The sequence below is a fragment of the Manacus vitellinus genome, unplaced genomic scaffold (genome assembly GCF_001715985.3).
Source record: "Manacus vitellinus isolate BGI_N305 unplaced genomic scaffold, ASM171598v3 scaffold_25_pilon, whole genome shotgun sequence".
Classification (NCBI taxonomy): domain Eukaryota; kingdom Metazoa; phylum Chordata; class Aves; order Passeriformes; family Pipridae; genus Manacus; species Manacus vitellinus.
Genome location: NW_021939882.1, coordinates 12,272,186 through 12,414,555, shown reverse-complemented (window position 1 = coordinate 12,414,555; position 142,370 = coordinate 12,272,186). Strand labels below are relative to the sequence as shown.

Here is a 142,370-nt window from a genome sequence, read left to right as displayed (position 1 = left end):
AATGATTAGCAAATACTTGCTTATTAAATAAAACAGGAGGCTTATACTTAAATTGTCTTTTCGCAGGTTGTGAACTTAAAGCAGATAAGGAGTATCAGTTCAAAGTAGACGATGAAGAAAATGAGCACCAGTTGTCTCTGAGAACGGCAAGTATTGTTTTGTCTTAACAGGGGGTGAGTTTTTTTGTGTATCTTTTTTCCCCTAGAGCTTTATTCTTTTAGTGGTAAGTGTTTTTAGGCAAATCTGTTAAAAATAACCTCTTAGTGGGAGTAAAGTGTCACTTTTAATATTTACTGTATTGAAAAAAGTGCATCCAGCGGTGTTTCATTGCTTACAGCAAGCAGTATAAGGCTGAGAAAGGTTAGAAACCAATTCACAGTAGGTTAATCAGTATATAGTAAATATAATTAAATGCCAAAATATGCACTCAGGCATCTCTTAATACAATAGTGCAGGTGCTACAGGAGCACAGGGGCAAGGACAAATTTATAGGAATCATACACAGACACACTTTCTTAGACTTCATTAGTAACTTTGTTTTGAAAAGCTTTTCAGTATGTTCCCAAACATAATTCCAGTTCTTTTTCTTGCCCAGAAGCAGATAATAAGTAAGTCTAAATGAGAGGAAGAAGGGTTTATGTTTTGATTTACTGTCCTTGGTTTGCCCTCTGAGGAAGGCACATCTTCTGTTCAGATAATTCATCTCACAGACTCCTCGCTGATCCTGGGAATGGGATCTGTACATGATTTCTTGGAAGTGTCCTTAGATCTTTGTGGTGCCACACAAGCCAGGCACGGTATTTCAAGGCCTTTGTTCTGGGCTGACCATGTTGGTTTTGGGTAGGAGAACATCAATGTGTCTCAGCTTCATGGAAAAGGAATTAGAGTTGTAGCATCGCTATTGTTTGTTGCTGTGTTTATTTGAATACAAAGAGGTGTTTTGATGATGAAACAAGAGAGTCTTATAATTGTGGACTAATTCCTGCAGCAGAATTGCTTCCTACAGGTGACTTGCATAATAATGCTCTCCAAATATAGTGTTATTTAAAACACTTCTGGTGGTGTGAGTCACGTGTCTTCAGTCCTTGTATATTATGAAAATTACAACCTGGACTTGACAATGAGTAATTTGTTCTTAAGTACAATTTCTTTTGGTGGAAGTATATAACAGTAAAGTATGTACAGGACAAGTCCATACACAAAATTCTTGTATCTGAACGTTTGTCAAGCAGATGGAGTTAGTCACTGAGTAATTTACCCAAAGATCCTTTTTTTTTTTTTTTAATTACCTGTAGCATTTCTTCTGATTTTCAGGACATTGAGGGGGATAAAGTAGGTTGGATCCACAGCACTACTTTGTTGTTAGGGTTGTGGCGGGGGGGGAAGCTAAATCTGTCTTTTGAAAGGTAAGAGTTAATACTAACAGGAGAAATGGGTGTTAAAATATCAAGTGGCAAACTGGAAATGTTTAAGAGACTTGGAAGGTCTTGGACATGGCTACAAACAGAAAATTCCTTGGTGAGCTGAGGAAGGGCTTGATAAGGTGTGAAGGTAGCAAATACCTGGTGACTGATCGTGCACCTGGTGCAAGCCTGATGGTGTAAAGGCTGACAGTGCCCATTAAGATACAAATGTAGTGATGGACTTGGGCATGAGGTACAGAAAGATGGGCAGAAAAAGGATAAAAGTACAAGACTATTAATGTATGTAGAGGTTTAAATTGACATGAGAGTTTCTGTAAATGTCTTACAAAAACCAGGTAAGAATGGAAAGGAATGGTCATTGCTTCATTACCTGTTTAGTCAGTGCATTCTTTCAGTGTAGAAATTAAAGCAAGTGAATGGATGTTTGCCAAACACTTAGGAAATACGTGAATGGTAAGTGCTGTAGTATTACTTGAACTGGTGCAAATGACAGCAGTAACTGGGGGTGAAGGGCATGCTCCAGAATTTGTCTCACCAGCTGATAAATTCGGTGTTTTTGCCAACCTGTCAAGAGGTGAGATCAGAGCAGCAATTTCACCTCTTTAAATTAGCAGTAACAAAATGTGCATGGAGTAGTAAATCCAGTATTGTTTCTCTGCCTTCAGTCTGATACATCTAGTCTGGACCATTGTAACCTCCTTAAAGCTCAGCTTCTGGAGAATGGAAACTTTGTGTGCCTCTGCCTGAAGTGTTTACACCCACATCTTTTGTGGAGGGTGGAAGGCTTTCTTTGTATGGGCAGTGGGAAAGGAAGCACAGAGCCTTGTGCACTGGTCCCAGGAGTAACTGTAGTACTTCAAAGGAATCTTGGTTTTTACATCTTCTGCATGTAGTCCTGACTCAAAGGCCAGAGGTTCAGTGAACTGGAATTTCAGGCCTGACAGATGCATGTCACACATTAGCCTCCCTGCAGCTATGAGTTTTGAAACTTCAGGAAGTACCAGACTCATACTCAGGGTAAGGAATCCAGGCACTCGAGTTTTGAAATGCCCTGGGACAGCAGCTCTCAGTCCATGGTGAAATAAAGCAAAAGTCATGTGCATAAATGACAGTACTGAACTGAGCCGTTGTTACCTGACTCCTCAGTGAATGGCAAGTAAACAAAAAGTGCAGTGTGACAAAGGGAAACCATTGGCAGATGAAAGAGGGCGGGAAGGGGAAGAATATAGACTGTGATCCTGTGAAAGAGGTAGTTTTTAGCTTTCCTCTTGGCATGTGTTTTTAGTTCTTTCCTTGGACCAGCTTCAGGGCTGACTGAACTTGTCACCGACCCATTTCAGTGCAGTGATCCAGTAGCAAGAGGCCTGATTTCGCTTTCAAAACACATGCCTAGAGTTGCACCTTGGAAGTGCCAGTGTTGTGGGGAAAGAGGGATATTGGCTTGGGATGGAGTTTGATGGAATCATTAGCAGTCAGAAATAAAGACTTCAGCATTAATTGATGCAGAATAGCGAATGGAGTTAAAAGACTTAAAGATATTTAAGCAGATGCTCAGACTGCCCTGTTCTTGACTTTACAGGTTACTTTAGGTGCTGGAGCCAAAGACGAATTACACGTTGTAGAAGCAGAAGCACTGGACTATGAAGGCAACCCTACTAAAGTAGTGCTGGCATCCCTGAAAATGTCAGTGCAGCCTACGGTAAGTGCAGGAATGTGGGAAAATCTACTGGGAATTTGGTCTTGGGTGACAAAAAGTAGATAAAAATGGGCTTGGGTCAAGTGAATTTTAGTGAAAATGAGCAGTGATAAGTGTGCTAAGACAAATGTCAGTTTTGATGTGTAGTAAATACGAAAGTACTTTTTGTGCCTCGTAGAGTTACTTTACTCATCTGGAGGTAATACACTTGCTCAAATTATGCATTTTTTAAAAAGTGTTAGTAATTATGCATGTTATCTAAATGTATACAGATGTATATGCAGGCAGATGCATCTGTAGCCTGTGTTGCTTTCTTTGAGCGTGGGATGAGAATAATTAGCTTTTCTGCATGTCCCAAGCTTTTAAGAGATTCTGAAGATGACTGCTGCTGTTTCTTGATTTAAGGGCACTCTTCTTGTCATTTCTGCCATCTGGAATGTAGTTTGATTCAGTGTTGCTGATGATGTACAAGTAGAAGTGCCCTGTGCTGTGGGCAGGTGGGATGTATAATGTTCAAATTGGCATTGTTACCAAGGGAAGTAAAATGAGTGTGGATTGGTCTGGCTTAGGTGGATAGGATAAATTAAATATAGTAAACACTGCTGGTAGCTTATTGACCCTGATTTGACTCTTAACACTTCTGGAATATTCTGTCAGGTGGGAACTTGGAGTAACTGTGTTAGTCATATTGTCTACAGAGTTCTTGTTTTCATTTGAGTGGACTGTCTGTTGACTATACTTTGCCCAGAAGATTTGACTAAGTAAAAACCCTTTTTCCTCCAGGTTTCGTTAGGGGGCTTTGAGATCACACCGCCCGTGGTGCTGAGGTTGAAATGCGGTTCAGGGCCTGTTTATGTCAGCGGGCAGCACCTCGTAGGTACGTATGGCTGGGTACTCATGGGGCTTTGCACCTAGCAGCCCCAATAGAGCTTACAGGGGTGTGTAACTGGTGTCTCAAGCAGTGCCTTTTTCTGTTACTGACCCCCTGAATCTTTGTCACAGTCCCTGGAGGCATGAGGTGGCTGTAGGACACAGCAGTTCATTGAAATGCTTGCATGCCTTTTCTTGCCATGTGCCTTGTATGGGTAGGGGGCATTTGTCAGCATTGCAATTGGAGTTCTAGTTTCTGCCCTTGAAAGTCGGTGCTAGCATCCTACAGTAGGCCTTCTGTTCTCAGCTGAGTGTGAGAAGACTGCCCATGAAATAGTTCTGAGTTTGAACTAAACTAAGCCAGGACTAGCCTTCTCCTTTGTAGGATTGTCTTCGAAACTCATCTTTCTCTAGAAGTTTTAAAATGTATCTCCTGAGGAATGGAGAAAATGTTACTCTTAACTTTTTTTGGCCTCTTATCTGTGAGGGGTGTTAAAACTAGTGTGTATGAATGGTTGTTTGCCTACTTTTGGTTTCAGTGTAGTAGTACCTGCATGCAGTCAGCTGGAAAAGTTTCTGATCTCAGTGGTTTGGTCACTGGTAGGAGCTTCCCATCAATTCACCTCAGTAAGACCAAGCCCATTCGGTGGTGGGTGATGCGCTCTTCTTCTCTTTGTTTCTTACTACTAGTCTTGCTTTACCCATTATTAAATAAGGTGAGGTTTTTTACGTGCTGCCTTCACTTTTTCAGCATTAGAAGAAGAACCAGAATCAGATGAGGAAGAAGATGATGCAAAAATTGTGAACGCTTCAACGAAGAGACCAGCAAGTGGAGGAGGAGCTAAAACACCACAGGTATATGGACTTGCAGTCACCTTGTTAGAAGCATTTTCTTTTGGTTTGGTATTAATGCTGCCTCTAGAAGTATGCACTTAGATGGCTTGCTATGATTCACTTAATATGTGGGAAAGGATTATTTTGTATTTGCATCTTGACAAGTTACAGGATTGTATTTAAGTGCAGATAGTTCCCAAAGCTTTGTTGGAGGCACAAAATACAATGGCTACTTTTGTGGAAACTTTGTCCACTGCAGTAAATACTCTGAATTCTCTCTGTGAACTGAGTGTGTGCAGATTCTGGTATAAACATCAGTTTACTGCAGGGGTTGAAATGCTGATTGAAACTCTTTCCTGTAGATGAAAGGTTCATGTGCTCAGAGCGTGCTGTAAATTTATCAGTAGTTTTGGACTTGGCAGCTGTAACCTCCTGAGTTTTAGCTAAATTGATGGAAGAGAGTATTGTAATTATGCTGTGAAATTTTTTGGATGACAGTTGCTCTTTACTGGTGTAAAATGGTATTAAACGCTTAGCATACTTTTTTGTTTTTAAAGAAAAAACCAAAATTATCAGAAGATGATGAGGATGATGATGAAGATGAGGATGATGATGATGAGTATGTATTCTTGTTTTGATAATGTATTTTGAAATACAGGGTCAACTTTCAGAATATGAATTGTATGGCATAACTGTGAGCAAACTGTTTTTTATCTTGGCTAGGAAAAAAGCAGAATTGCCTCATTTATCTCCACAATGCAGTCTAAATTAGTGTTATTCAAATGTGTCATATTGGGTTATAAAACTTAGCTTCCTGTTATTTGTTAATTTGTAATAAAGCTAGAATTTCTTTATTAGTAGTGGAAGTCCCTAAGATACTTGCCTTCAGTATTAAGGCAGAAGGAAGTTCATTTAACTGCTTTAAAGGTAGTGCTTGCTCTGACACCTTGCTTGCCATGTGTGAAAACAAGGTATAAGGTAGAGCTGGGAAGATTACTTCCTTTGTGAGGAAAACATTTTACTGGGAGGGAAGGGGAAGATTATTTCCTGACGTGAATCTTGAGTTTTGGTGAGTGACCTCCTTTCTAATTGTAGTGATGAGGATGACTTAGAGGATGATGAGGAAGAAATTAAACCACCAGTGAAGAAAGTAAGTGGCATATACATAGACACTCACACTGTGATACAACAGTAATTGGGCAGGTAGTCCCTTAAATCAGTGAGTTTAAGCACAGCTGTCTGGCATGTGCAAATGGGGGATGCATTTGATTTAGCTCAGTCTGTGTAAAGAAATTGTAATAGGACATAAGAATGTTTAAATATGAATGTGCATGCAATCCATGTTTTATTTCCTTGGCTGCAGAGGGGTTACTGGGGGGTTAACAGTACACACATGCAGTTGTCAGACTGGTAGGGGGCCTGTATGGCTGCTGGGCAGCAAATCCTGGTCACAGTGGATTGTGGTTTGCCCTTGTTAGTCCTGCAGGCTGTGGAAAGGACTTATTAGTCCTTCAAATACAGAAGGATATAAACGTGAGTGCAATTCTGTCAGCCCTCGAGGGCCATCTGCTGGTGGAACAAACACACAGCAGGGCAGCTGCAGAGGGACAAGGGGAGGCAGTTTCTTTTTCTTGTGTGCTTAGGCTTGAAGTTTTATGTTCATATGTACTGTTTGGAAACGAATATTTAGTGTTTTAATTCACTGTGTGCTGCTCTGTCCTAATGAATTTCCATAGGTGATAGTGCACAGTGGATTAAGGCCTGGTAAAGACAATCTGAACTGCAGATTCCTGCCATCTAACCCAGTCTAGTGTGGCTGAACAAAATGGTCCCTTGATTTACATAGGAGTATAAGACTCCCAATTCCTAAATGTGCATGTGGTATCATGTCCCATGCACATGTCAGATGATGTTTCTGTATGGAATGCCAAACAAGAAATAATAGTTAAAGCAATATCTGCCCCCGAAGACTGCATAGTAATATGCAAGGAAAGGTGTAATATATAAGGAATATAAAGTGAGGATCTCACGTAGTTGTATAGTATCATAATAGAATGTATGTTACGTATTGTGCTGCACTAACAGGTTTTCATTTGGGTTCCTGTAATATGCTTTTTTGCTTAAATGATGGATGTTGACCATGTTTCCTGGATAGTGAGAATAGTTTTTTGAGGTTAAGTAGTATATGAATTTGTCACAAAATCTTGAGTATTATTTTAATGATCTATGTGCAGTTCATTTGGCAAATGAACTTGTGTGCTTGCTTTACAGCCAGTCCGTGAGGTTTCAGGAAAAAGTATGCAGAAAGCAAAGCAAAATGGAAAAGACTCTAAGCCGTCCACACCAGCATCTAAATCAAAAGTGAGTGAAAACAGATGAGTAAACCAAAGGTTTATTCTAGTGTGGAAGCTAGTTTTCTTGCCTAATGGTAATTTCAAATAACATACTAGCCTTTAAGTTAGGTGTTTGAATCTTAATACGAAGCATGTTGAGGATACTGTTCTCCTGTGAAACCCTTCAGTGATCAATACATGACTACAACAGCCAAGGTTTGAAATCAGACGTGCTGTCCCGTGGGAATGTTGGTGATCCCTCGGTTTGAAATTCAGAATCTCTTTGCTAGCACCTTGTGCAAGAGGGTGGCTGCCAAGCATATTCCCACTGGAGTACATCTGGAGGCTGCTGCTGCTGAGTGGCTCTCACTGCACTGATCTGTCTCAGGACGGACAGTTTTCTTGTTCAGTGCTTTGTAATTGTGTCCTGCTGCTTTATGCAGCTTTTCCTTGCTGCGTGTATTCATATGTGATGCCAGGTGCCAGGGCAGTGTTCCCTGGAGAGCCAATCACTGTCCATGTTGTTTGTTTCTGCTGAAAAATCATATACACGGCACTGGGAGCTGTTGGGAGTTTTGCTGTGGTGTCTGCTGCGTGTAGGTGGAGAAGGCCAGGGGGTGGCTGGGCTCCTTCACTCCCCCTCCGGGGGGGAGGGAGCCCTGCGCCCCCCCAACCCTGCCTAGGCCAGAGTTAGAGGCAGCATTTGGAGTGTGTGCTGTGAAGGAAGAGATTCACAGCACCTGAGGTAAGAGGGAGGAGGCCAGGCCCTCTTCCCCTCCCCTGCAGCTGCGGGACACTTGGGACAGTGTATAACTGGACCAAACTGCCTGTGGCCAAGGCTAGGGGGCTTCCTCCCCCCCCCACTGCATTGAGGCTGGTGGGGGGGTGGATTTTAGAGGCTCAGCATTAAAGCAGAACCAAGTAGATGGGCTGCTGATAAAACAACTTGGAGCCAGGGAAAGGAATCCCAGGCGAAATTGGAGACGGACTGAAGAGAGAGAGGCCTGGAAATTGGATTTTGGATTTCTAATGTGGCTCAAACTGCCACATTTTTTGGTGTTCATACAGAAATGAGCATGGGCTGGATGGCAGGAGAGCATCTCAGAAGCAGTACAGATGTGCCTTTTAAAGCATGACCTTATCTGTTGAGAAAAAGAGCTGTGGAGGCACCTGCTCAGAAACATAAAATGTTAGCTCCAAACTTGAATACTGTACTTTTTCTTGTTTCTGAGGAATGTGTTGGAAGCACAGATTTAGCTTTCATGACTTTTTGAAAACCGTATGGAATATGTATGTGCTAGCTAGTTTTTCCATTCCATATAAAATCCACAGTAGGTTCTAATATATGCTTCTTTTATAAATCTTGGTCTTATACACTAAGTAGCTTTATGTGCAAGTTGCTAATAAAATTAATAATTTTCAGACTCCAGATTCCAAGAAGGATAAAACTCTAACTCCAAAAACACCAAAAGTCCCTCTGTCATTAGAGGAGATTAAAGCGAAAATGCAAGCATCTGTAGATAAGGTGAGTTTTTGGAAACTCGAGGTTTCTCTTCTATGCTTCCACAGATCAGAAGAATTGGATGTTTTTAAGAAATGGTTATATGTCATTGATGGCTGTTATCAGAGGGTGTTGATGTTTAAACTCAGAGAAACAAATACACATTTGGGACAAAAGCCTCTGTACTCAGGAGAAACAAAACCACTTTGTTTCTGGATGCCTCTCGTGGTGCTGATTAGTAGTTTGGTCTTTCTTAGTGAACTGTCTCAGTTAAAATTTGAAAAAACCTATAACAAACCTTCAACGATCTTTATTCTATATGTGTACTAGTGTACACATTTTAGGTTACTAGAGTAAGGCAGAGCGAGTTCTTCACATGCTGGGAATGGCTTGGTCTTGAAGCAATATCCACCTTAGCTATCTAGATGCCTGTAAGCCTCAGTAACTTTCAGAAGAGGGAGATAGCTTGTCATATCAGATAATGTCATGGAAGACCTGAAAGTGTTTGCTTTCTGAAGGGATATGAGATTCATTGGGTCTCCCCTCAATGTTGTTTCACCTTTTTGAAGGCAGCAGGGCAGTCATTTGGCTTTTGGTTGTTACCAGCTTTTACTAGGACTTCATAGTCACACATATGAGTATTTTTCTTAGCTGCTATTTAAGTCTAAAAAGGAAACTGAGTTACAGGCTGGTTGGGTAAAAGTGTAGCAAGTAATAGCAATTCTTTTCCCCCTTAGCCAAGTTTAAAAGTGGTTTGATTTAGCTCAGTCTGTATAAAAAAGTTATAATAGGACATAAGAATATTTAAATTTGTGCATGCAATCCATGTTTTATTTCCTTGGCTGCAGAGATTGTGCCAGCTGGGGGTGTATTCTGAGTACACCTGTGCCTAGAATACATGGTACTGAGGGCCTGATGTCTGGTTTTGCTCTGCTGGCAAGAAGTGTGCTTAGAAATCATATGCTCACTTGTGACTGAACCAGATTCTTCATTGGAGACTTACTTTTGGCTGATAATGGTGCTATGAAGAATTCTATTTGTTGGGTTTTTTATTTAAGATTGATAAACTTCTTGACCCCTTATAGTGGCAAACAAAGTCACCTAAAGAATTAGGATTATCTTCTGCTTAGATCATTAGTGTTTTGAGGCTGCTTTGTCCCAGGAATGCAAAACAAGGCTAAAAGTGTTCCGATTCAGAGTGGGTGCAGAGTGAGCAATGACAGGTTGTGCTGAGCGTGGGAATGCACCTCCCTGGATTGTGATCTGATGGGGTGGGTGGTACCATCCCAGTGGGTCACTAACCTGGACACTGGGGTGGTGTTCTGTGACAGAGGAACCACGGGCAGGGGTGTTTCTGCAGCGTAAGCACCAATGGCTGAGCTGGTCCCGGGAGACGTGTCGCTGTGGAGGGGAGCAGAGCAGAGGATTGGCAAAAGGAGCTTAAAAATACACTATTGCTGAAGAGTGTTTTTGCTGGGAAATGCTGATTATGGTGCTACTGTAGCAGGCAGATTAAATTAATGTTTTCCAAGATGGTGCTAGAGCATCCCTGAATAAGGCAGGAGGTGTGTGCATTCCCAGGTTCCACAGCACTTCAGCTGACAGCCAGCAAGTTAACAGCTTTATCTGACTGCAAACAGCATTATTTGAAGTGGTGACTGCTTGCTGTTATGCTCTGGAGCACGAGCAAGAGTCTTGGACAGCAGTTTTAGTGCATAACCACTCACTCCTGTGAGAAATGCCCTGGATATTGTAGAGAAGAAAATTTTAAAATGGTTTAAAGCAGATTGCTGTGGGAAGTTGCAAGGTGGGCTCAGTAAAATTCCACATGTGTTGCAAAGGGTTTCAGCTACATAGGTTATTTATTGGAATCATTAAATGACCTGCATACACTAAAGCTTGCCTTTTTTTCAAAATAGGGTACTATCCTGCCTAAGCTGGAACCCAAATTTGCCAACTACGTTAAGAATTGCTTCAGGACGGAGGACCAGAAGGTAACTGAATTTATTGGAGCTTGATAAAGTCCAAAAACTTTTATAACCTGTCTTAAAGGTTCTTTTCCACTTCTTAATCTTTACAAGCTTTGGACTGTTTCAAAGGGTTACAAACCACAAACAATACTTCAAATTACATAAACGGGAATGGTTTTTAAGGGTTTAGTTGGCTAAGATAGGAAAGCTAATATTTTATTACATTTTTCCAGCTTTTATATGGTTGGTAAATTATCTCTTGCATACTAAACCCACAGAATTTTCCTTTTGGCACCATACTGGCTAAGGAAATGAGCTGTGGTTTTCCTTACTGCTGAATTTGGCCACCTAGGCCAGTCTGCTGTTCAGCCCTTGGTTGGGGAGGGTGTCTGGGAGGGGGGAGCTGTTTTGTGATGGAGATTGTGGCGTTCTTGCTACATTTTGTCCCAGAATGAACTGAGCTCTTGAAAGAGGGCAAGCTAGATGGTGATATCAGGAAGCAAGTTTCTGAATTAGTTATTACCTAACACAGACTCGGTTAAAATGTGTCTTAGATTTCCCTATCAGAATTCCTGTAAGTTAACTTTTTTCCAGTGACAGAATTCCTTATGCTTTCCTGATTCCCCTGGTGGTTCAGAGTAAACTTGTCTGATGGACAAATTGATAGATTCTTGAAAGAATGTTGAAAAGAAGTTCTCTTCAGCTGCTGGAGCTGCTCTGACATTAGCCAGGGTAGGCAGAGTTCAGCCAATATTTACCTAGTTGGTCCACACCCATCCTCTCACTCACCTTCACTGAATTCTTACTATTGTGACTTAGTGTGAATAACAACCTTCTAGCAGAAGGACCTAATGTCATGCTTTCAACTTGATTTTCTCTGCAAGAAATGCATTTTTTGTTATAAAATTTAATATCAATATTTTATGGAATAAGTGGATAGTAAACTGAAAATAAGTTGAATAATGGATTCCAATTTCTAACTTTTTGTGTACACTTCCAGGTCATTCAAGCTCTCTGGCAGTGGAGACAGACTCTGTAAGAAAAGAAAACAGTTTAAACAGTTCATTAAAATCTGCAGTCTTACTTCTGTAACCATTATTTGGCTGTTCTTTTTACAAATGCTGAAAGAGCTTTCCCTCCTGTGTCTGATAAATGTCATCCAGATTACCTTGCCAAGAATGTGTTGTCCAAAATGCCTGTTTAGTTTTTAAAGACGGGACTCCACCCTCAGCTTCATTTTAAGTATGTATGGAATGTTTTGATAAGGCATGGTGGTGGTGGTGGTCAGACAAATGGAAATGGTGGGGAGACTAAATGTATGTGGAAAAAGAATAAAATTTAGTATTTTAATAAAGTACTATTGTTTCTTTTTTATGGATTGGGGGTAGCTTGCATATTGAACTCAGAGATGAGGCTTTAAAGTTCTCCTAGGAATTTACCTTTAAGTATTTTAGCTACTTTTCTCCATCAAGTACACATCAGCTAGTCTCATTTGTGTTAACTTTCAAAACAACTGAACTCCAGTTCCGTGAGCTTTGCAGCTGCTGAACAGCTGATTGGTGAGAAGACTAAGTGGTAAGCGGGGCTTTATTCTTCTCTGAAAGTGACCACTAATTATGTAATTGCCTAAACCAGCCCTTCCTGCCTCAGTTTCTGATCCGCTTCATTGCGCTTTGGTTTATGGTTTCTCTCTAACTACCGGGTTTGTAGGGCTGTGACTCCCTTTGTAAAATGCAGTAGTTTAGATTTGGGAATTGCTGGCTGTGCTGTTCCTCTGAGGAGCTGTGGTCTCTGAGGTTGCCTCTCATAATGACTCCTGTGATGGTTTTCTGGAGATGGGAATTAGCTTGAATGCTGTAGGGTGTGCCTGGAGAGCTCACTGAGTGGTGCCAGTGGATAAATTCCTGGGAATGCTGAGGAACTAATCAGCAAATACAAAAGCTTAGACAGATGGGCAGGGAGACGGGGCTATTTTGATTATTGCTTACATATGACACTAAGAAGCAGAGTTAAAATTTTGGACTGCTCTTGGTTGTCACATAAGGTGTAAGGGCTTTCAGGTGAAGGAAGGAAAGCATGGATGCCGTGCCTGGCACTGAGCTCTTCCTCAAGGCTCCTGCCCAACTGCTGTATCACTTCAAATGCTTGACTGTTAGATCTGTGTATAGTAACTGAGTAATGCTGTGGAGACTGAAAGAAGACTTAGCAAGAAAAAAAATTAAGCGGTTGTATGGTAACCATTAAACTTGGCTTTAATCCATGCTACGTTTGAGAATTAATGCAGCTGACTTCTGTTCTTCACAGCAACAAACCCATCATTTGAGAACAGAAGGGCATTAAAACAGACCATATCAGCTTTAAGAACTCGAACCACTGAATTCTGTAGGAGTTGCCTTCCCAAAACATAGTAAACTCTTGTTGGATTGTGCTCATTGGGCATGGGGTCTCTTTTTTACTGAGTTTTTTTTTTTACAAGTTGTTTAGTAGAATGTACAGTTTGGTTTGTAAAATTGCCACCGGAAATACGTTTTTTTTTTTAAAGTTTACTATTGTAAAACCTTTAGTTCCTATGGTTGAGATTCTGGGTGTGATAGGAAGCAGTGCAGGTCTCCAGGAACAAATAGTTCTTTTTGGAAAAACAAAACCAAGCAAAGTGCATAGTAGAGAAGTGAAACAGTGCAAGTCTAGTGTCAAAGATTCATTTAAACTTGAGTATTAATTGCAGCATGTGAAATGGCAGAATGTAAGGGTTTGAAATGCCTGTTTTGGTGGAGTCATGTCAATAGATGGTGTCATATGCATAACTGAGAGCAAATTTCCCTGGTGAAATGGAGCTGATGGCACAGACAAGCTTATTTAAGCAAAATTGCTCTCAATTTTGGCTGAAACAAGTGAAAATCCTGCAGTAATTTCAGCAAGAGGCTATCCAGCCAATAAAATATTCTGATAATTAAACTTTTAAGAAAAGCCAGGGTGTTGTCTGTAGGTGACTGACCAAAGCAGCTCTGGGCTGCAGCCACAACCATTTCAGGGGGAAGATTAAGCCTGTATGGACAGCTCTAAAGGAAAACTTCCTCCTGTGCTGTTGCCAGGGTATAATGTAAGTAAAACCTGTGTCAGGCTGCTGTTATACAGGCATGTCTTTGAGGCACCTCATGGTGTAATAATGATAACTTCACCTGGCCCTGGTTATCTTGAGGTCAGGCTCAGAGCTGCAGTTGTGAGGAGTGGGCAGTGTCTGGGGCTGTGTGCCCTGTCCCTGCCCTGTTCTGCCAGGCTCCACAAACACTTTGCTCTGTTTGGGACTGGCCATGCAATGACTGGATGCAGCCATATCCTCTGGGATATTCTCACAACAGCTGCCAGTTCTTTCATTTCTTTGAACAGAGCCTCAAAGGTCAGTTTGAAAAAAAACGGATGTGATAATACCTGTTGAAGAGAAGAGACAAATACCAGATGTGGGTTGTTGAAGTACTGTGTTCTTGACTTTCTGCAGAGTTAAAATGTGTTTTTGCCATGGCAATGATGGCAACAAAACTGTAATGTTTTGATAGCTGTGTCGAGGGTAATGTGCGTGATTCTGGTCCCATGGCTTATTTGGGAGCATGGAGGTTCATAGGCAAATGCTTTCTCACTCCATGAGGGGTGAACAACGTGACTTCCTTTACAGGACAGTTAAAACACCTCTCTAGGTGGCTGTCCCTTCACTTCTGCTTTCTACATGAATTTCCCCCACTGCTGCCTTTCCTGTTGCAGAACCTGTCTGTTCTGGATTTTTCCATGTTTTGTTCCTTACAATGAACAGGTAGCTGGTGTCCCCCTGCACAGGACAAAGGCTCAGCTGAGCCGTGAGTGGGGACCACGCAGAGAGGGCAGCAGCACTGTCCTCTGCTCAACAAGTGTTGGCTGCAGGTACAGCAGCTCCATGTGGATGTACTTGAAGTCTCAGGTGTTTCTTGGCATCTCATTGCAGAAGAGGTGATAATAGAAGGATACTGTCCTGGCAGGAGCTCTTGGTCTGTGCCTTATTCCTTGGGGTGTTCAAGAGAAGTGCTTGTGACCATCTCAGGTCTGTCCTGGGGTTCTGTTTGCTCCTTTGGCTTCAGCTCTCCTGCCAAAATCATGTCCCGGACCCCAAGTGCTGTGATGAGTGCAAGGCTCTTATTTTGCTTGTGCTCAGCAATTGTTGCAGCCTTTGGAGAGGAGCAATTCGAGCATGGCTGGCAGGAGGGTGGGAGTGTGTGTGGGCTGAGGTAATGGAAAACAGGGCCAGGATGGGTGGCGGTTCTGGGCTTCTTGCCACCCAGACGGTCCCTCAGGGACTAAGTTCATGCTGGAACATACTCTCTGTCCTCTAGTAATCTTACCCAGATACCCCAAGCTATGTCCTGTCTCCTTCCCATGTGCCATTACTGACTAGCAGCCAAGCTCTTCCCTACGTTTCCTTCCCTCTTTCTTTGTGGAACAAGCACCTAGATCCTTATTCCCCCTGCTGTTTTCCTGAAGGGGAGTTCAAGACGAGATCTTGCTTAGAAAATGGCAGAAAAAGTGCAAATAAATGGCGTGGTTTGGAGCTGCACATTGGACAGAGCTGTTATTCCCTACCCTTGGCTAGTGGGCAGTAGGTTCTGGCAAGCAGCAGCAAGTGCAATTGGTTGTGTTGAGTGAGGGTTGGAGGTTTTGTGATCTGGTATTTATTAAGGGTTGCTTTGTCTGAGTCCTGGCTCCCAGTGTGAACAAGAAGAGCTGAGCTTGCATGATGGGGTGCAGGAGTAGCGGTACAGGACTTCCAGGTGTACCTGAAGGGGCCTGACTTGTCCTCCTGTTTGCACACAGCAGGGAGAATCCCTTGCTGGCCACTTGCTGGTTATCTACATTTATGTTTTTGGGAGCAATTCTCTGTGTTGGGTCAGCTTTTCAGGGTCTGGCCCTTGGGTTGTCTTATGTAAATGGATTGTAAGCAGTGAGTGCCTAATTGGGACCAATAAATCAGTCCCATATATTGCGTTACTTAGGATGTGTGACATGGGGACCACATGTATGACCTGTGCCCACTTTATGAAGATAACTTATGCTCTGCTCCTTGCTTTCTTCTCTCCTTCCAGCACTTGCGTCATCTCTCCCTAACCAAGCCACAGGAACCTTTATAGGAAAAGGATACTGGGAGAAAACAACAAGAAAGGGCAATGAATTAAAAAAAAAGGTGACTGAGGGTCAAAAGTGAGAATGGGAAAAGTGAAGACTCTCAGAGGGAGGCTCAGCAGGGGACCTCTGACCATTCCTGCCACTTGCAGAGCTGGCCATGGCGGCAGCCAAGGGGCATGAACACCACTGTACTTGGAACAGCAAGTGGCAAAAGGAGGGAACAGAACTAGGCCACTCAAGAGAATTGATGCTCCTGATTCATCTCAGTGTTCAGTTTATGCTGGTACTAGAAACAATCTTTTGTTTCCACTGAAGGCAGTTTTGTTAGAAAGATCCCACAGTCTTGCTCATCTAATTGCCAGGGTCTGAAGCCTGCTGAGCCCCATCCAATTCTGTTGACTTACTGTATTTAAGAGAAAATAGTTTCTCTTGACTATTTTCAAATTAAACCTGAGGTTTTACATTGCTTTAGGGTTATTTTAGTGAGTAATAACTGCAGGGAGAGTTGAAGGTATATTGTCAAGGTATTTGACATTTCACCACTGTAGCCACCTTGATCCACGCCTGGTTTGTGTAACTTTTCCCAATACTCCTTACGTTTGTCCCAAAGTTTGGAATTGTGTCATTTTCCCAAGAATGTCCTCGGTGAGAGGCTTCTAATGACCCATATCATGCTACATGGAGGCAGTAAGTATTATCTCAGCATTACTGTGAGTTCCCAAAGTACCTGCTGCCTTAGCTGTTTTCTGTATGTAAATGTGTGTGTGAGGACACCAAGAACGGGGACAATTACAGCTAATAAGTAAAGCTTTCAATTTAGTACTAAGGCCATTTCTGATGTTTGGGACATTCTTACCTGCCTCTTAACTCTTTTTCCCATACTTTCAAACCTTTCCTTCAAATTTTCTACATGGAAGTAGCTATAGTCAGTTAAAATCTAAGGACAATAACATGTCACGGGACCACTATAGTGCAGGGAACCCAGCCAGCCCTTGTGATCTCCAGAGAGCACAGCAGGACAGGGAAATTGGGGATCTTGGCTTTTAGGGTCTCAAACTAGGAGAGATGCTTTTACTTGTTCCCTTTAGCTTTTTGTTTGTGAATAGTCCCTTCCAATACATTCCCAGTTCTACATCTTGTCACAGCTGCCTCCTTGCTAACTTAGTCCTTCACTGCTTCTCAGATTTCTGTCTTCTGATCCTTATCAGTTCCTCCTCTAGTCTTCTCTACCCACTGCTGTTGGGGCAGCACAGCCTTTCCCTGGTCTCCAGAAAAAGCTTGCAAACACGGTGCTCCAGCATGAGTCTGTCCCCTTTCTAGGTTGCTTGGCAAAGTGTCTCTGAGAGTCCCTCTGTGCCTGGTGCCCTCATTTTGGTTGTGGTGAAGAACCTTGATGATCAAAGCCCTGCTGCTGTACCTCCAAATGGATGGAGCTTTGCTTGTAGGGCTGCGAGATGCTTGTGCGTGCCCCAGGAGAATGGGACTGACAGAGATGTCTCTTGACTGACCCAGGGCATTGATTTTCCAGAAGAATACCACATTCTGGTGTATTTTTATGTAAATCCACCCCTATTATATTTTTTGAATTCCTGCTCTGAAGGAGGTGTGGCCCTACAGCTTCCCTTCAGGAGAATTAGTAGAAACATGAGTTTTCCAGTATTGTTTTCAGAAACTGTCCTGTGTCTATCTCATGGCCCACCTTGAGTTGCTCAAAGGTCACTCAGTCACTTGTGCTGTCTCTGAGGGCAGTGACACAGGGCATTGAGAGTCCACGGTGTCACCAGTTCCGTACCTGCAGCTGTGTGCATCAACCCTGAACTGCCCCACAGTGGCACATGCCAGCTGGAGGGACATGCCCTGAGATAGCAGCTGGGGCAGAGGGCAAGAGCCCACAGTGGTGGTGTGGGAAGGGAACAGTCATCCCACAGACAGAGGTTGAGATGGTGACTTGCTGGAGACAGCTTAATTCAGGAGACTTCAGTCAAAGAGGTTTATGTTTAAGAGCTGTTGAGCTGAAAAGCTCCAAGTTAAGGAAATACTAAGTTTTGAAGCTTAACAGCTTGTGATTTTTTTCCTTTTTTTTTCTTTCTTTTTTTTTTTTAAGGGAAAAATGAAACCATAGAGGAATATAAATCCGAGGAACCAAGCCTTTGGATTTAATACAGTGCAAAGGCTGGAAAGTGGAATTTCCTACTGGTTTGTGTAGGGGTGTCTGCTGAGGTTGGCTTGTTCTTGCCTCCCTTCAGAAGCTTTCAAGCAGCTGCCACATGCTTCAGAGGGGAACTGCAATGCTCCTGGGTGCTGGGATCAAGGAAAGCCCATGGGAGGACAAAAGCAGGACACAGGGCAGGGGTGGCTGGGCTGGGGGACACAGGGTGGGGGCATGTGCTGCCTGAGGGGCCCTGGGCACTGAGGGGGGCTACCCAGGAGAACAGCATATTGAACTAATCCATTGGTCTCTCCTTAGCTTGAGGTGTCCATCACTGTCAGTGATTTCATTTGCCTCATTGCTCTGCTAATAAAGCACTGAGATTTGTTTAATGAGTATGCTGGAGCTTTCAAAGGAATCTGAGGTGACAGGCCCCAAATCCCATGGAAATTCAAGAAGTGTTCCAGTAGGGGAAAACTTTGGCAAACTCTGAAACCCTGTCTGCTGAATAAGAGGCTGTGTTGGGTTTATCTTCTTTTACAAAGTAATGATACAGATCAGAGTAAGGGTTGTAGCGTGGTGGGTTCTCCCTCTGCAAGGGACCATGAGACACCCATGTGGTCTAGAGCTGGAAGGGATGCTGTGGTTGCCTCTGTTCCCAAGAAGTCCAGGAAAGGCTGTTACCTGCAGAAGCTATTGGGAGCATTCCTGCTCTCTCTGGAGTTGGGATGGCCTTTCTGCAGCACCACGCTTGTTGCTAGTGGCTTTCAGGATTTCCTGGCCACCTCTCTTCTTCCAGGATTAGGTGCTCTGCCTTGTCCGAGCTCCCTCCCCTCCAGTCCACAGAACGCTGCCCCAGTTTGCTGTCCCTCTTATTAATGCTGCAGAATGAAGCTTCCATGCTTGCTATCCTATTATTTGTATTTCTTATATTATTCCATTATTCTGTTGTTTTATGCTTGTTTATATTTGGCATGCATTAAGTGCCTTTTCAGCCTGTGTTCTCCAAGGCAGGAGTTCCTGGTGGCCAAAAGAAGCCTGCCCTAGTCACAGCACGGAAAACTCCAGCAGAGCTGGGCTGATACATCTGTGTGAGCTCTCACTCACCATTGAGGTACTTCAGATCATTCCTCACAGAGAGTCTCTGCTTAATTCTGGGTCATGGCTGTGTTGCCTTTATCCAGCCTCCAGGCTGGATAAACTTCACCTCCTTCCAGCTGGGCTTTCCAGCAGCGATTAAATAGCAAATATTTCTTGCTGAAACAATGGGGTCGTGCCACACCTGCGCCTCAACAGTGCCAGTGTCCAGGCCCCAACCCCCCCAGGTGCTGGCTTACTGCAGGGGATTGATGCTTGTATTTGCAGGATTGAAGTCTCTGATTCCTGGTGCCATCCCCCCTGGCTGGCGTGGTGTGGTGCAGTTCACGTGTTTCAGCTTGGTGTTGGATTTGTGGGGTTTATAAAACAGCTCAATGGTCACAAGCTAAAAAGTGTGAGCATAGGGCACCCAGCAACAAACACACTGGTGTGGCTTCTTTTTTCAGTCTATTGAAGGAAAGCTGCTATGCATGTTCTGATAGTGTTTCAAATGCTTGGTGTGGGAGTTCAGCATTTCTGCCTTCACTGTGTTTACACCTTTGTTCATTTAGTTCCTTACATCTCCATGTGCTTTCAAAGTCCAGGGAACCAGCGTAGTGAATGCAGACACACCTTGGGTCTGTGCTATCTCCCAGGCTCTTCATCTGTCTCAGGGCTTGGTGAAATCTGTATGTAAAAGCTGACAACGAATGGTTTGGGTTGCTTTTGTTCCTCCATAGTTTATTTATATCCAGGAGAAAAACTTCAGTATGCTAAAACCTAACTTCCATCTGGAGTTAACTGGTAAGTGGGTCTTCCCTCTTGGCATGCAGGGAAATCTCTGAGCTTCAGGGGCTGAGCACCAGCAGCTTTCCAGCCTCGCAGCTTCAGTTTGATGGCCCACAGGTCCTTCACCAGGGACCAGCCAAGGCTGCACCACTACAAAATTTCCGAACACCAAAGGGCTCTGTCTCAGGGAATGCATTTGAATCTACAAAATGTGGATTGGTTTGTTTTGTACCACCTTCTCTGTTCTCCCATATGTGAGTATCCATGTGTGAGTGGCCACACTGCCATCCACCACACTGATGACTTACAAAAGGTTTGCAGAATTTTCATGGGAATTACACTTATATGAGAGTCCAGAGGAGGCCATGGAGATGCTTTGAGGGCTGGAGCACCTCTGCTATGGAGACAGGCTGGGAGAGCTGGGGGTTGTTCAATCTGGAGAAGAGAAGGCTCCAGGGAGACCTGAGAGCCCCTTCCAGTGCCTAAAGGAACTCCTAAAGAGCTGGAGAGGGACTTGGGACAAGGGGGAATGGCTTCCCACTGCCAGAGGGCAGGGTTAGATGGGATATTGGGAAAGAATTCTTCCCTGTGAGGGTGGTGAGGCCCTGGCACAGGTTGCCCAGAGAAGCTGTGGCTGCCCCTGGATCCCTGGAAGTGTCCAAGGCCAGGTTGGACAGGGCTTGGAGCAACCTGGGCTAGTGGAAGGTGTCCCTGCCCATGGCAAGGGGGTGGGAATGAGATGATCTTGAAGGTCCCTTCCATTCCAAACTGTTCTGTGTTTTTACATATTACATATGGTTCTGTGCTTCGTGCTTCCAGTGCTTCAAATAAGGGCTTTAGCCCAAGGCTTTGTGATGGCTGAATCCAAATCCTGACTGTTCTTCACCATATTCTGCAAGACTGTGGCTGAATGTGATGATGCTGAGGCTGAAGTTCTGTCCTCCTGGGCATCAGTTCAGGGTCGTTTTGAGGTGGCTCTTCTGTCAAATGATGGTAACTGCAAAGCATCCCCTCTCTCCCTGTCTGTCCAGACTATGTGGCAGAAGTGTTTCTTACCTTGGGAAGGAATTGCCTTTTTGTGTGTAAACTGGAGAAAGACAGAACATGCGCCCCAGCCAGTCTAAAAGTTGTCTTTGCTTTTACCTGGAGTTTCAATTGCAGAAACTCTCTTCCATCTGATATTCACTAAGGACTTCTTATTGAAACAGCACAAGGCTGGGGATGCAGATGACAGGAGCAAACAGCACACAGGTTTGCTCACCAGTGGCAGGGCTGGGATGTAGAGCTGAACTTGGTCTTTATAAAACATCAGACCAGTTTTTTTCATTTTAATTTAAGTCTTGGTACTCCAGATGCAGCGGGGCCAGATCCTGTGCTGGCCTTTCCTGCTGGCTTCTCATTCACATTCCAAAGGGGTCTCCAGGGGGTGGGAAGGTTTCCCACTCAAGCATACTCTTAAGTCCTTGGCTCCCTTGAAAGGGCTTCGTGCTCTGTGAAATGCCCACTCCTCGTGTGATATGGACCACTGGAGCAGGGCAAGGGAAGCTCATTTCACCAGGGGCACCTTCACTGCCCTGCAAGTGAAAGGTCATGCTGCTCAGACTTCAATTTGAGCTGCTGCAGAACGGCCACTAATCCAATAAGCCACTGAGGCACTGTAGGAGACAGCCTTAATTCAGGCATTTGCATGGGTGAGTGGGAGGCAGCAAGCCTGAGAGCTCCCAGGGACACCCTGCGCTGCACGGACCAACCTGGTCTGTGTCTTGCTTAATAAAGTGTTGAGAAGATCAAGCTCTCAGGAACCTGCTGCCCCAGCCTTCACACATGGAATATGCTGTGTGAAAAATAAACAACTTTAAAGGTTTACAGTGGGCATCGGCTGTTCTGGCTCGATCTGTGTTGGGAATCGGATCACACGGCAGCCTTCAGCAGTGGAGCAGCAGGTCTGTCTGTGGAGCTTTGAATATTTCATATATATATATATGTACACACACATTCATAACAACATGCAGCTAAATTATATTTCTTTTTTCAGAGATACATACGAGCTGCCTCATCTCTATTCTGTGCCCATCTGTGTTCTTCAAGGCTGGTAGCCTTGAAGATTCACCCAATATTGGTATTATTCTCCAGGTAACTATTGGGATATTAAAGATTAAACACTTTTGCCAGACTAATGAGGCACAAAACATGGATCTAGTTTAAATAAAGAACTTGTGTGATTGCAAATGAAATAACTGAAAAAAGAAGACACCTCATGTGCCCTCCTTAAAACAATCCCTGGTGTTGCCCTGGTAGTTTGTGCTGTTTGAGGTGTCCAGGTGCCTTCTGCCTTGTGTGGATCCAAGTCCCTTGTCCTCAATCGGGTTATGGTGGTCACTTGGTGTGTCAGCATGGGCTGGGCCAGCATCGCCTGTGATGAGTTTTTCCATGTGTAGCTGACAACTCTGCTGTAGCTGCTCTAACTTTCCCTGCTGTTGTGGGGCAATTAAAATTATGAAGGTTAGCGGCAGCTTCAAATTCCTTTTCTAGCTTTTCTGCTTCCATCCAGGTGCAGCAGCCCTGGGCCAGCTTGGGTATTGGGCCACTGGTTGCTGTCTAAGGAGCCTTTTCTTGGAGGCAGGTGATGGGGCTGCCACGATGGAAAGCCTGAGGAACAACCAAAGCTTGTGGTCACAGGTGAGTACGAGTGGCTGTGAGTGTCACAGAGGAGTTCTTGCCTCTGGCTCCTGTGTGTGCTGTGCAGGGGCTCCTTGGGTGGCTGATGCATATGGAAACACTGGGCTTGACCCATGCCGTGGGTGCCTCTCCTGTGGCTGACTGAGCAGCACCCAATAGCATAAGATGGTATAGGATGGGCTTCTCCCACCTAAAGAGCTGCCAGGAAATCAGGTACTGGGGGTGATTAGGAATATATGGAATATTTTCATATCTAAGCTAAATACTGTAATCTTAAGGGTGCCCAAATTCTGTTTGTAACATTCCAGAGTAGGCATCTCAGTGAGCTCAACTTGTAGGGTTCAGGATGGTGGCTCTGATGGTCTTGGGCACCTGTGAAAACAGCTTTCAGTTGTGGCAAGGTGCTGTGGGACCGCCGTGACAGGGATGCCTGGGGTCTCTGATGTTGGTGACATCAGCAAAACTGAGAGCAGTTTGGATTTTTTTTTTTTTTTTGACTTGCAGATTTAGAAGACCAGAAGTGTGAAGTCCGGTAGATAGGTGGGTGTTAGTGCTGGAGGTTTTGTAAGGACTTACTTTGATCACTGTCTTAAAACTTCTTTATGTTTTCTGTGCCTCTTGGGCCTGAAAGCATGGGCTGAAAAACCCCAGTGATGAACTCCAGAGATTAAAGATGCTACTTGATTTTGGCTGAGGGTGCCGGGGGAGCAAGTGCCTCAGTCCCTGCAGCAGTGGGAGCAGCTGGGCCCGACACCCTGTTCCGATGCTGTTATTCGAGTGGAGAATTTGGAAAGCTCAGCGTTCTGAGCTGTGGTTATGTTCTCACTTAATAAGGTGTTAACTGACGTTGGGCGCTCTGTGGAGACTTCGGCTATGCGTGGAGGTTAACGGTTCCTGGCATCTTGTCTGCTATAAACGAGCTTTCAGACACGGGGAAAGAGTTACCACACGCTCTCAGTGTGTGAGTTTTTTTCTTAACATAAAAAAAAAAACAACAACAAAAAAAAAAAAACAAACGAAACCCATCAAATCCCCAAACGCGAGGCGGGGGAAGCGCTCGGCGGGCCGGGCGGTGGGCGGGGCGGGCGGAGCGGCGCTGGAGGCAGGCGAGCCGTGCGGGCGGGGGCCCGGCCGAGCCCGGCACTGCCTGACCGGTGTCCGCGTCCCGCCGCGGGAGCGGAGCCGGGCCATGCACCGCGCGGGTGTCCGGCCGCGGGGGCCGCGCCGGGGCTGCCGGGGCCCGCTGCCGGCCGGCCGGGGCGGGACGCGCTCCGGCCGCCCTCGAGGTAAGGGCGGACCGGCCCCCGGAAGCGGAGACACGTGTTAGCGGAGCGGGGGCAGCCGGCAGCGGCCGCTGTGCTGGGGCGCTGCGGACCCCTCGCGTTCCGGGCGAGCAGCGGCGCCGCCCGCTCCGTCGGGCCGGGGAGGGCGCGGGGCAGCCCCGGAGCCCCCTCCCTTCCTCATTTTTTTAAAAAAAGGCTTCCCGGGCTGGCGCTACCCCCGGGCCGGGCGGTGCCCCCTCCGCGCAGGCGGTGCCAGCCCCGGGGGCCGCCCGGCGGATCCGCTCCCGCTTCCGCGCCCCCGCGATGCCGCCCGCCCGCAGCGCGGAGCGGGCGCGGGGCGCAGCCCGGAGCGGGGCGCGGCGGCGGCCGAGAGGCTCCATCCGCCCGGCGGGGCCGGCCCCGGCCCGGGGGGGGCGCGGGGGGGCACTTGCTGATGATCGGAAAGTTACTGACAATAAGCACCTTCATCCCCCCAAAGGCCGGAGAGAGAGAGAGGGAGAGAGGAGGAGGAGAGAGAGCAGGGGGGAGAGGAGAGCTGATGCCTGACGAGTCACTCGGCGGAGGCAGAGCGGGCGGTACCACAACTTCCCGGCGGCGCGGACGGCGGCCGGAGCTGCGCGGAGCGGCGCGGAGCTGCCGCGGCGGGGATCGAGCTCGCCGGCCGGGATCCGCTCCCATGTCAGCGCGGCGGCGGGGGACTGCGCTCCGCTAGCGACCAGCCGCCGGCCAACCCCCTCCTCGCCCAGCGATGTATTCACTGCTCTCCGCCTGCACTTGCCTGTAAGGATTATGACATATTTCTAAATATTTTTTTATTTTTATTTTTAAATTTTAAAAAATACTTTAAATTTTTTTTAAACTTTCGTTCTGGAGTCTCCGGTTGCATTTTCCTTGCAACCAGGTGGTAATTGGGACCCGAGCCTTTCTATAAGCAGAGCATCGCTCTGTGCCCTTTAAAAAATTGCAAACAAAAACAAAGCAAAAAAAAAAAAAGCGAACCCCCCCAACTTTAACCATTTTACCACATCATTTGATCTTTTGTTGCCTTTTTTTTTTCTCTTCTCCAGATGTTTACATTTCCTGCTGCTGTGCTTTCAGGTACAGGTACGTGTCCTTTCTGTCCTCTCTCGCTTTTGGTTGTAAAATAGAAACAAAGGCGGCGTGCTGACCTCGAGTGCCAGGCAGGTTTGGCTGGGGCTTTCACTTGTTTCCCTCTAGTTTTTATAGCCGTATTAAACCGAGCCCCACACCAGGTGCTGGAGTGTCACTTGCCCTGGACCGGGACTGCCCCTCGCCCTCAGCTCCCGTTCCGTGCCCGGTTGTGCTCTGCCGCCGGTGCGAGGCTGAGGAGCAGCCGGTGCGCCGGTAGCCTGCCGTAGCGGGATCCTCTGGAGTGCATTAGCCTGGCTAATGATGTGAGAGGGAGTGCTGGACTCTCCTTGCACAATGTTGATTGATGCACTTGCTTTGGAAGAGCAGGCGCTCTCCTGCTCGCTCTCTTTTTTATTTTTTTTCTTTCTTTTCTTTTCCTTCTTTTTTTTTTCCCCCTTTCCCTCTTTGAGAACTTGCTCCCAAAAACTGATACTTTGAAAAACACGAGTTTCCTTAGCCAGGAGAAGGAGGCTGTGTGCTCCCTCCCCATTATTCAGTAGAACGCCGTCCAAGTCAGCTCCAGCCTTTGATCCTGCCTCGGCAGGAATGAAGCCGTTGGAGGAACACCCTGAGCGGCGAAGCTCTGCAGCCCAGGCGCCCGCGGGATGGGGATGGGGATGGCAGCTGCCCCCCAGCAGCCCCATGGCCACACACCTCACTGCCTCAGGGATTTTAGCTGGGCATCCTGGAGCAGACCCAGCTGCGGGGCTGGGCAGAGCAGGTGCCGCTGCTCCAGTGGCTCCAGCCCACTATCCCCCCAGGACTGGGGGATGCCTGTGCCATCCCTTGGCCCCGTGTGATGTGTTGGCCAGGATTGCACCTGCTCACCCTCTCCAGATCCCCATCAGCAGCAAGGGATGGTCCTGGATGAGCACAGCCACAGCCTTGGAGGGGGCTCTGTCCCTCTGGCTAAGCTAAAACCCAGACTAGCCCCATCCCTGGTCCCCCACCCATCAAAAAAATCCCCAGTCACATTTTCTTCCTCATCCCCACCAAAAACTGAAGCATGAACCCAACGCCAGCAGAGCCTCCCCCGGTGGAGTAGCCTCCTCAGCAGGAGAGGATCCACAGCTGTAAATTACCCTGCAGTTGGAAGGTGTTTGCTCTATTTCTCTGGTGCATTTTTTTTCAAGCTCAAGGAATAACAGGCTGCACAGGGCTCACAGCGCCAGCACCCTTTGCAACGGGGAGACATTTTTTTGTGCTTGTGCGGTAACTGAAGTTAATCAGCCCTCCGACCCCCTCCCTTTCCCCCTCCCTTTGGTGCTTTTAGTGAATCAGAAAAAGTTTGGCTGGATGCCTGGAAAGCACTTGCTAAAATCTGATCTCTTACTTCAGCAGCCTTAAAACAAAGTTATTGGCATTTATACAGTTGGAGCTTGCAGGCTTCCAAAGCAATAAAATAATAAAAAAAAAAGGGGGGAAAAAAAGAAAGCTCTGCGCTCTGGTGCTATTAGAACCATACTTGCTCCATTTCGTGCTGATTTTGCAGCATTCTGTGGGATGTGAGGTGGGGATGGCTGCGCTGGGCACTCCAGGGGTGTCCTGGCTGTGGCTGGAGGGCAGCGGAGCTTGCTGGGTGTCACAGTGAGAGTGGAGCTCCTTCGGCGATCAGGGTTGGGAGCCAAAACATTAGATTAGTCATACTCGAGGGCCTTCGAGTGAGTGTTTACAGTATTAATGGTAGATGAAAAGATGTGAATGCTGTAAGTTTTTATTGCCCGTTTTGTTACACTTTCTTTCTGGATTTATTCACGGGATTACATGTTTTGAGCCTGAATGGGAGCGAGGGATTATAGGATTTCTTTTATAATGATCAGTTTGGGTAGGAGTTAGCCTTTGGTGAACTGGAGTAAATTAATGCATCACTTAGGTTTAATATTTATTTAGTCTAAAGGAAGTTGTTTAGTTTTGCTTAAAGGGCTCTGTGTTGTATTGGAGAGATTTAAGAGCTCCTGAAGTGGATTATATTCTAAGGCCACCTTTCGCCCTCCTGTTCAAGCCGTGATCTGCGGGTTGCCCTATGTGTTAGTCTTAGAATTATGCTCCTCTGCTGCTGCCTGTTACCCCGTGGCTTTGTGTGCAGAGGTAGAAATCTCTCCAGCGTGTGTGGGGCTGGAGGGCAAAACACCACGGCTTGGCTGTTCTGTGTCTTCTGTTAGTTCCTCGTGTACGAACCTGCGGTGCGTTGATGTGTGAGCTGCCTGCAGTTGGTGGTCAGTGGCTCACTGCTGGCTAAAAACTTTCTTGTAGACTCCAAGCCCACCTGCACAGCTGCCGGTGGGTGACCCGCTCAGGGACAGCATCACCTGTGGGCAGGTTGTGGCAGCACTGGAGGGGCTGTTCCCCAGGCTGGGCCACAGGGAGATTGGAGGGTCTGGAGCTTCCAGGAGCAGGATTTAGACTTCTGGATGAGTCAGACTCCAGGGCTTTTCTGTCGTGTGACATTTCCACCAAGAAACATGGGGATGAACACATGTTGGGTCAGAGGGGAGCACTGCTGGAGCGTAGGTACAGCACAGCCCCGGCAGCAGCCCAGTATCTCACAGAGCTGCCTGGAGGACAACTCATTAACTGATCCCTTCCCCTGCAACAGCAATAGCCCTGTCTTGTTTTCTTCTCTTTCATCTTAGGAAGTTCCTCTGCTGCTTGGGGTTGCTGCAGTTCCAAAGCAGAGATACTGGATACCCTTGGGGACCCTGGAGACATTAATTTATTTATGCAGGTTGTTCTTAGGGATGCCCTTTCATCGATGGTTACTGATCTCTCCCTCTTATCACATGTCTTTAGCATCCTTCAGTTTATTCTCCTGCTACCTTTTCATACTTTCAGGAGCAATTTCTCTTCCACGTGCTTTTTCCCTCTGTATTTCCCAGGGTGATTTTGGGTTTGGCTTTGGAGTCAGTCTCTGCTCTTCCAGCAGGTGAGAAATACCAGGAGCACCTTGCACGGTTGGAGGGGATCAGCCAAGCTGTGCTGACTCTGGCAGCACCATGACCCTTAGGACATTGGGCTTGGGGCCTCCTTTGCCGGGGCGGGTGGGGGCTGGAGGCAGCTTCAGTGTAGGCTGAGCAGTAGAATGCGAGGTTTTGAGTGCTGTCCTGGCTTGCAAGAGCTTCCAGCTCTTCTGTCCCTAAGCCACCTCCAGTGCACTGTCAGCCGGAGCACAGGGCGATGCCGCTGCAGGGGCTGCCCTGGCTGTGCTGTAGAGCAGAGGGTGGTCCTGCCTCAGCCTCTTCCCTGCCCTGATAAACCTCACTGTGTTCTTCTACGTGGAGCGCATCTGTCTTAGATTATGAGAGGTCCCTGATAGGGCCAAATCCTTTGCTTTTATGGCTCTTGTAGGTTAAGATCCAGCTTTGGAATCTGATCCAGAAGCAAACACGAGGTCAGAGGAATGCACAAGGCAGCACTGGGCTATTTTCACATCTGCTGGTGTTGTGTAAGAGGAAGGCTGCCGTGCACCATGCCAATAGCAACTTATGTTTCTCCTAAGCTCCTGTGCAGCGACAGACAGTTATTGTTTGGGGCTTTGTAGGGAGACACGGAGAAGTGTTGCTTCCACGCATTCAGCGAGCCAGATCCTGCGGTCTGGCGGAGCTGCGTGCGGCACATGTTGGAGGCGTGAGCCTGCTGAGCAACTCCCTCCCCTCTCCCTGTCTGCTGCTCCACAGCCGTCCTTCCCAGGACAAGGAGGACGAGTGGCGAGTGCTGCCACATGGCACTGGGGACAGTGTTGTGGAGAAGCAAGAGGTGGTCCTGATCACAGCCTGCCTGGCCTGCCTTGCCTGGCTGCCCCTTCTGCAGGTGTGCAGCAGTGCCACAGGTCCCTGCCCTGCCCTGCCCCTCCTGGTGACAGTGCTTGTCATGGCACTGAAGGAAGGTGCTGGACTGCACCATTCTCATGTCTACCTTCCCTGTGGATGGGAAGCCACCTGTCTTTGCCCACCATTGGGTGGCACAGTGTCTCTCCTGGCACAGCAGCCACGGCTGTGTGTACTGCCAGGGGTGGAGTTTGGGCATCACCACATTGCTCCCGAAGCCTGCACTGTGGGACAGGGCGAGTGGAACCTCGTGCTGCTCCCATCCTTGAGGTCCCCTGCATGCCAAGACTCAGCTGGACCCAGAGCCCTGGGGCTTCCAGGCTCAGTGATCTTTGTCTGACATCTCTGCTCAGCCTGGACCAGGACCACCAAGCCTCAGCACAGGATCCCCGTGCCAGCACCTGCCTCCTGCTCTGCGAGGGTGTAGAAGTCATGCTGAGAAGGACAGAATATGGCAAAGGTGGTCTGGGAAAGGCTAGACAGCTCTCTGTTGATTTTTCTGATTGCACTTGACAATTACTAGGCAATGAGAAGACCAGGGAAACTGCATGAGCAAAACCTGATTTAATTAGCAGAGGAGCTCAGCAATGTTGCAGTGCATGACCCCGTCATAGGCTGGAGTTGATGAGATGGTCCACAGCTCTGGCTCCATGCTGCTGCTGGACTTAAGACAGCAGATGAAGTGCCTGCCAGTGTGGCTCTGCTGGCCCACAAGCTGCAGAGACAGGGTCTGGTTGCATATTAAATCGTTTGTTCCAGTTTCAAACCCCCTTGCTCTCCAAGAAACAACTTTGCTGCTTGCCACAAGGGATTTTTGTTCCCTGCTGCTGACTCAATGCACCCTTCTATGAAGTTCTGTGTCCTGAAGCTGCCCCTCGTGTCCTGTTTCTGCCTCCTGATCTTTGAAGAGCTCAGGCTTGTGGAGGAAGAGGATGCATGTTGGAGCAGTTGCCTGGGCTGGAAGCCCTGCTGAGTGGCACTGGGCTGGTGCTTGTGCTGATGCACACTTGGGAGGAGTGGGAGAAGCGAGACTGAGATTAGCATGGAGCGAATGCAAACGTGGGTCTTGCTCCTACAGGGGTGAGAGTGTGCAGCCTGTGCCCCACCGCTGGCTTTGGTTGCCTGCCCTGGGCACGCCCTGCCTCTGCTTCTGACAGTCTCTAGCCCCTCAGTGTGCTGGGGCAAGTTATCTGCCAGAAAGACCCCTCAAACGCATGTTTAGCAGGAAGATGTGCAAGGACTAAGCTGTTTCCAGATTCCCACCCTAGTGAGGCTGACACAAACTTGAGCTTCTTCAGCATTTGGGGGCTTGGGTGTGCTGTGGCAATGGGCACAGCATCACCTCTGGCTGTTGCTGTGACAACGGGCAGCAGAGCAGAGCTGCTGCTAGGAGGCTTCAGTGTGCACCCCTGTGTGTGCAGTTTGCTTTTCCGAAGCTCCAGAGGTACGCAAGTAGCTTCAGAGAAACAGAGAAGGGCGCAGGTGTTGTTGTGCAGAGCACACAGAAGGGGTACCTGTGAGGTTCGGATTTCCCCTGTTTCAGAGAGCTGGATGCAGCATGGGGGTTGTATTTAATTTTGGTTTTGCTTTCCTTGTTGCACCTGGACAGAGGCAAGTGCTGCGGGGTTCAGAGTGCTGTGGGGTTTTGCAGGAGGGATGGCAGCTCAAACTCAAAACTGGTTTTTGCTTGGCCACAACATTCTGAGGCGGGAGGGAAAAGAGTGGAACGGGCAAAGGCCACAAGGCAAAGGAAGTGTCGCTTCAAAGCTGTGTGGGTGCTTTTGGGATGTGGCGATGCTGGTGGTGGGTCCTTTGTTGGGAGTGACTTCAGGTAAGAAGTTGGGAGTGGCTCAGGTAAGATGAACAGCACTGGGGGGCTTGGGCAGCCGCTCAGAATATCCGATTTTGCTGTAAGGTGATAGCTGGTGAGCTGGGTGAGTGCGTATCTCTCTCTGCTGCAGGAGGCTGAGCTCGAGAGAGACTCCCCCGGGACTGAAAATCATGTTTTTGGATCTATCTACTCCCAGATCCTTGGGAGTATTTTATTGTTTCTCTTCCTTTCCTTAGGAGTTGAGAAAATCCATTGTGCTCTCTCCTCCGTTGCTGAACTGCTTTTGCTTCGTTTTCCCCCAGATATGGGTACTCTAGATATCAGTTGTGATAAATGCAGGTGAAAAATACGTTCAGGAAACATCATGATTTGAAAAGGGAGAAGAGGAGTGGTTGCTGTTGTTGCCTGGGTAGAGGTTGGTGAAGAATGATACCTGCTGCCAGGGCCTCTGCCTGGGGTCTCTGGAAACTGCTCTGGTCCTGGGAAGGCTGGGGTAGGTTGTGCTGGGGCAGCTGGAAGCCCTGGGCCCAGGGAGGCACCAAAACACCCTCCTGCCTGAGAGATGTACCTTCCTGTGCTCTGCTTCTTAGGTCAGGGGGCTTCCACCTGTGTATCTGTGGCCCCAACAAGTCTGAACATGATTTTTTTTTTCTTGCTTTCCCTGGATTTTTGTGGTTTGATCACCTGCTGTGCCGTAACAGCAGGTACCAGCAGAAATTATGCAGAGCTGTGCATCGAGCTGCCTACCTGGTATGTCACTTCTGTGTCCTGATACCTCCCCAGATGTCTGTGGAGGATTAGGCATCCAGCAAAGCAGCTGGAGGGAAAGTATATAAAAAAACCCTCCCAAATAGAAAAGACTGGCTCTGCCAAAGTATTTTCCTATTCCCATTCAGCAGCCTTGCCATAGCATGAAGAGAAAGAAAGGGGAACAGAGAGGAAGGAGGGGGCTTAGCCTGTCATGGTCTGTGTATTTCCCTTTGTGTGAGCTCCTTGCCGCCCTAGGGGCTGCAGTGGGTGGGAGCCGACGTGCCAATCTTCTCCCTCGGCCAAGGGCAGGCTGCAGATCTGCGTCCCTGCTACTTCCATGTGGGGCTGGGTTCCCTGGCCACCGCTTCCACAGCTCCCTGCCTGCTCTGCCTGCACAAATAGCTGGATTTCAGGCTGAACCACATGGCAGTGTTGTCCACGTAGTGACAGCACATCCTCCTCCTTTGGACTCTACTCACACCCTGCTCACGGCCTGCATTTGCTTTTTCATGAAGTTACCAGCTTGATTCTGCTGCAGCCCATGGAAAAGGGATGGTGCTGCTGGGAAACCCAGAATGCCTTTAACCTCCAGACCTTAGGGTGCTATAACAGTGTCTGATTCATCCTCCTGCACATAGCTCCTGTCTCAGTGCTTCTTCAGCTTTCTGGCTGTAGCTGGGTGGGTGCTGTCGAGTTCGCTGGTGATGCCAGCTGAGATGAACATTGCTTTGGAGGCAGTGGGAGGAAGGGGGAAGATCTGAGGCTGTGGCATTGGGATAAAAGGCTTCAGGTTGCACCAGAGCAGGTTTAGATGGGATATTAGGAAAAATGTCTTCAATGAAAGGGTTGTCAAGCAGTGGAAGGCTGCCCATGCCTGGAAGTGTTCAAAAGATGTGTGGATATGGCATTTGGGGACATGGTTTAGCAATGGGCCTGGCAATGCTGGGTTAACAGTTGACTCTTAGAGGGTTTTTCCAAAGTAAATGATTCTGTGATAAGAAGCAGGCAGTGGGGAACAGTTCAGCACAGCCTGCTCAGTGTTGTATGGCTGATGATGACAGGCGATGAGATGGAGTCCAGTCCGTGGGCCGCACCGAGATGGAAGATGGGGCAGACTGCGGGAGCTGGGACTTGCCCCAGGCAGAGCCAGAGCCCCCAACAGTGGCCAGACTGAGGGGGGCTGGATCCTGAAACAGCAAGGGGATGGCCCTGAGGGGAAGCAGAGTGGTCAGGGGCCAAGTGCACCCTGTGATTTCTCTTTTATAATACAAATCATGTTGAGGCTGATGAATTGGTGCAGGTCCCAGGGAAGTACATATTGCATGGATACAAATACCAGGATGCAGCAATTAATGCATTGCTCTTCCTACAAGGTATTCCCAGCACTCTTTAGTCCTCTCAGTTCCTTTTTCTCTTGCTGCATATTTCAAATCCCTTTCTTTCCTTCTAAAATACTATCTTTGGCATCATTTTGAAGGACAGCTTGTTAAAAAGCTGTTGTATCTTTTGGAATGCCCTGAACTACTCTTGCACAGAAATCCAGAATTAACAGAAAAATGCAGGGAGCAATGGTGAGCCTGGTAAATAACTAGGCTGTAGCATGTGCGCTGGGTGCCTGTGGGCATGGCTGGTGGGATGGGTATATAAATTAGAAAATGGGAAGAAGAACATTATTAATAGAAAGGCATTTTGCTGCTTCTCTGATGCTTTTTTTGAGGAGAAGGATGGTCTGGAAGGCTGGCACCGCAGTACTGCAATCACAGGGGCTGGGGTCACTTCTCTCCTGTCAAACCTTGGGTGATCTGCTGATGGTGCTGCTCCATGGCTTTTCCCATTGGAGTGTTGGATACAATCCTGATCAGATAATCATGTTTCCTTTTCCAAGTTGCATTCAAATCATAGGTGGAATTTGACGGGGTTATAGGAATGTACAAACCAACAGCAAGTGGAGTGTGTGCTCCACTTCCAGCCTTGTTCTCCAGCTCTAACATGGAAGCTGGTTTTGACCCCCTTAAGCTCCCAGGCCATAAGGTTACAATCCCATATGAATAGCATCAGTCCCTCAGTGTGAGGCTGTACTGTAAGACTGCATGGTGCAGAGTGGTATTGATTAGCTGTAAAATAAATTATGATCTATGTAGTGCAGGTTTCTGACCCCATGGTCGTGACCTTGCGGTGATTGGGGAGACTTCTGACCAGCTGAGATCGGAATAGAAAACAGCCCCCCAGCAATCAATAGAGAACCAACAGCTCTGGTGGCTGAGGCCTGTTACAGGAGGCTGCATACACGTGGCATCTTTATCCTGGGGAGCAGGTGGTTCTTCTACAGACTTCATCCAAAATTAGATGTGAAACTCCATGTTGGGCATCCTGCTGTATGATCAGCCAGCCTGACCATGGGCCTTGGGAATAGGAAATGTTGTGGTGAAAAACAGGTGTGCATGTTTCACCATCAGGGCTTTCAATGACCAGCAAAGCTGGTACATCCCAGGTTGGAAGGGAGGAGTGAGGGCAGCTTTGCCTGGCGGTGCTGGCTAGGCCTGGACAGCATGGAGAGTCTGCCCTGCTTATCATAGAAGCACAGAATGGTTTGGGTTGGAAGGGACCTTAAAGACCACCTTATTTCAACCTGCTGCCATTCATCAGGTTGCTCCAAGCCCCATCCAACCTGGCCTTGAACACTTCCAGGGATGGGGCAGCCACAGCTTCTTAGGCCCAGAGCTCTTCAACATCTTAATAAATTACTTGGATGCAAAACTTTAAAAGATACTAAGTAAGTTTGTGGACGATACAAAATTGGGAGGAGCTGTTGACTCCCTCGAAGGCAGGGAGGCCCTGCAGAGAGACCTGGACAGATCCAAGGGCTGGGAATCACCAAGCATAGGAAGTTCAACAAGGCGAAGTGCTGGATTCTGCCCGGGATGAGGCAACCCCAGCTGTGCAGACAGACTGGGAATGAGAGGCTGGAAAGCAGTGCTGGGAAAGGGCCTTGGGGATCCCGGTCAGTGGCCTGTTGGCCCTGAGTCAGCAGTGCCCTGGCAGCCAGGAGGGCCAACCAGGGCAGTTTTGGGTGCCACAATATAAAAAAGATCTAAATCTGTTAGAAAGTGTCCAAAGGAGGGACACAAGGATGGTGAAGGGCATGGAGGGGCCATACCAGGAGCGGCTGAGAGCACTTGGTGTGTTCAGCTGGAGAGGAGGAGATTGAGGTCAGACCTCACCGGGGTCTGCAGCTCCTCCTGAGGGGCAACTCCATCTCTGCTCTGTGTGAGCAGGGACAGGGCCTGAGGGAACAGCTGGAGCTGTGTCCGGAGAGATTTAGGTTGGATGTCAGGCAAAGGTTCTTCCCCCAGAGAGTGGTTGGGCACTGCCCAGGCTCCCCAGGGCAGTGGGCACAGCACCAAGGCTGCCAGAGCTCCAGGAGGGTTTGGACAACGCTCTCAAGGATGGGGTGGGATCGTTGGGGTGTCCTGGGCAGGGCCAGGAGTTGGACTTTGATGATCCTTAATGGTCCCTTCTAATTCAGAATATTCTGTGATTCTGTGATTTCTAGGCAATTTGTGCCAGGGCCTCACCACCCTCTGAGTAAAGAATTTCTTCCTAACATCTAATCTAAATCTCTCCTCTTTTAGTTTAAAGCCATTCCCTCTTGCTTGTAATAAATGGGAGCAGTCTGCCAGTGATGCAGAGGGCTTTGTGCTGTTTATGTTGAAAGAGTAGGTAATAGGAATTTAATTGCTGTTTAAATGTAGCAAACAAGAAAATGGAATTTATTTGCTCAGCTTAGATTTCTTTCTGGGAGCCTGATTTCCCCAGCGTGCACCATCACCATGCGTGCCAAGAAGCTGAGCACCACCAGGCTGAGTTGGGGGGTTTCACTTCTAAATGAAATGTGCGCTAACTCTGCCCCGGGCCAGGAAGGCTGAGCTGGCAGAGCTGCTCTGTGCTGGGTGCTGGGCCCAGGTGAGGGACAGCTGTGGGCATTCCCAGACCAAACAGGGAACTGGGCATGTCTGGGACGAGGCACGGTGCTTTGTGGCATCCCGGGGCTGTAGGAATGGATGCGGGTGCCTCTAAGAAAGGGCTCCTGGGGAACCTCATGCCATAAGGTCTCATGTCTGTGTTTGCCCATGCCTGGCCTGAATTTCACCTCAGAAGCATTTCTTCCCACTGCTGGTGACTGGCAGTGGGTGAAGCAAAATGTGTGGGGATGCAGCAGCCCAAACTGGAGTGATTTTAACACTTCTTTCTTTTTTCCCCCCATTTAAAGTGTTTCAAAACCAGATTTATTTTCCAAAACTGTTGAGAATTGTTCTGTGAAAATAGGAAACCTGCAATCTAAATTAATTAATAACAAATGAAACTTTTCCCCGACTCAACAAAGCAGAAAGATAAGAAATCCTATTTGTCTGGTGTTTGCAGTGTAAATATTTCCAGGCAGAAGCGTGGCTAATAGAGATTGGAACAAATCTTTTATTAGAAGACAAACTCTGCTTTTCTTTTCTGACCCTAGGCTCGTGCGTTTGTTAGATCGGATCCTGAAGGCAGATTGACAGTTTGGTTTGGATTAAAGTCAACACATGCTTTATGCCATATTTTTGATAAAGCTCAATAGTAATCTGATTTTTTTTTTGTGCTGTCTTTAGTACACGAGCAGCAGAATTGTCCATTCTTGGGAATATTTTTGCAGTGAAACCATTGAGGAATTTATTTCTGGAGGGAAGATGAAATTACTGGTGTTAAAAACTCTCAAAATCCCAAGTAAAGTTGAAATCCATTAACTGCAAGCTGTAAGCTTGACATGAGCTGGGCAAACTTCAAGCATTTATTAACTGATCTAGAGAGTGTTTTATTTAAATACCTTCGGAAAGGCAGAGAGGAGGACACTGGCTCACACAGGGGCACCAGAGCAGGTTCCTGTACTTTACCACTAGCTCCAGCTCCCGGTTCTGATCGGCAGGAGTGAAGATCCTCACCATTTGTACCTGTACGTGCTTGTGAGTTCAGGCTTCTTCATGGGAATAACAGGCATTGCCACTGCCCACTGGTTCCCTGGACCACCTCCTGCAGTGTGTCCCAAGGTGGGCTTTTGGGTACTTATGCCCATTAGGTGCAAGTACTTATTTATTTGTACAGTATAGATTCATTCTGTTTTTAAAGAGGCTTCACTCTCCAAAGCTGGTGTCTTTTGTCTTTACTGTGTTCCCTAGAAAGAAAGTGCGGAAAAAAAGTAGAAAGAATGGGGAATGGGGGGAACCAAAGGAGAAGATTCTCTCTTCTCTGGCAAAGGAGGAATTGCTTGCTGCCTTTGAACTCTGTGCCTCAGCAGCTGTGTGCCTGGAAACCTGTCTGCAAAGCTTTGGGTCTGTTTTCGCTGCAGGACACAGCGATCTGTTGTGCCTAATTTTGTGACCACCTCCATCACTGATGCCAGTGTGGAAACTTCCAAATGGGGTTATTTTATCAGGGATGAAGCCAGTCCCAAAGTTTTCTTGGGAAACTTTGTTACTTGAAGGTAACCGGTGCTGGCAGGACCTGCCGGGTGGTTGTGCAAGGCTAGAACTGGGCACTGGAAAAGCTCTGACTTGATGGTGATGCTGAAAGCAACCAAGATACTTATCCCAGCTATGTATTAACTTCGTAGAAAATGGAATTAATAAGCTGAACATCGCCTGGGTCTGCATGCATTTGAAGCTGCCTCCAGCAGCGGGTTGTGCCCAGCAAGGGGCTTAGGTGTGCTCTGTTCTGAGTGACAGAGCTCCTGGGACATGTGCCACGGGGTGTGGTCCTTGTTCCTCTGCAAGACGGTGCGAGTTCCCTGTATCCATCTGTGTTGGGTGAGTCGGAGATCTCCAGCCTCAAATGGAAAATGTGTGTTTGCACAATTAGCGTGGCCCCTTCCTTCCCTGGGAGCAGAATGGTTTATTGATTTCTGTGGCCCACTCACCCCCACCTATTCAGCAATAATGACCCTTCCACCTCAACTCTAAATCATCTCAGCCTGCCTTGCCCGTAAGCCCTCTAATCTTTTTGAGTTGTTGGTATTTAGGCTCGTGGAGGTTTATGATCTGTCGGCACTGGCTGCTGAAATGCTTTATTTATCCATAGGCTGGGCCACACAGGGAGCGTCCTTATTCTGGTATCATGTTCAGGATGCTGTAGTTAAGGGTTGTGTCAGCACTTCCATGCACAAACCTTGTTATTCAGGGGTTTTGCAATTCTGTGGAAAAGAAAACCAGCGACCTGGCACGGCAAGGGGAGGCTCAGAGGCATACATGAAAGCCCAACAACCCTCTGCCCATTTAGGGATTATTAGATGGGCAACCTCTTTCCTCGAGGAAAATAGCCAAAAACATCCTCCTCCTTTGGTTTGATTTTGTGAAAAGAAAACCCTCTTTTGTGTGCTTGTATTGGGGTCGGATGGGGAGAACACAGTGAGGTAGGACACTGGCTAGAATCCTCTCCGGATACTTAAAAAATAAACATCCAGGGGTGTGGAACAGAGCTGCCTTCTCCTCGGAACACCCCGGGGTGTGCAGGGGCTGGGGAGGCAGCTGCTCCCTTCACCCTCTTCGTCCAGCCCCACGCCCGCCCGGCACCGCAGCCCTCGGAACAGTAGGTGATGGGGTTTGTAAATGCGATTTATTGCCTGTTAGTGCAGGAGCTTGTGGGCTTATAAATTACTCAGAGATTTCTTGATAATAGAGGGAGCGTGGTATAAACAGGAGAGATAATAGGGCTTGAGAATGTATTTCAAAGCACTTTTGGGGAAGAAGTTCCATGGCTACTGGCAGGTATGGGGCGATCCTAGCTGTGCTGGAGGAAGAGCCTTTACAGAACAACCCAGCCAGGATATTTTTTATTGCTCTCTCTAAATGCTGATGGGTTTTGTGGTGCTCCATAGAGCAGCCTGGAGCAGAGTTGACAACTCAGAGCGAAAATGCTCCTCAAGCCCACTGGCCCAGGACAGCAGGCTGGGGCTGTCATTGGGGGGAACTCGTGTAAGCAGAATTGATCAGTCCACAAGCAGGAGCAGGCAGTGGTGAAGCACTGAAGAGAGCCCACAAGAAAGATGGAGAGAGACTATTTACAAGGGTATGTAGTAACAGGACAAGGGGGGAATGGCTTCGTACTGACAGAGAGTAGGTTTAGATTGGATATTAGGAAAAAATTCTTTACTATGAGAGTGGTGAGGCCCTGGCACAGGTTGCCCAGAGAAGCTGTGGCTGCCCCATCCCTGGAAGTGTCCAAGGCCAGGCTGGACAGGGCTTGGAGCAACCTGGTCTAATGAAAGGTGTCCCTGTCCATGGCAGGGGGGTGGGACTGGGTGATCTTTAAGGTCCCTTCCAACCCAGACCATTCTGTGATTCTGTGATTCCTCAACTAGGGGACCCTGTGGCAGCAGGATTTTCACAGAGGGAAACCAGGAGCACCAAATAGATGCTCGATTCTTTTTTTAGCAGGTACCAAGCTGGTGTGACTGGCAGCCCTCAGTTGCTGCTCCAAAGCCATTTTTCTCATGTCTGGGATGGTGCCAGCAAGTCTTGCAGGACTGTGCCAATGTGTAGAGCAGGCTGAGAGCAGCAGCGAGGGGACTGGAGTATTGTTGTGGGGAGGGCAGTAATGAATTGGGAGATGCAGGAGCACATCTCCTCAAATGTGCCTTGGGTTTAGGTCGCTTCAGTGCTTACTTCCCTCTCAGTTTGCTATGACCACGTCTGGCAGGGGCAGGAGGGAAAGGGTTGGCACCTTCTCTGCAGGCTTGTGAGAGCTCCAGGCTTGGTGAGGAGCGTCTTGGGTGCCAGTGCTGGAACAGAGGTGGTGCCTATCTCTTCTTTTTCCCTTGAAGCTTTCAGAGCTGGCCATACACTTTGTTCACAGAATACAAACATTTTTTAACATCTTGGTTTTACGTTGGGGATGTTTTTGATGTGAAGTCACGCTTTCTGATCACTGCAGGAAGTTCTGCATCTCAGACCATGTTTACAGGTAGTGCCACCCTAGGGAAATGATAGGAAATAGAAAAGATTGTTAATAATGACTATAATTGATTGAGTTTTGCTAAATAGAAGTGGGTCTTTTGAGGTAAATTGATTTGAATAGATTTATTTAAAGCATGTAGGACATTTACAAATGGAATTTGGTTCTGTCCACCTCCTATGTCGCCAAGGCTCCCATGGGGTTCATCTGGGAGTTCATGGAACATCCAGAGAGCTCCATCCTGCCTTACAGTTCACGAAATAGGTTTTGCAAGGCAAGCAAAGCATAAAGCAAGATCAAAAGAAAATATCTCCATTACAGAGACAAAGGAAATCTTGCATCTTAAGTTTCAAATAACTGATCAAATTACTAATCAAAATCACCTCTGAAAAGCCCTATTCCAGAAATAGCTTGCAAGACTTGCGTGAAGAAAGACATTTCTCATGTACATAGGCAGGGATCTATGCAGGAGCAACTCTAATATTGCAAGTGCTTGGTCACAGTAACTTCAGAAGAGAAAGAGGAAGCAATGAAACTTGTCAGCAATGGGTTGGCAAAGTGGGCAACTGAAATGGGGAAAAGGTGTTTGAAGGACAAGGGGCAGCTCATCTCCATGGCAGTCATTTCACAAATTGCCATTTAGTTTCAGGTGATTTGCTGCCCTACTCCACTTTTCACCCTGACTGCTCTTCCTCAACACTGGTGCCCCAGGATCTTGCCTTTAAGAGGCCTCAGTGGGTTCCAGGAGCTCCAGTAGCTTGTTCCTGGGAATTGTTCTGCTGCTGGATTGTGCTGTGCTGTTGTCCCCATTCCCTTCCCTCTCCTGCTCAGGAGCCTCCAATGTCGTTTCCACACCTAAGTCTGCCTTGGGCACAGCAGTGCTGGGCACCTCTTGGCCCCTGCAGTTACAGGGCAGATGGATCTTATGTCATCTCTGTCCCCTTTCTGAAAATTTTGGGGTTTGGTACAGCTGTGTACGTTGCTCTTTTAAAAAGCAAGGGTTGTGCCCCTGGCTCTTGCAACAGTATCTGAAGTTAGAGCTTATCTAATAGTCAATTTGGATATGGTGGGTGATGTCCAAGGACAGAGAACATGTCATTACATACTGCCAGCATCCTTGACACATGAGAAATGGAGGGGAAAAAATAAATGCCCATTGGTGGTTGGTATTTTATTGGGTTTTTAGACCCGAGGAGAAGTCACTGTATCTCTGAATCATAGCTTGAAATTTGCAGAGATGTTCACATACAACTCTTTTTCCTGTTTTGACTCTAAAGGCCTAAAAGCTCTGGATCAGCCTGGGTAAGGGCAGGTCCACAGTGACCCCTGGCCATGTGTCAGCCACATTGGGCCACACCAGCCCTGCTTTCACAGGCTTTGTTTCACTGGGTCAGCATGGAGAGCCCAGAAAGCCCATCCCCAAGCTAGGCATCCCCCCTGCATGTTGGAATTAAGCCCTGAAAGTGAGATCAGCCCAGAGAGACCAGACTTTTCCCCCTCAGTAACTAATAGTAGTAGGCTGGTGTTGAGGAGACCTGTAACCATGGAGGCTGCTGTGTATTTCCCAGTTTCCAGTGGTGGTTTGATAGTTTCCATAACATGGATTTGATACTTGCTCTAACCTTGCAAAAGTCTCCCTTCAGAGCAGTGCTGTTGGAGACTGTGGGAGTGAAGAAGCAGCTTGGTTGAATGATGGAGAAGACAAGCCTGAAGTGTAGTAGGGGAGGGTTCAGACTATGGGAGGGATTTTGAGTCTCAAACAGCTAATGTCAGCCATCCTAGCAGCAGGCATGAAAAAAGTGGAAACAGGCTAGTGGGGGTGAACCAGGGCAGAAGTGAGGCACCAGCAGCACAAGTGTTCCCAGCTGAATGACTCCTGCAATTTCAGTAAATCCCCTGAATGACCTCCAGTTATTGTTAGATGGATTAACCTCCCTGTCCTTGGGCACAACCATTTTCTTATATTCCAGCATGGTGTAGAGGCTGCCAAATCATGGGATGAGTGAGCAGGGACATCTGAGGAGGTCCCTGTCCTTGGCATCATTCCTGCAGAGGGTCACTGAGTGTTATCTTGCCAGAATGAGCAGGACTGGGACCACTTGGAGTTTAGTAAAAGGTTTCCAGAGAGGAAATGTGATAGAGGAGAAGTGGTCTGGGATAATTCAATCAAGTCCCCAGGCATCTCTGCTGAATAAGCTGTGGGCTTTTGGAGAAGCCACCTCTCACGTGAGGTCAGTTCTTGGGAGCTGCTGTGGAGACAGTTGTTAGCCACATCTCTGTTTGCTTTGCAAATGCAGTGCAAAAAGGTATTTTGGGAATCCTGCCCTGAACTGGTGTGCACTGCTCGGCAGTTGCCGGGTTTTACCCTAGAGGGAGTTGCTTTTCTGCAGTGGGAGCAGGGATCTGTGTGTTCCTTGGAGGATGTCAGGGGTCCGGGATGAAAGGAGCTCCCAGGATAAGTATGGGATCTGCTGCGGTGCTGCCCCTGCAAATGTTTATTCCGTTTTGGGGAGGTTGGTCTCTGATGATATTCCTTCTCCTTCTGATGGCAGTGTTTCCTGACTATCCTTTGGGTTTTCCATGTCTTGTGCTTTTGCTCCTGTTTTTGTGGAGGTCTTGTCTGTGCTGGTATTGAGCAGAGGAGCAGGTCACCTTGAACCTGGCGGGCCTGTGCTTTAAACTGGTGTTTTAAGCCCTCGCGGCAAATGACTCTGCCTTTTTCCAGGGTTTGGAAAACCCCTGACCAGTTTCAGGGGAGTGGGCTTGGGGTTTCCATTCTGCCCTGCTGCTGTGGCCAAATGGGTTTGCAGCTGGAGCATCTGCCCTGGCAAGAGGTTACTGCTGGTGGAGGGAAGGGGAGAAAAGGTCAGGAGTGCTTTGAACCTGGCAGGTTTGTCAGCAATTGGGCTCAGGTCTCGTTTGAAGAGACAGACAAATTGCTGGTAAGTATTTTTAGTGGGGTGCTGCAGCTTTTGTTCCAGGAGCATCCTGCTGGGAGCACTGACCTGGTCTTCACTGCAGCCCCACCTGCCGAGCCAGGCTCCTCCACTGTGGTGTGTGAAACAGGGCGAGGAGCGGAGGGTGCTGGGCACAGACCGTGTGCTCAGCCAGCAGCACCCTGGGGGAGGGGGGCAGACCCTCACCCTTGTTTCTCACCTTTGCAGAGCTCCCCGTGCCTTGGGCAAAGGCTTTTAAGTTGCTCAGGAGTAAGTTGGCTGCTAGGTCTGCTGCAAAAAGGGCCTCCTCCTCCACGCACGCTGGGTAGGTGATGGACACAGGGTGCTGCACTGCTGCTGCGCCGGGGACCAAGTTCACTCCTTGTGTGTTTTGGGCTGGTGAGACTTAATGGTTTTCTCTCAAGGTTTTATTTCTTGAATGCCTGTTTCAACTGCTTGAAACCACTAGCAGACAACTCTTTGCAACAGGCTGAATTGCAGAATGGGTTTAATTCCTGCATATCAGGGCAGTTTATTTCAGCAAGAAAAGTTTTGTTGTGTTAAGGTAGCGAAGGCAGTTGTAGCATGCCAAGCTCCCTGATCCGCGGTCTCACAGGGGTTGATTGGAGTTGTTCTGCAAAGCCTGCTGTAGATTTCTTTTCAGCAACACTCATGCAGTGAGGAGGGATATGGGCATGAAACCACTTCTGAGAAATATGTGTGTCCTGGTGTGAGCAGCGAGGAGTGGTGGCAGCAGGACAGGGCCATTCGGGGGTGCAGGGTTGACTGTGGCGCATGCGAAGTCTGAAGGACGTTGCCACTGATCAGCAGAGCAAATGAATATGGAAACTTGCCCCTGAGCAGAGAGTGCACCCTGTGGGAGGCATGGCAGGAAGGGGGGGAATTGTTTAGGGTTTTGGTTTGCCCTCACTGAACTTGATAGCATTGGAAATGACTGTGGTGAAGTGGCAGCGATGGGAGCTTAGCCCATCCCCAGCAAAACCACCTGGAAGAAACCACGGCAGATTTCAACCATAGAGGGGGATATTTTGAAGAGCTAAGGGTTGAGGAAGCAGTAATTTTTGTAGATCAGGACTGTGAGAGCTGCTGGGAGTGTAACACATCATCCAGAGCCGATCCTCTCTTTTCTCCATGGGCTCTGTGTCTCAGGGTGAGTTTGATCTTCATGGTAGGATGTGTCAGGGAAGTTTAGGTTGGATCTGAGGAAAAGGTTCTTCCCCCAGAGGGTGGTTGGGCACTGACCAGGCTCCCCAGGGCAGTGGGCACAGCACCAAACCTGCCAGAGCTCAAGGAGTGTTTGGACAACGCTCTCAGGGATGGGGTGGGATTGTTGGGGTGTCCTGGGCAGGGCCAGGAGTTGGACTCAATGATCCCTGTGGGTCCCTTCCAGGTCAGAGCATTCTGTGATTCTGTGTCCAGAGCAATGCACATGCAGGGAGGTCTCGGGGCTGTGGAGGTGTGAGGGTTTCTGCTGGCACCAAGACTTGGGTTGCCATGATCAGACACCATCCATGTCCAAGCCAGGCAGGTACAAGGAAGTGCTGTCCAGGAATACCTGGCACCAAAGGGGTGAGACCTGAGTGGGTGATTGGACTGGGAGATGGCAGGTGGGGCAGTGTCTGGAACGTGGGGGTTTCACCCTGTCCCTGGATGGCTCTGCCAAGGTCTAAGGTGAGTGGCAGAGTTAAATAAACAGTTAAATAAACAGAGTTAAATAAACAGTCCAGCTTATTGCTATGTTTTCTCCAATAAAAAAAAATTAAACAGTGCAGTAGTAAATGAGAATGTTGTACATTTTGGAAAACTGGGTGCTGAACATGGGATCAAATTTGGAGCCCTGGAACCTAGCCTGTCCAAATTCTGTCTGTTGAGTTTGACAGCTCCAGCATTAATGCTTGCAAGCTCCTGTAGCCCAGGCTGCACAGAGCTGCCCCATGGAAGCCTGAGGTGACCTCATGAAACCACCATGGAAATTTAATGGATTCAGTAAGCATGAGAGGAATATGTTGAGCTGTTTGTTTGATTTTAATGTCCTCTAATTTTCCTTCTGCTTATCTCTTGAAACTCTTGTTCTTATTATTTTGGAATCATCACATTGTTTCTCAAAAATACAGTTCGCTAAGATATGGTTGGATTCTTTTTCAAATGAAAAGCAGTGGATTTTGTGGGAGGGAGTTGTAGCACTCAAGCAGAGCTGAACTGCTTTGCACTGACGCGGGCCCTGAGTTGCCCTGCACCGGCGTCTCCCCCTGAGACAAAATCACATGAATAAGCACAATTTCGAGTCAGGATCTGTCATATCACTGATATCAGAGATGTCCTATGAGACCACAGGGACATTTTAAAGCTCTGTCACGGTCTTGTGTCCCAGTTTGGGAATCGTGGACAGGACAACCAGAGCCGCTTGACAAACACACGTCAGCGTGTGCATCTCCCACACGGAGCATCTCCGTTCTCCCCTGGAGACCTCGGTCGACAGGCAGTTGGCCAAGGGTTGGAGCTGCAGAACCGAGCACCTGCAGTTCCCTTTGGGTCCATGGGGACCTGCAGTGACCCTCCGAAATCCAGTACTGGGGGAGATGAGGTGCCAAAGCTGGAGTGGTCATATCTGTGTGGTGTCAGGTCGGACTGTCCTTCCAGCACTGACCTCCCTCTCAAGCCCTGGGCAGCGGCTCTGGGAGGCAACACATTGCCAGTCACAGTGGAAGTCAGAAGGACCACCCAGTTCTGATAAGGGCAATTTAAAAAGGAAGGGGAAGATTGTGAAAAGAGGGGCAAAGAGGCACAAAGGGAAGAAAAAAACACCCCACTGCCGAACAAAACTGAAGATCAAGACTGCTGTTAAACACACTGCCTGCGAGGGAGGTCTCACCGTGCCTTTTCTAATCTAGAGCCAGCCAGGATTGTATTAACAGCTTCAACGCAATGGAACAAATTAATCCCTGATGTAATTGAAATCGGTGAGGTCTCACAATAGGTGAGTTTGACCCAGTGGGATAGAAATAGAACAAGTATTGGAATGAAGGAGTGAAACGAAGTCACACTGTTCAGCCATTGGTATTTCATTCCTAGAAACAAAGGCCAGACAAATGCAGAGAATACATGGCTCTGCTGGGCATGGTTGAAAGCTGCTCAATAATATCAAGCTTTGAAGGGATATTTCTATGTGGAGAGGAAGTATATAGCAGAGATATAACAAGCATTAAAAAAGAAAGAAAGACAAAGAAAGAAAGGAAGAAAGAAAGAGCCCTGCTTGCTCCTTGCCTGATGGATTGCTGTGGTAAAATAACACCAGCCCTTAACTAAACGAAACAAAAAAAAAAAGGATATATTTCAACTGGAGAAAATAATAAAAAGACTTAAGATCTGAATTGTACTTCTGGAGACTCAAAACTGTCGAGAGCTCGTGGCAAGTGGTGGCGTCCTCCAGATCTCCCTCAGCTGAGATGCACGGGGTTGTTTGCTTTGGTCAGCACAGGTAGCAGGAACTGGTCCCAGCTGGGAAAGAGCTGCCTTTGTGTGCTGGGAGGTGGCTCTGTCTTGGCCCCTTTGGTGCTGCTGCACCACAACACAGCACAGGTGCCAGAGGGTGGACTGGCTTGTTAGGGCTGCTGAGCTGCGGCTGCTCGTGGGGATGGATGGCAGTAATAATGTGACCTAGGGGCTGCTGGCAGTGACCTGGTTCTGAGTTGGTGAGAACAGGCAGATGCAGGTGGAGATGGGGAGGATGGGGGTGGTGGGGCATTTGAGAGCTGCACTGCAGCACTTGGGCAGCGCTCTGGTGACAAGCTGTGCAGTGTGGGCAGCGCTGACTGGACGGCTGGGGTTCTAAAAGCCATTAATCAAGGCTGAAATCCTGCTCCTCCTCAGAATTAACCATTTCCCAGGGTGGAGCAAGTTTAAAATGTCACCATCTCACCAATAGTGTGTTTTCACAGTTCTGGCTACGGCTCATTCCATTATTAAAAGGGGAAACTTGTTTTTTTTGAAGGTGGCATCATCTTTCTCTAGAAAACGGTCAAATACTGGCTGATGGGCCATAAAACATTCATTTCCTGAAACTCTCAGGTTCCAGTTTTTTGGCACTCCATCCTCCCTTCCTCCTGGTTTCATACCAGGTTCAGTGACACTGTGTCTGCCACCTGAAGGTGGATGGATGCGTTGCTTTAGCAGTGATCCATGGCTTGGACAGCTGGTGGGATCTCAGGAGCTGCTGGGGAGTGTGGCTGAGCAATAGCTGTATTTCTCAGAGGCTGTGTGTTTCAGAAAGAACAGAGGTCTGACACTACCTGAGGAGATTTAATCTAACTCTGAATGTAGCAGGCAGCTCTCTGGAGGAAAAGAGGCTTCGTTTGCAGAACAGCTTTTGGATCCAAGTATGTGTCACCTCACTGAGTTGTATGTCCCCTTTTCCAAGCCCTGGAAACATCTTCCCTTTGGTTCTTATTTAACATATCTGAAATTCAAAGGGACGGGCAGGCTTGACCCCCTTATCACCCCATTTCCTTCTCCTTTCCAGCTCCATCCCTGCAAGCACTTCAATTAAGAGTGAGCAAACTGCCTTGAATTTCACATACTGCAGCAACTTGAAAACACTCAAGTCCAAGCCATGAGGGGCTCAGTTCCAGAGCCTATCTGTGCAGGAGCAGGGAGAGCTCTGGGTTTTTTGCTGTGATGGGCCAACATCTCCTGCATGGGCCCATGCCAAGGGAGAGCTTGGCACCCGTCCTCTTTGCAGGCAGGAGCCCCTCTGTGACGAGGGGAGGTGGAGATGGTCTGTTCTTGGCTTTCTTCATGCTGCAGCATGGTGAAATGGAGGTTGGGAAGAGAGCAGAGAAGGGGAATAGCCTGAATGCATTGCAAGGAGAAGCACAAGGGGCAAAAGTATTATTCAAGCTGAAGAACACTGTTACTGAAAGTGTCATGGTTTAGGAATGATACCCCCCAGTTTAGTTTTTCCACTGAGACTCTCCAAACCACACTGCCCTCCCTCCTCCTACCCCTCCTTTGTACCCCCTCCTCCCCCGTGTGTGGCCGAGAGGAGAACTGGAGGCACAAAAGGTTGAGATAAGAACAATTTACTGGAAACAGCAATGAGATAAGAAAAGGACCAGTAACAGCAACAGTATTAACAGCAAAAGTGTACGAAAGAGAAGGTGGCTCACATGCAAAATGCTCACCAGCCTGACTCAACACAACCACAGCTGGTGCCAGCCTGCCCCGCTGCCCCCTGAGGACCCCCTTCTCCTCAGAAGAGAGTCTCTTCCTCCTGCCCTTGGCAATGACATGAGGTGGTATAGCCTAATATTTGGGTCCTGGCCACACCCCCTCCTGGTTACTGCAAAAAATTTAACCCTGTCCTGGCTGGAACCAGGACATAGAGTAAACAAATGTAAACTGGAGGTAAATATACGAGGTAGAAAATGAAGGCAGATAATATTAGTGAAGTGTTTCTGAAACAGATTTCTAAGGAATCAAAGACAAAAATGGTTCATGTCCTAATTTGTGGACAATCTGTAAAGTGGTACAGCTCTTGTGGAGTGAGATCTTTTGGCCTCTGGGTTTTTAATGGGACATTCGTGCGTGTCCAATGGAATATTTTTTCTCACCAAAAAGAAAAATTAAAAAATGTTTCAAGTGAGGTACTTTGTAAACGCCATTGGTGGAATCTTTTGCGGAATCTCATATCTGCATCATTTTGAACAACTGCTTCCACGGTGCACCGTGCTGCCCTTTCTCAGTGCATCCCAGAGGGTGCGCAGTCACCAACCACAGTGACATCTCCCAAGGGTAACTTGGGAGTGCAACTTAGCTTTTTGGATATTTACTTTCTAAGGAAAAAATAGTTTTCCATGGGCAGCAGGAGGAAACAAACACCAAAGTAAATCTCTAAGTTCTGTTGTTTTGCAAGGCTTAGCTGCATTGGTATGATTCTGGCACTCTTGTGCCATAGCCTCTCTCCCACTGAACGTGCAGAGCTTCACTCTGAAGTGCCCACTCCCTTCACTCTGGTTTTCTTCTGCATATCTGAACGTGGAGCTGCTTTGCATTAAATGAATTTCTAATTTGTGCTTCTAAGCCCAAAGAAGTGACTACGCCCAAGCAGTGCCCATCCACTTCTGCCTGGCTCTGGACTAGGCTCTGTAACACAAAGGTAACAATATCTTGGCTATGGATTGACTTTGCAGCTAAGTGGAGGAAAAAGCAGCAAATAAGGAGTGCATTGTGTTTCACTGTATGCTGAGGATGGCTGTCATGGTGAGCTAGCAAACCCTTCTGTAATTGGCATACAGGAATTTTGCCAAAGTCATGGAAGCAAAGTGGTTTGTTACTTGCCTTTGAGGACTTGAGAAAGATCTGTCTTGGATATCCTCTTGTTGACCTTATCAAGTTGACTTTCATGTGTTTAGAAGGTCATGGAGAAAATCATTAATATTGGGTTGATTTGATGGCTGAAAGGTAATAAGTATTTCCTGCTTATCAGATGGGGTTTGAGAGGACTTTGAATAGCATGATTTGTTTATCTTTTGCAATCGGTACGGCCCTTAGCGAGAGGGATTTTGTATTCCTGATTCAGCTGGGGGAATAACAAATGGTTTGCTCTCTATTGAGGCTTGGAGGCTCCGTAGCATAAATAGCAAAAACATCAGGAAATTCTGAAGTCCAGCTCCCAGCTAACTTGGCCATGTTGTGGGCCTTGGACATCTCATGCTGTAATGCTTTATGACATGAACAACAACAGATTAACATCCCCTGTTACTGGAAAGCTCAAAGTAGAAAATCCTAAGTGCATGGAGGTTGATTGGGTGGAAAGCCAAATCCTGTGAATGTGGCTTGGCACAGTGGGGATTTCATTGACCTTGGTGGGGCTGGGCTTGCTCTCTGTTCACACGAGGCATCCACGAGTGCGGAGATGGGGCACAGCCTGTGCGGGACTGACACCACTGCTGTCGGAGGCTTTTCTTGGATTGCTGTGTGGTAAAACCTTGGGTGGCATCAGCAAAATGGTCTTTCCCTCACCCTGTGTCTGGGATTTAACAAATAGGGGAGTCATTCTTTAAGCTGAAGGATTGTTGTAAAGCCATTTAAAATGAAACTACTCATTGTGTAAGAATCATTTGGCAAAAAATCACTGGAAAATCTCCCATGTGGACTTGCTGAAGACAGATGTCGTTTCTGCTTCTGGTGGCTGTTTGGAAAGGAGGTAGGACTAAATGCACCTACCTTGAATGATTGGACAAGGACAACAGAGGAGGGAGAGCTGCTTCTTTTCAGGTGTGAGGTGTTTCTGATGCATCAGTGGCTTGAGGTGATAGTTGTTTTTTAAAGGAATGCTGTTTATTCTCTTGCATAAGCTCTGTATTGCCAAGTGTGTTTTTAGGATGTCTTTGTAGCTGTATATTATCACTGAAAGGTGTAGTGACAAATAACTAATAAATGGATAAGGAACTGATGGAAAACAGAAAGAGAGCAAGAGTGAAAATTAAACCAAATTTGATGCTCTGATTTAACGACTGGGATTTTGCAGATCTGTTGCCAAAGAATGAGATGGAGTTATGTGAAACCACTATCCTGAGACGTTGAAGTTGTTGTGCATAGACAGAGACCCATGCCAGTTGCATAGATGCAAACCAGACCATAATACAACTTCAGATCCCACCAAAATGCTGGGGGAGTCCTGCCTCCTGTCCCTGGAGAATGTCCCACAGGGCGTGGTGCTGGTCAGGAGGCAGAAGGTGCAAGCAACTGTTCCCTTCAGCAATCTGGTGTGTGCAACTCTGGATCCAGTCTGTGGGTTTTGCTGCCTGCTGCGTGGACACGTGGATGATCAGATTGAAAGGTCAAAAAAAGACACCCTTTGTGTATGATATCTCTATAAGCAGCACAACATATCAACAGTAAAAAAAAAAGGAAAAAAAAATCCTTTTGCTTTGGTGAACAGGAGTGAAAGCCCTTAAGTTTAAGGGACTTAAAGGCATTTCTGCATTTGTTTTTATGATTGTTATGGAAATATATTTGGGGGTGGATGTACTTGGTTTTAGGTGACCTTCTTGACTGAGTGTTGGTGATCAGTTGCTGAAGGAGACATATGTTCCTAATTTTTTTGAGATTTAGGGAAGAGAGTCTCTCTTATGGTGTATATATAAATGGACCTTTTTATCTCAGAGAAGTTCGCTGCTTGAGGGAGTGTGCTCTGTAGGGCAGGGATCCTGCGAGAGTGGATTTCAGCAGTGATCAAATAGGTTTTGTCTCATGAAATCACCACTGCATGAAATTTTGTTTTCGGGTATTGATGCTCTCTGCTGCAGGCCAGATGCAGCCCAGGCTGGCACAGCTAATTCCCCTTGGCCACACTCCAGCAGAGCATCCTGTTTCCACAGAGTGGTTAATCATGAGTTTATCTTTAAACAGGCAGCTAAATCCGGGTGGTTTCACTGCTGCTGTGGACCACAGCTTCTTGGCCAGGGGACAGGTCAGCTGCGAGGGGAACCTGTAAGTGCGTTCTTCTTCCAGGATTTCTTTGCCTAGGTCAGAGCTGGGCCTGTTGCTGGAGAAGTGATGGACTGATACACACTTGGGCTGACTGTATTTCGGGGGTCAGTGTCACCTGCTGATTCCTGCATCAAGCTGCTGCTGGGCTTGGATGAAGTGATGGGCTGTGGGTGGTGCCAGCCACGGCTGGGGAGGAGGAGATGTCATCCCCCTGCGCTGCCAGGGGGATGTGCCCTTCTTGCAAAGCTTAAATAGCTGCTCTCAGGCAGGACAGTGGTGACAAACATGCGTAGGAGTGTTGGAGATGCGTGTGGGGCTGAGCACAGTGCAGGATGCTCCGTGGGTGCTCCCCAGTCCACCCAGGCACTGCAGCTGCGGGCTGGGGCCTCTGCAGTGTGAGTGCTCCCGAGACAATTAGAAGAGAATTAAAACATGTTTTCGAAAACAGATTGCCTTTTCTGTTGGGAGTTTCTAAGAAAGCAAAGCAACATGCCCTTCCCCCCACTTCAGATCCCACCTGTTTTGGTTTTTTCCTAGAAAAATGTGAAATTCATTAACATGTGGTGAAAGCAATGTAACGACGTCATCTTGATTTAAAATCTGTTTTAAATCTTAAAATGACGGAGCCAGAATTTTAACTGCAAATAGTCTTGCTTTGTGGGCATGAGGCAGACTGTCAGCATGATTGGAACATCTCTGGGCTTGGTAGTTTAACATCCCTTGCAACAATGGCATTTGAAAAGAAAGCAAGAAGACATGTAGGAAGGAAAAAAAAGACATTAATATTATTTCTGTCAAAAGCCAAGTCCTGCTTGCCATGGTGCCTGGAGAGAGCGGAGCGAGCAGAACTCAGCTCCATGCTGAAAGAACTCTGTCAGCATCCCACTGTGCCATCCTACCGTGCCTTCTGGGCAGGTGCCATAGCTGCTTCTCCTCTCACATCCTCAGCGTTGGGTCACAGCTTCTGGCTGTGCTATTTTCTGACAGTGGGAAATATTGTAACCCTTGTAACTTCTGTCAACTCCATGAATGTCTGTTTAGACCTGGCATCACCCTGAGCCTCCCTTTGCCCAGCCTGTGCCCATGCCTTCAGCTCCCTACGGGCTTCTGACAGCAAAAAAGAGTTAAATCACTTTCCCTCCAAAAATTCAAATAGCAGAATCCAAGCATTTAGTAACGGCACCAAAGGCAATCGTGCAACATCACTGTGAACCTCATTGCTGCGGCCACTGTGCTGAACGTGGTGTTTTGGTTCAGGTTGCTTAGTGAAGGTCTGGTGCTGAGCAGCACTGCCGGCCTGAAGTTTTCCTCCCGCTGCAGGCCTGGTTGTCCCCTTGATAATTGAAAAGTTCTTTTGAGGTTTTGACTTTCAGGGAGTGTATGACTTCGAAGTATTTGCTGGTATGAGATGATATATGCAGGAGGCTGAAGTGGGGCTGTTTCATGTGTTGTGGCCACTTGCTCTTATGTGTTTTAGTCTGGAATGGATCTGAAGAAGGATTTATTGGCCTTTTTCATTTGCATCGTCTGCTCCCTCCCCACACTGATACATTAGAACACTTGCTTGCAGGCCAACAGGAGGACAAGAGTCCCATGTTTCTAAATGATTTATTGTCCTGTGAAGGGAGTCTGCTACCAAAATGTTGTCCATCTGTGAGTTTGGAGTGGGCAGCGTGGATGTTATGGTGCAGATGCTCCACAGATCACAGATGGACAGATCATGGAGCAATTTTTGGGCTTTCATACTGTTTGGGTGTGAAGTGCTTTAGGGTGCATGCTGCCCAGGCTCCCCTTTGGGAGGGCATCTTGAGAACATCTGTGCTGTCAGGTACTTGGACCTTGGGCAAGTCAGGATGACTCATGGAAGCAAAAGCGGGAATCCTGTTTTGGTGGTTTTTGAGAATAGTTAAGATAGGAAACTAAACAAAAAGTTTCTGGTAATATTTTAAGGCTGTAGTGAACTAAGGTTAATTTACTGCATTGGCCAGAAGAGACAGATGAGGTGGCTGAGGCAATCACACCCCTGCTGATCATGGTGTGCAGTTGCACATGACTCTCACCACTCCTTATGATCTCTCCCCAAGCCGTGGTCCAGTTGAGGTGGACAGAAATGCATTCACAGACGATCACCAGTGAGCTGGCTTCACTGAAGGGCAGAGCTGGTGAAACAGTTAAGCTGAAGAGTGCCTGTGACACTTTTATTGCAGTAGATTTCGTGCCTGTGCAAAGCTCAAACCCAGTCTGCTAAGGGCAGCACAGATAGTTTTTCCTTTGACTCCTCCCTGGAGCTAATCTGGGGAATCAGTGCAGATGCTGAGGGTGATGCACCAAATCCCTGAGATGGGGTTGTCCATCCCCATTCTCCCGTCCGAGTCCATGTAACCTGGTAGAGGTTTTGCATATGCAATGGAGAGCCTAATTTATGGCCAGCATGGCTGACCAGGATTAAATCAATGCAGGGCCAGACAGAAGTTTTTATTCAAAAAAACCCCCGTTTGATTGCAAAACCCCAAGTTTGGTTTACTGTTGAGAGCCAGCTCTGGGTAGAGTTACACGCTGAGCGCCTGATACCGTGGCCACGGCTGTCAAGTGAAGGGCAGCCAAATCTGAGTCCTCGGCACCACGTGCCCCTTGGCAGGTTGGTGTGCAGTCCTGTCCAAGAGGCTTGTTGTGTTCATGGTCTGTTCTTTTCTCTCTCCCAACAACCCATCCCTCTCAGATGTTTGCTGCCGAGGAGAATGTGGATTTTCGGATACACGTGGAGAACCAGACGCGAGCGAGGGACGATGTAAGCAGGAAGCAGCTTCGGCTCTATCAGCTCTACAGCAGGACAAGCGGGAAGCACATCCAAGTGCTCGGCAGGAGGATCAGTGCCAAAGGAGAAGACGGAGATAAATATGGTAAGAATATTTACTGGCATCCCCCAGATTGAAGGTCAAAGGCTTTAATCCAGCATGTTGTGCAAAGAACCTCTTGAGAGAAAAATAATAAGAGCAATAAAAAGCAGAATAAAAGGAAAAAAACCCTTTCCAGAATAAGAACATGAGGTTTGTTCTGTTGGAGCTGCCTCTCAGCTGCAGGCAGTTCCCAAAGTACTGCCTGCTCCAGTTTATTAGTGTATGATGGTGCTTGAAGAGAAAAATCTTTTTCTGCTCAAGGGATGGGTTAGGGTGTATCTTCTGCAATTCATAAATGATACCCAAATTGGTGATTGCAGAAGTCCTTTCCCCATGAACTTTGGGCTCGAGTTTGGGCAAACTCAGTACTTCAGTGAAGCACTCTCGTGTTTTCAGGTGGAGGGATATTTGGTTTGAACTGAAATGAAGCAGTCCTTGGGAGCTTTGAGAGAGCTCAAGTTGAATCTCTGGGCATGTGGATCTTACAGGAAAACAAATACAGGTGCTAGCAGCGCCTTCAACTCTTCTCATTGTGATTTGCACACAAGCAACATGCTGGAAATGCTGCTTGAGACCGAGTGACAAAAAAGTCTGTACTTCTGGTGTGTTTTGAGATGGTTGTGGTTGAGATGCTTTTGCTCACGTTGGTTGTTGTGAGGATTTTAGGGCTGTTCAGAACACTCGTCCTGTTTCTCTTTGGGATGTACAGCCCCACATGTTCATGTATTGCTGCAGAGGGGGGTGTGCACGTTTATGTGTTCAGCTGGAGAGGAGGAGACTGAGGGGAGACCTCAGTGCAGTTCCAACTTCCTCCCGAGGGGCAGAGGAGGGGCAGGGACTGAGCTCTGCTCTGGGGGGGACCAGGGACAGCAGCCAGGGAATGGCTGGAGCTGTGTCAGGGCAGGCTCAGGTTTGATCTCAGGCAAAGGTTCTTCCCCCAGAGGCTGGTTGGGCACTGCCCAGGCTCCCCAGGGTAGTGGGCACAGCCCCAAGGCTGCCAGAGCTCCAGGAGGGTTTGGCTGATCCTCTGGGGCACAGGGGGTGACTGTTGGGGATGGGCCTGTGCAGGACCAGGAGTTGGACTCCACAATCCTTATGGGTCCCTTTCAACTCAGCATATTCTGTGATTCTGTGACCATTCATGTGAGATTGCTTTCATATGCAGCACTGGTGAGGTGGAGTGCAGAATCTGGGAACGGTTTTATCCCTCAGGAAGCTTCAGGCCTGATGAGGCACAGGCTGTGCTGAGCACAGAGGGGAGCTCTGGCCACTGCTGAGGCAGAGGAGCAGCGTGAGCTGTGTCACAGGACGTGACAACCAGAGAGCACCTGGCTGAAGTGAACCCCCACGGCCCTTGTGTGGAGTCACCCCATCTCTCAGGGAAAGCCCTGCCCTGAGATCTCATCAACCTTGTCCTTTGTCATTCCCAAATTTCCAGATAAAACAGGAAGGGAAAGTGCCACTTGGCTGCTAATTATTGTGTCACTTTATTGCATTCATTCTCATAAGGTTTGATATGTAAACGAATCGCTGGGTGCTGCTGCTGCCGCCCGGCAAGGCTCCTGCCCGCGGTGGCTGTCAGGTGCCGTGATGGAGTTTTCCTCTTCGTGAAAGAAGGCGGCATTTACAGTGGGTGCAGCAGGGAAGTGTGCCCGGGAGCAGCTGACAAGTGCTAATTTATGTGTCAAAGCCCATCTTGTCCCCTTCATACATATGCAATCGTGTCTGAACAACAAATCGGCGCGCAGGAGCGTGCTCGTGACCGATGGCGATGCTGCACCACGGCAGAGCCTGAGATTTCCCGTCTGGGGAGCTCCTGCTGCCTGCATCCCTGCTCGCCACCAAAGCCCCCCGCCGCTCCTGGTTGCTGGCGTCCTTCGAACAGCCCGGAGTGCTCCGGCCTTGGGGGCTGTTTGCCGACACCAGCCCCGGCTCCCTCCCCGCGCCTCCTCATCAAACTCCCTGAGGCGTCAGGCTGCGAAGCCTTCTCGTCCCTAGCCCTGCTGAAAGGTTATGGTAATCCGCTCATCGACCTGCTTGGCACGGGAACACTCAGAGCATGATAATCGGGGAGACAGTGAGGTGGGACACGGCGGTCCAGGATGTGACCACGCAGAGCTCCTCTCTGGGATAATGGAGGGGAGAGATGTCGGAGTTACTGGAGTGAGAACCATCTGTGTTACAGCCAAACCTGGACACAAAGGCAATGACACAGGGTTCATTATGTGCCAGGAACCCCTCCCCCCGAGGCATTATTATGGAGTAACCTTTGATCAAGACCAGAGAGAGGCTTAAACGGGGTCTGGGGATCTCAAGTCGCAAACTTTTGATCCACATCTCCGTCTTGCCCGTCGGGTCTGCATCTGGAGGAGGACACCTCTCCTCCCGTGCAGCAGACGGCTGTGTGTCCTCCTTGTTCTTTTCCTCTCCTTCCCTCTCTGTCTGCCTCCCTGCTGGCACGGTGTGCCAGAGCCAGGCCTCACTCCGGGGGTACCCACTGCCTCCTGGGTTGCATCGTCCTTGCAGACAGTGCAGCTCCCGCGGCTTCTGCACTGCCTGACCCCTGTCCCTCCTGGCGGGGAGGCGATGGTGGGGGTGCTGTGGGTTGATGGCCTAAGGATTACGGCTTGGGGAAGGCTTTGGGAGGACAGGCAAGAGCCAATGTCTGAGAAAAGGCAAGAGATGTGAGAAAAGGTGCCCGTGAGCTGGCTCCAGCCCTGAATTCTCTCAACAACTCAGTCCCATTAAGAGAAGATAACATCAGGCGAGGGCCACACAGGCTCAGGGTTCTCCTGGGGAACTCTGTCAGGTCCATAATGCTCATCACCAGCCATTAGCACTAGCCAGTTTTAAGGATAGGGGAGCTAATAACGTTTTAGCACCTCTTTCCCCTCTCTTCCCATACATTCACAACTAGTTAAAGAACAGTGTCCAAGTGAAGAGATGCTTTTTTTCTTTGTCTTTTTTTTTTTTTTTCACATACCTAACTTCCAAATGGCTGGCATGGGAGGGATGTCCTGCCTTTGAAGGGAAGTTACTTTTATTACAAGGTTTTATTGACTAATGTAAAACTTCTCACCTCTTGATTGCAGAGAGTGCCCAGAAAAGAAGGGAGGGGGCAGATCTCAGGCAGGGAATTGCTCCTTTCCAAGCAGCCACCACGAGTACGGCAGAATGAGCAGCCAGCCCTGGCTCAGGGAGGAACGATGCTGCAGGGCTGGAGGAATCCCCCTTGAATGTTTTATCCAGGTGTGCAAATGCCATGTGCAAGGAAAAATACATGCTCTGTAATGTATGGGTTTGCTGGCATAATAATTCCGATGTGTAATTTTTGGTTCATGCATTCTTTGGGATCAAGATCTGGCCCCGTGTGTCAGATTATTAAATGGCAAATTAAGTCAGTTAATAGAATTAATTGAATCGATGTAATCCTTTTAATCAGATGGATTTGATCCCTTCTCAGATGAATTAGAATCCATCAACAGATAAGTCAATTATTGGACTAAATTAAATCTAATAATAATGCCTGCTGCTCACAGCAACACTAATTAATCTAAATACACTTACCTATCTCCCAAGGTTGTTTTTTTTTAAAGGCTTAATTGATGTTCCTAAAGTGCTCTGAGATCTTTAGATAATAGAGGATCTATGTGAGCAAAATATTATCTCTTAACAGACTATAAACTAATTAAAAGACTGATCTATTTACAGATTGCATTTTTACTTTAATCTCTTCAACCTATTCAGCAGGAGTTTGCACTGGCCCAGAAAAACAATATTCCTGTTATAAGCTTATTATTACTTTACAGGTTCCTAAGTGGTCCTTTCATTCAGAAAATGAAAGGGGGAAGGGGGAAAAAACAACCATTAAAGTGCTGACAAAAAAAAGAAAAGGACCTGGAACCTTTATATTCTACCTCTGATAAATGGTACAGATAGGGAAGAGAGAGATCAGTGACCTGAAACCTTAGATCCTTTCATTTATTTTCATTTCACAAAAGGCAGAAGACATTCTATCCTGTTTGTTCATGATCTGTGTATCCGGCGCAGTTGGGGAGACAGAGCTCTCTTGGTTGGGTGAAGGCATTTTTTGCCTTATTTGTATTTCACAGCCATGGGATTTTTGGTTTAATTTGTCCCCAGCTACTGCTGTCCTGCGGGGCAACGAGCAGTGATAGCCATCGGCGGCGGAGAGGGGAGAGGTGTGAGAGCCCTTTACTGCCCTCCCGGTGGAGGTAGCCTTAATTTGCTTGGATGTCCTGAAGGCTGGGATGTGCTGGTAGGTACATTACTAGTCAGCGTGTTCCAGGTGGTATTTTGTCCATGGACCTATTCCATCACAATTTAAAAAACACTCTTGGCTCCCCCAGAAGGTTATAAACCCTCTATTTTATAAATCTTCTCATTTATCTGCCTTCTAGTCTGCAGCATAGAGGCTGTGTTTGAGGACACCCTGTGCAAGGGGCGGTGCACAGGTAGGATATCTCTCCTCAGCACCCCAGTGCTGGACCCTGAGCCAGTGACATCCCCTCAAACACTCCCCCTGGGTTCAGTGGGTTTTAGCCCAGGACTCCAGAGATGCTCCTGAGACAGGAGGTTTAGGGGGGTTAACAGACCATGGTTTGCCAGCAGTCGACACATCTGGGGTCAGGTAGATCAAGGAGGGAAGGAACCCCAAGAGGTTGTGTGCGTGCAAGATGCCAGGTGTTACCTCCACATGTCATGGGCGTGCTGGGGACAGAACACCCCGTACAGATGTGCTTTTTTGGGTGGTACAGAGAAAGCAAGGAGCTGGGGAAAAGGGGTGACTCCTTCCTGGGGCCACTCCAGCCTGGGTGGTGTGCTCCGCAGCTTGCAGACCCCACCTTCTGTTCAAGCTGGAGCTTCCATGAGATGCCAGTGGACCTGCCCATGGAGAGCACATTACAGCTGTCTAGACATCAGCCACACTCCATCCCGCCAGAGATTTCATTTGTGGTAGAAGTGGGCTCTGTTCCATGAGGAGGTGTAATATGTGTGGAAAATATTATTATAGCAGAATAGCCTCCTTTAATTGACTCTCAGTTTTGCAGGATTCCTTCCTAGGTTTGGGTAATCCTATGCTCTCCAGAATTAATGGCTGACATAGCACTTCTTCAGGCTTGGCAGCCTGACAGCTAATTTAGAACTCCCTAAACTCATTTCACTAATGACTCCCATTTGTTCTATCTCAAATCCTGGAAACAAATGCAAAATACCAGTGCCATTGTCCCATCTTTAGCAAGTCATTCTTTCCCCTGGTGTTTCTGGCACCTGAACAGCAAGCTGCCTTGGGAAACCTGATTAACCCTTTCCCTTCCTGGAATAGTTTAAATTAATTTCGATCCCTCTCCTGGGAAGATCAGGAGGGAAAACTAAACTCATTGTGGCTGGAAGGCGCAGAATTTACCTGAAAGAAGGGGGGGAGATGTAGTCCAAGCAGCATTTGGGGTTTATGAAATATAGCCGTATTTCTGCATTTTTTCCACGTGTATTTCCAATCTGCTTTTCTTCCCAGGAACAGGTGCGTGCAAGGGGTTGTCTGCCGGTGCAGCTCAGCCCCAAATCCCTCATGAGCTGGGATTCACTTTGTAATTTATTCTGCTGAACCATCAGGATGGCTGTTTCCCATTTAACCAACGTATTGCTGCCTCCAGTCTCTTCCCATTACAGTTTTGACATGACGACAAGACAAATAAATTTTTTAAAAGACCTTTTATCTTCTAAACCATTTATTTTCACTTACTTAGCCCGGGGGCAGAGCTGACCTCAGCGTAAGGGATGATTATTCACCATGGCAGCTGTACAGTCATATGTGTCCTGGGGACTGGCCTGAGCTGGAGGAGCCTTCGCCATCCAGCTGCTGTGTTGTGGCTCTGGGCTTTTCCTTCTTGCCCAACAATCCCCAATACCTTTATTTTTTTTTCCTTGAAATATCTCCCCTTTTCATCTGCAGTGGAGCAGTGCCGGAGTTGTCCCTTGAAAGCAGGCGAGGAGATGAGCTGAAGCTCATGACTTTGTTCACCCATACACGGGGTAGGAGCTGGGGATGGAGCTGGGGATGGGGATAGAGCTTGGGCTGTGGATGGGGCAGGAGGTGGGGATGGGCTCCCAGCTTGCTCCGGGCAGTGAGGGGCCTCAGCTGCCCTCACCTTCCTGGTGGCTCTGAGAGGTTCCATTTAAAATACGCTGTGAGCATTTTATACAAACCATCTGTACATTGAAGACATTTTTAGTTTTTATTCTGCCGTATTCTGTGCCACGGTAAGGAAAAGGCTTGCTTAGGCAGGATGAGAAGTTACGGAAGAAAAATCCAAGCCTTTTGCTTTTTGAGTCATGACAAACCTGTTTTGTACAATGAATTTGTTGTCAGTTTCCTTTACTTTTGATTTTGGAAGCTGCTGTCCCAAGCTCCTGCTGCAGCCAGCTTTACACCTGAAGTCCATCTCTCTCTGCAGCAGTTCTTGTTTTGTACCTGCAGTAACAGCAGAACCTGTTGTTTATTTTCCCTCTGACATTACAGTGATTTTGGATTTCCCTACTTTTGGATCTTGAGATAATTTAAAGAGCCTTGACTTTCATGGAAAAAAAAAATCCCCTTTTAGCTCTGTGTCCAAACTTCAAGTCTCCATAACCACCGATCGGGGTTCGGAAAGCATAGGCCTGTCTGTCAGCAAATATTAGGACCCAGAAATAATGAGGAGGAGTAATTTAGAGGTCTGCTGATAATTTGTCATTTTAATTTCTTTGTGGAGTGGAAAGTGAGCTACAAAGTGAAAAATCTTTATTTTCATGCAAGTCATAAAAGGGTTTTTGTTAACAGTTTGTGTGTATCTAATTCTGTGCTGTGATTTAAGTGTTCCCATTAGAAATGCAGAATAGGAAATAGGATCCCATCTGTGAGCAATTTAAGAGGAAGTGAGACAATGGAGTCAATTGCTGCTTCAGTTTAGATAATCAATACAAATATTATTAGTATAGTGATTTATCTTCTTAGACACTTTATGAAAATGTGAATGCCAGACCCTGAAGACAGGTCAATATGATGCTATCTGTTCCTGCCTTGCTGTGTTTATGGTGTTTTCCCATGAAGCTCAAGCAGCTGCTTTGCTATATGTTCTTCCCTGGCTGTGATGAAATAACACACACACAGTCTAAGGGCTTCCCATTCTCCTCCGTGACTCTGGAAATGCACTGTGTGTATTAGTTTAATGATTACTTTTATCTGAAATCTTTACTGGTGGCTGTGGGGGGATGGGGGGAGCTGATCTTTAAGGTCCGTCCCAACCCAAACCGTTCTGTGATTCTGTGATGAAGTTCTGGAAGAAGTTTGCATAATTTTAAATGTATTTCTAGGCCGTGAGCAATTCTGTACACAAACGCTGAGAGAGCTCCTTTGGGTTTATTGTAGTTTTTCTGTGTTGGTGTCTGTTATCAAGCCTTGTTTTGTGCTGAGATTTTCCCACATCTAAGCATTTGGCCAGTCATGAATTCAAGTCAGTTCTTGGGGTGCAATTAAAATTAAACCCTACAAATAGGCTAGCCTGCATTTTCAAAGGGATTTTTAATTACTTTTACATTGGAGAGGAAGGAAGGAAAACATTGTCAACAAATTCTCTTGTACATTTTGCCTTTGGCGTACATCACCGTGCATGATGTCAAGTGGCCAATGAGTTTTTTTCCTTCATAGGAAATGTTTGGAGGAAATTAAAAGCATCAATAACCCTATTAAGAACATGCCTAACTAAAGACAGGATGGGAAATGCAAATCTTGATGTGTAAAGAGCACACTTCTACTTGAAGATACCATGGAACCTCTCTAGGTTGCTGTTTGAGATTCCTAAAGTCAGTAGCTTGCTTTGCTGGAGACTTAGTGGTGGTGGTGGCAGCGTTGGCCACATCACTCACCTGGAGCATCTCCTGCTCCACTTTGCCAAGCTTGGGTGGTGGGACACTGAGGCTGGATCCTCCAGACAGTGGAGACAGAAGGACCTTTGTTCCTCATGCATAACCAAGTTGCACGAATTTCATCCTCTCAAGTGTCCTTGTATGTCCCTTCCTCATCCCAGAGCAGGGGCTGCACGGTTCCCTGACCTCGTGGTGTGCCACTGGGATAAAAGCTTTGCAAATGGAGAGACGCTAAAGAGATGGTGGTGATGGAGACCACATCGGTGGCCTCGTTAGGAGTAATTATTTGGTGGTTTTAGATGCTGTGAGACCATTCCTGTTTTCATATTGGGGTTTCCTCAAGAAAGGTGTTACATTTACAGAAAAATAAGGGACTTCAGTCACTCGGATTTCACCTCAGCTCTTTTAAAAACCAGATAGTCAGGAATTTCCACAGCTGTGAGGTGGAGCACAGCAAACATCAACAATGCCAGTAGCATTGTGTGGCTGCCTGGAAGAGCAGGGAAGTACCCAGGCCCCTACAAAACTGCACCGAGCCTCAGGCTCGGCGGAAAGGTGAAAAATAATGAAGCTGTGAAGAGGAGAAATTGCTGATGCATGACGCTTGGAAATCTGTAAGAGTCTAAAAAGGGAGCTGAAAATACCCCCCAAAAATGACTATCTGTGGCTTGAACGAAATAGTGTCCGATCAGCATTCAGAAACCGCTGAATTCAGGCCGTTCCAATACTGGCATTTTCCAGAGTGCCTGCCAGTCAGATGCAGAGGAGAACACGTGTAGAGCGTCTGCGGTCTCAGCGCTCGCAAGAAGGGGAAGGCGAGTTGGAAGTAAAGGGAGTGAGAAGGCCCAGTAAAAAGATCCCCTATTTTTTCTTACAGTGAGGAAGAGCCAGCATTTTGGGGTTGAAGGGAGATGGTGGCGTGGCTCTCTGAACATCCCTGTTAATGAGCTGTGTGTGCCAGCAATAAATAGCGCACACTTTGGTCCCTGATGAATTTTCGGTATTTTCTGAATGCCCATAACAGCCAATTCATGCTTTTATGATGATGTAGGAGCTGAGACCTTCTCGATGTCTCTTGAGCCTCATGTCCCTGACTTCTGCTGTAGTTGCTTTACTGATGCTGCCTGGAGTGGCTGTGCTTGAAGAATGACTGGGCAGTGCTCAGATTTCTTTTACCCTCTTCTCTCCTGGCTGAAATGTGTGCCTCAGAGGTCTTCTCCTCCTCTGCCTTCGCAGCTGCCAAAAAGGGTGCCTTTCTTCCCAAAGCAATAAGAAAAATATCCTGCCATCTGCTGTGACCCTGCCGCCTTCTAGCTGTGATGCGTTCTGGCTCTTCTCCAACAACTGGATGGCAGCTGTGCTGGCTGAAAGGATTTGGTCCCAGGTCGCCCTGTGGAGAGGAGCCCTTGTTCTCTGATGCTGCTCAGCTGTTTCTGGATCTCATCCAAAAGCTGGGCTGGTGGGACAGAGAAGAAATGGATGTTGTGCCTGAGTGGCATGATGGTGACGCCAGCCTGTGACGCTTGAGCATATGGTAGGAGACATGTTTGTGATCCTGGCTTCGAGTTGGCGCGGCTGGCATGGTTTGGTTTATACCCGATGTTCTCAAGTGCTTTTGGAAGGACAAGCAGGAGAGGAAATGGGTGGTTGAATGTGAGAGGGGAGATGTAGCATCAAGGGACAGCCTCAGTGTAGAGAAGCAGCAGGGAAATAACAGGAATAGGATGGCATATAAACACCAGATAAATCTAGAAAATAATGTCTAAATGTCCTGAGTGCTTGGCTGTGGGCAGTTGCAAGGCTCACAATGTGTCCACACCTGCCATGGGTGGGGTATGGGCGTGAGGGGTGTCCCCGCTGCAGAACTGTTACTGCTCTGGCAGGTTTTTGCAGGGGTGAGTGCTGAGGCAGACTGGGGAACACTTTGGGCTTCTGGTTTCGAATCACATATTGTGTTGAGTTAGAGGGCGGACATCGCAGCTGCCTACAGCTGGTCTTGTCCTGTTGGGATCAGTGATGTTGCCCCAGGTTCCAGCAGTGAAGGAGCTTGCCTAAAGGTAACTTCAGTGTAAATCCCAAATAAGGTTTCTGCTGGTTGCATGGAAGGATCACAGGGCTGAATCTCTGTTACAGCCAAGGCCTGATTATCCTCTTTCCTACACTCCTGAGACTCTACCGACTTCTGCAGAGCCATTCCTGGAGCTCCTCTGTGAGACTGAAAAGAGATTAAGTGCCCAGCAGTGCCTCCCATTCCTCCTGTGTCTTGCACCTTTGTTCAGACCTTGCATTTCAAACCATTTTAGCCGGTGGGAGGTAAATCAAAGCTGTTAGGTTTGAGCCAGTGACAATGGCCTGGTGCTGTGTGGTGTGCCCAGCCCCTTGTCTTTGTGCAACGTTTGTGATTCTTGCCTTTATTTCATTTGCTTCTGCATCTGCATTTGTAACCGTTTTTTTTCAAGTGAAGTTTCTGACTGGTGACTCATTAGGAGTAAATAGGCAAAAGGATATTGACTTTACACCTACTAATTTGGGGGTGCTAACAAGCACATGTAAGAGCTCTGGAGTCACTGGGTAAATTGTCCCACCTGGGGGGATTGGAGGAGGGGAGATAAAAAGCATTGCAAAGAAACAGCACTTTTGTTTCTAGCCACTAGCCTTGTCTGTTCCTGCAGCCAAGTGGGGTTGGGGTGAACGTTTGATGGTCACCATTGCTGTAACTTGTTCTGAGCTTTGCCAGGATTTTCCAGCACTGGAACTATTACACCTGTGTGGGCACAAGTAGCTAAGATCCTAGTTATAAGATGCTAAATATGTTCACTCAGAAATGAGCTGGCCTTTATGTGGGCTGGTGGAACAAACCCTCCTTCCTGGGGCACATGCGAGTGCAGGGCAGTGGAGGAGTCGGGATATTGGCGCTGCACATCTGCTGTGCTTGAAGGGGAGTCAGAGACAGAGAGTGGCTTGAACATAGGTTGTATACGTACTGACAGCAGCAAACATCAGCAGTGTGGGATGCCCATTAGGTAAACAGGTCTCACAGTGGCTGCAGGGGCAGCAGAGGCTCACGATCCTGGCTGTAGACAGCTTGCCCTGCTGAGGTCTGTGCTCAGTGCTGCTGGTGCTGGGGCCCAAGTCAGCTGCAGATATGTCTGTCCCTCTCCAGCCACATCTGTGACACAGTAACCACAACCTTGAGGTGGGCTCAAATCGAGATGTTGGCTGTCTCAGAAAGCCCCTATGTTGGTGTCTGTTATCAAGACAGACCATATCCCCCTCCTGTTGCAGGGGAGCTGGAGCACAGCTAAGGAGTGATAGTTTCTAGCCCTGATGGTCCTGCTCAGAGCACACGGTTGAGCTGGGTGACCTCTGGAGAGCCTTCTCAGCCTGAATTGTTTTGTGTTGTGGTGAGTGTCTTTCAACACTGATTGTCAGAACAGAACTGGCAGGTAAAGCCATCAGTGATCCGTTGCTCTGAATGCAGTAGTCCTCCTTTGGATGCATTCAGTGGGACCCTTAGGAAGTGTCTTTTGTGGTTTGTCCCCTTTGTGATTTTTTGAATTGATATTTTTGAGAATTTTTCATATTTAAAAAATTGGATGTAGGCAAAGTTTTGCATTCTGTTCCTTTAGTCCTTCTGCCATTTCCCTCAGCTTGAGGTGACCCACTTACATGGTAAGGATGATACCCTCTGCACAAGGGTGTATAAACTGTAGTTTATCTTAAAAGGTGTGTGCTGGGGAGTGGAGAAGCATGCTGTGTGATAACCAGCTATCATCTCTACTCCTTTCTGTACATGAATCCAGTTTGCTGTGTACTTTGAATGGAAGGAAGCAGTCACCAGCCTGGCTGCATCTGATGTCAGCCTCCCTCTCAGCAGCTCTCACTCTGTGGCTGTGCCTTCAGCCTCACTCCTCCTCCTCAGTGCCTGACCTGGCTGCAGCCAATATCTGTCTCTCAGCAGGAGGAATCTGAGGAAATGCAGCAAACTTCAGCTCCTGGGGCTAAATTGTTGTGCTCTCTAACAGCGAACTGTGTTGAACTAATTGACAACCAGCTTTAAATGTACCCCAATCAAGCAAATGCATTGATTTATTTTTTCCTCTCTTACTGAGCGCTAAGCGGCTTCCAGCTTGGTTTCCTCCCCAAGAAGTGGATAACTCATCTATTGTGTAGTAAAACTGATGGGCAATGTTGACCTCTATACAATCCTTTCAGTATTCTGAAGGAGGAAGGAGTTTCTTATGCTTCTGTGAATGTTTGACCACTTAAAAAAAGCCCAACCCAAAACCACACACAACAACAAAAGATGATCCATTTTCTCTGGATGTCTTTGAAAGAAGCTTAGTTTAGAGACAGAGTGGAGAGAAAGGCTATTGATTTTGTTTGACCTCCAAAGAGACTGTGGTCAGTATATTTTCCCTGTTGGAAGTGGTTCAGGTCTCTGAATTTCCATGTCAGCGTTTGTATTCTGAAGCGCACTGGAGCTTTTGCTGCTTCTTCAATAAACAGCAAGCTGTAGGGAAAGGTAATGCTGGTGTAGATTTATTTCCCTCTGGATCTGCCCTTCCTTTCTTTTTCTTTCCTATGTAGCTTGCTCATGTTGCTGATGAAGCAATTACAATCCTTTTCACTGAAAGCTGTGCAGGTTTGTGGCTTAAACTGAGACTACAAGCAACAGTTTTGTAATCTCTATCTTGCTTTCTCCAGGGCTAAGCCAGGTCCTTTACCAACCTCTTGCCTGCACCAGCAAGAAGTGAGATGCCTTCTTTTACAGAGTAATAAAGCCTCTAAAAATTGTCATATGGATGTCATAGGATATGTTGATTGTCAGGTCTAAGAGTTCTTAGAGCTCCTGGGAGCAGCAGTGTCAGTCAGCATCTCTCCATGCCAAGGTGGCAACTGTGTTATCTCCTCCTAATTTAACAATAGTGCTTCACACAGCATGTTTTTGGGTTGTGTGCTTCCGCCTGCTTGGCGGAAGTTCAACACAGCCAGTTTGCTGCTGTCAGCACATCAAAGGGCAGCCTGATAAACCTGCACAGTGTAATCAAGTCGTAGGTAGAGAGTTGCTGATGTTGGATACCAGCTGCTGAGCTCCCCTGTGGGCTTTGCCAGCATGAGCTTCATTTCTAACCCACATGGACAGACGTTCCTCTTCATCCTAATCCCCTCTCTAGAGAAAGGGTTGGTCTTCTTGCCACTGCCAGCCTCACCTCTGCTTCTAGCTGTGTACTGGGTCAAGGTGGAGGCTGCTGGTGCAGGTGCCTGAGAGCCTGTGGGATGTGTGGGCTGATGACAATTCCACAGCATCAGTTTCTAACTTAAGCACTTCATTTTCCAGAGAGCAACAGCCTAATGCATCCCTAAAAAATAATGAATGGTGGAAGATCCATTTGTGCAGCCTGTGCCAAGCCAAGCTGAGACTGCAGCCTGTGTTGCATGTGTAACTACTGACTCCCCAGAGCAGGACTGGTTCCCCAGAATTTTTTTTTGCTGTCTTCAGCCCAAACCTCCTCCTGACATCTGAATGTTCAATTACATTAGCCCTTTGCAAATGGCTCAGCAATCACCTCCTGGCTCAGGAGTCACCTTTGGGAGCGGCGAGAGAGAGCTGTAACTGTTAAACTGCTGCACAAATATGAAGGCAAGGTGCTGATGAAGAGGGAGCTTGTGGGAGGGGATAGACGTGCTCCCAGCGATCCCCTAGCCCCAGGCAGGATGGGAACCCAAAGCTGCCCAGTGCTGCCCAGCAGTGTTCACCCTGCATCTCCCCACTGGAAGAGCTGCTGAGGTGTGTTCCACAGGTGCTGCCACTGGCCTCTCTGGCCATGCTGGGTGCTTGTGTCTCTCCTGGGTACTGCTGCTGCTAATTATCCCTTGGCCACAGTTCCCAAGGTTTGTGTAGCAAGTGGTGTCACCCTGTTTGCACTGGGCCAGTGAGTAGGACAGGGCAATGCAGAGGGGCTGCCATGTGGTCTGGGACGATGTAGTAATATTTATTACTACAATAATTAATTTAAATATTGTATTTATAATTATTACTTATAATAATAATTACTAATAAATACAGTCATTATTATTATTCAAGTAATACAACAATATCCATCAACCCACTGCTTGCCTTGGGAGTGAGTAGTCCTGGGCTTGCGGTCCAGGACTATTTAGAATGGGCTATTTAGGTGTTACCCACCTCAAGGTTTTGAAGCTTTGTTAATTAGTAAGCAGAAAGTTTTGCCAGAGCCTTAAGCAGCAGGTGATGGGCATGTTGTTGGAAGTATAGGTAATCCTAGGGAAAGCAGCAATGCTTTATGTTACCCCACTGCAGTGGCTTCCGTAAGGTGGTCAGCAAGACATTGTGATGATGGATCAGGAATATAACAGTTTGTTTTTAATGATCAACAGCAAAAACTAAGAGCATGTAGAGAAGCAAAGATGTCCTTGTGTTTTAAGTGCCTGTAATCTGTTTTTCAGAGCTGGGTACCAGAATATCCCTTTGATTCTCAGAGGTAATTGCACCTCTTAATTAGCTGGAGAAACACTCCCCACCCCAGCCTGAGATCTTGCTATATAAATTATAATTAACCCCTTGGCACTGGAAGTTGAGATTTCCTGCCCCCGAGCAGAAATGCAAAACGCATTAGCAGCACTTAATGTGAGCCACTCGCCCAGCGCAGCCGAGGGGTCAGCCCGACCCCCTCAGGCCGGAGGAACGTGGCAGGGAAGCCGTGGAAACCCGAGGGGAAGCACTAAATACACCATTTGAGGATGTTTGACCTGCTTTTTTTTCAGAGCTGCAAATGTCGCGGCAGGAAGGACAACACAGAACAAACCAAGCCGGAGCCCGGCGGGGCGGTGGGAGCCGGGAGGGGCGGCTGTCGGGGCCGACATGGCCCGGTGCCTCGCCGTGAGAACGGCCGAGCGCCGCCGCCCCACACACCTCCAGCCTCATCATTGTCTGCGGCCAGACACACTTGGCTGTGCCTGTTGTGTGCAGAGCCCGGCCGGGGCCGGGCCACCCACTGCTGTCATTCACCAGCATCCTGCTTTTTTGTCTCCTTTTCATCGTGCCTGTTGGGGGATGAGCGGTAACTCCTCACACCGGAGGTGACCTGCGGAGAAGTGCCAGGTTGGGCAGCTGGCGGTGGGGAGGGGGTGGCCCGGCTGGGCTGCCCCGAGCCCGCCTGCACCTGCAGCGCTTCCCTTCCCGCTGCCCTCACCCGCATCCTCACCTCGCAGGAGGGCCAGGCCTGGGGGGCACCTGGAAAGCTATCTGCTTTCATGGAATCACAGAAAGGTTTGGTTTGGAAGGAATCTTAAAGACCAGCTAGTTCCCCACCAGGAGCTTGCGCAGCAGCTCTTTAGCTCACCTTAGCTGGTTCTGTTGCTCCTTCGGGGTCTTGGATGGAGAAGTGGCTCTCTGCTGGCATAGGTCAGTCAGCAGCTTTTTGCCAGGCTCTAATGCTCTTGGAGCAGGTGTTGTTGGCCAAGGGCTGCCTCTTGCCCCACGGGCCATGTGGTGTGTCCTTGGGCTCCTCTCTGCCAGTGGCTCTGGGTCATACTGCTGCTTGCTGAGCTCAAGTGGTGGCAGCAGTGGGGGGTGACTTGGCCACCTTGGCCGAGGTCTAAGGTGGCTTCTTCCCCTTGTGACAAAAGTGAGGGGCAACCCTGCTTGGCACGTGGATGTGGCCATCATGACTTACTGCAAATATTTCAGGTCTGCTGTGTAGAAATAGTAGTGGCAAACTCCTTTCTCCTATGCACTCCAAAAGTTGTGGAGGGAGATAAAAAGAGGAGAGTAAGAAGGTGTCCCAGTGGGGAGGAGGGATGTGCTTGCAGGATAGGAAGTGGGATAGCAAGTGTTGGAAGGAAGGTTTCTGCTTTGGGTTTTGTCCTTTGTCTCTATGTCTGAAGACTTCTAGAATGAATTATGAGCTGATTACAGCACTAATCAAAGTGTCCTCCAAGCTAAACAAGCTCTGTTGATCCATGTTTGGATAGGTATGGGCTGGACACCTGCAGCAGTGGTGTCCCCTGCCAGGGCATCTACCATCTCAAGGGGACATCCCACCTTTCAGGTGGGGAGAGGAGGGCAGGATGCTCCAGTGCAGTGAGGAGAGAAAGGACTGGGAAAATTTTGGATGGAAACACGGGATTGAGTCTGAGCTTTAAAGGTGACCTGAGTCTCCAGATGAACTGAGATAAATAACAAATAGTATAAAATCATACAGATTTTATTCTCTTAATGCTGATTCTTTAAACTTAGAATACCACAAGAATGAACTATTGGAGATATTACCTCTTTTCTTTGCTGCTCTTGTTTATAATGCCACAGATGAGGACTGGCTTAGTTCTGTACTTGATTTAATTTTTATGTTAAGATTTAACATGGGATCTGCTTTTCTTAACCCAAATGCTTATGGTTTGAATACAGAATTATATTTGAGATTTTTAAAGTGCCTTTATTAAAACATAAAACTAATTTTACAGTTCTGACAGGTCTTATTTAAATACCCAGTGCCAGATGCCTTTTGTCCCAAATGACTCTAGAAAAGAAAAAAAAAACTTTTAAAATTTCTCATGCAATTAAAATGCAGTAAAAGGCAAGTAAATAGTCTTACATATGCTGAGGACCAGGGGTAACAGTTTAAGAAAAGTCTCATGATAAATGCATTTCCAAAAATAAATATGTGAAACCAAAGGTGCTAAAGGGAGAGTTAATGTGATACCTGATTTTTGTTGGTTGTTGCATTATATTTGTGGCTGCTGCTCTGAGAATAGTTGCAGGAATTGTGCTATGTCTGTTGGGAGAAACCTTTTCAAAGAGACTGGTGCAGAGGACCCTTCCCCAAGGTCCTTCACCTGAGGAACTCTTTTGGGTGCAGCTGGTTCCAGGTGTGTGTCCCCAGGTGCTGTAGAGGGTCAGTTCTTGTCCACTTCTTTTAAACCTTACCCAAAAATAGTCATACTCTCGTGTACTCTTACCTAAGAGTGATGATTTTCTATACTTCATTTAGTAATACTTTAATTTTTGGGAAAAGGGAGCTTCAGCAGCACAAGCATTAGGAAGTCAGATATCTTTGAAATTGTGTTTGCAACCATTTTTAAGAGCAAACCCTGCTAAAATCTTAAAACACAGAGGAATTTTCCCCATGTGCCAGAACATTTTCTTCTGTTGGGTTGCACTGCTGCCTCTGCTCCTCTGGATTCCAGAGCCACAAGAATCCCATTGAAAACACCAAAGCATCCTGCAACTTTATTTTCAGCATATTTTTTACTTTCTGGAGAAGGGAAGATTACAATGAGCCCCTTTGAGAAAATGCGTGAGCATGCTTATGTTCTGATCCATAAAATTAATTATCCTAATTTCAGCTTTTACTGGCATGGAATAAGAGCCTTGCTTGGTAGAACTTAACATCTTTGTGTATCGGGCACATTTGATAATCTTAATTCAGCTAACACTGGAAACGCTTTATGCATTTCTCCCGATCAGCCCCGTTTTGGAGCACTCACAAATGTGACAGTGGAACCTGGATGGAGTGTGTGAAACCATCCCAGGGTTGGCACACAGGAGAGCTTGATGTGTTTGGGACTCCTTGGTAAGAGGATATGGTGGTGCTGCCATCACACCTCCTTCATCGCTGAGGATGAGCAGCCAACCCTCAGCTTGCCTGAGGGAGGAGGGTGAGCGCTGCAGGGTATGTGTGGTCTGTCTTGTGCTCCTGGCCACAAGTAGAGCAGCTTTGGAGAAACAAGAGTACATGGGGTTCCCGTAGTTGTCATTCTCTCCTTATTGTTATTTTTGTGTACATCAGTGTTTTTATTGGGTTCAGCTGAGACTGGGAACAAGAGAGTCAAAATAACTTCATCAGGATTTGTTCTTGTGGTAATTCTAACCCTCTGTGGGGATGGGAAAGGTTCGTGCTCTTTCCAGACCCGAGAGACTCCAGTGCTTTGGATGCCTTTCAACGAAGTGCTCAGGGCCAGGTTCTGAGGTCGTTGTCTGTTGGGCTTGACTGTGTCAGTAGGAGTTTATTCAAATGAGAATGATCAAAGACATTAGGGTTTGGCCCTTTACTTTTCATTTTAGGTGCTTTTTCAAGCATAACAGAGCTTCTGAACTTTTTTGAGGCTCATCCTTCACTAATTCCAAACTCAGAGCCTGGTGACTTGTCAAGCAGTTTTCCTGCCTGTGTAGAAATACTGTCCACTTGAGCTGTGTTTGGAGGCTGCAAGACACCCTGGTGAGATAGAGGAATTTCTGTGCTAACATTTTGAACGTTTCTCTTTCCAGGCTTACTTCTTAGTCATGGCGAGTTTGCAGGTGGCAAAGTTCAGGGCAGAATTTGTTCACTGCAGTTCCCACCCAGGCATTTTAAAGCACACAACCTATCCGTCTCCACTTTTACTGAATCTTGTCTAAATAAGCTTATTCACCATCATTGAAGCAACTGCCAAAATATTTTTAGCGTCTCTTATGGTGAATTATGTATAAAACATCTGCAAGAGGCCAAGTCTGATCTCCCACCACTTAATTCTGTTTTCTTAGATCTACTAATGGGTGCAAATGGCTCCATGTCAGAATGACAGTATTTTACATTCATTTTTCTTGTGGGTAAACGATGACCAACCTGTGGGTAGTGCAGGCTTGGGCCAGTAATATGGTACTTATAGCTCAAATTTTTGTTGTTATTGTTGTTTTTGAGTTTTTTTGTTTGTTTGTGGTTTTTTTGTTTTGGTTTTTCACAGAGTCACAGATTCAGGGATTTATTAAAGTTTTATATAAGTTGGACAAAAATCTCTAAGACCTACCTTTGTATTTATTCTGATCTTACATCAACTAAACTATCAAACAATTTCCTTATGCATGGACTAATAAAAGACTCAGATTAGCACATTTTAATTAAGCTTCTCCCAAGATGTGGTGAATAACAGTGAGTTTGTAGGGACTGTGTCTGGAAGCTTTGTCATCCTGTAGGAGCCTGGGCAGTTCAGAGAAGAGGACTTCTTTGTTTTAGAATCCCCTTTTTAGCTTGATATTGCCATTCTGTCATAAACAATACATCTCCTACAGGGTGGGGAGGCAGAACATCCCCGAGATGGTCCCTGAGATGCTTGGGGAACACCAGCAGCTCAGCATCGTTCCCTGGGCATGACTTGTTAGCTACTGCTGAACTGGTATGGGAATTTTTTGGGTGGGCACATGCCTCTAGGTAAGCCCTCTGTAATGTTCAAGGCCAGGTTGGGTGGCTCACTGAGCAACCTGATCTGCCCACGGCAGAGGTGTTGGAACTAGCTGAGCTTTAAAGTCCCTTCCAATCCAAACCATTCTATGATTCCATGTTTCTGTGAATGGCTTAAACAGTGGAGGTTTCACTAGTGTGAGTGCTATTTTATGACCTGAACATCTCAGGCTCTGTGGGTTAACTGCAGCACAGTGTGTCATGCCTGCACGTCTGTCCTGGGCTGGGCACTCAGGCTGGCATGGCTGGCACCGACACGGATATTTCTGCATGTCTTGGCCCTGTGTCCCGTAGACATGCCCAGGGAGTGCCAAGGGATAGCTCAGTACACTGGAAGTGGGACAGGAACCTTCTTGGTGTTAGGTCATTGTTTGTGGATGGGGGTGCCCGAAACCATCTCCCAGAGACCGAAGCTCTTATCGGCTTGTGCGGAGGTGAAACCCAGATGAAGGTGTCCCAGGTGGTGTTCCCAGGAAGGGGAACGTTGGTCCTTATGCTGTGATCCATCCCCCTTGGGGCAGTGGCAGAAGGGCAGGGGGAGCAGACAGCTCCCTGGGCTGGGGAGGGGGAAGCTCTCACCAAAGCCGTGTCCAAAGCTGCTCTCCCAGTGTGTTCCACCCTGCAGGCGGTGGTAGAGGTGGGACCCTGAGGCCGTACAGGGGTCTTTATCAGCACTCCAGGGACTTCCGATGTGGATGTGTGTGAAGTCCTTTGTGTGGAAGTATTTACAGGATCAGGTTGCTGCAGTGTAAGTGCCTTTGAGGTCTCTGCTGCATTATAGATTTTCTTCTGATGTCTCCCATGCAAATATTTAACCTGACTAGTTCCTGAGAGCTACTGAGGCTGTTCTGCAGGTTGCAGGTTGTCTCTGCAGTCTGTCATTTGTTCACACAGAGCCATTGGTCCTATTCCCCTTCCCACCCCATGATGGGGCAGAAAGATGTGCTGTGGAGACTTGGCACTTGGTGCTCCGAGGGGCCTCACACACTCCACACACTCCAAATTGTCTTTGTCTCTCACTGCAACAGTTAGTGAGGGACAGATATGGTGTTTAAAAGAAAACCTCATTTAAGGTAACAGCATTTTTAAAAGCCTGTGTCAGGACTGGGAGCGCTGCTCCCCAGGCAGACCCTGCGCTGACACCGAGCCCTTCCCTGGCTCGTGCAAAGTGGTGGCTTAAAAATGAAAATTACTGGAGCCTGGGTCTTGGAGCTGCTCTTACTGCTCCTCCCCACCAACATCCCTTTTAATAATTTTACATACATATACTCTGCTCACTCAGGACAGACACGATGAGCTCATTGCAGTGGTATGTGGGTCAGAGCTCTGCCCTCCTGAGCACCAGCCTCATTGATTGGGGTGGTTACTCCTGATTTGCACCTGAATATTTGAGAGGGGAGTTGGGTTCTATTGTTCATAACTATTAAATATCGTACAGTTTGCAGGACTATGCAAGTGTGCAAACAAAACTTAGGGATGCAGCTTAGATTCCCTTACTGGTCCATGAAGCCTTTGGGCTTCATTAGACCCTCCAGACTTTACCTAATTTTGGCGTTATTCCCTCATCATTACATCATGAATGTGGAGGCAGGGTCATTCTCTCCTATGTTGTGGTCATGTAAGGGATTCACGTGGTTTTAGTAGCGGGTAGGCAGTGTTTGAACAGGTTTCAGCTATTTTAAGCACACTTGCCTGTGCTGGGAGTCACACGAGAAGATTCAGTCTTACCAGAGTGGATTTTGCTCTCCCATCAGATGCAATATATACAGCATGAACTATGGAAATGTGCTTTGTCTTGGTTCATAGCGCCAGAGTAACAAAATGGGAAAGCTGCTCTCTATCCCAGATGCTCTGCTCCCAGCCTCAGGGTATGAGTACATCCTTCCTCTTCATTCACTGGAAATGGTTTCAAGTCTAAGAGACTTTGTTTCATTAATAGAAGTGCAACTAAAGCAACAGAATCTTGGTCCTCTGTGAGAGTCTTTTCCGCTGCAAATCTGTTTTAGCTGGCTGCCTTCAGGGTGCCTGTGAGCAGTGTCAGTGGCTGTAGTTCCTTCTCTCTATGACTCCTTTTGCAAGGTTTTTACCTGCAAAAAAAAATCCAGTCCTTCTGCACGCTCCTTGTGTTCTCCCCTTTCTCTTTTTATTTATCTGAAACTGAGGATTTTGTGATAGGTACATGTAAACCTTACACTTCTCAGGTGTCCTCTTTCTCCTCTCTTTCCCTGTGCTTTTCTGGCTCCTGTCCTCCCACTCCCAGGAAATATTTGAAAGATAATTTGGCATATTTTCTGCCACCTTCACATATCTCCCTGACTTCATGTTTTCTTAGCTGGAAGATAGCTTTTCGACATATATATATGTAATCCTTTTTACCTAGACTTGTGAGGAATTCCAGTCTCTTCCAGTGGGAGTTTTCAGGAAGGTTTAGGTTAAATGGGCCAATAAGGCAAAAGCACAAAAGCATGTAGCAGGAGATCTCACTCTCTAAAGACATCCTTTCTCTTTTCCTCCCCCCCCGAGCCCCTGGAAAATATATCAGAATATCTAGCTGTCAAAGAATTTAAACAATAATGCCTGATCTGAAGACTGGAGTACAGGGCCTTTGAAAAGAAAGATTGTAATCTCTGTACAGTGTATCCAGGGATGGATGAAGCTGGAATTCAGGTGTGCTGAGCAGCAGAGTCCTGTGGGGATATTGCTCCAGCATGGTGGGACTCATTTTACCTGAGCTCTCCATGGAAATTCTCTTGGATTTTCCCTGTTGCTTTCATTGTGGCCGTGGCGTCTTTGTCATGGAGACAGATGCCAAGTCCAGTTTGAATTAATCTAAAATTAATGACTGAGCTTTTCTGCTGCTGCCTGTGAGTGGGGTGGGAGACACCAGCAGCCCCTTGTGCTGGGTCAGCCTCCGCCCCCCAGGAAATCTTGTTGCAGCATTCAGGGCTGGGATTCATCCCAGCTGATTTTAGATGTGTTGTTCAAGGTCCCTGTCCCTGCTCCTCAGAGAATTTAGGGAGATGCCTGTTTTACAAAGAAGCATCAGCTGTCAAGGATGCTGCAGACTGGAAGCCAACTGGGTTATAACCCACCCTAAAGCCTCACTGGTCTCCCTTGTAGGAAAGGCAGTCAGGGATCCCTAAAAATAAGAAGATGTTTCCAACATCATAAGACTCAGATTTTTTAGAAGTGGGTACCTGGGGGTGGCCTTGGCCTGTACTGGGGCAGCTCAGGCCACAGTGGGGATCAGATATCATCTGCTGAACTTCCTTCCCTGTGTTCCCCACTCCTGGCCATTGGGTGCAGGATGATCTCTGAGGGTTGCAGGCCCCTTGGGGCGCTGGGCTGTGGATGCTGGTGTGTTTGCTAGCATGGGTGTCTCATTGGATGCTGCTTATCCACTGCTGCTTGGTCTGGGCTATGGCATCAGCCTGGGAGGGATCTCAGCACTGCTGTAACCTTTGCGGCCCACGGGAAAGGTGACTTCCATTTAGTTCTAAATTATGACATTATTTTATTAGATCTTTAAACTTTATTTAAATTTTTTATTTAAAAAGGGGGAGGAAGGTATCATATTTTAATTAGTAGCGGGGTGCCAAAAGAGACCTAGATTAATTATTTGAAATCACTCCATCCAGATGGTTTTAATTTTCACAGCAGGGAACCGGCATCTTTTTAAGGTGATATTTTTCAAATTAAAATCAGCTTGGATATTACTCATACTGGCTGCAGAGCGAGGGGGTGGGGAGTGTGAGCCGGCGTGCCCCATGTTTGTCCGAGTGTGGGTTGCTCATGGGGATCTGTGTCAGAGAGGTGTGAGCTGCTGCCTGTCCATGGGGACTGCAACTCCAGGCTCTTGTGTTGGAGTGTTTTGTCGGCATTAGCTCCTGCTTTGGCTGGCCAAAGCTGGTGCCTGATATTCACTGTTCTCAACAGCTTTAGTTGCAGCACTGAGGCTGGAATGGATGGGAAATGCCTTGCAGCTTAGAAGGGAACCTGTGGCATCCTGCTCTTGCCTGTGTGGAGCCCTCGCTTGACCCCTTCGGTGGGTGGCCCCGCATCTGCTTGTGTGCCTGGGTGGTTTGGACACTGTGGATCTGTGGGCAACTCCTTGGTGCTCTGGGCGTTGGCCGTGGTTCTCGGACCAGTCTTTGCTGGCTCCATAACCTTCACTCATGTGCTGACTGCTGCTCTCCCTCTCTGAGGTTGGCCATTAGCCCTCTACTCCTGTTAGAGGAACCCCTTTCAAAGTCATCAAAGGTAGATAGGGGTTTTTTGCTGTTCCCTTGTCTATTAATGCTGTGTTGCATCTGAGCAGCCTCCCTGAACTTCTTGGAGCAGTGGGCATTCCCCAGGTTATCTACCATGTTGGTCATCCTTGAGGACTGTTCTTTGGCCCTGTGCCATCCTCCCCATCCTGGCTGGGCTCACCTTGATATCCTCACTGTGATGGGTTATTTCTGGATCACGTGGCCTTTCCCCACAGGAGTGGTCACAGGTTTGATACCACCTTGGCAGGTGTGGGGAGAAAACGTGCAGCACCCATTTTTTCCTTGCAAGCTGCTCTCTATCACCAACTCCCAAGCCCATGATGCATTTCTGAAAAACTTAAATAAATATCCATATTTGTGCACGATTGCAACTAATATTCTGCTGTAATACTGGCATTACCCCACTTGCTGTCAGAAAGAAGTTATAATTTAAATATCCCCTGTGATAACAGATTTAACTGGAAACCCCTGAACCTGCAGATGTGACTGAGCTGCAAAGGGAAAACTCTGTTTAGGGCCCTTGTGAGTTAAAAGTTTGTGATATTTGCTCTGCTGCAGAAGCCAAAAGCTGACTTTACAAGTGGGAAAAATATTAATGTGTTTAAATGAAACAAACTCCCATTTCTATCCCCATGGTAAATCCTTACAATGAATGTATTTGCTCTTAGAGGGCTTTAAAGCTTGAAATATGAATGCTGAAAAGAATGTGACTTTTTGCAGCACAGATCAAACATTCTCCAGAGTTTGGCATAAGCCGTGCTTCTACGGCAAGGCTGGGATCTTACAGGCGTGAGTATTTCCAGAGCAGGACCATGCAGTTGCACTTGCTGACACTTACACATTCTTGCATTGTGTTTCAACCATGTCTCCTTTCTCCCCCTCCATATCGGAGATGGATCTGAAGCAAAATGTCCAGTCTGCCTGTTCCTGCCTCTCCGGGGAAATTCCCGGAATCTGAATCTTGAGCATGACTGGAATTTGTGTTTAGATTAGAGCTGGAATAAAAGGCTGAATTTGGATGTGTCTGGGTTTTTGAGATGATGATGGCACACTGCTCATCTAGGTGGCAGCTTGACCCCTTCTGCAGATACAGCTGTGTCAGAGCAGGTGGTTTAGGAAGATGCAGCAGAAATCTGTCCTCTGCCATAGCTCCTGGTGATGCTGCAAACCAGCTCTGGCATCAATAAATGTGTGAGACACTGTGGGATTGGCCGTATGTGTCCCATCGAGAGTTGAAGACCTGGACCTGGACTGCCAGAAGGCAGTTTGTGGCATCCTGGAAGCACAGCTAGACATGGAGGACATCTGCAGGGTGAGTGTGTATCAGACAGAACAAGCAGTGCCAAATTTCTCCCCTGCTAGCTGTTGTGGTGATCTTCAGGAGATCACTGCGATGTTTTGTACCAGGAGCATGTGGCATGACCACTTCTATGCAGTGTTTGACGGATGCTGGCTATGGGGAAAGGATTTTCTTTCTTGTCATGGTAAGCTTACATCTTCATGAGAATAAAATCTATGTTCTTACCCTCCAAGAACCCTCCTGCAATGTGAAGGAGAGCACTGTCATTGATACAGGCTGCCCAGGGCAGTGGCGGAGTCACATCCCTGGAGGTGTTTAAGAGACGTGCAGATATGACACCTGGGGACATGGTTAGTGGTGGCTGTGGCAGTGCTGGGGGAACAGCTGCACTCGATGATCTTAAAGGGCTTAACATCAAGCTAATATTGCTGATGGGGTGGCGGGGTTGGTGTGGACAGATGGAGCACACACATGTGTATGCCTCCTTTGTGCTAAAACCAGCATTAAACCTGGACCATCCACGCAGGAGTTAGTGGAGAGGTGTCAGTTTTGCACCTGTGACTAAGCTGTGAGCTCAGCCTCAGGGTGGTCCCTTGGGTTGTTCCTGTGCGGAGCATCCCAGGGTGGTTCAGCTGGAGGCAGTGGGACAGTGCAGGTTGCACCCTGTGACTTAATGGGACCACACTGGTAAATGCTTTTTTTTCTTCTTCCTTTACAAGCCCAGCTTCTAGTGGAAACAGACACTTTTGGCAGTCAAGTCCGGATCAAAGGGAAGGAGACAGATTTCTACCTTTGCATGAACAGGAAAGGCAAGCTAGTGGGGAAGGTAAGTGTTTCCTATTAATTAATTTGTAACCTGAGTGTTACCCTTAGCAGCCTCGTCACGGCTGTAAGGATGTGTTCAAGCTTCGCCTGTCAGCCTCAAATGAGAAGCAGGATGGAGGGGATGTGGAGTTTGTGAGGCTGCCCGTGCCCTCCCAGCCTCCCCAGCCCCTGTCAGACAGCCCTCAACCAGGCTGGGATCTCCAGTGGTGCCTCAGATGTGGATGGGTTCATGCTTCACGGTTGCGTTCAATTGACATGAGATGTCATGTCAGCATCCCAGTGCCATGGATGGCACTCCACAATAACTTCCTTACTTGGTCTTTCTTTGGGGGGAAATGCGAATATAAATTTCCCTCAAAAATTCCTTTTAGGGGGAAATTAAAAATAAAAGGGCAAGTGGAGCACTGTGCCGCGGGGGGTGTAGGCAACATAAGGCCCCTTCCTCTCAGTGGTGAGCCAGAGGATGGTGTGACAGAACTCATGCTTGAATTCCAGCACCGTGCTGGAGCTGGGCCTCATGATTCAGTGTTACAGGAATTTTTTTATTACTTTGGATCCCCCCTGAATGGAACCATGTAACAAATTACAATGTGTTTACCCATCTAGCTTAATTTCTTTGCATTTTTTTTTGTATTAATTTGTTTTTGTAATTAAGGCAGTTCTGTATTGTTGGTGAAGCTGGAGGCTTGCTAAGCAGGCAGGGGCTTGTGCAAAGCTAAATTACTACCAAAATAAAAGGAAAATAAAACATCCCAGCCTTCCAAACCCTACTGCCCACACTTTGTACCACCAGGCATTCAAATCTAGCATCTTTGTGGCTATGAAAAAGGAAAGCTTGAGTCAAGGCAGTGAAAGCCACGCTCCCAAACAAAAATCAGAAACCAAATGGCTCTGATGAAAAATTATTTACTTTTGTGGTCCCGGGGGTGACACTTGCCCTCCCCAGCAATCCCCCTCTCCTCCCCTTGTGTGTTCCTCAGGAGCAGTGTGGCTGCTCTGTCGAGGCTCAGTCCAGATCATTTGCTGCCAGCTGTGCCCTGTGCCTGACCCGCTTCGGAGCTGCCTGTCGAGGCATCCAGAGCACTGCTCTGGACTGGGGGAGACTTGGAGATTGGTGCTCCGGGGGGACGGGACCGAAGCAGCCGGTTCTCTCTGCTTCCTGCCCTTGTGCAGTGCGATTGCAACACCGCGTGAGACGCTGTAGTTTGATCTTGGACAGGGAAATTCATTGTTTTAACCAGATTTAGCCTCTCAGGATACACATTGGATGCTTTCAAAGGTTGCATTGGACACAAACCTGACTTTGATTTTTTTTTGTGCTCTAATTTTCCATCCTTTAAATGTGACGATAGCATTTTTCCCTGCAATGTTATAAGGATAATTTTGTTAATGTTTGTGAGGTGCTGATACCACAGTTATGGAGACCTTAGAGGCACTCAAATTAGATGGGGTGAAGCAAGCACAAAATCTTACCTTTTTCTTTAGTAGACCTTTCCCCAAGTGGATCAGCAATGGCACACGGTGCAGCCCACAGCCTTTCCTGCTCTGTGCTAAGTGCCCAGGAGCATCCTGGCAAAGTCAGCACCTGTTTTTCAAAACATACATTATATTTGTATATAGTATGTATTTAAGACTCATCCCTTGATTTGGTCCATTGGGTGCCAAGGCAGGACAGTTCTTTAGCTCGTCACCTTTCACGCAGCATGAACCATTTTTTCCCCCCTGATATGCTTTTCATAGCATTAAGTTGGCAAATGGTTTGTTACAAAAAATAAATGAGTCTATTCTTGTAAATATGAGCCTTCCCACCCCAGCCTGCTGACAAGTTCACAAACCAGCCGACCTGAGCCGGAGGGGGTATGGGACATGGCGTTTGGAAAGAAAATGTTCCAGACGTGTTGCCCATATTAACAGCTTCTCATGCGCAAAAAAAGAAAATAATAGCATGTCTTCTTGATACCAAAAGAACGTGGTTTTAATTATTATCATAGTTTCAACTCTCTTTGTGGCAAGAGTTTGAGGGAATGCTTTTTAGCTCGAATGCTCTAAACAGCTAGTAAACCCCAAGGAAAACATTAGATAAAAGTTACGCCTGGGCTTATACAAATATTTAAGTTCCGTCTGGGGGTGGAGGGGAATGAAACCCATAAACTGATTGTTTCACGGTTGTCCCAGTATGTTCATTTGGCCAGAGAGGAACCATGGGACCAAACCGGGTCTTTTCCTCTGCTCATTTCCTATTGCCTTACACAGCATAATCCCCAACAATACCAGCACATGCCATCTGGCTTTATTCTGCTCCTCAGTCAGCAGTCTTGAGTCCCCCCAGTTGAAAACCTGCTTTGAATTTAGACCCTTTTATGTCCCATAATAACCTAGAAAGTGTATTATGGGCTGGAGCAGGCTATGACAGGTATCCATAAGGAGGGTAGTTTACAGTCCCACCTGTAAAGGGAGAGGAGAGAACAGCCCTGTTTTTCTGGGCTGTCCAAGGGCAGGGTAGAATGGACTTGGCTTCCTGCAGAGCTGCCATGTGGGAGGTGAGGGTGCTACTGCAGACTGTGGCAAGGGAGACACCACTTTCCAGAGCAAGATACAGAAGCAGGGGAGACAAGTAATGTCTGTAAGGAATGCAGAAGATTTGAGAAGAATGGGGAAAGAGCTAAGCACATATTTGAGTTGATCCAGAAGTGTCTTCAGAAGATGCTCCAAGCAATCCCACTAATGTTCTTCCATGGCATTAGATGGATTGCGTCTTTCCCACATCCAGCAGCGATATTGTTCCCTGTTGGCTTCATTTTGAGAACAACTCCACTTCTCAGTGCATTAAGTGACTCCTTGAGCTCTTCCAGGAAGGAGAAGAAGGTGGTGGTGCTGAAATGTATCTCCTTAGTGGGCTGGGACTCAGAATGCAGTGTGGTGACTGTCTGTTGTGTGCTGTGCTCCATTGTAATGCTGCTCCATTGATACTGCAACTCTGCAGGCAACTCCTGCACTGCTGGAAAAGTGGAGGAGTCCTTCTTCTGAGGGAGGATGTGGCTACAGAGAAAACTCCAGAAATAGGAATAGAGTTAGAAAACTGATAGAATGAGGTCTATCACAAATCATCCCTTCGAGCTGTACAGAAAGTGAGTGCACTAAAGTTGTATCCTGAGAGAACTGCATCGTTGCATCAGTTCTGCTCCTGAGAATTGAAGCCTGAGAGCATGTGATTCTATAAAATAGGTGGTTTCCCACCAAAAACACATGCTGACTTGCACCATCTCTCTTTAGGTTTTCTTTCAGAAATCCTTAGTGACCTGGTGTCCACACGTTCTCAAAATCATTGTAGTAGATGTGCATTATTTTTGTTAAAGAATTTTTCTCTGAGCTTAATGTGAGCAGTGGGGAAAAGGTGTTTGGTGAAAGGTAGGAAGCCATGGCCAGTTGGATGGCTGAGGCAGTGCTTCAGGCTGGGGACAGGTAATTTGGGTGCCTTCCAGGGACAGCTTTGCTGATGCCACGTCTGCAGCGCTGGAGCCCTCTCAGCGCTCACAAAGCACTGACAAGCAGTGCTGAGCTCGTGCCCTCAAGCACAGTCCAGCTCCTGAAAAAAACTGTGCCAGCCAAGGCATGGCAGTGCCAGGGGCATGTCATTGGTGCTGGGGGCTGGAGGTGGCATGGCTGTGCTGACCACCTCTCCCTGACCAGCACCACTGTGCTGCTGCCACTTACAACATAGACCTGCCTCTCAGACATAAGATTTTTTTCTGGTGTGATAACTGCTTTCCAAGCCAATATATTTCTTAATGTTACCAGAAAGTTGCTAATACCATATGGCAAGGCTCTCTGTATTTTTGCAGGACAACAAACAAATTGTTGCTAGATGCCAGACTGCTCTGGCAGAGCTTTATCACTGATGCCTGCCAGCAGTAGCCTTTAGGGGATAGTAATAATTTGGGATTGTTTACATTACAGCTTTAAAATAGGGGTTTTCTTGAAGCATGTGTGTGTTTACTCAGAAAAGTTGGCTAAAAAACCGTGACAGCATCAAGGAGTGAAGGCACCCGCTATGGCCCCTGAATGTGCTCTTGGACCTTTATAACCCCTCTGGCCTCATGGGAGAGGGCATGTGTTGTGTTACAGGAACTCCAGGGGCTTCAGTGGGAGCCATCCTTTGTAGGACAAGGAGACTTACCTGGGTGGGAGAGACCAGGTGATTCTCCAAAGCCTTACTCGTATACCTGGAGCAGCTTTTTCATCGATTGGCTTTGGTCAAGGTCGAGGTTAAGATTTCTTGAAAAGCTGCCTTTGAAACACTGCTGGTGGAGACTCCAGGCCAGGGGGCTGAGGCAAGGAGACTTAGGGATGAGCTCTGAGCCCTATGCCCTTTACATGCCCCAGTCCTGCTTGGCAGGGTGCGAGTCCTCCTGGTGTGCCAGGGCTGTCCTGGCGGCCGGGTGTGCTGCAGAGCTGCTCGGAGGTGTGTGGCGAGGGCAGGGGCACACCAAGGTTTGCAGTTTGGAACTCTAATGCAGTAGATGAGGTGTTTGCCCTCCTTAGCTTGGATGTTTAAAACCACACCTAACTGGATTTGGGGCAGAACTCTGAGTTTCACAGGGGTTTGATGCTTATCCAGATTTTTTCCTGGAGTTGCACAGTACTCAGGTTGCTTGAAAGGGGCTTGTAAAACCTAACAATTTCTGGAGCTGAATGCTGAATTTGCAACATAAACATGACCAGAATTGGTGGGGTGTCGGGTTTAATAGTGTGCGTTTTGTGGATCTCTCTGTGGCATGTTCAGCCATAAACTATTCTGACTTGGCATCTCATTTGAAAGCAAAACTTGACATGGCTTTTGCTGGGTCTCACTCAGATCTTGTTTTGAACTGCAATCCGGTTCTTCATATGGAGAGGTTGGTCCTTTTTTGAAGTGAGTTGTTCCCAGGCTTTCACTCCCCCGTGAGTTTGTTTTAGTTTAAGTCATCTAAATAAATGCCTTCAGTGGAGCCTGAAGCCAAGCAGTCTTGGACCCTGCCATACTTTGAACAGGGGGACCTGATTCGATATCAGTCTCAAGTGACCAAAAATCTGGAATCAGGGCCTGCAAGATTGTAAAGGTCTTAAAAGCAATAAGATGACAAAACCACTTTTCTTTTGGGTAAGCCATTGGAATCTTCTACATTCACCTGATCAGGCTTTTTTCCTGCAACCCATGGAAAAAAATTTGAATTATTGTTCTGAAAATATAGAAGCTGAGATTCTCATGAAATTAAAAGCAGAAGTGGAAGCTAAAATCAGCAATTCTTTCCTTCCATTCAACCCCCCAAACATCATCGAGAGGCTGGAGAGCAGCTCTGTGGAAAGGGCCCTGGGGGTCCTGGTGGGTGCCCAGTTGGCCCTGAGTCAGCAGTGCCCTGGCAGCCAGGAGGGCCAACCCTGTCCTGGGGGGCACCAGGGAGGGGATTGTCCCACTCTGCTCTGCCCTGGGGTGGCCTCACCTTGAATATTGGGGCAGTTTGGGGGGACACAATGGAAGGAAGAGATTGAGCCATTAGAGAGTGTCCAAAGGAGGGACATGGAGATGGGGAAGGGGCTTGGGAGGAAGCCGTGTGAGGACGCTGAGGGCACTTGGTGTGTTCAGCTGGAGAAGAGAAGACTGAGGGGAGACCTCATTGGGGTCTTCAACATCCTCTTGAGGGGAAGCAGAGGGGCAGCACTGATCTCTTCACCCTTGTGACCAGAGACAAGACTTGAGGAAATGGCTGGAGCTGTGTCAGGGCAGGGTCAGGTTGGATCTCAGCAAAAGGTTCTTCCCCCAGAGGCTGGTTGGGCACTGCCCAGGCTCCCCAGGGCAGTGGGCACAGCCCCAAGGCTGCCAGAGCTCCAGGAGTCTTTGGACAGTGCTCTCAGAGACATGGTGTGAGTCTTGGGGATGGTCCTGTGCAGGGGCAGGAGTTGGGTTGGATGATCCCGATGGGTCCCTTCCAGCTCTGTGTTCTGTGATTCTCTGATAATGAGGCTTTGGGTAGCACTTCAGCCTTCCACAGCTGCCCCTTTCCCATTACTGGTTGACCTGAAGCATTGCATTCAAGCTTCTGTGGATGCTAGATGTGATGGAATTTGTATCATCTGATTAATTTGTTGCAGTTTCAGATCTTTACAGTGCCAGAAATGTGTCAGAGGAGTTCCCCGAGGAGGGGCTGTTGGATGTTACGGACATTATGATAGGCATGTTGTTGTCGCGCTGTCTCATAACAATTTGTCGTGGGTGTAATGTGCTCAGGGCTGGCCAGACCCCACTGTGCACCTTCCCCAGGGGGCTGTGGTGGCTCTGCTGTAGGCACAGAGATGAGGTGTCACAGCCTGAGGTGGGTACAGCTGTGCTGGGTTTGCTCAGCTGGTGAGCAGTAGCCCCACTGGAATAGCTCCTGCCCTTGAGCAGTGGCAGCCAGCTTTTCCAGGAATCCTGACTCTGCATGGCACAACTGTGTTAGAGCCTGGTGCTCATAACACCAGCCTTGTGGGTTTGATCGCCATGTGGGCTGTTCACTTAAGAGTTGGACTCGATGATCCTTGTGGGTGCCTTCCAGCTCAGAATATTCTGTGATTCTGTGTAATGATTCCCAAGAAGCCATTTATGATTGAGCCCAGCGAAACTGTTTCCTGGTGTTCATTCTGCTGAGGCTGCTGTGGCACAGAAAGGGATGGGCTCCAGTGCTGCAGCAGTTCCCTTTGGAGTGGTGGGAGTTCATGCAAACTCGCTGGACCTTTGCAGCATTAATATTCGTCATGAGCAATGGACCTTGTCCTGGTTCTGTGTTTGTGATGACTTGTTTACAGCAGTTTCTGTGGAGGTGGGAAGGGGAGGGGAAAATGATGTGATTGTGGGTAATGAGTTTTGTGGAAGGTTGGTTTGTGGTGGTGTGGGACAGCAGGTGACTGATCTTGGTATCATGGGAAAAGTAGAGGTCATTTGGAAGCTCCTTGTGCAGAAGACAGAGAGCATTTGGAGGATGCTGATAAACACTGAACAGCTGCAAGTCTTGGGAAGGAGTGATGGGAGAGTTCTTGGACAGAACTGGGGTGGCTGGGGAATGCTGGCAGTGCTTGAGGTCACATGGCACAAGAGGCTGAGGAGATGGCAAAAACATCATGCTTGTATGGGGAAGACCCTGCTGTTTCACAAATGATTGAAACCGCATCAGTTCTGAACTGAGTCAGTGTGTGCACAAGGCTTGGATGCAAAAGCCCTGAAGGCTGTCTGAGCCAGCAGGCTGTGGTGCTCATGGCACTGACGGGGATGGGGAGAGAGGCTTATGTCACCATGGAGGCACTTGCCAGTGCCTTCCCTTTGCTGATCCTTTGTCTGTGCTGTTTTTACTTTTTATCTGTGTGGTCTCATGCATTTATGTCACGGGTTTCATAAATGGAGCACACCAGGTACATTTATGCTGATAGTGTGCCGCTGGGGTTGGGTTTGTGCTTAGGTACTTTGCCAGTCAGAACACTGACAGTGCTGGTTGGACATGCCCTAGCATCTTGTGAGAGTAATGTGAGTATTTTCGGTTTGTGCTAAGTGCTACCTTAAGTCCTTGCAATTTTCTAAGCACCCCGAATGGATGCTGATCCTCTTGGGATGAGCAAGGATGGGAGGTCTGGCTTTAACCACACAGTGGGTAGAGGAGAAGGTCTGGCTTTATCCACACAGTGGATGGAGGAGCCGTGCCTGACGTGAGCTGTGAGTCCTGCGAGCGGGGCTGCCTCGGGTGCAAGTGGAAACATCTGAGATGGGGCCGATGCTTTAAACATGTTTTCACAGGCCAAGCCACATGGTCAAGACGTCCTTGTAGTCATGTTTTAGCCATATATGAACATTTCCATTTAACCTAAGCTTCTTAACACAGCCATAGTACTTTAAGTGTTCGGTCTGAAATAAAGCAAAAGGTCCTTTTATTAAAAAAAAAAAAAAATCAAACTTCTTCATTATATTATTTTTATGCTAGAGACTCACAGCTGCTCTGCTGAGGTTGTGAGTGTTGACCCTGTGTGTCCAGGCTGTGTCTGGACAGAGAGCTGTGCGATTCCTCTTTAGGAAGCGCCATGCTTTCCTTCGGGTATTCCTAAGAAGCTCCCGTTTTCTCTCAGACTGACCTTTGCAAAGTCAGGGTTCACTTTGCAGACCAAGCTTGTAAGCTTGACTTCTAAATCTTTTCCTTATCTCATGGCTGGAAGCTCTGTATCCTCTTCCAGGGAAGAAGTGCCATCTTCTTGAGAGCTGCGTGATAATTTAATTTAATCCTTTCTGTGTTCAGGGAGCAAGTGTCACCATAAAGCTGCTAATATCCTGTCCCCTGTGTTTCTTGGTGGCTGCAGCTGTGTGTCATGTTGGAATATTTCAGTTCCCTAACGTTAAATGGTAATTAAAATTACTGATGGGGATCCCTGAGCCCTCGTCATGCCTCACCCTCTCTGAGTGGAGAGGGTGTGCTGCTGTGTGCATCTTGTGCTGACAATTATCAAGTTGAATTTACTTGCTTTCCTCAGAGCATCCCATCTCCCAAGCACCATTTTTTGTTGCTCTTGAGCATTTCTAAGCTGAGGGTGATGTTTCTCCTAAGTGTTACTTAGCAAATACACGGATGTATTTAACTTGTAACAAAGCAGTGCAACCTTGTCTTCTTCAAGTGGATGCAGCTGAGATCACAGTCATATCAGTCCTGCTCTTCAGGGACTATTTCTCAGTTTGGTTTTGGAGATGAAGGGAGAAAACAGAGGCTAATTTTGAAATAGAGAATAAAACCTGTGCTCCAACAATAGCAAAATATAGTCCAGTTGATGTGGTTGTTAAAAACCTAATTTAAGGTCAAAAAAAGTAGATCTTGCTCAAATACATTTTTGTTCTTGAAATTTTCTTACATTGTCTTTTGGATACCAGAAGGTACTAAGCTTTCCTAAGGGAGGACAAGTCTCAAGCCTTGCATTTGTTGTGTACAGATGGAAGTTGGTCATTCACAGGCTGGAACAATTCTGGATGATCAATTTTTATGGATGGCACTTGATTTGATCATGGATTTATCTCTTTTCTTAGTAATATAACTTGACATGAAGAGAACTAATGCCATTGTGCAGACAATCAATGACCTTTCTTTGTTCTAAATTCCCCCGATCTAAACTTGCCTCAGGGAAACCAGTGTCACTACTGGAATGTTGGCTGGATGAGATTGCATTCATTTGAAATGATAACTTACAAAGTCACTGTGCATGTTTGTTTAACGTGAATAAATCTGGGATCAACCCAGGAACTGCTATGGGGTCAGCAACTGTTCTAGTCCCGTTATCCTGTTCCACTCATGATCTAGACTTGATGTTTTAAACAATTAAAAAAAAAAATCCAGTAGTGGCATAACTCCCATATCACAGAATCATGGAATCAATTGGATTGGAAAAGAACTCCAATACCATGGAGCCCACTCTGTGCCCCATCCCCACCTTGTCCCCCAGCCCAGAGCACTCAGTGCCACGGCCAGGCCTTCCTTGGACACCTCCAGGGCTGGAGACTCCAACACCTCCCTGGGCAGCCCCTGCCAAGGTTTAACAATTTCCTTCTGATGTTCAAGCTGAACAAGTTGAGGCCATTTCCTCTTGTCTTCTTGCTTGTTACCTGGGAGAAGAGGCCGACCTCCACCTTGCTACAACTGTATATTGAATTCAAGCCTACACAAAATATGCTGCTGCTCTTAGATGACTTTTATAGAAAATTCAGGACTGGCCTGAAAATGACTGCTGGAAAAGAAACTCCAGCAAACCCCAGCAGAGCATTTAAACAGCAGGCTGTGCTTTGTACAGATGGGCAAAAGTGCCTTCCCAGCTCTTATCACATGTAGCACCTCCCAGCACACATGTAACTGGACCAGGTAGGTGCAGGTAATGGTAGATGCCATAGATCTGCTCAGATATCACATCTGAAACCTGGCTGTGGTTTCAGATCTCCTGAAGTGCAGTAGTTTCCTACTGCAAGAAACCCACAGTTTTGACTTCTTAAGTTTTCCTAGATTTTCTTTTGGTTTAATAAAGTTCATTTAAAAAGTAGTTGATGTTTCTCATCATTAATAGTAAGTATTTGCAGCTCTCTGAGTTGCAGTTAGGAAAGTCTATCAACTAAATGGACATCTTTCCAGGTGAAGCCAACCCAGTTTGCCCTAATTCCGGATATGGCCACCCTGCTGCACTGTTGGCAGGAAAAGTGGTTGTGACAGAAGGAGCAGATTAGGAGGCATGTCCTGGTGTAACCTCAGCCTTGCTTGGTTCATCCCTAGAGAGACTCTTTTCATCTCTGCGTCCTCATGTTTATCCTGCGACAGAATGCTCTTCCAGGGCAAAGTGAGGGTTCCTGAACTTGGTTATAAAAGTGGAATTTTGGAATGAAAGGTAGAAGGGAAGAAAAATTTTAAACTGTTCTCTTCCTTCCTTGGTTCCTGCAACTTGTGTCTGGCATGGACAGGGACAGGGCTCTGCCAAGCCTGGATGTCCTGTGCCACATGTGCAAGACCATGCCTGCTTTCGCCTGCTGTCAGGAGAGGTGGGGTGTGCCCCGGGCGTGTGGGCAGGTGGGGCAAACTGGGCAGTGCTGCTCTGAACCGGGGCCTCTGGATAGAGGGGTGTCCTCTCATTGGAGAATCTCCTCCGCACGAGTTTTGTGTTACTTCCCCTGCCTCGTGAATGCACTTAGATGTCCTGTATACATAATTAACCTCTCTGCTGTGCTGGCAGACACTTTTATTGAACTGCCCATCATGACTCCTAAGTATTTTCCTCGGAGGATTGTGCAGGTTCAGAGGGCAGAGAGCTGGAGGAAACGCACATGAAGCTGAGTGACTCTTGGCAGTTATAGATGCGGCTTCCCTGATTTACAGCCCGCTCTAGGAGCAGGAATGTGCATTTGGGTCAAGAGGTGTCTCTGTGGTCAGGATGCCTTGTCATAAATCCAGGATACTGAGCATCAGGATGCTGGTGATGGATCTGTCCTTATAATGCCCATAAAGTGCATGGGGGTGACGGAGCACTCAGATCTCCTGTGTGGTGAGGAGGTTCTGTCTCCCCCAGCACTGCTGGCTCTGGCAGCTACTGTACCCACCTCGGCATCATGTTTTCTGACCTGCCTTTAAAAGGGGTGTGTGTGTGTGTGTGTGTGTGTGTGAAGGGGGAGAGGGGGCAGTGCTAAAAGCTGTGGCATTAACACAGCTCCTGCATTGCCTCCTTCCACTCGGGATTTTCCAACCCACATGGAGTGAATCTGGAGGAGATTGAGTTTTGCCTGTCTAACTTTGAGCTGAGCTTGTGCAAAACCACAGAGGAGGAACGTGCTTCCTGAAAACCATATGTCACTGGGCACATGCTGGGTAAACAGCTCTGGGGCTTTTAGGGGTTATCAGTGATTCTGGGGGCACCAGCCCTTGGTCCTCAGCTCAAGATGCTTTAGGAGTGGCTCACTGGGACTGCTGAGCTGTATTTCTCCTGAAAACCCAAGCCTTTTCCCTGCTGTCACTGCTATGAAATTTAGGAAATACAGAGCAGGATTTCTTCCATGTAATGCACTGTGTGAATCAAACAGTGCTAGAGTTTGAAGGAAATTTTCAGCGCCCTTTGAAATGATTGCTGAGCTCAGTGGGTGTACCTCACACCTGGGGGTGGCATGAAATCCAGCATGGTGGGGTGCCACTGCGTGGGAAACCCCTCTGTCTGTCTGTCTGTGGAGGGGGAGGGACGGATGGTTGCAGGAAAGGTCTGTTTTCAGGGGTTTTCCTTGAAAAAGCCTTGGTGTGTGCACCTCTTGGAAACCTTTTGCTTGAGTGGTAACTTTCCTGCTCCAGGATTTTTAGGAGGAGAGGTTGCTTCCCTTGCAGAGATAGAGGCTCTCCCTTGTATGCAGGACTGGTATCACCACAGTTTGACAGTTTTCGAGCCTGGGGGCTGAGCTGGCAGAAAGGTGATAATTAGACAGAGACTCATACCCTTCTCACTTGAGGGGTTGAGTCTTGCTGTGCCCTGTGCCAAGCCGGCATTCCTGGGTTGTCACAGACGTGTTTCATGGGGTTTGGTGTTTTTTCTCATTTGCAGCACATCACCAATGCTTTCAGTCACTTACCCGGAGAGCTCCTAATTGCAGCAGCATTTGAGGAGGGGGAAGTATTTTAACATAAGCTTAGCTAACAACAGCTTAGCACAGCATCACTCACAGGGCTTAATTTGTACCCTGATCTTTGCAAACAGAGAAACCTTTCAGTCTTGGAGGCATCTCTCCCCGCGCTGTGGTGTTCCCCGAGCCGCTTGCGCGAGCTTATTATTGCTGTAAAAGCCGAGTGAAGTTTGGATTTGCCAGTGCCCACTGAGCCAGATTTGGGAAGCATAAATGAGAAAACCTGCCCTGGCCTCCCTTTCCCATAAAAAGCTGCTCAGGTGGCTTAGTATGGCAGGCTAATGGGGGAAGGCGGAGGCGGCTGCTGCACCTGCTAATGCTTTGGCTCAGGCTGGTGGCACAGAGGCTGCCGCGAATTCCCCCTGAGCAGCAAGCTGTTCGTGGCAGGAATGCCTCGCTCCGAGGAGCGCTCCTGCTACGACAACAAAGAGCTCTTTGATCCCTTCCATTTGGAGAACTTAAAACGAGAAAGCCAAACTACAATAAGACCAAGTTGGGTCATAAAAAAGAGAGCAGGAGCACCAAAGCGCTCTGGAGTGTAATTGTAGAAGTAGCAAATGCTTTGGCACTTAATTCTGCTTTAGTGTCAGTTCAACATGTTTCACGTTTAAGACTGGAGAGCCTGTCGCCAAATGCTCTGCACAAACAATCTGAGGCTGCTCCCTGGTAAGCTCAGGGTGCTCAGAGAGCCCCTGGCTCCAGTGTGGCTCCTTTGGCTGTGCTTCTGTTGCACACGGGGTGGGGTTGGTCCATGGTGTAGAAAGACTCACCCTTTACTGGAGGGTGAGCCTTAGGTGGCTGCTGGTGTTCTAACCCTGCTCAATAAAAAGACTGGGACTACTCAAGTCTGCTGCCTTGGCACTGGGCAGTGGCTCACTGCCACTGGGGCTGCTCCCCAGCTGTTATTCCAGAGATGGAAGCCAGCACTTCATGCTGCTCAGGCTGTGCTTTTCTTGCCTCTGCGCAGACCTGGGCGATGTCCCAGACGTGTCTGTGGAAGGTGACATTTAGATCAGGCATTTTATAAGTAAATTATCAGAAATTTGGCTAACAGATACCACATCTTCCCATGAGTGGTAGAGGTGTGTTTAAACTAAATATGCTCCGAATTATTTATCTGCAAAGAACTGATCTGCAATGTGTCAGCTCTGTGGAGGTGTGGCCTCATCATGTGGCCAGGCAGCAGCCTCTGGGGGCAAAATTGGCAGTTTGGTGGTGGCTCGTCACAGGTGCCAGGAGGTGTTGACCTGCAAAGAGCCCATACCCTTCACAGGAGCAGGGCTGTGCCTCTGCTCTGCGTCTGCTCTGAGCAGGGAGCTGGAGCTGCAAAGCTCTTGTGCCTGCCCTGCAAGGATGTGGGCATGTAGGGGTGGCTGTGGGTCCTCTTCCATCCTATGGCCAAACCACTGAGCCAGATGGCTCCTGTGCAGCTCTGAGGCTTTCAAGAACTTCTTTATTGTAAAGAATTGGTTCAAAACATAAAGCTCCATGTTTTGAAGGGCGAGTGCTCTGCAAGGTGCATCCTTGCCAGCACGATATGTATGAAATGCATCTTGGCAGCAGCTCCCGACTGACGTCGGTGATGAAGGGTGCAGCCCTGGAGCATTTGCACTGGGAGCTGCTGGGGAAGGGTGAGCCTGTGGCTGGAGCAGGGAGTGATGCTTGGCCAAAGCTGTCTCTCTTTTCTCTTCCACCCCCTTCTCTTTGGAGGAGTGAGGAGATGGCTGACAGACCGAAGCAGTGATTTGCTATGGCTTAAATAGGGACATGATTAAATTTTAAGTGATGGACACCTGATGATTAAAAAGTATTGAAAACCCTTATAAATCGATTTTTCCCCTAACAGATTGCTGTGGGTCCAGCTCTTTGTGGTGTAGGTAACATGTGCGAATGATTTATTCTATTGGGGATTATAACAGATGCTCTAAAATTATCTTTTAAGTGTTTGAAAATCATTTGTCTGTCTCTGGCGTGTCTTAGCACATACAGGAATGCTCTGTTTGGGGAAGTGAGGCCCTTATCCTGATTTATCTCAAGGTGCTTGTAAATGTTACTGCAATTTCATGTTATCAAATCATTTAGCTCTTCCTCTTCCAGAACGAAGTTATTTTATCTCATGCACCTTGTTTACTTCAAATTAGCCCTGAGGTTGGCCTGAAGTTGCACCTCGTTATTCTTCCACCTCCTGTCTCCGTCTTAGGCTCTGTCGGCAGATTTGAAGGTATAAGTAAATACTTTTTTGTTATCAGTAGAATAAGTTTCCTCTTCTACATATGTTTTCTTTTCATTCCAGTCTTTGTTTTTTATGAGAAACTGACATTGCAGTACAAGCAGAAACCTCCCAAATTGCTTAATTCTCCTAGCAACAAGGTCAGGGCTCAAGTCCAGTCCTTTTCCATGAGCATGGGGGTACAGCCCTTCCAATTACCTGCTCCCTCTGTGGTATGGATCCGGTCAGTTCACCAGCACCTGGGTTTGGGTGGATTTGAATCTCAGCCACGTTATTGTTTAAAAATTCTCCACTCATTGGGGAAGGGTTTGTAGTGGGCTGAGCCCTGAGAAACCTGAGGCTGGTTTTATGGCTTCCCATTGAAACCTGTGGAACCCTGTGGTGTCGACTGATTTTCCCCTTTCCCACTCATGTGGCTTTGATCAAACCCAGGACTCGGAGAATGACCCCCCCCGGAACTGGAACCACTGAGCTTTGCCCAGTTCTGCCGTTCATTAAAGTGTTTGTGAGCTTCCAGTTGTGGATGGTAAAACGAGGACCTTTGTTCCTGTCTAGGATGGAGACTGCTGGTCCTATGGCAGAGCCCCTGTACAGGCCCTGCATTAGCATATTTGTTGCAAAAGCTGCCAGAATTTCATTTGCCCTCTTAATGAAACCTACCCTGGTAATGAAACCCTTTAGGCAGGATGTGCATTACTGGCTTTAGGGCAAACATCACATATTGTTGCACGGATGGAATTGAAGCTCTGCTGAAGGCATTAAGTCATGGAGGAATGGCTCGTCCTGGGGGCTGCTGGTGACCAGCCATCCTCTGTTGCTGCCTGTGTGACTCCAGCCTGGGTCATCGTGCCCAATGGTTCCCATTGTGCAGCTCTGTTTGTAGCTCATGCACGGTTTTTTGGGGATCGAGGTGCAGGGAAGCCTGAGCAGCATGGCAGCATGGTTTCCCTCCTGTCTCGTGATCCCCTGCCCTTCCCACAAACTGCACCAAACTCCACTGTGATTGTGCAGGACTCTTTAGGAAGGCTTCTCTGGAAGAGCAGGCTGACCTGTCCTTGGGAAAGAGATGCAGGGCTCAGCTCTGTGCCCAGAGGAACCCCTGATCAGAGCCTGAGACCAACCATCGCTCAGGGACTGAGTTGGTCATGCTGCTGTGGCTGTTCTGTGTGCCCTGGGGCATGACAATTGAAATGGCTGAAGACTGAGAGGGTCTGATACTATTTGGGTGGAGAGAGTTTAATAGTAGCATATGTATGCCTGCAGTACTGAAAAACTCATTGATTTGGACAATACTCTTGAACATAGGGTGTAATTCTTGGGGATGGACCTGTGCAGGGCCAGGAGTTGGACTGGATGATTCTTGTGGGTCCGTTCCAACTCGGCATGTTCTGCGATTCTGTGACCGGTGGGGAACTGTCTTGGGCTAATATTATGATGGAAATCTTCCTTTGGCTTTGCTGAGCATTAGATAAGTCCTGTATGATGGTCCATATCACAGTTACGCTGTATCTACTCCCTGATGTCTTTTCATGTCTAAACCAAAGTACTGGTGCACATGACAACATGTGAAATTCTAGGTGCAGCACGAGTAACTCAGCAGTTAAAGGGCAAAATATATTTTCTGACAGAAGGTTATGGGTGAGAAGAATTTCCTCTGTGCTGAAGGACTTGAAGATGCTGTTGTGTGATGCTGTGATTCCCTCCAGTGCTGCGTACACTGTGTAAGTGAGAGTTCCAAAGGCAGAGATCCATTCTGCTGCATTCAAAGCCCAGTTCTAGGTCTACTAGTGTTGATTTTCAAGCTGAACTGAGCCCAGTTTGCTAAAATCTCTAATCAGTGGCTCCATGGGGAAAGAAGTCCCAGCTGTGGGGCGGCTGGGGAGCAGCAGTGATGCTCAGAAGCTCAGTGCTAATCCTGTCTCCCTCTGCGAGGAGGAAAGTGCTTTAGGGATGTGGCTTCCTAAGCCCACTCCTGGAGCTTCGGGTGGCAGTTTTCAGTCTGAGATTGAAACCTTGGGAAAGAGAAGGAATCACGTCCCATGAGCAACAAGAATTGAAACCCTCTTCCGAACAGAAACCTACCCTGTGACGCAAGAGGTGTAAATCAGATACTGGCATGTCCCACTCTCTGGCAGTGGAGCTGGGGTGGGTCTGGTGGCTGAGAATGCTGCTGCCATGTGGTCCTGCAGCCACAGGCACATTAGGATGCCAGTGGGATGCCATCTCATCTAGGAACTGTTCCAATGTGGGAACAGCCCCTTCCCCTGCTGGTGTTGCTCTGGGTTGTGAGTCAGAGCCAAACCTAGGGTTAGGCTCCAAAATAACCACTGATTTCAGGGCTATCCAGGGTCCCAAGAGCTGGAGTGGGGTCGGGAGCCTCAATGCCTCTATCACCCCTCTGGCTCACCCCTAGAGCACCACGGGTGGTCCATCTGCCTGGTGTCACCCTGGGATGTGGTGGGAGAGAGTTTTCAAGGTGCTGTGAAGGCTTAAACTAAAGCTTGTAATGATCTTAGTGGGATCTGGGTACTTATGGGTGCAAGCCCATGAGGCATTTTCGAAAACAGACCAGAAGTAAGTGGTAGAAAGGGAAACGCTGTTGTTTGGGCCATAGGACATTCTGGGGTTTGTTTTTTGCTGATTGTGATGTTTCCCTGGCATGAGTTCAATTCATCCTCTTTACCTAATGAGAAAAAGCAAAGCTACGTGTCTTGCTTTCCTTGCAGGTGACGGAGCTGGACTGGATAAACTTAATTGTTGTCTTTGAAAAATCTTTCTCTCCTTGCATAAGAGTATTTAAAAAAAAAGAAATGATGACCTCATGCTTTCATGCTTCAAAAAAAAAAAAAAGTCTATTTCAGCTGATGCTTGTTACAGCTCCTATTAACAATGTTTGAACCAAAAAAGGAGGTCCAGATGTGATGATTTTATTATCCCAAATTGGGTTTTGGTCACTGAGCTTGCATTTGGATAATTAATTTTTCCTTTTCTTTTTTTTTCCTTTTCCAGCCTGATGGCACCAGTAAGGAGTGTGTTTTCATTGAAAAAGTCCTAGAAAACAACTACACGGCGCTGATGTCTGCAAAATATTCAGGCTGGTATGTTGGATTCACCAAAAAAGGGAGGCCGCGGAAAGGGCCCAAAACCCGGGAAAACCAGCAAGATGTACATTTTATGAAGAGGTACCCAAAGGGGCAAGTGGAGATACAGAAACCTTTCAAGTACACAACAGTCACCAAGAGGACTAAGAGAATACGACCCACCAACCCCAGTTAAAAATAGATTAAAAACAGTGTCACAATAAGAAACCACAAAAAGAAAAAAAAAACTGCACCAGAGGAATATTTTTACATTAAAAATAAGGAAGAAGCTCTATTTTTGTACATTGTGTTTAAAAAAAAATAAAAATAAAAAAAATTAATAAAAGACTAGATGACAAATGCTGGGGAAAGCTGTCCGGGATTTATTGTGACTTGAAAAATGAAATGAACTGCTCTATTTAAATTGACTTCTTGTTGATGACACACAGGTGCTTATTTCGCTCTTTGGAAAGGACAACTTTTCAAGCATATCCCCAGAGGGAAAAAAAAAGTAATTATTAAAAATAAATAAATAAAACCAAAGAAAACCAAAGTTCTTTCCCAAAGTTACTGAGACCCTGCCCCAAAAAGTGCCGGTTTTGCAGTAATCTATTTATTGTCTGCTGCCCGCTGGCCCAAGACAAGATGGTGTGTGCTGCAGTGAGTGAGTTTCTGTGGAGTTCTCGACGCATGGATCTTCTGTAACCTTCCTGACGACATAAGGTGTCACGGCTCCGTGATCCTGCATTATGCTCAGTTCTGGAGAATGCTGCTAAATACATTCAAGTGACTACAAGATGACCTAGTACACCAATGATAAGGGAATATTTTAAAACCAGCTATATTATATATATTATATATATATAAGCTATTTATTTCACCTCTCTGTATATTGCAGTTCCATGAACCAAGTATTACTGCCTCAACAATTAAAAAGAATTATTTAAAACACATGTACATATTTTTGCTGTTCACACTTCTTTCCCCTCCCTGAGTAGTGGTTGTTTAAATGTGTATTTATCTTTTATGTGAGGGCAGCCGGATATGTTCAGGGTAGTTTCCCTGCTACGAACTCCATTGCTGATTCTGTACGTCCTCCTGTTACTTAATACCATCTTCCTCCCTGGTTGTTCTCACAAGGAAGAGGTCTTGCATGGGGTGAAGATGGGCTGAGCATGGCAGGATCCTCGCTGGGGTGTTTAAAGAGCAGGACTTACATTTGACACTTTTCGGTCCAACCAATATTTCCTAATGTTTGGCCAAGCAGAAGGTGAACTGGAACATGAGCATCTGACTCCATTAACACGTCCTTACGAGCGGCTCGTTTCCTTCATTAGGGGTTTTAGAGGGCCTATTGGTTTCAGCTGTTGAATTCAATATTGTGACTTTTAAAACTTGCCCTCAACTGGACAAATCCTTTCCCCTGGTTCTCCCAGCCCATCAAGTGACTTGCTTCCCTGGTCAGCCCAGCCAGGTTTTCTCCTGGGAGTTCTGCATAGGACATGGATGATGTGAAGTGACCCATACACAGAAAGTGGGGGAAAAAAGCAAGCTGAAATAACGGACCTCAGATTTTAGCTGAAATGACAACTGGGCCCAAGTGAAGTTTTAAGGAGGTGCTCACTTGGCTTTCCCCTTCTCTCTGTGTGCAGACATTGCTGCACTCCCTGGCTGCAGCCAGGGCTGGAAATGCTCAAAGCTACTAAGAAAGCTTTTTCTTGTTAATCACAAGAATGACTCTCCCCAGAACAAGCTTTCTCAAGATAACTTTGAGAGCTGCAGCCAAATCCTGCAGATCAAAGCTGTTAGGGAGATGGTGCAGATAAATGTGCAAGCTTGAGGATGCTTATCTGAACCAATCTCCAAACCTTGCAAGCCTAGAAGAAAATGAACAGTGCTGAGCAGAGTCACTCCATGCTGTTCCAGGAGAAGCTGGGCAGCTGTACAGCTGATAGACTCACTCCAGCTAAGCACAGGAGGTCACTCGAGCAGCCCCTCTCCTGGTGGATGTGCTGGGAGCTGCTCTCCTGGTGCACCTGGAGACAAGCACAGAAATGGGACCCAGTGGCATGGTGGTGGAAGTGGTTGGTGGGGGCTGGAAGGCTTTGCCAGCTTTGTCTTCAGATTGATTCGTGTGGGAAAGGTTTGGGGAAAGTTCAGAGAAGTGCTGGGGTGGAGGACTGGGAGTGGCTGTAGATTTGCTATGTTAGTACCTCCAAGAAGAGAAACACAGTTGATTTCCAGAGTGAGAAAGGATTTATGAGTGCTTTTTTAATCCACCCCTCATGGTTTCACTGTCAGAGCGACAGGGTTGGTTTGCTATCGCGGAAATTTGAAGGGGTGGAGGCAGTAAATGCTGGAGAAGTCTGGGCAGAAGGGATCTCCTCTGAGGCTGAGAGCAACCAGGGAGGATCTGCTCCCCGTCCCATGGTGCCCGCTGGGTTTGGAGGTTGTCATGTGGGATGGACGGGCCACTCAGTTGGCAGTTGGGGCCTCTGGCACTTGTGTCATGGGTTGGCGAATGTTTCCCGGACAGCAGTGAGACAGGTTCTTCAGGCTGTGAAAAGGCAGTGTGGGGAGGAGATGTGATGCTCCCCTGGATTAGGTGCTGTCAGTGGGATTTGTTGTCTGAGAATGGTGCTCATTAAGTATTTGTGTTGAACATCTGCTCTTCAGGCTTTATTAACAACAGAAGCAGGGCAAAGATGAGAAGAATTCATGTCAGGTTCCCTTCAGAGGACCTTCACATTGGACAAAAGGGTGCTCTGGGGAGAAGGCGTTCAAGAAATGAACAGAAACAGGGGAAATCAATCCTGTGCCCAGCAATGAACAACCTTGTGCTTGTGGCCACCAGGCACGTGGTGTTCCTGCACCTGGATGTTGCTCGGTGCTTAGGCCAGGGGTTGTAAGTGGTTGTCAACAGACCACTGGACAGGTCTCTCTGCTGACCTCCAGACTAGAGAAGCTTGTCTGTGGTGTTTAACCCAATTTTTTCCTTCCAGAAGGTCTTTGGTATCCCTGAATATGAGCTGAGATTTCCCATGTAGACTGTGACATTTGATTTATTTTATAATTGAAAATTGTTAATAAGGATTTAATTACTATTGTGAAAATAACCTCAAGAGCAAGGGGCGTAACACTAGGTGATTGCTTGAAGCAACTGATGGCATTAATGTGTGTGGAGCTCTGAGTGAGCACACTTTAACAGGTACACTAATTAATTAGGTTTAATAAAAGCGTTTTGTGGCTACTGTCTCAGAAATACTGCTGGATTTGTCACAAAATCACAATAGCTGAGATCAGATAATGGCTTGGTCTGATAACACTGGCTTTGTCATGAAGCCGGGTGCAGGGCATCCTAAAATGTGTGTCCCACCCGGGAGGGAAACTCTGTGGGTCCAAGAAAGTTTTTTGAGCTTGTCGCACAAACCAGGCTGCTGTTTGGTCAGACCTTCTGAGTGGTGGGTCTCTCGTGCTGCCCCTGTGATGGTAAAGGGTCAGTGGCCAAAGCTCAGCTAGTGTCCAGTCCAAGTAGGGCAAACTCTTCACCATGATGGTGTTGTGCCCTGCCTGGGGCTTACCACTGGCCAAGAAGACAAAGAGTGTCCTGGTCCCTGTGCAAGGTGTATGCCAGCTCCCTGCCAACCTTCCTTGGACCACAGAGCTGTGAGCAGGTGGGAGCAGTTGACCAGCTTGCCATCCCTGCAGCTAGATTCCCCAAGCTGGTGTGATCTTTCCTGTTTGACATCTGAGTGGTTTTGTTCTGCCTCTGCCTTGTTGATGCAAATGCAGGTGCCACTGCAGGCTCTGTGCTGCAAGGCCAGGCGGTTGCTGCATATGGTGTGCCCTGATGGAGCCTGATCTACGCTCTCAGCTTTTGGCAACACAGCCTTTGGGAGCACAAGAACGTGAAATTTTTGTTCATTTTCATGTGCTCTCTCTGCAGTTTTTAGCTCAGGATCATCCCCATGCTGCTGGTTCACAGGCTGACAGCTCGGATGACCTTTCTGCAGATGTGAAGCAGAGTGGCAGCCTCTTCCAGGAGCAGGTTTGCAGTTTTAGCTCTGCCCTTCTGCAAGCAGAGGGTCATTGCACCTGCCCAAACGTGTAGTCTATCTATGCAGGGGAGTTGATCCCTTCAGCTCTTACACACCAGCAGGTGTGATATCTCTGTGGTTAACAATAGCTTCTGGGAGCATAGCTGATACATCTCTCCAGTAAATGCCATAAGGGAGTCCAGGTGAGAATGAAGCAATCAAGTCAAAAATAGTCTGGGGAAGGGATGCTGCCCTAGTGCTTCAGTGGCAAGAAGATTCAGTTTCTTATGTCCCTGGCTGCTGGAATTAAGGCCATAGTCTAAAAGAGCTGGATGCTCTAGTGCCTGTGAACCTCATGTGTCTGTAGGTGTGTATTGGAGTGGAGCAGAGCTTGGGGAGGATCTTGGAAAGCACTGTGAGGCCTCAGCTCAGCTCACCCCTGCCTGCTGCATTGCCTCCAACCACCTCGGTCTCTGCAGTAGCTTATTCTCCTGGGCTCATGCAAACATGGCAGGGTGGAAGCTAGGTCTGGTTTAAGCAAACACCCAGCCGACACCAGCCTTGGAGCAAGGCTTGACCGGCACTTGTGTAGCCCTATGGGTGGTATTCTGCCCCATGGATATCCATCAGCTTTCCTTGATTCTCCGAACAATTTGAGTCTCTGTACACAAAAGCAGTGGAGTAAGATTTCAACCAGGACTTTAGACTCCAGCTGGAGAAGATGGTCTTTGTCTTGTCTAGGAGAGTTTGTCCACCAAGGAAGATCTGACTGAGGAATAGGAGTCAACTCTAGGTGGGACAGAAAACATGTGTGACTTTGGCTCCGACACCCTGCTGTGTTACCATGTCTACCTTTGAAAAATAAGGCTCAAATATGTGGAAATGGGTGTGTTGGGGGTGTGTGTGTGTGGGGGTGTAGCAGTGGTTGTTCTTTTCTAGGGCACTGGATTACTGTACAATGCAAGTACCTGCTGGGGCAGGAGGAAGAGGAGCTGTTGGTGTGGCTGTACATACCCCCTGCAACAGCCCAGAGCCCCACTCGGTCCTGCTTGTCCACCAGAGTAGAGAGGAACACACAAAGCATAGGGTGTCCCCCAGCAAAACAGCTTTTCTCTGCTGTCCACTCTCAGGCATTTAACATCGTGGTTTGTGTCTGCTGCAAGGGAAGGCAGGTATATTCCTATGCATAATTTCCTTGTGGTGTGCCAAAGGGTGGAAGCTTATACTTAAGATTCACAACAGCTGTTTAAAGTGCCTGTGTCTCGTGCCAGCCATACCACCTGAATGGCCAAGGGATATATATAAAACTTCAATTATTTTTTGAATGTTTGTTGTTATTCATTTGGAGACGGATGAGAGGAGATTCCTCACAAATGATGTAACCTATGTAGAGTCTGTTATTTCCAACAGTGTGAGCTGAAAAATTAGGGAGGAAAAATCAGGTCAAACCAAAACTTTTTTTTTTTTTTAAGGAAGACAAAGTACTGAGTGGAGTGATTTGGGTTTACCAGAGACATTTAATTCACCATATTAACGATTTCCTTAATTATATGTGATTTTATAGGGGAAAAAAAAAATAGAAGCTTCACTTCGAAAGCAAAAAGCAATTATTTGATGCCTAAAAAAGTCTCCCCTGCCTATTTATCAGTTGACACTCTTTTCAAAGTCCCTCAATAGATTTGAGCCCCCTGCTAAAACTCCAATGCTGTGTCAGTTTGCTGCTTCTTTATCAGGAAAGCTGAGGCTCTGGATGGTAACTCCCACCACCTTTCCCAGAGCCCACTGATGGGTGCAGACCCCAAACCTTCACTGAGTTGACCCTGTCCTACCAGTTTCTGCTGCCCTCCTGCTCCTCCCCTTTCTCCAGAAGTCCTGGTTGATTGGAACAAAGCTCATGAAACTGTTTTCTTTCTCCCATGGCATTTTAAGCTTTCAAGGCCTGTGTTAGGGTGCCATCCCAAGGAGATCTGCATGGTGAGCATCCCCTGCTGAGTCCTCGTACCTCAGCAGGGTCTGCCACGTACTGGGGTCTCCCTGGCTGCCAAGACCTGTGAATTTAGTGGTTACTGACACAGACGAGCCAAGCAGTGAGCCCTGGACTGGTGGTGACCACTGCAGTCCCTGACCATGTTTGTTGTGGGTGGGACTTGTTTCTAGTCAGAAAATTATGGAAAATTTAGTCCAACCAGTGAAGTGAGAAGGTGGCTGACACCTGCCTGGGCTGATTCCCAGTTTTGGAGCAGACTGAAGGGTAACTGTCTGCACATCCCCAGTGGCTGCCAGGCTGGGGGACCTGTGGCTGAGCCACAGGAAGCATAACTGAGTTATGCTGGGCTTGGGAAACAACCAGTTGAGTTTCCCAAGCCACATCAAACCCATCTAAAGAGAGATGAATTGGTCTGCTCAGGCCTAAAGGATAGAAAATACTGCCTTGTTTTGAAAAAAACAACCGCAGCGGCCAGGAATAACAGAAGGTGTAACCGCACCAAAGTCTCTAATGGGAGTTTCCTCCTTGGTTAAGCAGCGCAAGAGTCGTGAGGTTCCCGGTGTGTTCACCCTGGGTGAAGGATAGCATGATCCAGCTGGGGGAATCATTGCAGGTGATGCTGCCATGGCCCTTCCCAGTTGAATGCTGAGGCCTCGTTCCTCCGTAGGGCTGTGTTTTCACTGGCTTGTGCAATCCCAGTTTTGGAAGGGCCATTTTTTTTTCTCCAAAAAAGGAAATTCTGAACCCACTCACACCCTGCATAAATGCAGTGAGTTATAGTAGTCATGGGAGAAAATGGAATTGGGAAATTTCACCCCAAAACTTCCCAGCTTGAGGATCCAGACACATGTGCCCATTTTGGGGTACACCACCATCAGCAGCTGGGAGACGTGCCATCAGAAACTCTGGCATGGGTGGAGCAGCGAGGGTGCAAGGAAAGGCTTTCCCAGTGTGTTACAAGGCTGTGCAGGGAGTCAGCTGGGAGTAGCCCCTGTCATGGCCAGTTTGGAGCTGGTTGGGAGGAGACCCCACCGCTGTCTGCTGGGGATACTGTGTGTGAGGACAGGGGGAAGCAGCATCAGGAACCAGGAGGGAAGGGCTGGTGTGTGATGGGCCGTGGCCCGTGGCCAGGCTAGGCCATGCCAGCAATGCACCAGTTCCTGGGAGGTAGCACATGTTACTTTGATCATATGATCGGATTTGCATGAATCAGGATGTAAAAATCTTGGCTGGGGTTTACAAAGGAGCCTAGAGGAATGAGCTGCCTGTTTATCTGTGTATCTGACACGAGCACAGAGTGAAAACCCTTCCACTCCTTCGTGGGACTGTTTTTCAACAAGAGACAGCTATGTGGAGCTTAAATGTTGTTTACAGCCGTGGCAGGCTTTTGGGCTGTGATCATCTCTGCTCGAGAGCTTTCAAGAGGATAAAATGAGCCTCCTATTATAAGGACTGAAAATAATCCTAAATGAATAACACACATGCATCCTTCACAGGCACACATTTCTGAGCCATTGGAAATGTTGGCACATGCAAACAAACAAAAACACATGTCTTGGGCCTCTGGTTTTCATAGATTTCTGCATGCCATGACATTTGGGTGGATGGCATTGCCAAGAGCTAACGAACCAGATTCCCAGGCTTGGCTTGCAGAGCTGCCTTGGTGACGCAGGGACTAAGAGGGGAGGCCTTTGGGCTGGGGATGGGCTCTGGGGACCCCTACACCACAGAAGAGCCTTCAAGGGGTGCCTGCCCAGGGGAAGACATGGCAGGGGGGAGGGCTGCTCACTCCAGAGCAAGGTGTGCAATCAGGAGGCTCTGAAGCAAAGTATGCAATGGGGAGGCTCCAGAGCAAGGTTTAAAATTGAGAGGCTCCAGAGCAAGGTGTGTAATGAGGAGGTTTTGGAGCAAGGCTGGCAATGGGGAGGATCTCTGGAGGCAGCCTGAGACCAGGGATCTGCACCCACCACCTCCACTGGAAGGCAAAGAGCTGATGGAGAGCAATTGCTCGTAACCCCCCGCTGCCGGCAGTGCCTAAAGCATTCTCTGGAGAGACAGTCTGGGGGAGTTGCGTGTGTACAACTCCAAATGATCCTAAAGTTGCCGTGACAGTGACATTGGCAATCACCATCAGAGCCAGCACGAGCGTGGGGAATAGGGACCTTGCATCTGCCCAGAGCTGGCAGAGAGCTGGGCTTGTCCAGGCTGTGCCCTGTGGAGCAGCCGGAGCGACCCATGGCACTCACGCAGCTCGTGTGCACCGTCTGTCTGCCTGTCTGTCTGTCTGGATTCCTTGGGAAAGGTAAAACACTGTTTCCTGCGGGGGTCAGATATTTTGGAGGGGGAAGAAAGCAATTTGTGGCTGTGTTGTCTGCCTGATCAAAAGTGTTACCGGACTCGGCTACACAATGTGCACTCTTTAAACTGGTCCCAATTAGCCCTTCTTGCTAATGCTGTGTTTCATTCCTGGGAGACTGCACTCAGAGAGCTGTTATGACTTTGTGATTGTGCACATACCTTTATGTGCTTTCATTCTTAATCCCCTTTTTGCAGAAGCCAAAAGGTCTTCCAGCCAAAAAGGAAATCAAAACCTTTTGTTGGCTGCTTCATAAGAATTAAGGGTGGGATGAAGGTTGTAGCAGGATCTTAATTAGCCATTGTAAATAACGAGAGCGGCAGTGCCTGCAACCATATACCACCTTGGGTTGTGATATTGTCAGACCACACAAAGCTAGGTGAATGGGCAGCACAATGGCAGATAAAATTCACCCCTGACAACTGCAAGGCAAGGCAGGGTGAGGAATAATTCAAGCTGTGCATGCACTCCATCAGGTTCTATGTTAATTGTAATCATTTACACTTATAAAATGAGTGCAGTCACAGTGGCTCTGCGATCTTTTTTCCTTCTTGCTGTTGTGAAACTAAAACAAAATAGGAGGATGGTTAAAGACAGGGATGTAAAATATTTCCAAAGGTCTGTCTGCTCTCAGCATAGGTCCAGAGGAGACCCTTGCTAACACACCAAGCTCCTCTCTGGATATCTGATCTCAAAAGGGGATATAGTGGAAATAATAAGTGTTCAGAGGCTGACAATGAAAATACTTAGAGGCCTGGTGAGGGAATGCTTTATGGAGGTATTGAAAGGACTGTGCCTGCTTCATTTAGAGACACGAAAGTAATGAATAGTCTAGACTGCAGAGAAAGTAAATTAGGATCTCCCACTCACCTGCTCTCCCAACACAGAGGAAATTCAATGAAAGGCAGCAAACGTCAAAACTGCTGAAAGAGAGTGGTTTTTGACTTATGGAAAATTAACATACAGCATGGAAATTAGGCTTTGGGATCAGACAATGGGAGCCTGGAGACCAGCCTTGGAAGGGAAGGGTGTTGGGCAGCATAGCCCCTTACAGATGGTGCTTCACCCATCCCACCCAGTGAAAGCCATTGTGGTTCAACCTTGTTTCATCCATGTAAAATAGCTCTGAAGAAAGCATGAAATAACTCCAGGTGTGCTCTGAGTCCTTACCCTGCCTTATGTCACATAGGCCTGTCGTTCTCACACTCTTGTGCTGTCTGAAGGAGCAGCAAAGATGCTCCATGATGGCCTTGTAGGATACTTGTAGGGTCCAACCTGTCTGTTATGTTTCCATCCCCACAAGAAGCTCCACAGGCACCTCTCCCCAAGGAGACCTTTGCCCATGTGGCAGCCACCCTGGTTGCAAACCCCACCTTTCCTTTTCTCTTGGTGCTTTGTGAATCCCAAAGCCCTTCCTAAGTCGCACAGGGACTACCTCATTTGCTCACCGCTGAGGCAGTGCCAGCATGGGCACGTGACCATGGTGTTGTATGGAGCTGGAGAGGAGAACTATCAGCCCTTGTCCTCACAGGGTCACCGAGATCTTTTCCAGCTCTCACTGCCTTCCTTTCACATCAGCCAGACAGGCAACTAAGAGCAACTGGTCCCATTATGGGGGTGGAGAAGTTGGGATTACTCGTTTGATCTTGAACATGGCAAGTTTTGACCTCCGTGTTTCCCAGCCTGATTGTACAAGCTCCTTGCATACATTCAGGCTGAGATCTTTCCTCGCCCGGAGGATTTAGGTGTTCAAGTCCCATCCATTTGGCATGTTGCAGCCAGACTTCTCCCATGATTTCAGGAGGAGATCCATGCATACAGAGGGCTCTTTGCTGTGGGAATCTGAGTGGCTACATGGCGTGTGATTTGCCGGGTGGGAGGTGAGTCTGGCTCTGAAAGCTCTGAGGCTCTGCAGGGTGGCTGGGTGTCTTCTCCATCACCTGCCCAGGCGTGGGTTTGGCCGGGGCAGCCCTGCTGTGGGCCCAGCTGGCAGGTGCTGCCATCAGACGCTGTGGTGGGTGGTCTGAACCCAGCCCAAGGTGCCCTAATCTACGATCTGCTGCAGCAGCCAAGTGATTCAGGGCTGGATGTTTGCTTCGTACCTCCTTAAGGTGTGAACCGAGATCATGTCATGCTCATGAGAGAAGACAGTGAAAACAGACACTCACTCTTCACAGGTGGCTCCTCCAAGAAGGTCTCTTGGGTAGTGGGACTGACTGTCGTCAGCTCAGCCACGGGGCCTGGGAAGTCCTTGTCCTGCCCCTCGCAGGGCACCATTCTCCAAAGGCATGGAAAAAGCCGGATACCAGCTCATGGCCACCTCAGGAGGCAGGGATTGCCTTCAATAAGTGACTGACTTGGCGAATAAACCAAAACCCTGCCCTTGTGTGGAATTCATGACATGTAAATTTATAGGTGACTTCTATGTAGCGAAGGAGCTGGGAGCAGTGATGGAGTGCATACCTTATGGTTTGTGCTTCATTAAACACCCTTCCACCCAAGCCAAGTGGTTCCCACACCAGAACAGCAATCAAAGCCTATCCTGGCAACTTCACATCTGGAGGGAAAAGGGTCACACTGTCCACTGGAACATGGAGAAAAAGCTCCAGGGTAGGTTTGGCAGCAGCTGCTGATGGAGCTTGTTCAGTACAAAGAGGTGGCAAACTCATTGTTCAAGGAGAAATTACCCCAAGTTCTTGAAAATGGCAGTGAAAATGGATCAAAGGAGTATGCAGAGATGAAAGATTAGCAAAACTTATTTGGTTTTCAAGGAAATGGTGGTGGGTGCAAGTGAAAATGTGGCTGTAGCTCAAGGTTAGAGAGTCAGGGGAGGTCTGTGCCTCTGTCTGCAGGCAAATATCTGAACTGGAGCATTTTTTCTCATTATCTACTTTTGAGGGGTTTATTATCAGCTTCATATCTGTCATGCAACTTCGCTGCTGTTTGAAAGGTGTTGCTAGTTCTAGACCAGGACCTGCATCCTCCCAGAGGGACACCTGTTAGAGATGTTGGATGTGCTGGGATGATGGAGGAGAAAATGTGAGCCCCCATCTTCATGGGAAGAGTGTGGGGTCTTGGGTGGGGTCTCTTGCTCTGCTGTATTTCAAACACACCAGTATGGGTGCCCTGCACTAATATCAGGGGTAAATTGAGTCAATTATCTCCCACCATCTCTTTTGAAATTTGTACTTAATCCTTTCCTCTAAACCTTTTATCTGGGATTAAATGGTCATTAGTTTAAAAGAAAAAAGTTAAGCTGACTCACCTTCCAGCTGGAAAAACCTTTATAATTGCAGTAAAAATACATGGAGGGCAAGTACTGATAACATTGTTTTAGGGAACAAACAAAAGCCACAATCACTTTTGTGTTCATTATTTTTCTGGGTAAATGAATTAAACAAACAGGATTACTGATTTGTAACTTGTGGGCACATTATTGTGTTTACTATTAGACCTTCCTGGAAATTTCCCGAGCTAGAAAAACATTTAAATTATAACCAGTTACACATTTCTAGTGGGAATCGTTCCCAGTCATAAATAATAAAGAAGTCTTTAGGCTGATGAGAAGGAATTCAGATTCATCTCCCCAGTGTTTTCTGTCAAGCCCAGGAATCCAAGACCCTTCTGCTTTGGGTAGAAGCTCTTAGGATGGGGAGGGATGATGGTGGGGAACCCAGGGATCGATGCTCAGGTGGGTGAGAGCAGGAGACCTGACTCATCCGCCTGTCCTGCTCCATGGACTTCTTTCATGATGCTGTTTGCATCATTAAGCAACTAGCCTTTGCTCTTGGCTGGACACCTATACCTACACCTACACCACCCTGGAGGAGCTCAGGTTTTCTCCCAGAGCTTCTCTGTCTGGGGTGTGTCACAGAATAACAGATTGGTTCAGGTTGGAAGGGGCCTTCAATCTCATCTAGTTCCACCCCCCTGCAAACACTATCCCAGGTTGCTCCAAGTTCTGATCAACCTGACCTTGGACACTTCCAGGGATAGGGCAGCCACAACTCCTCTGGGTGACCTGTGCCAGGGCCTCACCACCCTCCCAGGGAACAATTTCTTCCTTATATCCAAATCTAACCCTGTCCTTTGTCAGTTTGAAGCCATTCAAAGGAATGGGGAGTGAGCCAGACTTCATGGGAGCTGGCGGGAGAGTCACTGCTGTTGGCACTTCTTCCTGCTGTTGTGACCCAGGACATGGAGGGTGGGGTGGCAGTCGCTGCCCCGGAGCAGCCCCGACCCCACTGTGCACCCACTGACCACCACCTTAGGGCACCCAGGGACACCCTCACTTGGTGCCTGGTCCTGGCCTCACCCACAGGGGACACCTTCATCAAGGCCAGAGCTGAATCTGGGATGAATTAACAAGGACCAAACATTAAATCAGGAATCAGCCAGGAGTCTGCTGAAGTATGACTGGGAGTTTTGTCCTTTTTGCTTTGAAAAGTACACCTAGAGGATTAAGTCTTGCATTTTTTAATCATTTTTTTTTCTTGGAAAGTTGCCTTTTTTCAGCCTAGAAACAAAATGTAGAAATATTGAAATGTGAAAAGAATGCCTTTCAAGTCCCAGGTTTACTGCTTTTGACAAAAATACAGATTTCCTTCAATGCAAAGGCTTTGCTTATCTGTAAATGTGTGGAGATTTCCAGCCAGCTCTGACATTGATTATTCAGTTCATAAGGTTTGAAATGGCAATGCTGAATTTTCCCACGGTTTAAAAGTGCAGTGCAAGGACCTCTCCTCCTGTCCCCAGCCCTGAGTCAGCCATGGCAGGGCAGCACACAGCCAGAGTGGGGCACGTGTGAGGGGGTCAGCTTTTGGGTGAATCGGGGCTGTGTTGACATGGCCAACCCAACCATTGCCATCGAACTCTTTCTGAACAGTTTGTATCTGAAGCTGCAGAACAAGATGTGCTGTGACCCCCTTCCCAGGACCCACACACTTGGTGCTGCAGGCATCCCTTCCAGGAAGCAATAGTGCTCCTGTTTAATTGACTAGTAAATTATAGATTGTGTGGTTCACGAGCCACTGCGCTGGTGCTGTTGAATTTACATGAAAGGGATAAAGTTTCTGCAGTGGCTGTGAGAGGTCAACTGTGCCCCACAAGGTTCTACTGATGCGCAGGGAAGGTTTGTCACCAGGTGAGTGAATGGGAACTGACTCCAACATTTTAGGTTGTCCCCTGGATCTAGACCTGGCTCTGTTTTTACAGGCAGACATTTTATTAATGAGCCACGTGCCCCAGCTGTTGCTGTCCCAATTATGTTGAGATAGTGGGTTATTTGCAGTTGTTTGAAGGTTTTGCTTGTGCTGGCAGTGAGCCCTCCCTTGCTACCTGCTCTGCAACTGGAGTGGCCACGCATATTGCCTGCTACAGCTGGGGAACTGGCAGAACCAAAGGCTCGTGGAACTCCATGTATCTCCTCTGTCCTGGACAGAGCTGTGTAATAACAGCAATAAAGCAGCCATGAGGACAGGAGTGAGAACAGCTCCTGTTCCGGTGCTGCTGCTGCTTGTGCCTGAATGCCAAGCTCTCCACGTTGGACTGTGGTTTATTGAGGCTGTGCTTTTTGGAGCTGGAGGTTTGTCCAGTATTTAGCACACCAGGGTCTTTGCATGAGAATAGTCCTTTTACCTAAAGGGCAGGACAAAGCACGAAAGAAATGACGCAGAGCAGGAGCCACTTCTCTGTGCACAGGAGCTGCTGCGAGGGGCTCCTGTTTGCATAATGAAGAGCTTGGCTTTTGCTGTCTGCCTGACTCATTTATGCTTTCCTACAGCTCTGAGCCCCAATCCAGCCAGACTTGACATTAGCAGATGCCAAATGAATATTTGCACAAATGTTCACCAGCGAGTTTTTGTGCCGCTCCCTCCCTCAAGGTGGCAAGTGTGGGTGTGGAAAGCGCTGCCCTGCCCGTGTTTGCGAACATGTCCCTTTGAACTCCCTGGCGGGGAGGGTGAAAGAGAGGGGAAAAGGTTTTCCAAGCAAGACAATAAAAATAATTAATTAAAAAAAAATCATCTGAACATGTTCCAGCCTGTGTTATTTTGTTGTTAACCCAGAAACCTGTGGATACTGGAGTCTGGGAAACGAGTGGAGGAATGGAAACGGACTCAGTGAGAGTGAGAATGTGGTGAGAAATAAAGCAAAGCCGAAAAAGCCTCAAATCATGACTTTGCTTTGTTGATATGAAAATTAGACACATACAAATTAGCTAGGAAATATCCTGTTTCTATTGGGGCGCTGGGGGAGGAGAAGGTATTAACCTTAGAAAGGGAACTCTCCGGCCACCCCAGGGAGGGTGTGAAGTAAGTGTTGGGTGATGTGTTGACTTTAATGCAAGAAAGGAGTCTGCTGCCGAGAATAGCACTAATCCTGTCTCTGCATCTGGGATGCAGTTGTCAGCATTCTCCTTTGTCTCCTGGAGGCAAATGGTGCCCACAGGATGCTGCCCTCGGCACGGCAGCCCCCGCCCTGGCTGGGGCTGGCTGGAGCGCTGGGGAGGGTGTCTCCAGCTGAGGAACTCAAATCTGCTCACCTGGAGGCTGCTCGTGGTGGGCACAACGGTGGGTTTGCCCACAGACGAAGGGTCTCGCAGGGATTTGGCGGTGGCCCCCACGGGAGCAGGACGGAGCCTCCCGATTCCTCCATGGGAGGCAGGATCCAGCCACCTTTCCAAGACCTCCTGGCCTCCAGATGGGTTTGCCGCGGAGCCTGGGAGCGGGGAGCCACAGCGAAACGCCTGAGGATGGAAGAGTTAAGCATACCCTGGCAGCGCTCCCCTGCCTCCCCTCCCCAGGCTCATCTAGCAGATGGGGGAAATACTAATTATCCCCGAGCGAGCGGTAGCTGTGCAGTGGGGGCGATGCTGCGCTGGAGCCGTGCCACGCGGAGGCACCGCTCCGGAGGGAGCGGGGGAGCCCCTGCGGGGTGACCCGCGGGGACACGGCGTGACCAGCCTGGGAAGGGCATGCTGCAGCAAACCCTGTATTCAGGAATAAAAGTAAGGGATGGAAAGAGGCTTGCCTTTTCCTGTCTTGCTGTGCCCTTGCTTTGGACACACTGATATCCTTAATTCCTCCTGGGAATTCCCAAAAGAACAAGTAGTTTTTAACCACAGCAGTAACTGGAAAGCTGCTCTATCAGACACTGTTTCCTTAGAAAACAGACAAACAAACAAAAATCCATGTATTTAGCATGTCTGAGATGCCAAAGGTGCCCTGTTAGCAGGCAGCTTTGCCGGGCTGGAGGGACTGGTTCCAGTTCTGTCTTTTGAGTGAGGGTCTGTGCATCCCCCCTCCCTTTTCCTCCCAGCTTCCCTGCCACTGCTCCGGGCTCTGCAGATGAAAGCTGCATTCCAAACAAAGCATTATTGATTATTATCCCCTCGAATTTCAGAGCGGGCTAGCATTTCATGTGCACGCCACAGTCCATGGCCTTGCTGGAATAAATAACACATGGGAGCTTGTTCGTATGCCTAGTCAATAGGGAGCTGTCGGCTTTCATGCGATTTCACACATTTTTTCAGCTAGCTCAGCAATCCAAATGCAAAAATCCAGCAAACAGGGACATCGTGTTTATTTCTGACAATCCCTGGAGAGGGCTGTATCCGTAAACCAATGAATGGATTACACTCATCCATAGATGATGGATTTTTTTCCATCTGTGACAGATATTATATGGAAAATCTCCATTTAATATCTGATCCAAGAATAATTCAATACAAGTGAGTAATATAAGTTAAAAATGCTGTAAATTCTACTTAACCCCTTCAGGGTGGAAGGCAGAAGCTGATGGAGTGATGCTTGCACATGGTATCTGGACTCAGAAACCTAACATCCTCACAGCTCTTGGGAACACAGGTTGTGACAAAGTGATCAGGTTTAGACCCTTCTAAAGGCCATCCTAAAAGCCTGGCTGGGAAATGAAAGAGGGGTCTGAAAGGCAGAGGCTGCGGGTCGATCTTGGTCAATGTTGTCACCGCAGTAGCTGGTGGAATGCTGGTCTCCTGGACTAGTCCAGTCATAGAATCACAAAACGGTTTGGGTTGAAAAGGACCTTAAAGATCATCTCATTTCCCCCCTGCCATGGGTAGGGACACCTTCCACTAGCCCAGGTTGCTCCAAGCCCCGTCCAACCTGGCCTTGGACACTTCCAGGGATCCAGGGACAGCCACAGCTTCTCTGGGCAACCTGTGCCAGGGCCTCCCCACCCTCACAGGGCACAATTTCCTACCAATGTCCCATCTAACCCTGCCCTCTGGCAGAAGCTCTTCCTCATTGTTCTGTCACTCTAGGCCTTTGTAAATAATCTCTCTCCATCTTTCTTGATGGCTCCTTCAGACACTGGAAGGCACAGTTAGATCACCCCAAAGCCTTCTATTCTCTAGTGTCAATCCCAATTCTCTCAGTCTTTCCTCATAGTAGAGGTGCTCCACCCCTCCAATCATCTTGGTGACCCTCCTCATACCTGAATGGAGCACTGAGCATAGGGATCAACACCTGCAAAATAGTGTTAAACTATTAATATGTGGTCATCACTTCAGAATAGATGCCTGTAGGTACATAATTGCCATGTGGGTTTGCAGTGTTGGCTGAGGCTTTGCCCCTTTTTGGCTGTTGGCACAGGGATACCAGTCATGTCCTGAAGACCAAACTGGGGAAATGAGGCTGTAGGATGAGATTCCTGGGCAGCAAAGTGAGAAGGACAGAAGCAGCCTGAGCAGAGAGAGGTGAGGCTTCTGGCCAAAGGCTTGAAACGTTGTGATCTTGGGCTCTATGCACCAGCTCTTGCCTTTTTGGTCTTCCAAAGGCAGCTTCCAGTAATTTCTGACCTAGTTTGATCTGGATGAAAGGGGCAGTCCATGAGTAAAAGACTCCAGACGCTCTCTTGAAAACTCCCCAAGATGTCCTAGAAGCAATGGGAGTGACTGAGACATGAGCTGGGTATCAGAAATGGAGATGGAGAGGATCAGCTTCTGCTCCCTGCTCTGCTAGCCTGGCATTTTTAAAAATTAATGCCAGCATGAATGAGAGCTCATTGCTAATGAGCACATATTAACAGGCTGTCACTGTGGTTTTTGGCTCATACAGTCATTAAACGATGGTGGACCATTCCTGAGGATCTCTGGTGCTGGGAGGGAGAAGCCAGTACAGTCCTTGCCCCATACAGTCACCAAGTGAGTCACTCTAGGGTGAGAAGCCAGCCCTGTACTAGCCAAAACGTGTGTAATTGTGTCCAGTGCCACTGTCAGCCCTTGCTTGGGTGAAACTCACGTTCAAAGTTTTTCCTGATCAAGGCTGACTTTCTGAAGAGCCCAGGGTCGGGCTCTTTGTCCTGCTCAGGGCTCTCCATGGTGGCATTGTTGTTTCGACAATACAGTGATACCTCAGGCTTGCAGGCTGGTTCTGGGCAGGCCTGAGCAGTGTCAGGTGCATGGTCTGTGATGGCAGGAGGTGCAGGAGGGTGCACAACAGCGAGTTTGTGGCTGTGCTACCCAGCCCAGCATGTCTGTAGCCTCCATGCTGAGAGGAAAGACAGAGTGTACACACCAGGAAAATTCAGAATATTGAAACTTCTGACCACACGAAGAGCTTAGACAACTTCCATTAGCACCTGCTACGTCAGGGCACACTGACATTACTGTGTGTCTTCACAGTTTCTGTGGTGGCTGGAAGTACCTCTTGGTCCAGAATGAAGCAAAACACTTCAATTTTCCTGATGGAAGAAGCTGCTCAAACAGGCTTGCTCTGCAGACATTTTGATTTCAGGGAAGCCTTGTTTTCTGATGGGAATTTTTTTTCCTTTTTTCCCCACCTAGCTGGGAGAAACAAGGAACTGACTGCCAAAGGCTGGCCCCCACTGAATACATGTGGATATAGATCATAGAATCATAGAATCATATCATGGCTTGGGTTAGAAGGGACCTTAAAGATCATCCAGTTCTAGCACCCTGCCATGGGCAGGGACACCTTCCACTAGCCCAGGTTGCTCCAAGCCCCATGCAACCTGGTCTTGGACACTTCCAGGGATTGGGCAGCCACAGCTTCTCTGGGCACCCTGTGCCAGGGCCTCACAGGCAAGAATTTCCTGCCAATATCCCATCTAACCCTGCCCTCTACCAGTGGGAAGCCATTCCCCCTTGTCCTGACACTCCAGACCCTTGTCAATAGTCTCTCTCCATCTTTCCTGTCGGCTCCTTCAGGCACTGGAAGGCCACAATTAGTTCACCCCAAAGCTTCTCTTCTCCAGGCTGAACAATCCCAACTCTCCCAGCCTTTCCCCACAGCAGAGCTGCTCCATCCCTCTGACCATCTTGGGGCCTCCTCTGGACTCTCTCCAGCAGCTCCATGTCCTCCCTGTGCTGTTCCCCAGGGCTGGAGGCAGCTCTGCAGGGGAGTCTAACCTGAGGGGGCAGAGGGGCAGAATCTCCCCCTGCCCTGCTGCCCTGCCCTGCACTGCTTTTGGTGTCTGACAGAGAGAGAAATAGAAATATTCCCCTAGACATACCTGTGCATGCACATACACACATACACTCATACACACACACACAGCCACATACAGACACACATATATACACACAATGTGTGTGCCTCTCTGCCTTTCCTGTTATCCCCCAGCACCCCAAAGCTTTTGTCCCTGACCCCAGGGACGTGCAGTGCCAGTGCTGTGATCCCAGGTGGGAGAGGAAAGGCAGCAGATGGGTGCAGACAGAGAGCGAGCACAGGGAGAGCTGAGCCAATATTGCTCACTATGATAGACAGTGGTCTTAGCACACCAGCAGCCTAATGCAATGTTTTTTGCTGTCAATTTTTTGGTAGATATGCTGTCAACGGGTGGATTTAAGGAGGAATGTGAAGAGGCAGAGCTTGCTGCTGTTTGCAGGGATCCTCCTGGTGCAGAGGGTGGGCTGGGGAGGGCACTGGTCATCCCAGGCAGTGGAAATGAGCGGGCACGATGGTTTATGGTGCTACACATCAGCATCATGTGGCTGAAAGTCCAGCTGAATTCAATGTGTGTTTTACCTGCCTGGAGACTGGTTCCCCTTCAGATAAACTGGAGACGAGATCTGGAGCTGGTGGTGGTGAAAAATAAGGAGTGGGAAAAAATAAGAGGGTTTTGCTATGATGATGGAATTTCATAGGGGATAGACTTATACTCTTAAGAGATCATAACATCGATACATATATATATATATTTGTAAATACAGAGTATAATGGCAGAGGTTAGTGTTCAGAAATCAAGACACGAGGGAATTACCTCCCTGAACAATGCCCTTCTCTCAGTTCCCCTCCTCAGCTCTGTGTGCCAGGGACTCTGATGCTCAGAGTCCTCCCTCCCTTGCCTGTTGCTTCTAGTCCTGGGTGCTGCATCTCAGAATCTTTCTCATCCCTGTGGATGCCAGGGGCCTCATGCTTTTTGCTTCATCTTCATACCCTCTCAGAACACACCAGCATCCCTTATCTGAGGTTTCAGCCCTCTGGACATTTTAGCTGCCCCCCAGGTGTGTTCCCTGCTCTTCCTTCAGGAAATGCTCTGAGGATGTGGGATTGCTGCCTGAGCTGGATTCTGCCATGAAAGCCTCCTCTCCCTGAGGGAAAGTTCCCAGGAGCTCTCTGGGCCCCCTTTTACCCCCCTGAAGCTCATTCTCTTAAATACCTGCAACTTCTTCAAGGTTATTTCACAGAATCATAGAACCACAGAATCATAGAACAGTTTAGGTTGGAAGGAACCTTAAAACTCACCCAGTTCCACCCCTCTGCCATGGGCAGGGACACCTTCCACTAAGCCCAGGTTGCTCCAAGCCCCGTCCAACCTGGCCTTGGACACTTCCAGGGATGGGGCAGCCGCAGCTTCTCTGGGCACCCTGTGCAAGGGCTTCACTACCTTCTGAGTCAAGAGTTTCTTTCTAATATCTCATCTAACCCTGCCCTCTTGAAGCCATTACCCCTTGTCCAACCACTATCTGCCTGTACAGAAAGTCCCTCTCTCTCCTTTTTATAAGCCCGTTTTAGGCACTGGAAGGGGGTCTAAGCTGTCCATGGAGCCTTCTCTTCTCCAGGCCAAACACCCCCAGCTCTACCAGCCTGTCTCCAGAGCAGAGGGGCTCCAGCCCTCAGAGCATCTTCATGATCTCCTCTGGACCCACTCTAACAAGTCTGGGCATTCCTTGGATTGAGGACCCCAGTCCTGGATCCAGGGCTTCAGGTGAGGTCCTCTCCAGGCTATGCTGTCTGGTATAATTTCAGAAGCCATTTCCAGCTCTTGCCCTAGTTGTCCTGGATGAATGTTGGTTTGGTTTAATGGCTGAGCACAGATTATATTATGGACAATGGATGCTGGATTCTATTCTCCCCCCACCTCCAAACCCTTGATTAATACGTTTCATCTTTTTTTATCTCATGCATTTTTCACACCTTCTGATTTCAGTGGCACTTGGATGCATTTGGTTGGGTAATATTTTCCCTTTTCATCCTGCCCTGCTGCATTTTGCTATTTCAGTGTGATCCTACCTTATCCTGTCAGCCATGGACTCCAAATGACCATGCAAAACTCAGGAATATTTTGGAACATACATTCCCCCACCTCTCTGGGGCCAAATATTTAGTGATTTTTCAAATATAAGAGAGGAAGTAGTTAATTAACACATTCATTACTCATTTCTGGTACAGCACAGTCCAAACATCTCAGGGATAGCCCATGATTTTTGCGGTGAGCGTCTCATACGCTCACCAACTAACAACTGTCACTGTGTAGAACTTGGTTTTTGAGAAATTAATTCAAATTTGTGTCTTTCCAGTAAGCAAGAATTATATCATCATTAGTGTCAAGTAGATTTGGATAAGCCTGCTGCCTTGAAGATGATTGTTTATGGTTAGAACCCTGCTAACTCTGGCGTTGAGGTTTATAGTGTTGTATAATGTTTGTGTGTGTCCTTATGCTTTTACTGTTCCATCAGTGAGCAAAGAAAGAGGAAATAAGATTTGTTAGCAATAAAGCAGTATACAATAGCTATTAAAATGGGGTAATTACATAATTAGCACGGCAGTGGTAACTCACTCAGCATGAACAACAGTAAAACAGGCTCCTGTTTCCCTTGGTCTGACTCGAGCCGGGACCCTAACAAAACTTCCAAAATGGTTATTTAGTTGAAACACACACGAAAAACTTAAAAGCCATCGTAAAACTGAGAAGGGAGGCCCAAAAAACCACAGAGAAGCCAAACACTTTCAAAGAAACAATAGTAAATTAGGTGTTAAAGATATAAAAGCCTGTTCCCTAACAATTTAATTAGGTAGCATGTCTGTTACAGACATTATGCTGCTAGTTTTGGAGCCCATGGCAGGGCCTCACAGCTCTCAATTCACACTAGCCCCCAAGAGAGGAGTTTGTTATGAACGACTGATGTTTTTGCCCTACAGAAAAGTGTGATGGTAATCAAGTGAAAATGGCAGGTAGCACAAGAAATTACTATTTTTCTTTGCAACTTTCCTTGACATATATTTACAGTAATTAAAAGCCCACTTTGAGAAATAGTTCTGTTTTTAATTAGCACCTGCTTCAGTTTCATCTGAGTTCATTCCCTCGAAGAAGGACCAAAACAACAAAACTCTCCTGGCATGGGCTTGAGTTTGACTGGCGTAAGATAAGCCTACCCCCAGCTTCTGTCCTGCCTGTTGGAACAGGGCTTAGCAGGCAGAAGCAACAGCAGAGCCCTTTCCCTGGGTTTGTAGCTTTGGCTGAGGCCTTCTTTAACTCCTCCTGTAACCACACAACATCTCTTGCACTTGGCAGTGAACCTCTTCTTGCCCATCTGAAATCTGGCTGATGGGGTACTGGCTCCACAAAAGAAAATGAGAATCCCAGTGGTTTTCATGGAATCATAGTTTTGCCTGAGCTGACCCCACCATTAGTCACTTCTAAGATTAAACTTGTGAGGTGGAACTGGGGACAGGAATGGCAGGGAAGGGAAGGGGGTTGCTTGTTAAGAGGCTGTTGTTAAATTGAAAGGACAGTCCAAGTGCTTGACTGCTGCTCAAAAGGTCACCCCATCACTAGACACTGCAATAAACCTTCTAGGAAGGCTGACTTTTGCCTCTGAGGCTTTAAAGATGCAGTTTTTCCTCTTTATGGCAAAGATGGTTGCAGTTAATGACTGCTGTAGAAAGAGTGAGATCTTGTGGGAAGACTCTCCCTGATCTCTTCTCAAAGGCAGGACACTGAATGGTAACTCCTGCTGTGCTCAGGGCAATTTTCAGGGATAAAGTTTCCATCAGAGTGTTGCTTGATGGCTTGTTCTTCCATCACCTCCCAGCAATGTTTATACCCAGGAAGGGAGATGCCATCAGGAACTGAGGGGTCATTTATTTTCAGTGGAGTTTCTTTGCTAAAAAATGATGGCACATCCCTGATGGAATCAACCAAAACAAGTGGAGAGGTCCTCACATAACCACTGTGTTGGTTTGCAGGCTTGGACTTAATGCTCAGTCTGATTTGGCCTGAAGTTGTGTCAGGGCAGGGTTAGGTTGGATATTAGACAAAGATTCTTCCCCCAGAGGCTGGTTGGGCACTGCCCAGGCTCCCCAGGGCAGTGGGCACAGCCCCAAGGCTGCCAGAGCTCCAGGAGGGTTTGGCTGATCCTCTGGGGCACAGGGGGTGACTCTTGGGGATGGGCCTGTGCAGGTCCAGGGGTTGGACTGGATGATCCTGATGGGTCCCTTCCAACTCAGCACATTTTGTGATTCTGTGATTGTGATGGTGAATGTGCCCCAGAGAGCCATGTACTGCCCTACCATCAGCACACCATCTTCATGCTGACCTGGCCTGCTCTGAGTCATTGCATCCTCTCAGTGCTGCTTCTCATCCAGCACATCTCAAACCCCTGACATGTCGGCACCTGATCAGAGACCAAGTCCTTTGGAGAACTGGCTCTGCTGCCTGCAGAAAAGGGGATCTTCAACTCCAGTTTGATGTTTGTCCATTTCAGGATGCAAAGATATGCAGGTCCACTCCAGTGTTGCCAGCTGGAGAAGAAGTTAGAGCTTTTCTCTTTCAGACACTGCACAGGGATGTGCAGGAGCTGCTCTGCATGCTCAGTGCCCTCCAGAGAGGGGTGACAGCACTTCTGTGGAATTTTTTGAAGCTTCTGATCCTTACTTATCCCTTTGCATGCTGTGCTCAGCTGGAAAAAGGAGTAGCACTTTAAAATATGACCAGGTCTGCTTCAAGTACCCCTTTGTTTTTCAGGACAGGGGGCTGGGGGAAAGCGGGTCTCTTGAGGAAGAGCCGCTCCCTGCAGCCCAGGTGTGGTCCCTGTATTTTGAGAACATGCACCCCCTCACTGGGTTACATGTGGAGAATGGGCCTGGGCTAAAAGTGCTTCTACTCGAGAGAGGCACTCACACTGCAGGACCTGGGGATGCTCTCATGGAGCTGTGGAGGCAGAACTGGATCTCAGTGGTAGCAACCAGGGGGATTGGATGGCAGCTTCCTCTGCCCCCACATCAGCCGCTCAGCTGAGCTGCAAAGCTGCAGATAAAGTGCAAAGATCCAGTGACTTGTCTTACTCTGGTATCTGTGTCCAAAGTTTTCTTCCCAGGCCACCGAGATTCTGCTTCTCCTCCCAAGTAGCTGGCAGCAGCTCCCCTCCCCAGGGAGCAGAGACTCCTGCATTTCCATGCTGTTGTGTGTGTTGTTTGCAAAGGATGTTGGAGAGAAATCTTTCTCACAAGGCCTTTTTTTTTATTAGCACTTCATTGTTTTTTCAGGGCTGGAAACATAAACTCAGCCATCCTGATGCTATTTTGGACCTCACACCTCTACTTGACCTAAGAAAACTAAGGACAGCTGCAAAAATACAAACAAACAAATAACTTAGAGCATTGGATATGCTTTAAACCACTAATGAGCTAAGCCTAACAACCCCCCTAGGAGGCATATGTTAATTTATATATTTTCATTAAGTCTAGTCTTAAGCCTCCCGATACGTCTGTGCCGTGCATAGCATGGCAGGGTCCTGGGCGAGCAGGGGAGATGGCAGCGGGACTGAAGCTTTGGCAATCAGAGCATTTTCTGGTATTAAACATCTGCTTAAAAAGAACAGTGACGGTGTCAGGGTGGTGTGATGAGACATTCTGGTCACTTCATGCGCACATACATCAAGTGAGGCTGCAAGGAGCTGAAGGAATGCACGTAATGGTGAACAGCAGGGAGGAGGATGGCACAGATCTCCAGCTGTGCACTGATCCTCCACCGACCAGGCCTCTGTGAGACTCAGGGCCAGGGGCTCATTTCTGCCAGAGCTGCAAACCCCTGCCCATCCCACTCCACCTTATTCCAGCTGAGCTCAGATTTCCCACAATCAGGCGCAGAAATTGGGGGAAAATCAACCATTGGAGAGAGGGACGGTAATGTTCCCCCTCCTTGCTTCCTTTTTGGTGTTACTAGATGTCAGCGGTTCTGGCATAAACACCATGTTCCCCCTTCACAGCTCTATTTTCCAGCTCATTCCCGTGAACCAGCAGTTATTTGTGACTTCACTCCAGATCTATTGCTCTGGGATTTGGGAAGTGCTACCACTCCCTCAGCCCACATCGCCGCTGTGGGGTGGGGAGAAGGAGAAATGGGGAACAAACAGAGCTGTCACCTTGCACGGAGTGAGAGATGGAGCCTGCCTGTACTGCCCAGCCCAGCTGCAGCCCCGGAGGTGGGAGCGAGGGCTGTGACCGAGGGCTGTGACCAAGGGCCAGGGCTGCAGTTCAGGAAGCTGGAGGAAACCATTGCCTCCATGTATAAATAGCAACATGAGATACTCACACAGCAGCTGCGAGAGTAAAGCACTGGACATATCCATGCCCTGCAGCTCCTCCTCTGTAATTCCTGGAGGTTAATGCTGTGTGTTGGGTGGTGCAGTTGCAGAGTCAGTGCCTGGTGAGGTGGTGGAGCATCTAATACACCTCCAGCTACCCTGCTGCAGGTCCTTGTGCTCACCCTGGGCTACGTGACTTGGGAAACTGTTCTACATTGCTCCTCTTACACAGGGCAGATGTATCCACTGTGAGTTTTGTCCTCGGTGGTCTGACCTGTGGAGACAACATTAACATTGATCATTGGGGGTGTTGAGGTGATCAGGAGGGTGTTGAGATGCCAGAGGGGTGCTGGCAGAGAGGAGAGCCACGAGTGCTCCTTGCCCAGCCCCACTGCAAGCAAGGGAACACCTCCAGAGATTGGTGCTGTTGTGCCAGGCAGCAGAACTGAGTCCACTGACTTTGAATGTGTCTTTGGTTAGAGAACTGAGATGGGTAAAAATAGCAGTTTACTGTTGAGGAAAACTGCTTCTGTCTGGGCCTGATTTCATTGCCCAGGCCAGTGCAGCTGCAGCCTGGCCCTGTAACTGTGCTCTCCACTTGCACATGGTCAGAGCACTGCAATTGCAGCACTTTAGAGGGGCCTCTGGTCTTCAGGGCTCTGCTTGAAGGTAGCCAGCCTCCAATATCTGGGGCTCCACATCAGTCATATTTGAAATATATTATTTATTTGCACTGAAATTGCTCTGAAAGGCTTCCTAGTTCTGCTAGGAAGTTCCCACCCTGTTTTACTTATGATCTAACCTTGCAGTTTGTAACCCTTTGGCTGGGGGTGGGCATCCGTAAGATGGAAAACTCATCGCCCCCACTCTTTTTGGGGAGTGTGGTCATTTCACGAATGGACTCAGCTCCAGCTGGATGACAAGGGAAAAAGGCTGTAGGACCCTCAGGGAAGTGGAGAGAAGAGCAGGTCATAGATTAGACACATTCCTCTTGAAAGTGATCCAAAGGTTGTAGTCTGCTTAGGTACGGCAGAATACTGGTGGCTGTGGGAGCAAAGGCTGAGGGAACTGGAACAATTTGGCCAAGATCAACATGGAATTAGCTGATGTCTTAAATTGTCTTCCAGGCAAGGTTCTTCAGCTCCTAGAACTGCAACAGCACCTTTGGTTTGCCTTGTAGAGGTGAAGTCATTTTACAGGTGATCTTAGAAGCCACCCTAACCCCTAGAATAGGATCAAAGTTTTTTCTATGACACACATTCCACTGGGTACTACTGGGTTTCTGGGATGGCTCCTCTAGAGAAGTGTGGAACCATTTGTTTGGATCACATCTCATCCTGCCAGCTCCTGCTTCCTCTGTCCTTCTGCAGACAACTTTCACTCCATGTTGCAACAGCCTATATGGTCACCACCCTCTCCTTCCCTGCACTGGCAGGTGATCACCATAAACACAGGAAGAAGTTACATCATCTGAAACCAGCAAACTCGAGCAGATGGCAGATGAGTTCCAGCAGTCATGAGGGCACCTTCAGAAAGAATGGAGCACCTCTGTCCAAAGAGTGCCCATCTGGAAGAGGAGAGACTGCCTGAACCTTGCCAGGTCTGACATTCCACACGAGGTGGTCATGTGTTTCACAAGCACTCATGATGTGACTTACACCAGGAAGGGTTTCCTCTGCTTTTTGGTGGGATCTGGTGTGGATTCCAGCTCCTCAGCCAAAGCCTGTGGGGAGGCTGCCTGTTCACTGTCAAATGGTGTTCTTACTTCAGTGACCTGAATTTCTTCATATTCCTCTATCATCTCCCTCATTTTTGGTCAAACCACATTCAGATTTTCTTTTCTTCCTCCCATCTTAGGAGTAAAATAACTCAGAGGATTTGTTCCACTACAATTCCTCTTCCCAGAAGAACAGTAGATAGATATTTCAAGCTGCATCTGATTTGATTTAGGGTCTTGTTTCTGTTGCTGAGGTACATTTTCCTCTCAAGGAGGGCAGGTTCCATCAGAGCTGGGATGATTCATTGAGTTTCACAAAAGGCTGGTTTGCCAGTTGTGTTGTCTGGCTGTTGCTGGTTTTGTGAATCAGATCTACCTTGGACCTTCCCACAGACCCGAGGGTTTCAGCTGGGTGAGGGCTGAGTGTTAACAGGAGCTGGTCAGAATGTGGAACTTCCATTCCAGGAGAAGCTCGTAGACTCTCCAGTACTCTTTGTTATGAATCAAGATAAAAGGGTGAAATTTGGAAGTTTCCAATGAAATATAAATTTAGAAACAATTCAGAAAAGAAAGCCTTATTGAAATGACTTCTTTCTACTTTCCCATTACACAAAACCAGGAAAACAAAGACATTAGGCAGTGCAAAATCTAAAATGTCTATGAGGTTTGAGTCAATATTCAACTATTTGCAGCAGTGGAATCAAAAAGACCATAATGAAATGAAGCACGTCAATGCCATTGAGAAGAACCATTGTGGTGGTGATGAAACACCATGTTTTGACAATCTCCAGTTGTAGAATTTCATTGAAATTGACAAACTGCCGAGAAATATTTTGATTTTTGAATAGACTTTACTGGATGAGAAATTGCTGTGTTGAAAAATTTTCAGCTGGCTCTATTGCAAACTGAGTCAACAGCTGATGAGCAGACCATCGTCACTGCTGGGAGGGCCTGGAGACAGCGAGGCAGACACACGGGGTCAAACCTCGAGCATTTCAGCAGTCACTCATCAAATACCATTTGACTTGAGCAGGAAGCTGGACTGAATGAGAATGACAGTGTTTGGCACTTGGGTGTCCAGCTGTCCCCATGTTAGGCGCTGTCTTCTAGGAGCGGATACTGCCTAAAATGTTATCAAGGCTTCTCACAGCACCATTTCAGAGACTGACAAGTCCAAATGCCTTTGTCAGGAACTAAAGTAAGGTCCTAAATCAGCCTCCAAATTTCAAGCAGATGTAAGATGTGAAAGTGGAGGAAGATAGCAAGAGGAGCTGTTTGCTGGAACAGACATGCTGGAATGTGCACTCATGTCTTCTGCTGGAGGGGCCTCAGTTTTGAGGAACTACTGGTTTCACTGACACCTAATATCCTATGAAGGGATTTCATGTACATCCATGGCACAGGAATCTTCAACTAGCTGGTAAGTCTGAAAGCCCACTTTGTTCTGCTGCCACTTTCAGAGCAAGAGAAAAAAACCACAATGAAGTTCACAACTGCCTCACTTCCAGGAATTACTTTGAAACTAGTTAAAGTATAGACTTGAAGTCCTAAAAAATAGTAGTAATTTAACACTTAAGAAGAACTATCAGTCAGAAAAATATGTGCCCTGTTCTTGGGTACATAATGATGTGCTACTTTGTCTTTAGGTGCAAAACTCAGCCAGGGTTAACCCAACCTGAGGAGCTGCAGCTGCCACCTATACCCCATGTACACGGTACCATCTGACCATGGCTGCACTGGAAAAACGTAGGAAGACAACAGAATAATTGCTGACTCTGGTTTCCTCAACTGTCATGCATCCAAACTGTTATAGGACAGGAGGATTTTCCTGAAGAGTTTCACAGCTGCAAGGTGTGTGTGATAGATTTATGGTAGTAGATAAGACCTTTTTTGGATGCCTGAACAAGGTAGAATGGAACTCTGAAATGATACTAGCCAGGTGGTTTTGTGAAATCCTAATGCACCATATGCTGTGACCTCAAGGGCGTGTCTGTGCCGAAGCTTTGCTGTTCATCTGGATGGTCCACGGGGGCTCAGTAAGTTGAGATGGGGAGATGGAAGCTGTTACATGCCAGTTACATGTCTTTGGCATCAACAGTGAACAAAGGCATTCTAGCAAACATGGATGATACTTTTGCTCATAACTTACATTTCGAGGTGGAAACTTTGAGAGCTTTGCTCTGGTTTGCAGTAAAATCCTATTGTTTTGCTTCCGTTGACCCTTGGGAAGTTCTTGATAAACAAGTGCTTTATCATAGAAGTACAGAATCATTAAGGGTAGAAAAGGCCTCCAAGATCCTTGAGTCTGACCTGTGCCTGATCCCCACCTTGTCCCCCAGCCCAGAGCACTCAGTGCCACAGCCAGTCCTTCCTTGGACACCTCGAGGGATGGGGAGTCCACCACCTCCCTGGGCAGCCCCTTCCAATATTTAACAATGCTTTAAGTAAAGAAATTCTTCCTCATGTCCAACCTGACCCTCCCCTGGCACAGCTGGAGGCCGTTCCCTCTCCTCCTGTCCCTTGTTCCCTGGGAGCAGAGCCCGACCCCCCCCGGCTCCCCCCTCCTGTCAGGGGGTTGCAGAGCCAGAAGGTCCCCCCTGAGCCTCCTTTTCTCCAGGCTGAGCCCCCCCAGCTCCCTCAGCTGCTCCTGCTGCTCCAGCCCCTTCCCAGCTCTGTTCCCTTCCCTGCACACGCTCCAGCCCCTCAATGTCTGTCTTGGAGTGAGGGGCCCAGAACTGGACACAGGACTTGAAATATATCTCCACCAGTGCCTAGCACAGAGGGACAATCACTACTCTGGTCCTGCTGCCACATGATTTTTGAGACAGAAATCAAATAATTATCAATTATCATCTGTTTTGATACTGCCTGATCTTTTTTTACTATTATTTTTATGGTGATATGCTGGAAACATTGAGGACGGCTTCTTCTGATTGCCTTTGATGTGGATTGAAGGTCAGGGTTTGGCAGGCAAACACCAGGTCAGGAGGTCCCACCATCAGCTCAGTCTGGCTGGATGTCCCAGGGCTGGTTACAGCAGCCCTTCCCCTCTCTCTGAGGTGACCCTAACTTTTTCACAGCTCCAGGTATAGCAAAAGCACCACTGGCTTCAAGAACTGGGTGGGTAATTTGTAATGAATAATTTATGTGAGTATTGCTGCTTTTATTCCAGCATGTGAGTTGTGTGTATGAAAATGTTGGATTTTTCCCAGAGAAACTTGTTATTTGGAAGCCTTTTTTTTTTAATAATTCCTGAAAAGACAGAAAATCTTGGTCTGTAGCTTATTATTGAGTTGTTTGTTGTGAGTATTTGATAGCCCAAATGCAGATTGCCTTGCATGCATGCACACAGTTCACATGGGCCTGATTATAGTCTGTCTAAAACCAGAGGGAGCCTTCCCATTGGCATTGCCAGGCCCTCTTGGTTGGAAGGGTGCAGGAAACACTCAGGAATAGGTTTCTCCCATGTTTTCACCTGGCTGCAGATATCCATCATTCTTGCTGAGACTCTTCAATATTGGCTTAACATTTTCAGTTCAGGGAACAAATCTATCCAGTAACTCCTCTGGCAAGAAGCCTGAGCGATCTTTGGGCAGCATCCTTGTAAGCTCAGAATTTAGCAAGCGACTTTTTAACAGGTTTTGTGAAAACAACTTCTTGGGTAGAGGAGAGAAGACAGCCTGGTATTTAAAGGACTAGAATTATGTGGGATGAATTTTTTGAAAATGCCTTTCCAATTTCCAAACCCAATTCCCACTTTCTTTTTATTCTCTTGCATCAGTTCTGCCCATTCCAGCTCTTGTTGCTGGCTTTATTCTTGACTCCTAAGCCTTGGCAGTGCCAGGCTGCCCATCTCTCCACCAGAGCAACCACAAGTCTAGGTGGGCCACAGGTCCCACCTGGTGCAGTGAGGTGCTGGGACTTGCTGGGAGTGGAACTCCTGGGACATCCAGTCCTGTGTGTGCTACCGTTAGTTTCAAGGCCTAGAAACCCATCTATGAACTCCCAGCTGGAGCTTTTCTGTATCTTTAGGGACCTTTGAAAGTCTAGTTCTGCAACGTGAATTCCTTCAGCTGTTCCCAGAAGCACTGAGGGACTTTGAAAATCTCCCTCATTCCCATAACTTTGTCTTGTGGGGCTTCAGTGGATGGAGCATGTCAAGCCCATAACACAATTGCAATAACATTTGATATCTTCTTAGAGTTTAGAACGAGAGCGAGAGTGGTCAAAACTGCTTCTTGAAACCGTGCAAGCACTGGAAAAACAAACTGCTCTCTGAGGGAGGAAACCAAGAAGGTTCAGTGGCTGGTTCAGTGCTTGCATAAGTCCCTTCTGGTTCCCCATCTTTCCATTTCCTCTGAGGTTTGGTTGTGAGTCTGGTCCCCACCACAATCATGATTCCTGATTCTTTCATGAGTGTTCTGGGTTGCTCTCATGATGCAAACTCTGCCATTGCTGCTGCACCCACTGCAGCTTTCTCCAGCAAAGCCTGTCCCTTGCTCCCCAGAGAGCTGCACGCTTTCCCTTTCTCCAAAGTGGTTCCACTGACCAGGAGCACAGGAGCCAGGATTCAGCCTTTGCCTAACATCAGACTGAGGGTTTGCCCTGCTTTCCACAGCACCTCTTGGAATCCAAACCCCAAACCATCCATCCTGTATGCCTGTCAAACTCTTCCAGAGCCCAGCTTTTGTCTCCTTCCAGGCTTGTCTGCAAGTAAAAGGGAGAGAAGGGATGAAGAGGGGGCAGAATGAATGATTTCTTTTAAAACAGAAAGAGGTGATTTTTTTTTTATTTGAGTTAATGCATAAATATCCAAGAAGGGACTGAAAAATAGGAAAGGAAAAGAGCCCAGCCTACATAGCTGTGTGGATAACCATGGCTTAGCCAGCACGGAGCAAGAACACTAAGCCATGACAGGAGGCTGGCGTAGGATCATCTCAGATTATTAGTGCCTCTTGTTTTATAAGCGAAGTTCTGGGGGAGGAAATATGTACTGAAGTGAAACTGGTGATTGTACAGGCATGCCAGCGATTAAGGTTGCAGTGGGTGGGCAGTCTGTGGGGGCTGGTGTGTTAACTCCAGCCAAGGAGAGGCACATGCTTTCCAATCTATGCTATCTCAGTTTCAGGGCTGCAGACAACCCATCAGGGTGTCATTAACAAGCAGTTACTCCGCTCTCCTTGCTGCGTGCTAAGGAAATATGTCAAAGGCATTTCTGGTGAACGAGGGCTCGGTGCGATCAGATTGCTCCAGCCTTCTCACAGCATTCCATTCAGATTATAATACACAATAGTTCAGACCCTGCTGTGTCCCATTACTCAATTATGAAATTGCTTTAGAAGCTGGAGCTTACTGATTGGCTCTGAATGATTTCATACCCATCATATTTCTGCGTGTTTGTGCTCTTGGGCTGATTGCTCCGTCTGGTTGGTTCAAGCCATTTCATTCTTCTGTTCTATGCACTGGGATATATTTCATACCTGTCTGCATCATTAACAAAACCTCTCAATATGTTTTGCATCTTCACATCAGGCTGTGAAAGTGCAAATGACCTTTGACGTCCATTGCTGTGGGTATGGAGCCTTCATGTTATTGACCAAGAGCTCGGAGAGGTGGGAAGGTGTAGTGAACCAAAGTACAACCCCACAGTGCAGAACTCTTCTGCCTTCCCTGCCTGGGAGATGTGAGGGAGCAAATTGGGAAGAGTATGCTGGGATGGCAACTGGATTTATTTGTGCAGTTTCCACCACCCAGACTGAATCCTAAAGCATCTGTCCTCTAAGCATCACAGCCATTTAATCCACTAAGCATCATAACCATTTAGTCCACTACACATCACAACCAGTCTCTATAAAATTTAACTTTGTTTATGAATTACATGCAAGAGGCAAGGAAAAAGTGCTATTGATAGTTGGTGCAGATATGACCTACTTTCATGTATCAACTCTTTATGCAGCTGTTTGCCTTCATGGGGTAAACATTTCTCAGTGGAGGAAGCCTTGATGGAGAGAAGCACTGCTACTTTATGTTAAAGAAGGGATTTTACACCCCTTGGAAATAAAACCCGTGAAACCTGAATGGATGTGGTTTGATTCTACTGAATGATCCATTTTATCCCATTCTCCATAAAAGGAGAGCGAACAAGAATGAAGTCAGAAGGACTCAGCATGTGCATCTTTAAAACAATCAGTCCTGTTCGAATCCACTCACTGAAGCAAGGTCCTGTTCTAAATTAAAATAACGTTACGTGCTCTAGTTTGGAGAGCCAAAACAAACTTGGGCTTTGAACTTTTTTAAAATTACTGCAAGTACCATTTTGAGCACCTATTGTTAATAGCAGCATTGATTTTCAGTAACATTTTGTACCACCCAAAGCAAAAGAGCAGAGGCTGATAAACTCATAGTACCATGCATTGCTGAAGCCTATTAGAATCAAATTGTTGACATCTTCTAGGGAGATGCTGAGATTACAAAAAAAATTCGGTGTAAAAATGTCCTTGGTGTGCAATTAATACTCTCCCTTCTCTGTCAATAAAAAAATGTGATTCAGAGTCAGAGTGAACTGCTCAGGGGGTTGGATGTGTTTAGAAGCCTGTGGATGCGGCTGAGGAACTGGATGACACTGACCTCATGCCCAAGCCCTTCAATCTGCTGTTCAAAGGGGAGAGAATTCTTAATAAAAAGTCTGAATTCTGGTGGTCCCTCAAGAGCTTCTCTGGGGTCAAATCCTAAAATCCTCCCCAAGTTTAGACGTTTAGATTTATGCACAAATTAAAATTAATTCAGGACACTGGATCCATCTGGCTTGTTTTTAAGGAATAATTTCTTTCCCAGAATCAGCATTTAGCATTTTTTTCTTCCTCTCATTCAGATTAGACCACCAGCAGGTTTGTTTCACCCTCTAGGTGTTATTAGGGAATTACTGGAAAGCAGCATGACTTTCTGTACCTTTGATGCTTTTAAAATGATAGTCCCTTCTGCCTACACAGGGAGGTAGCTAGAAGGTCTTTGAAAGTTTTCAGTGTACCTTTCCAAGATGAGTTAAAGCTTTGGCAATGGCAACAGGATTCTCTCACCTGCCAGCAGATAAAGATCATTATGAATGTTCACCATTCTGGGTTATGCTGTTCAGTCAATTGAATACTCAAAAAAAATCCAGCATTGTGCCATCTAAATTTTTCCCTTTCAGACTTTCCACTGGATGTGATCGTTCTGACAATCTGCCACTCCACTAGCACAGAGTTGCTTATCTTGCAAAGTTATTTTATGTATTTATTAACTCATTGTGTTTACTTATTTAAATATTCTCTGCAGATGAGACATATGGCAATTGCTGGCCAGCTTAGTCTCAGCTGCTTCACAGATCCAGCTGCTAATATCATTTCATAACTTGGCTTGTGCAGTTCAGATCTGTACCAAAAGACTCTGTTTTGAATTACCATTATATTTGATATTAATACTAAGCATACTCACAGCTGTCCTACATTGCTGTTTCCACCCTCCCTGGAATTCGGCTCTCAGACAGAGGACATAACACTCTTGTATGTCTGCCTCTCAAGCTTTTAGATCTGTCCTGGACTCGCAGTGTATTGTCTAAGATGTGCTAATTGCCACTGCAGCATGCTCAGCTCTTCTTTAGTACAAGAGCAGAATGTGGCCTTCTGTTAATGAACAGGTCAGCTCTTTCTAGAGAGACGAGGTCTTCCACCTGTACTCACTAAAGCTAGATATTTCTGTTGGTGACAAGCTAACATGTCATCTTTTATAGATTAAAATAGAGAAAAGATGTGCATCCAAATGTAAATCCTACCCTCAGCAAGCCCTCTGGGAACAAAAGGCTAGAAAGCATCTTGGTCGACTTTCAGGTTTGCAACACATTGGCAGCCTTGGCACGAGCACACAGAGATCCACGGGGTTGCAGCAGGAGCAAATCTGGCCCCAGGAGTGAAGCGCCCTGGTCAGCCATGGGTTTGAGGTGCACCTCACCTGGGTGTTCTCCAAGGTACACTGAGATACACACTGTGAAGCTGAGAGTCAGCTCCTCTCTCTCCATCTTCTTCTTTCTCCTCAGGGAGAGGATTCAAGTTTATTTAATCTCAGATTTCTTGCTGAAAAACACTCAGTGAGCATGAAATGCCTTTGAACTCTGGGTGTGTTGCTACTGCCTGTAACAAGGCTGGGGAGCAGAGACAGCCGCTTCCGTGGCTGTTACAGACACATCTGCCCCACGAGAGGCAGGCCCACCCCGGTGCCTCCACAGCCTTGCACACTCTGGGAGCACCTTGGGAAATGTAGGGGGCATGGTTTGTGACCCTCATGCCCCACTCACCAGCCTGCACACAAAATGCAATGGGGGAAAAGGGGTGAGCTTAAAATTAAAGTATTTCCAACCCAGACAACAAAGAGCTGCAAGGGACTTGGAATACATTAGAAAGTGGATAGCCAGGAAACCCTTTCCATGAAGTGAAGAGAGGATTTAGTTGCTGAGTGCTGCAAAGATGCATACATTTTCCTAAAAAAACATTCGTGGTGCCAACATGAAGATTCAGTGCATTGTCAAAACAAGCCAAGATTCTTATTAAAACCAATTGCTTTGGTTTGTTAGGCTACTTTACTGTGGTGCCTCTAAGCCAGCATATGTATTTGGGTTTAGGAGCGCTGTTTCAGCCAAACCTTAGGTGGCTAGAAATGACTGTGAACTGAGCAGATGCAGGGTATCATTTGCCCGCTGCTGTCCTTGGGAGGCTGTGCCATGGTACGTGGCTCGTGGTGTGTCAGATGTTGGCTGTCTCTGAGAGCAGATGGGCTTGTGAGGAGGTTGCACACCATAACCACAGAGAGAGAGAGAGCCACAGGCAATGCTGTGTGGAATCATAGGTGCTCCCCGTTTCCAGACACAGTAATGCAATAGAAGAAAATGAGACAAAAACATGTGCTATTTATTGTAATCTCCATTTCATTTGACTGAATGTCATGAATAACAAGGACCATTTTGAAGAGAGAGGTAATACCTTTTATTAGGCTAACTGTGACAACACCAGGAAAGCAGAGGAAGCCCTCATACTCTTGAAAGCTTGTCTGTTTTTCCAGCTATATTGTTCTAACAAAAGCCGCTCATGGCTCCAGTAATACTACTGCCAGTATAAGAAATAAATGGTGTGTGCCTCTGATGTGCAGCTCTGCTCTTCATGGTATCAGGGTTGTTCCACCCTGGCTGATGAAGACAGGTGGGGTAAATGAAATTGAACTAGGCCTGTCTCTGATGGATGTGCTGATACAAATATTCATTTACTACCTAAGCAAACAAAGAATCCCTAGAATCCCTTCAAAAATCTGTTGAATCTACTTGAAGCTTGAATTATTAATTTCTACTTTTTTTCGGAATATGGCATTGGAAGATCGGCTCTGTTTTAACAGTGCAAGCCAGACAAAGGTTAGGACTTTCAGTGGGAAGTGTAGGGATGGGAATTCCAATAGTAAAATGCATCAAAAATCAGGAAACTGAGAAATAGGAATTCTTTTCCTGTTTCTTTGTTGAGCCTTTTAGTTCCTCCCAGCTCACATCTCTCTCAAGTCACTGCGAATGTGCTCCCTGAGACACTGCTGTTTCTGTGCCACAGCTGCTGTTGCTCTCACCATGGCAGACACTGAAGGAAACCTGAAAGCCTGTGTTTGGGAAAGAGACTGGTGAAAGCAGAAGGTTATTTGGTTTTTCAAAACCAGCAAGATGAGAATCAGAAACAGCAGGTAAAAAAACATTCAGCCTCTGTGGAACTCCATCTCCACAGCCTCTGTCTGTGAGTTTGGCTCCTGACTCTCCTTTTTATGTGCTTTGTGACCCTGTTGCATCACTTGGTGTTGAGTACCTATTTCCTAAAAGGATTTCACAAGCCAGTGATGTAATGAGTTGCCTGGAGGTGCAATCATCTGTGCTGGGTAATGGCTCTGGCTGCTCGGTGCTGTCCCATGGTCAGCAGTTTGGGAGTGCTTCATTTCCAAGTGTCTGAAGTGGATCTGAGAATCCCAAGGAGAAGATGTGTTTTAGAGCATGGAAGCATTTGTAGGCTGCAAAATAGTGACTCTGTGCTTGGTGTCCTTGATGTGTCCACATTTGCTGTGAGACATGAAAGACCTGACACCAGCCCTGTGGGTGTTCCTCCATCTCCAGAGAGCACTGGAGATCAGTACCTGCTGTTCCCATGGGATGCTGAGTGGCATTCAGCTTTTTAAAGGCAAGTACCTTCAGGAAGTCCTAGATTCCTATGATCTGAGCGAAACCTCAGACTCTGTCTGCCTTCTGTGAGCCGTATTCTCTCATCTGAGCCCCAAGGCAAGCTCTCAGCCTAACTGTCAGACTCTTGGCAGCAATTTCCCCACCGGTTTGTTGTATTTGGACTTGAGATCCCCCCTTGACCCCAAAAGTCGCACTAAAATGCTAAAAGTATTTTCTTTACTTGCTAAAGAAAACACAGAGGGCTTTATTTAGTTATTCAGAACTCCTCAGCCATTCTTCAGTCACTTCATGATTTCCAGAGATGGTATCTGTGCTGTTGTCTCCCGGTTCGGGTCGCTCAGAGCAGCTCAGAGGGGAAGGAAAGCTGTTACATTTCATTGTCCTCAAAAGAGGGGAGAAAAATCCGACTCGTGCTCCCAACCCAAACAACTCTGCTGCCTCACGCATTCTTGACAGCCAGGAAGACTCCCTTGAAACTGTCTGTAGCCTTTAACTCCCTTCTAACAAGTTGGCCATTTCCATAGAGAAGATTTTTTCTCCCCTGATTTATGAGCTTTAATTTATATGCAAGCCTGGAATACTTGCTTTGGGAAGAGTTCTGTCTCCAGCCAAGTGAGTGCTGAGGTGCACAGCACTGTGCATGGTATGTTCGGTATTTTCTTGGCACAGTCTGTAGCAGCCCCAAACACCCCAGTTTGGGAGCAAGGCTGGTTGGAAGTGGTGCCCAGCACTCTCCCTCCAAGCCTGGCCGGGCTGCAGAGTTACATTGCCGAATTGGGTGGATTTAAGAGGTTTGAGAAGCCTCTGCGTGACCCAGGCAGGCACAGCCTGTGAGTGCAGATGCACTGCTGTAACCTAGGCTTCTGTGCAGCCCATAAATGATCTGGGAGTTTAATGATGTTTCAATGGGTGGTAATGGGATTTTCCAATCTGGAGTTGACTTGTTGGAGCCTGGGTATAGGTAGGATTGTACCGACCCTGCTGTTCCCTTTGGAAGCAATGGAGAGCATTTGGCCTTTCTTTGCATCAAGTCAGGAGCTCCTGACTGACTTATGGCAACTGGTGATCTGCATCCTGAGGTGTGGTAGCATCCCATGTTGCTTTGTGTTTGTACCTGCTAGGAGGATCCAAATTGCTGCTACTGCATCTCAGCTGAAGGTTGGTACCTTCTACCTGCAGGGTGGTGAATTTTATCTATTCATTACTAACTTCATCACATGCAATGTAGGAACAACATATTTTTCATCCATTGGTTTGCTATCACCACTTGTTACTCTGTGCTTTATATGCACATGTAGGGATTGGCTTCTGTACTCTTAAATTCTGAGGGGCCATGTTAAAATCTGTGGAGCCTGGTGGAGCAAGGAATCACACGTTCCACTCATCCCTTCCTACTCTCTGTAGTATAAGTTGTTCTAGTATAGAATGAATCATAAGATGGTTTGGGTTGTAAGGGAACTTAGGGTTCATCCAGTTCCACCCCCTACCATGGGCAGGGACTCTTTCCATTATCCCAGGTTGCTCCAAGCCCCGTCCAACCTGGCCTGGAACACTTCCAAGGATGGGGCAGCACAGCTTCTCTGGGCAACCTGTGTCAGGGCCTCAGCAGGAAAAGTGCCCTATGGAAAAGTGTTCCATGGGTAGTCCTGTTGCTTCCATGAGAAGAGAGGTGTTTCATGCTGTGTCAGGAGGAGCAGGCTCAGCCTGGAGGTAGTTGGCGTGGCTGAGACCTCCCTAGGCAGCTCTCATTGCAGGGAAAGGACCAGCAGATTTCATTGTACCACGTAGAAATTGGGAGGCAGTACAGTCTCTTGGGAGTGCCTTCCATCAACCAGGTGAGCAGGGTAACCATGGTTGCAACCCCATGACTGCTCAGCCATATACAAGCTCTACAAGCCCTCGTAACCATACCCCAGAGGAGTCATGGTGACCCAGGTTGACCCACAAGGAGTTCCTGAGTGGGTCAGGAATGTGAACCTAGGCAGCAAGTCCCCAGGCACCCCTCGGAGCAGAGGCATGTGAAGTTACTGTGGTTTGACAGGCTGTGACAGTCATCTCAGGCCTTGGGGAAGTGTGGTGGTTTGGCCTTGGCTGGGTGCCAGATGCCCAAGAAAGCTGCTCTATCACTGCCCTCCTCAACTGGACAGGGAAGAGAAAATACACCAAAAGGCTCATGAGTTGAGATAAGGGCAGGGAGAGGTCACTCCCCAGTTACCATCATGGGCAAAACAGACTGAACTTGGGGGAAATTAATTGAATTTATTACCAATCAAAATCAGAATAGGATAATGAAAAGTATAAAAAACCTTAAAAACCTTTCCCACATCCCTCCCTCCTTCCCAGGCTTAATTTTATTTGTGATTCTCTACCTCCTCCCTGTCATCAGAGCAGGTAGATGAGGAATGGGGGTTATAGTAAGTTCATCACATGTTTCTACCACTGCTTCCCCCTCAGCCCCTGCTCCAGCCTGCGGTCCCTCCCATGGGAGACAGTCCTCCATGATCCTCTCTAACATAGTCTTTCCTATGTGCTGCAGTTCTTCACGCACTGCTCCAGTGGAGGTCCCTCCCACAGGGTCAGTCCTTCAGGAATAGGTTGCTCCAACATGGGTCCTTCCACAGGTTCACAAGTCCTACCAGGAAACCTGCTCCTCTCTCCATAGCTCCACAGGTCCCTGCTCCATCCTGGGTTTCTCATGGGGTCACAACCTTTTTCTGAGCATCCCCCTGCTCTGGGGTGGGTTCCTCCATGGGCTGCAGGTGGATCTCTTCTCCCCTGTGGACCTTTGTGGGCTGCAGGGGCACCTCAGCTCTGGTGCCTGGAGCACCTCCTCTCCCTCCCTCTGCGCTGCCCTGGGGGTCTGCAGGGCTGTTCCTCTCACGTATTCTCACTCCTCTCTTCACTGCCCACAATTACTTCCATGCAATAACATTTTTTTTATTTCTTACCTATATTATCACAGAGGTGTTACCATCACCTCTGCTGCACTTGGCCTTGGCCAGCAGCGGGTCCATCCGGGGGTTGACTGGCATTGGCTCTGCAGGACATGGGGAAAGCTTCCAGCACCTTCTAGAAGCTTCCCTGTAGCCCCACCCCCACCAAAACCTTTCCACACAAACCCAGTACAAGAAGGTAATTAGACCTGAGGAGGTTGGGTTTACCTTTGAGTGCACATGAGTTCCTCAGAGAACTTGTTGTCTGCAATAACAGACCGTGGCCCCCAAGGGCTTGGTCCAACAGCACAGCCAGAAGCCCTGCAGAAAATCACTTAACTGCCTGGGTAAGTCCTTTTACACTCACTGACATGCTGACAGGGAAACATCTTTAATGTTTCTATAAACACTGTGGTCTTAGACCAGGGTACTCAACAGGATTTGGCTCAGTGACTCCCACTGATTGCGCTAAATATCTACAGAGGCTTGAGGCTCGACTGTGGTGTAATGAGGCACGTGAAGGTCCGTAGGTTGGATTCACTGACTTAGCTCTGCATGGTGATGCTTGCACGTCCTGGAGATAATGAGACCTGTTGACCTGTTGGGTCACAGAGCTGTGAGCTTGCAGCAGCAACGTGTTTACATTGTTGTGGTTGTCAAATCTTGACTGTATCATTCATTTACACCAACTCTCTCACAAGCCTCAAAATGTTAATCTAGCACATTGAGGTCAGGGTGTTACCACCAGCTGTTACGCACTTCCAGCTGCGTACAGGAGTAAGGAGACAGTGCTCTGCTTTAGAGAAAACCAGGAGGGGTTGGGATGGATGGGGAGAACTGTTGTCTTCACAGATGAAATGATGAGTTCATGCAACAGTGTTTGGTTCTTTGCAGTGGGTTTGGTCTGCTCAATGCCCAACAGCTGGACAATGCCTGGGTCACCACTGTCCTAAGGTGATGGAATTAATAATTTATCAGTAACTAGATCTGAAGTTTAGAAGGATCCTGCTACACTTGAGGGCCTCCTTTCATCGTTAGATAGCTTCTCTGATTATTTAGCTCACGGAAGCCCACTGGGTTACCACTGACTGTGGAGAGACTCTCTGAAGCACACCTAGAAGGCCTCCTATGGAAAGTGGTGTGAGGTTTATGGAACAGCACATAGTGGGAATATGTTCAAGTTCTGAGGATGCATGTAGATCTGAATGGAATAGCGTGACGGACATCCCAGGAGGCTGGGAGTGTGAATTTGGATCCAGGCACCAAGGCTTACTCACACCCTTATGATAAGATAGCTTGGGGGAGAGGCAGTGGATTATTTATCTGTTTGGCTGTAGACAAGGCAATAAAAGGTGATCTTTTAGAAAGTTCAGAGTAAGGAAACCTGAGTCAGAGAGAACCTCAGCCTCCTTCACTGTTATCTGTGTTGCACCTAACAGGATAATTCATTGCTCTCTCTGGCTTTTATAAAATTGCACTCTTGGATGTGACCTCCCTCACGAGACCCACTCCACCCACCAGTACCTCCCTGACCTCATCTCCCCTCTCCCTTCTCCACCCAGCATCTCCCCTGCAATGCCTCTCCTCTCTCCATCCCTGCTGTCAGCCCTCGCAGCAGCAGCAGGGGCTGGGTCCTCGCTCTTGCCAGGTTGGTCTCTTGTGTGGTTTTTTGTCTCCGCCCAGGAGTCCCCTCCCCTCACCAGCTCTCACCTTACACCTGCCTTCCAGCTTTCCCTCTCCACTGCTTCCTGATCCTCCCTCTAAAAATAGGTGCTGTGGTTTGGGAGTTTCCAAACAAACAAACAACCAAACAAAAGCCAGTGGAAGGTTGTGGTTTCTTCTGATTTTCTTTCGCTTACCTGGAGTGAGAAACCACCTTTTGCACAAAGTCATGGTTGAGCATAACCCAGACCTAAGCCAGTGAAGCACCCAGCAGGGTGTGTACATTGGCACAGCCACGGCTGTGTGTCAGCTGAAATGGCCCTTGCAGGACAGTCTGTGTAAAGCCTCTGCTTCTCCACCATCCAGAGTTACAGCGGGACATGAACTCTGTTTCTGGGAGAGAACACAAACCCCGGACGTGATCATCAGAGGAGCTTCTGTATCCTGTGAGGAACATTATTCTCCACCAACTAAATCATCATGGCATGAATCGAGCGAGCACTCTGGGTTGCATTTGCTGTTGGGAAGCAGATAAAACATTCATTGACACCCCCAGGAACTAAAGCTGTCTTTAGGTATGACACCTCCGGTGTTTGATCAACTGCTGTCTGGGGAAAAGGTCTCAAAAGCAACAGCAGCAAAAAAATCTAAACATATCAGTATGTATATAAATATACATACATTATACCTGAGGAATATAACTTGTCTGATATTAAAATCCCATAACCTGGCTTCTGGCAGGATCTATTCTGGAAGCTTTCTGTCTCTCTGCCTCTGGGTGAAGTGAGGAAATGTGGGTGTCTCAAGGACTGTCCTGGCATGCCAAAGTGCCACCTTTGCTGCGTGTCTGGAAGCTTTCATGCAGGAGGCAAGCAGTGATGGCCTCACTGAACAGACCAAATCCCACTCACTTTATCAATACCCTGAGTGAAGAAAAATCTGGCTGAATATATTGCTTTGGAGTTACTGTCTGATCATGATTCACTATCTGGCTGCCCCAGTTATTAGGTTGCTTCTGCCATCTTTTGTTTTTCTTTACAAGTTCCACAGCACTTTAACTTCCTCCTTCCTTTAGCCTTTTGCTTCAGGTCTGGTCTGGCAGGGATGGATTCAGGTACTTTGCTGTGCTGGTGCTCCCTTGATTGGGTTATCAAACCCTATGGGCATTGCTGCCATTCCATGCTCTGCTCAAGTGCTTTCCTTGAGGAATCTGCAGTCCATACTGTGCTAGAAAATTTGATGAGCATGAGTATGCTAAGTGTGTGTTTGTGCACGAGAGTAATTATCCCAGTGCAATGCTCAGGGCTGGCACAGTCAGACTGGTGCTCCCGTGCTTTTTCCAATGTTGGTTGATCCCTTGCCCAACATGCCCAAACTCTTTGTATCAATAAACCCAAAGACCCAGAGCCATTCGTGGTGTGAGTTTTCTGCATGAATTACAAAGATTTCAAACATAAACCAGGCTGCAGATCCTTGGAGAGAACAGGTGCTACAGGCTGCCTCTCTTTGTGGGTTTTCCTCTGCTCCTTTTGTTGATGTTCCCTTACAGGAAAAAGTGTTTGAACTGGAAGGACATGTTTGCTTTTTGAGCAAGGGGAAAGAGCAAGAAATCCCCTGTCCTAAAGCATTAACAGTTGTGTTCCCATCACAGTGGGCTGAGGGAATAAAACCCCAAACTTTTCAGACAGAAGTAGTATCTTACATAGCTGTCCACTAGACCCAAAGGCTTAGCAGGTTTTTTTCATCTACATCAGTTTATCTGGTAGAATATACCACCTTTATCTCTGCTAAATTTTCTTTCTAGAAAGGTACACTGCACAATATCTATAATGTCTGTAGATCAGGAGATTAATGGAGCAATCCCCGAACTTTGATTTTTGGGAAACCAGCAAGGTATTGCAATGCCCTTCGTTACATCCTTGGTGTTTCAGAGAGGAGGTTGCTTATACCCTGTACATCATCCTCTGTGTCCGTGTTCCTTCTTTGCAGCTCCTGAAGTCACAGAGCTGCATGTCCTGGATTTCTTTGCATTTTGCAGCAGGAAGAAAAAAAACCCCAAAGACTACACTCAAGAAAACTGCATCCATCCCTTCCTTCATCTTGGTGTCAGGGCTCTGATTTCCCACTCTACCATGGGAGCTGAGTTGTGTCAGTGACTGAAGCAGCTCTGTGAGCTGATAGTCCATGATCAGTATTTATGGGGCACTTCACAGTGAAATGCCAAAAGAAAGGAATTAGAGAAAGACAGAAACGATAAAGAGTCACGTCAGGATTTTTTTTTTCTTGAGATCTAGCACAAGTCTGGTTCAGCTAGAATATCATGTTTCTTAAAAAATCACTTTCACTAAAATAGGGAAAATACATGCCAGGCTTGTCCATGCCAGGCTTGTCCCTGCGTTAAATTTTGCCCCTTGATAACAAAGTAACAGGAATGATCTGAGATGAGTTTGCCAGTGTTCAATATCTTACCAAGCTCTGAACTACACTGGCTTTACATCCTAACTGTGAAAATGAAACATACTGAGTTAGAAATTGGTTAAATTTCCACCAAATTGGAACATACTGGAGCATGCGTACCCCAGTCATATTGTGGTGGAACGTCCTGAATGATTCATGGCTTTGAGGAGCTCGTTTGCATACACAGTTAAAGCAAATCAATTTTATTTTCTGCAATACATTATTATAGTGTTTTTAGCCATTGGAGAGGATGCTCTGTTTCAGGGCAGGAGGTAGCAATGGTGTATGGCCATAACCGTGTAAGTACAGAGAAAGGAAACATAAAACAAAAACTTTCCCTGTTTCAGAGAGAGGAAACATAAAATCAAACTGCAAGGCAAACTGGGAAAGAAAAGGGTTAACCATTTAAAGGGTTGAGTAAAACAAAATATATCTGTGAAAGAGGCTCCCCAAGGAAGTGGCTGAGACCGCATCGCTTGGATCATTTAAAATTGGACTGTACAAAGCAATACAGAAAATCCTGCAGGGAACAATCCTTCACTGGCAGGTGGGATGGACTCAATGACCTAATAGGTCTTTTCCATTTCTAAGTCTACAAGATGAGCCTATAACTAGTGCAATATGGTTTTGCCCAGAGTTCCCATGTGTTGGCTATGAACAGAGGCAAGCTGCACCCAACTGTGTCTTGTTTAAGTTAACTATTTATGCGGTTCTTTTGCTCCACTCTGGTTCCTTTTTCAGCAGAATTCCTCCCCAGACAGATGATTCTTTTATACTCACTTCATCTTTTAGTAGGTAAAGCATGTTAAACCACATGTTGTATCATATATTGTCCTTAAAATAGAGCAAAAGGGCAGGAAAAGAACCCCTTTCTCTTCCATTTCTGCAAGTGACCCAACTCTCATCTTGGGAAGGATTTGGACCGCCCAGTTGTCCATCTCATCAAGCTCATGGCAAAGGAATGTCCCTTTTCCTACACATTTAATGTGGCACCAGCTGGAGTCCTGCATGTCCTGTGTGGCACAGGGTCGTCCTGCCTGGATACTGATGCTTTGGGGGCTTAGAGTTCAAAGTGCATTTTCTTTTGCTCTCAAGAGATTGAGTCTTGCTGGATGAACTCAAAGTCTGTGTTGTCTGTTCCCTGCACAAATCTCTCAAATTCACAAAGGGAAATGCACTGCAAATGTCCAAATGGCAAATTTTGGACTTGTCAGCATTCCTGCAGGCGAGGGATTCAGCCGTGTTTGGACTGGGGGGGAGTTTTAGGGTCTCTCTGCCCCTCCAAGATCTTCTGTGGAGAAGCCTGTGGCCATGGCCAGCCCTGTCTGGCAGAGGGCTGCTCCGATTCCCACAGGAAAGCAAGTGCTCCAGCCATTGTATTTGGCTCCAGGCTTTTTTCCCTCTCCACCCCAAAGTGTATTGGCAGAGTGCAGGCAGTGAGTTTGGATGGGCTGTGAGGTGATGGAATGGACACACGTGACCAAAGGGTCACT

General features: G+C 47.4%; 2 protein-coding genes across 2 annotated transcripts in view; both read left to right on the top strand.

The window, feature by feature from the left end:
- The window catches only part of NPM1 (nucleophosmin 1), a gene marked incomplete at its 5' end in the record, with an annotated part of 12,885 nt that extends 900 nt beyond the window's left edge, over positions 1-11,985 (top strand). The window contains 10 exons of the mRNA XM_029960224.1: positions 4-146; positions 3,004-3,123; positions 3,904-3,997; positions 4,742-4,845; positions 5,382-5,443; positions 5,920-5,974; positions 7,096-7,185; positions 8,581-8,682; positions 10,578-10,652; positions 11,629-11,985. Coding sequence (XP_029816084.1) covers positions 4-146; positions 3,004-3,123; positions 3,904-3,997; positions 4,742-4,845; positions 5,382-5,443; positions 5,920-5,974; positions 7,096-7,185; positions 8,581-8,682; positions 10,578-10,652; positions 11,629-11,667 — 884 coding nt within the window. The remainder of the gene's footprint in view (positions 1-3; positions 147-3,003; positions 3,124-3,903; positions 3,998-4,741; positions 4,846-5,381; positions 5,444-5,919; positions 5,975-7,095; positions 7,186-8,580; positions 8,683-10,577; positions 10,653-11,628) is intronic.
- Positions 11,986-24,419: 12,434 nt separating this feature from the next.
- FGF18 (fibroblast growth factor 18) lies at positions 24,420-97,629 on the top strand. The gene is made up of 5 exons (XM_008930914.3): positions 24,420-24,530; positions 24,818-24,854; positions 53,457-53,637; positions 79,091-79,197; positions 96,614-97,629. Exons 1-5 carry the CDS (start codon positions 24,499-24,501, stop codon positions 96,878-96,880), a joined length of 624 nt encoding a protein of 207 aa, XP_008929162.1. The 5' UTR covers positions 24,420-24,498; the 3' UTR covers positions 96,881-97,629.
- Positions 97,630-142,370: the final 44,741 nt, after the last annotated feature.

Excerpts from the sequence above, each read along its gene's own strand:
- FGF18 (XM_008930914.3), top strand. The coding sequence starts at position 24,499 with ATGTATTCACTGCTCTCCGCCTGCACTTGCCT. Across the intron at positions 24,531-24,817 it reads CTCTCCGCCTGCACTTGCCT|ATGTTTACATTTCCTGCTGC; the intron begins GTAAGGATTATG and ends TCTCTTCTCCAG. Across the intron at positions 79,198-96,613 it reads AAGGCAAGCTAGTGGGGAAG|CCTGATGGCACCAGTAAGGA; the intron begins GTAAGTGTTTCC and ends TTCCTTTTCCAG.